General features: G+C 38.5%; 9 protein-coding genes across 12 annotated transcripts in view; 1 reads left to right on the plus strand and 8 right to left on the minus strand.

Moving 5' to 3' along the window:
- The window catches only part of tbpl1 (TBP-like 1), a 6928-nt gene extending 966 nt beyond the window's left edge, over positions 1–5962 (minus strand). The window contains exons 1-7 of one of the 4 annotated variants that reach the window (XM_067571855.1): positions 5939–5962; positions 4550–4789; positions 4316–4398; positions 4154–4217; positions 2269–2372; positions 1027–1121; positions 1–647 (exon numbers count right to left, since the gene is read on the minus strand). The exon at positions 1–647 is cut by the window's left edge and continues 966 nt beyond it. In XM_067571855.1, the coding sequence (XP_067427956.1) occupies positions 565–647; positions 1027–1121; positions 2269–2372; positions 4154–4217; positions 4316–4398; positions 4550–4684 (564 nt within the window). In that variant the 5' untranslated portion in view covers positions 4685–4789; positions 5939–5962 and the 3' untranslated portion in view covers positions 1–564. The other 3 variants (XM_067571852.1, XM_067571854.1, XM_067571853.1) reach the window with 3 other exon arrangements.
- A 22839-nt stretch (positions 5963–28801) lies between these two features.
- Positions 28802–30757, plus strand: tcf21 (transcription factor 21). Its single transcript, XM_067572630.1, has 2 exons — positions 28802–29376; positions 30281–30757. Exons 1-2 carry the CDS (start codon positions 28942–28944, stop codon positions 30368–30370), a joined length of 525 nt encoding a protein of 174 aa, XP_067428731.1. The 5' UTR covers positions 28802–28941; the 3' UTR covers positions 30371–30757.
- Positions 30758–49138: 18381 nt separating this feature from the next.
- On the minus strand, positions 49139–54179 carry LOC137169809 (zinc-binding protein A33-like). The gene is made up of 6 exons (XM_067573184.1): positions 53508–54179; positions 53309–53404; positions 52995–53225; positions 52866–52888; positions 52165–52283; positions 49139–52024 (listed from the first exon to the last, which is right to left on the minus strand). Exons 1-6 carry the CDS (start codon positions 53910–53912, stop codon positions 51513–51515), a joined length of 1386 nt encoding a protein of 461 aa, XP_067429285.1. The 5' UTR covers positions 53913–54179; the 3' UTR covers positions 49139–51512.
- A 3168-nt stretch (positions 54180–57347) lies between these two features.
- LOC137169811 (E3 ubiquitin-protein ligase TRIM35-like) lies at positions 57348–62479 on the minus strand. Its single transcript, XM_067573187.1, has 6 exons — positions 61502–62479; positions 61302–61397; positions 60988–61218; positions 60844–60866; positions 60136–60254; positions 57348–59978 (listed from the first exon to the last, which is right to left on the minus strand). The coding sequence occupies exons 1-6, from the start codon at positions 61904–61906 to the stop codon at positions 59470–59472; spliced, it is 1383 nt and encodes a 460-aa protein (XP_067429288.1). The 5' UTR covers positions 61907–62479; the 3' UTR covers positions 57348–59469.
- A 3095-nt stretch (positions 62480–65574) lies between these two features.
- Positions 65575–70331, minus strand: LOC137169810 (E3 ubiquitin-protein ligase TRIM35-like). Its single transcript, XM_067573186.1, has 6 exons — positions 69669–70331; positions 69470–69565; positions 69156–69386; positions 69051–69073; positions 68354–68472; positions 65575–68200 (listed from the first exon to the last, which is right to left on the minus strand). The coding sequence occupies exons 1-6, from the start codon at positions 70071–70073 to the stop codon at positions 67692–67694; spliced, it is 1383 nt and encodes a 460-aa protein (XP_067429287.1). The 5' UTR covers positions 70074–70331; the 3' UTR covers positions 65575–67691.
- Positions 70332–71436: 1105 nt separating this feature from the next.
- Positions 71437–89971, minus strand: LOC137169807 (eukaryotic translation initiation factor 4 gamma 3-like). Its single transcript, XM_067573182.1, has 15 exons — positions 89577–89971; positions 89010–89207; positions 88108–88236; positions 87701–87937; positions 82708–82812; positions 80888–81026; positions 80443–80555; positions 79671–79843; positions 77444–77569; positions 76190–76271; positions 75501–75602; positions 75158–75304; positions 73811–73892; positions 73523–73669; positions 71437–73082 (listed from the first exon to the last, which is right to left on the minus strand). The coding sequence occupies exons 1-15, from the start codon at positions 89736–89738 to the stop codon at positions 72901–72903; spliced, it is 2124 nt and encodes a 707-aa protein (XP_067429283.1). The 5' UTR covers positions 89739–89971; the 3' UTR covers positions 71437–72900.
- Positions 89972–90118: 147 nt separating this feature from the next.
- Positions 90119–93332, minus strand: LOC137169812 (E3 ubiquitin-protein ligase TRIM35-like). The gene is made up of 6 exons (XM_067573188.1): positions 92650–93332; positions 92451–92546; positions 92137–92367; positions 92009–92031; positions 91313–91431; positions 90119–91199 (listed from the first exon to the last, which is right to left on the minus strand). Exons 1-6 carry the CDS (start codon positions 93052–93054, stop codon positions 91168–91170), a joined length of 906 nt encoding a protein of 301 aa, XP_067429289.1. The 5' UTR covers positions 93055–93332; the 3' UTR covers positions 90119–91167.
- A 5130-nt stretch (positions 93333–98462) lies between these two features.
- Positions 98463–114905, minus strand: LOC137169808 (eukaryotic translation initiation factor 4 gamma 3-like). The gene is made up of 15 exons (XM_067573183.1): positions 114744–114905; positions 114177–114374; positions 113646–113774; positions 113239–113475; positions 108858–108962; positions 107021–107159; positions 106576–106688; positions 105530–105702; positions 103781–103906; positions 102369–102450; positions 101680–101781; positions 101337–101483; positions 99929–100010; positions 99648–99794; positions 98463–98678 (listed from the first exon to the last, which is right to left on the minus strand). Exons 1-15 carry the CDS (start codon positions 114903–114905, stop codon positions 98500–98502), a joined length of 2121 nt encoding a protein of 706 aa, XP_067429284.1. The 3' UTR covers positions 98463–98499.
- A 1032-nt stretch (positions 114906–115937) lies between these two features.
- LOC137169813 (E3 ubiquitin-protein ligase TRIM35-like) lies at positions 115938–121224 on the minus strand. The gene is made up of 7 exons (XM_067573190.1): positions 121057–121224; positions 117980–120366; positions 117761–117856; positions 117447–117677; positions 117319–117341; positions 116186–116304; positions 115938–116073 (listed from the first exon to the last, which is right to left on the minus strand). Exons 2-7 carry the CDS (start codon positions 118382–118384, stop codon positions 116042–116044), a joined length of 906 nt encoding a protein of 301 aa, XP_067429291.1. The 5' UTR covers positions 118385–120366; positions 121057–121224; the 3' UTR covers positions 115938–116041.
- Between the last annotated feature and the right edge of the window lie 672 nt (positions 121225–121896).

The following is a 121896-nucleotide window of genomic DNA, read 5'->3' on the forward strand; positions in this document are numbered from 1 at the left end:
GATGGCTGTTTTCCTCTAACACCTCTACTAACAAGCCACGGACGGAGATTTTTCCACAGACAGTGGCAAATGGGACGAGTGCTTGTGTATAGGGTTAAACATGAGGTTTCTCAGTGTTAGCATACGGACCGTTTTGCAATGGTCACCACTGTTCGGTATTAAAACGGTTATTGAAAACAGGTCTGTCTGCGTCCATGCAAAAAACATCCATAACAAAAAAAGAGCAAAAGCAAATGACTTCCACCCCCCCCCCCTTTCTGTGTCAGTCAAGTTTTTCGGGAGCAGTTTCCGCTGAAGGACGTGAAGTTCGGAAGACATATTTGCAAGTTTAGGCTGTTAAAATCACGATAGCCACACAATCCACAACACTGACATTTTGTGAGAAGGTAATGCTAAGTGTCCAACTTTTAAAAATCCTGGTGATATCCAGTCTGTCAAGTATGTCAAACATTTGTGTCTGTTGCCATGTAGTGATGAAAACAAGCAGATCAATCCGAGGGTAAGGTGCTTCCTCATCGGTGTCACCCTCTGTTTGATTCACTTCTTTTGCCTCCTTGTCGTCCTTCATTTGCAGTTGGGGTTCTGACACTCGAACAGTAGTGGGTAGACCTGCTCCACAGCTGTGGCCACATTCTGCACATTTGGTCCTGACCCACGTGATAGTGGGGAGTGGGGATGGGGGTGAGAGCATAAGGATTGTTTTTATTACAATTACAAAAAACCCATCATGATAGAGAAAGAGTGGTCAAAAAACAAATGACAAAACTTCTTTGTTTGGGTCAAATTTCAACCTAATGTCACACAAGAAAGAGGTAAACCTGATATTTTACTCTCAGTAAAATTCCTCAAGGAATTGGGTTATTTCCAAACCGATTTTCTGGTTGTAAAAGCCTTTGAAAGTGCATTATGACAACATGGCCTCAATCCCTTAAGATGTTGTGCCTTCTAGTTGTACAGTATACAGGTTGTGTACAGAAGGGTTATGTGAGGTCAGTGTGTGTCTGTAGGAATGCAGGGGAGAGATACCTGTGACTGTGAGGCTGCCAGTAGAGAACACCTGTATAGTAGCCTTGAGATTTTTGATCCTGTACGTGGCAGCAGGATGGAGCTCTGGTTCATAACTGACAAACAAACACAAACATACACATAATGTTTAATGACATTAGATAGTGCTGCGCGATATGACGATGTATACCGTGTCTGTTGTTTTGTATTATGCTCTATCGTCTATTTTGTTGTGTCGCAAATCACACTCTTCATGGCGAAATTTTTCGTCATTTGGAGTCTGTCCATCTTTTGCACAGATTACATTAATAAATTACTCTTCTTGGCTTTTTACTCGCGAAGCCTTTATTACAGTTACACTACTATTAGAGTTACATAACATGTTTAGTTAGTTAGGGATATGAAATGACGTATAGATTATTTTTTTGGCACTTTTTGCCTTTATTGGACAGTTACTGGCGAAGACAACGACGGACTCAAACCAGAGATGTTGCGGATACGTGGCGTGTGCAGTAACCACACGGCTACCAGGGCGCTCTGTTAATTGATATTAGAAACAAAACCATGCAGTTGAATAAATGCCTCACAAAAACTGAAAACCTTCATGGAGGTAGGATTCTATTGTCTACACTTGTTTTTGCTAGGTGTACCTAATAAACTGACAACCAAGAATATAAATGAAGCACATATACAGCTTAGTGATTGCTTTACATAATGCCACTCCAGCAAATTGTGTTGTATAAACACTTGTTGCACTTCTGATGCGAACGTTGACTGCATGAAGTCGTTTAGTACACATCTTCAGTCTGCTTGCTCTACAGTTATCTGATACACATGCTCAAGCTCACACCACTAGAGGTCATCCTATCCCTACAAAAACTGAATCTCTAAAAGTAAAAAAGAGGAAACCTTCTTGAACAGGGACACAGACTCAAAAAATACATGTCTCTGTAGATAGAGGCACTCTGAAAATAACCTCCTTCTCTGATTTTGTTTTAGTATTTTGTCAGTATAGCCTCAGATAGCTCTTCGTATTTCTTCCTCATGGCATCACAATTTATAACTAATCAAGAAAATTTAACACCATGAAGCACTTAAGATTCTGGACTGACATCAGAGGGTGAAGATCTGCTTCATGAGGACGTGCTATCAAAACAACTGATGATGTCTAAACACTGCTGATGATTAGGAAGATGAGGATGATGATGATGATGTGATTTTAATGAGTGTGATGACGGCAGTGGTTGTGATGTACTCCATTACCTGGCAATGGGTCGGTTGTTCTTAGTAAAGTCTATGAGGCGGATCGCAAAGGGCATGGAGCACACTGCCAGCACATTCACGACCTTAAAGGCTGAAAACCTAACCTGAACAGACAACACACACACACACACACACACACACACAAGCATGAACAAAAACATATAATAATATAGTTATACATAAATATCTTTTAGCCCCAGCATTAAAAGAAAAACTTCTTCAATCTGGGTCTTATGGCCTCAGAGTCAGCATTTACATACACAGGTTCATTTGTACTACAGGACAGATCCACCTATATGACATATTTGTTTGTTGACACAAAAACTGAAAATATTAATCTTACAAATACAAAAAATGTTAAGAGGACTGGAGGTTAAAAGGCTATATTTTTACATTTAAAATAAAAAAAGTTTTATTTCTAATACAACACCAATGTCTAGAGCCTTCATTATCCCTAGAATAAAGAATACATGGATTTACTGTAAACTTGTTTGTAATAACCTTATTTATTTTTTATATGTAAGCTAATTAAACGTGTGCAACAACCATGTGACATCATTCATTTTCTCTCATGTTATTTTCCCTCTGCTGCTGATGTGAAGACACTCACTGCAGGCAGGTGCTGCTGGCACAGAGGGTGAGCTGGTTAGTCTCAGCCTCAAAGTCTACAAGAATTCAACTAAGTTTAAGCGGTTAATTAGGCTTAACCTTTGCATAAAATTAGTGTTTGTTTTTAGCTTGTTCATAACAATGTGCTATTACCATCGCAAGCTCTGTATGGCTGTGTACAACATATGTCTCATTTATACAAGTTCATGATCTGTTTGTGTAACAGGTGTTTTGCTTCTATCGTCTCCTTTACTGGTAGATTTTGTTGCATTTATGGTGACAAGTGTTGCCGTTGTCCATAACTACACTAAAAACATGTTTTCTGCTCTTCTACTCTCAGTCACCATCAGTCAGAAGACCTGATCTTAAAAATATTCTCAGTCAGAAACAGGTTTCAAGTGGCATCCTTACTCTGCAGTAAAGGCGCCACATTATCGTCTGACATTCCTTTACATTAACAATCATTTAACATCATTTTCTCATTTATCGACACAATTATATATCTGCCACCGATATGTTGTGCATCCCTAATCATCGTTACTCTAGAAATTGCTGTGTTTTGCTGGACACAAGCAAAGTTAAGCCTCAGAAAGCTTTTAGTCACAGTCAAACCAGTTACTTTAATGCATAGACTGTATAAAGAGTTTGAATGTTTAAACTAAAGGGAACATTTCAACTGTATTTCGCATTGCAGAGCTACTTCTGGGTTCAACCTGCAAGCTGACCTGGGCTATGTCTCAAATCACTTCCATGATCTCTATGTGCTGTTTTGTTTTGTCATGAGACATGACCTCGCTAAAGCAAATGAGAAGTCAAAAGAAATGTAATCATGTATGTGGTCTAATGAAGCACAACGTTTTCTGTTTATGAAAGAACTGCTTTAAGGGCTGTGCTTCCTTGACACAATCCGACTCAGTTGTAAAGCTGTTACAGGTCAAGTTTTAAACATTTTTGTGTTTAAAATCTACTAACACAATACATGCTTGTTTTTAGGGCATATCAATTGAGTCAATATGTAAAGATGAATACTACAATGCAATTACTGTTTCAGATTTCATTCATTGCTAATGACATACTTGAGAATAACAGCTCCAGTTTAACTTTGTATTTCCATGCAAGACTTTCAATACCTCAACAGACATATTGAAAACCTTTACATCTACACTGAGAGGTTATCAAGTTATCATGGTATTTATGTTTCTGCATTTTGCCATCTCTGAAAAACTGGTATCTGTACGAAAATGCATTTAACAACAAGTTATGTGATTGTTCTCACCTTGAAGCCTAGTTTCTGCAGACAGCGTGCTAACCTGCGAGCACCCAGCTTTGCTTCATCCTCGCTGAATCAGAGAGGAAAGCAGAGAGGAAACCTTAAGAGTAGGTTCAGAGTGCCAGCAACCAACATCACCACTGTGTGTTTTGTGTGGAGTGTGGTTACCTTGTTGCTCCTGTGCAAATAACTTTCCCTGAGGACCAGATTGAGGCTGTTATCTTGGGCTTTCGAAGCTTCATAAGGACCTTCTGAAAACAAGAAAAGTTAAACATGTTGAATGCTGTCAATATGGCCCATATCTTAAACATATGACGATGCAGTAAAGCTATACAAATTTAAAATATAGGTGAGCTACACAGAGAATCCGGTTCCCTCTTTAACAGACTTTGGCTTCCTTACCCCTACTTCTGGCTTATAAATGACATTGACTCCCTCTAAGGCAATGGTGCGCAGGTTGAGGTGGCACCTGGTCCTGAAGGTTGCCACCACATTGGTGACAATGATATCAAGTGCCTCATCATTGCTGGAATCCATGAGGAAGTGTGCGTTGCAGCGAGAGAACCACAGGAGCTTTCTCCTCACACATTCATCATCAGCGCCACCGCCACCATCATTTCATGGACGGACAGGGATTCAAGACTAGATGGAAGGAGAGAAGAAAAATCAGGCTTTATTAGTTATTTGAATGTTATGAATTATACGTCATGTTTTTATTAAATATTTTTCACACACATGCACAAAAACTATGTAAAACATAATTGACATGTCATCTCAATCAACTAACAGTCAAGAAACAGTTCCTATGTGTGGATGATAGGTGCTATTTCAAGCCTGAATGCTGCAGAACTTGCACCTAAATAACAACTAATTGAAATGTTAGGAGGGGGGCTTGTCACCTCACTTGCCGCACCAATTCATCTGATTCTCCACCTATGTGGTTCCCTTTCAAAACACGAAGCACACAGGCCTTAAAGGAGACATTCAAAACATTTAAGAAAATAATCTTTATCGTTATTTTTATCTGTAGCCTACTTCTTGGTTTAGCAATCTGTTAACGTTAGCTTAGCCGCTATTGATACAGCCCGATTCGCTAGCTACCCTCTGTTGCTACTACCGATCAAAGATAAAGGAAAATAATATCTTGGAAGCAAAACGCGATTCATAATGGTTTTTATCACCTAAATATGTGAAAGCATCCGGTATACCTCGTCGTAGTTTTATGTAACATGTAAGTGGTAACAGTTGATGCATCGCTGTGTTTTGCATTGCATAGTAACGCAGCTGATAAGCTTGTTTGGGGAAATGACGCTAGCTAATCTTGCCAGCCTAACAACCCGGTGCCTGTTGTCAACTAACTAACCTATTCACCGCAAACTAATGCAGAATAACTGCACGAACTACCTTGATGTTGTGACTACAGCTCTACAGAAATTAACGACTAAAGATACAGAATAACAACACCTCACTACTGCCCAGCTAATGTTGTGAAGAAAGCCCCCCGTTAGCTAGCAACAAAGAGAAGTGCAGAGGCAGATAATGAATGAAAAGTTGTTAGCTACGCTAGCTAACGGGCTAGCCGTTTGACGTTACACTGAGGAAGGTGGTTCCACTGTTTCCAGTTGGGTTTGCGTGTTAATGGCGAATGTGTGAATCTCAAATGTTGGCTTTAATTCTTTAGCTACCTCCTCTGCTTGCTCAGTCAGCCCCGAGACGTGAACAAGCCAGTCAACAGTAAAAATTTCCTCCGGGGACCCAGAGACTGTATATAAAGATGCGTATATCACTGACCAGCAAGCAAGTTCCTTTCCGGTTTCAATTTTCAAAATAAAACTTGTGACGCAGTTAACGACAACTTCCGGTTACAACTTTCAAAATACAACGATAATGTGTTTTATTTATTTGCCTAATAAGCAAACATATTTAAGGAAGATATTTATAATTTCTTAAAATACAATATTTTTTTATTCTACAGGATGTGTATTTAGCTTCCGACACATTTGTTTTGTTTGCAGAGAACAGATAATTTCATCTGTAGAACTTCAGGTAAAGAGTTTAATGAGGAAATAATACTAGCAATCAAATAAACATAAATGGGATGGGTGCACTTAAAAACTTATTTCTGACTAAAAAAAAAACAAAAACAATAAACTCAGTAGGATATCGATGAGAAAAGAAAAGACAGATGATGTAGCAAAAGGTCAAGGCAAATAACAAATTATATGATTTAGACATATTTTTGGCATAAGCAGGTATTAAGACCTCAAGTCCCCTTACACCAGTGGTTCTCAACCTTTTTGTTGTCAAGGACCCCCAAAATGATTCACATCAGGCTGTGGACCAGTACTTGATAAACTGTAATCTCAGGGAGTCCATTTGATAAGATTTACTTATTCCACAAATGTCTGTACTGTAGATTGGCAGATTAAAGGTGCAGTGTGTAGAATTTAGTGGCATCTAGCGGAACGGACTTGGCAAAAATGGAATCTAATATTCATAAGTATGTTTTAATTAGTGTACAATCACCTGAAAATAAGAATCATTGTGTTTTCATTACCTTAGATTGAGCCCTTTATATCTGCATAGGGGGTGGGTCCTCTTCCACGGAGGCCACCATGTTGCACCGCCATGTTTCTACAGTAGGTCAGAATGGACAAACCAAAAACTGGCTCTAGAGAGGGCCTTTCGCGTTTTTCACGAGTTCCGCAGCCACCGTAGGTTCTCCTACATGCTTGGAAGGGGAGGTGTATTCATTTGATTGCAATCTGCGACCTCACCGCTAGATGCCACTAAATCCTATACACTAGTCCTTTAACAGTGAGAAAAGAGTGTGAAACCTATGAACAGAATAGTCATTCTTATACATTCTCTTGTTGGGCTAACTCCTAGTCAATGAAATAATAGTGAAATAATATTTCCCATTTTTCTGGGGACCACCTCAAACCCTCTCAAGGACCCCTGAGGGTCCCCGGACCTCATGTTGAGAACTGCTGTCCTACACCATGCACTGCAGATTGTGCTAAATAACTTAATGTTTTTATTAACTTCGTTATGAATGAATATTGAGTCAGTGGCTTTCATATAATTTGCAAGCTCCAGGCAAGAGTTAATCTGACCGCTGGCCAAATTCTGTCTTCACAACTTTGTCTTTGTCATCATCCACGTCTGCCAATATTACACTTAACAGGCTTTTGTTAACACCATTTCAAGACAACAATGTGTTACTTTTTTCAGTGTTTATAGTGTATTCATATTTAAGCTATGTGGATTAGTAACATCTCCAAGGAATAGGAGCACATCTGGTCAGTAAATGCTCCACAGGGAATTCTGGAAAGGCTACAAAAGAGGAGAAGGAGTAAAGTTTGTAGGCGGCCGGGAATGTTTGTGTTATCAATGAGAGAATTCACAGCCGCTCCTGTACACTGGCTCATGAATGAATTCAGTGAATGGATATTGTCCAGGGATGTGTGTGTGAACTGTCACACACTGTCACACACATCCCTGTCAGTGATTGTGACATTTAGGCAGACTGATCATGACTTTATGGGCATTTGTGTCGGATCGACCTGTTTTTGAGCTCATTCGACACTATATGAAAGTTATACTGATAAGAATGACTCATTTATGAGATAAAGTTGCTTAAAGTAAACAGAGATCTGAATGTGTGCCAGTCTTTATGTGAATTTGTTTGTGTGTGTTAATGTCCATAATTTATTGCTTGCTTATGCTCATTTGTGCATTGTGTGCTGTAACCCAGCTCTTCTGCTCAGACCACTGCAAACACTTCTCATGCCTGGCCCGCGCCCAAACAAAACAGAAAAATAACTTCTTTATGATTCAGCCTTGTTGTTATTGTTCATCCTCCCTGGTTACCAAATTGTCTCTCTTTCCTGCTCTCATTTAATCCTCCTGGGCTTCTCCTGGTGAAATATAGCCTTGTAATTCACATCCATTCTGCACAAGAGCCTTGTTCAAATGTCCCAAGATGTTTACTATAAAGGTTTAGATTTAGAGCAGGTTAGGAAAGTCGGACCACTAGCATTGATGGTGTGCGTGTGTTTGTGTGTGTTGTCAGCCGGCTGACGCAAGGCGCAGGAGTATGTTTACAGTTTGTTGGGCTGCACATCACTGGGGCAGCCTCTTCCCAGGGGAACAATGCTCGTATTCTCATTAGGTCATAAGAAGCAGCATGTAAACACACAGATGTGAGCACTTACTGCCTAATAGATGCAGATATGTCTAAGAATAAATAGACAGTCCATCACTGTAACTACTCTGCGTGTGTGCCTGTGTGCGTCAAAAAGAGAGCGACTGAGGGAAAGTGAAAGATTCTTTTTTTTTTTAATACTTCTGGGAATATTTGTGTTTCTGCGCTTGCATGTGTGTACAAATGCGTCTTTGTAAGTGTACAGATAGTTTTGATCTGAATTGGGCTATCGACTAACTTTAGTTAAACATGACACAGAGATAATTAATTTGGTCAAATGTTTGCTGTTAGGTGGAATAGTATTATCAAGATAACAAGTACAAATACAGGCCTCATATCCGTACAGTCTCAGGCGCCAAGATGTGTGTTTTCCTCTGAATGTCTGGATGATCTGGACAGTTTGGTATTCTTTTGACAAAAAGCTGACAAGGTCATATAAATTTCTCCGAACTCCCAACTCGCTTAAGAATTTTTAGCAACATCCTCCAACAAAGTCTGTTTCTGTCTTCAGCTTTCCTGGTTGTTTTCTAAAAACACTGAATGTTGAAATGCCATTACCTTTAAAAGCATGAGTCGTCTATGTCAGCAGATGCGGGTTGACCTCACTGTTGCCTGTAAACTGGGCGTGTTTATCAGGACCTCAGTGTTCTGTTTATGTTGGGCGTACATCACAGGCCCATTTCAAAAGGCCTGAGAGAGCAGCATTAAAGCTTTTGAGTGTCTTTGCGGTAGTGTTGTAAAATTGAGTTCACTGTTGGTTTGATAGCTTAGTTGGAACTCTTTGTCATATTGTGTGGGTTGTTTTTTTCCCTGCAGGAACTCAGAAGGATGAGAAAATGATCAAGTTAGGTGTGATGCAACAATCCTTAAAATGACAAAAATAAATGCAGGAGAGAGAAGATCATAGTGAAAAGGAAAAGAAATTAAGATGTTGAGTTGTACACATTTTAATTAATGTATATGTGCAGGTGGATCTCTGCATACATGTACATGTACTGTATGTGCGTGCCCATGCACTTCAGTAAGTATTTCTGCGTGAGACAGAGATGGATAGTGTGTGAGTTCGCCGTGCGGAGGGAATCCATTGCTCTGGTAGTGCTGCTCTGGGGTCTCCCAGTGTAAACAGAGACGTGGGAACAACCAAGCCTGTTTATATCAGCTCCATTCTTACTGGGACCAGTCAGCCAGGCATCAGGGGCACAGCCAACACACATGTGCATACAGAGGGGAAAACCAGGACAAAAGTAACAATGTTCACATAAATGTCATTTTAAAAGATAATGTTACAGACAGAAACTAATTTCCGTTGTGATCAACAACTAACATGTGAGTTCTATCAATACCAGGTGCTATTTTGTACAAATGTGGAATGACTTCAGTGTAATTTGGCTTTAAGTGGAAGTCCTTGTTAATATGTAATTGCAAACATATTACATCCTTTATCTTAATAAAAAAAAATATTAATTTCATTTTTAGAACATAGGGCCAAACAATCAATGATGCGCATTTGGATTTTTTTTTTCAGGCCTATGTAGATCAGCCTATTAACACAGTCCATTTCCTTAAATTCCTGCTTCAAATCATATTGAGTGATTTACAGTTAAATATATTATATTATATATTATAATTATAGCAAAAGAAAAGCTTGTTATTACTGTAGAGAGATGAAAGAAACACCTGTTACAATCGTCCTGACAGTGACTCCTGACAGTCAAACCTGACTTGCGTCTACACTGAAAAACTCTGATGTGGCAAACTTCAGGATGTGTTAAAGTACTGAATAATCTGTCAGATGTTCATGACTATGACAAATGAAACAATAAACACAACTTGTCAGCTTTTTGGGTAAAACTGCAAACGTATGATGTATCCATGCATTTTTTTCATGGTTCTGCTCATTTTTGCATGCTGTATGTGCTGATGCAGTTAGGTATATCAGACGTCTATGGGCTCAGGGAACTTGTTACTTTTGTCCCTTGTCACTTTTGACCAAGTTCTCCCCTTCTCACCCACATATATAGAACCCCATTTGCAGAAATACATGTATGTAGGTTTGTATACACATGCATAATTCCAAAAATCATGTTAATAATAAGCAATGTTGGTTGTATTTGACTTCAATTCAAAATGAGAATTGTGCTTGCTGCAAGAGAAAATTGCCTATTCCTCAAAACAGGGAAAATCAGTTTGCCCATCTTTGTAGGGTAAAACTCTAAATTCTACAATGACTCAAAATTCATAGTATTTCACATAGAAAATAGTGGCCTCAAATAGTTACAAGGAAACAGTATTCTGTAGAAAACAAGTATAAATCATGTACTTCTGGAAATGAATTAATAATTTTTTATTTTTGTTTTCAATAGTTGTGGTTACTTTGGGTCAGATCAGGATTTACTCAGCTTTTATTTGCAGCTGCATAATTTATCTCAACCTGTCCAAGGGAACAAAATATCACTATTCATCTCTTTTTTAAACAGTTGAAGTGAGATCATATAAAAGATGTCCCGATTCTTAACAAAAACAGTCACATGGGTAATGCTCTCTCTGTCTATTCATTTCACAAAATGTTGGGGAGCCTAACATATACAACAGAGCCAATCAAGGCCAAAAACACTTTGACATTAAACCAAACAAAAAGAAGTGTCATCTTCTCACCCTCCCATCACAAGTCCAGAGGGGAAGCCGAGCTCAGACAGAGAAACAACCAATCCAATGCTCATGGTGCCAGATTTACTGGCCTAACATTAACACACCTGCACAAATGTTATGGAGTTCCCTGCTAAGCTGTGTTTAGACTAGTTTTGGAAATGATGACGCTGCCATGAACATTATCTGGTGTTACTCCAGTCCACAGAGAAAGCACCTGCTATTTTCAGAATAATGTGGAGGAAGCTGGGTCAGTCTCTTCTGGAAAGATGTATTTCTGAAATAGAGCAAAGAGTAGGCCAATCATTTGCAAACTATGTAGCAATGATGTTTTTAAATGAACTTTTAATATTTTTAATTGATTAGGTGTGATGTTTTTATTGCATTTCTGCCTACCTGCTTCTTTAACATTTGTCTTTTATGCTGCCACAGAGATGATGCATGTTTTCACGTGAAATGAAGCATCAGGACTTTTCAAATTATACAGAAAATCCCGATTGCAAAACCTCTTTCTGTGGCTCCTTCTTGACAGAGACGGACAAACAATACATTTCTGCTGAAGAACTGCGACCTGATGGTCATTTTGTCAGCACCTCAGACAGTCAGACATCTAGTCAGTGTTTGGATAGAGAAGGAGTTGCTGTAAGCGTTGTGGAGTGGGTTCTTCCTCCCTCACTAGAAAACAGAACACTCTGAAAACAAACTGCTGTAAAGAGCGCGGAGGAGTCTGTCTGAACGGCATCTTACAATCGGAGAGGAAAACCACACATGCACTGGTGTGCAGGAGTAGGGAGAGAGGTCATCAAAGCTCACTTCAATTACACACCTGGTTGCCCTTTGAGATAGTGCATGTGTGTGTGTGTGTGTGTGTGCATGCCTGTGCTTGTAATCAGGAGTGAAATGCATCATTGTCGCTTAAGTGTATGTGCTGTAATGTATACAGTGTATGTTAATGTACTATAGCTTATGTAGGAGGAGAGGTGCCAACACTACAGTCAAGATTTTGCCGCTAATTTCTGTCTCCGTGTGTGTTTTCTTGCATGTGTGTATATATATGTATGTGTGTGTAAAGAGTCTTATAAACCTCATGCTGGTAAAGGTCTGCATTTGGGTGGAATGGGGGTGGGAGGTGTTGACATAGAAGGATGTTTTGGGGTGGCGTTTGGGGAGCAAGTTGGGGTGAAGGTGTAGAATGATGATAGGAAGGAGGGATGTGTGATAAGGGGTGTTGTGTTTTAGCGGCTAAGAGTTTCGAAGTATTGTTTGTACGGTGCGCAGTATTGTTGCATGCTTGCAGACACACTTTCTAAAATTGATCTTCTTTTGCTCATACTTGTATCTGAGTGCGATAAAAAAAAAAAAATAAAAAAAATCTCCCACTCATACGCAAGCAACACACACACACACACATATACACACAGACACATACACACACATACTGATATCTAAATTAATGGTCTCCTTGGGGAGTCATCCAAAGGCCACGGGCGTTTGGGAGAAAAGATTCTTGGAAAAAGGCTTCATCATCAGAACATTTGCTCATTAGTAACCCCATCTTAGCCATCCAGAAAGAGAGAGAGAGAGAGAGAGAGAGAGAGAGAGACGTACACTAAGGAATACATGAACAAGGTCATATACTTATCATGTTGAAGAGGCATTTACTTTACAGTCTCTCGAAATGACGATAACAAATATGAGGGACCAGTCTTCAGTGTGAGGAGCAGAGACACAGGTAATGAGGTATAGAGCATAAATAGTTTAAAGGGAGTCCAAAAACAGAAAGAAAGAGTAAAAAAAAAAAAAAAAAAAGTTAAACTCCCTCTGTCTCTTTCAGCCTCACTCTGTGCAGGAAGTCATTAAAGAGTAAGCCAATAAAGCTGTGTCAGATATATCGTATCCCCGTCCTCCACAGAGATATAAGACTGATATTGGCCTCCCATTCACATCAGACATGGAGATCAGCATTTTTACAGGCCCACGATGTCCTCCTTTGGAGTTCAGAGAGTTTACCGAAGTTATCAACTGTCCTGTTGTTGGGTTTCAACATAATTGTTTCCGGTTTTATTGAATGTGACTCATAAAAAAGAGGCATCTTGGTAACACAAAGGCTTTAAACATGAAACTGTTTTGTAGTCTAATGGTGTCAGCTTTGGGTCATAAACGTTGTTTTTAGCCCATTAAAAGAACTATAAATTTGATGTACAATTATGTAAGAATTTGGGATGTTTCCAGCTAAAAATTTTTTTTAGCCATGACTATGAAACCAAAGGGAAAATAGTAGATAGAATACTATACTATACTATATAATAATCTATTTAGTATGGAAGAGTAAATAGATTTTCAAGTCAAGAAATCAATTTAACTTAAAACTGCAGTAATCAATTTTTGGCCAGAAGAACATCAAAACACTCTGACAGCTACATAGCCCCTCCCACCATATCCCAGCTTCTTGTGTATGTTGCTTTAACATTCAATTGCTAATTGCTATTAAATATTCAGCAGGGATAGAGCACATATACATTAAGCTCCCTCCATTTTAGCATCTTTCAGCTCATTGTTTTGTTTTATAACCCACAATTTTACTGTTTTGGCTCACTCTTACTGCTCTCATCAGTGTTGTTTTCAGTTGCAGTAGGCAGCTATTATTGGAAAAAAAAACCTCTAAATACCCACTCTATTAGGGCTGTAACTAAAGTATTTAATTATTGACTAATCTGTAGATTATTTTCTCAATTAATCAATAAGTTAGTTTGGTCTATAAAATCAGTGAGAAGTCAGAAAATGGTGAAAAATGTTGATCACTGTTCCCCAAAACCCGACATGTAGCCTAAAATGTCTTGTTTTGTCCCAAAGAACAGTCTGCAACCCACAGATATTCAGTTTACTATCATAGAAGCCTAAAGAAATCTTAAAATATTCACATTTAAGAACATTGAACAAGAGAATTTGGGCATTTTTTTCTTTAAAAAAAGTATAGGTCGAAAATTCAGCTGGCAAAAACACCTTTAGTTACGTTTGAGTGACAAACGCCATCTAGAGGTTGTAGTAATTAAGACCTGGAGAAGTGATGCAGTTCAGATGACGTCAATATAAAGTGACAAATTTTCATAACCGGAGGTGGCTAGATGGATAGATGGCGAAAAGTAGACTAAGCTGCAGGAGACCACTGTTTGCTTCACATCTCCAAACGCAAGTGTCATGTTTCCAACTGCAAGTCAGAACAGTTTTTAAAAAACCGTATCTACAATAGTCTTGGTGTATACTGTTGCCATGCCAACACCACTTTTCAAGTGATCATTTTAACCCAAACCATGATCTTTTCCTAACCCTAACCAAGTGGTTTTTATGCCTAAACTAGACCAGACCTTAACCACAGCCTTGTCAAACCATGAAACATATTTTTTTAACAGTGCTTTGTAACAGTTTTTGAAAGCTGCCAATAGAGGCGGCATTTTAGAAAACACTCCTGTGGGTCGTTCAGACATGCATGATACAATCAACCTATGTGGTTGTTTCATTATGAGGATGTGTTGGTAATTTTCCTTTTTGTAACTTTTTTATGATAATGTTGAGAATGAATACAAATTGAAAAAGGACAATCATAATACTACTCAATAATAGATTCAAAGACTTGTTAACATTTTACGCTCAGTGTTTGTGTGTGGGTGTATGTCTGGGAGTTCAAACCCCCCACAAAGGAAGTGCTTGTGATGATATATGCTGTTTCTTTGTTCTCTTGTTTGACTTGTTTTTTCCCTCAGATTCAGTTTTTAACATATTTGGACAAGTATTTTATATCTTACGCAAACAAAGATTCTAGTTTGGAGGGAAAACAAGCAGCCCCTGTTGCTTTTCAGTTGATAAGGCAGTTCATGCACTTCCAAAATAAATATGCAACACAAGAAAAGAATGTGTTATTTATGAAAATAATGGTGTAGTTAAAGTGTGGTTTTCCATTTAATATTGTGCTTTCAGATACATAGATAGATAGATTGATAGATAGATAGGAGAGGAAAAGAAGAAAGCAATAAAACATGATGGAGGGATAGAGAAGGAGGGAGGGGAGAGGAGAGAAGGAGGTTAATCCAAACAGACCTGTGCCAGGTTATTTTTACGACAGTCCCATCAGCCATTATCTGCCTGGTCTGTTATGGTTAGGGATAAATACAGACCTGGGCAATACCAAGGAGGGCTAACTTCGTGTGAGTGTGTGTGCACTAGCGTTTGTGTGAATGGTTTTGCGTCGGTGTAGTAATGTGTGTTTTCATGAGCATATGCAATCTCTTCTCCACTGCAGCAGCGAGGGAAGATAACCACAACAGTTTATTCCATTTCATCAGGCCATTTTAGCCCTAATGGACACAGAGCAGAACAAACCTTTTTATCTTCTTGCTCAATAAAAAAATCTTAAGGCCAGTCTGTTCATGAGACTCTCTGTCTGTGAGCTAAATAATATCTATTGACTGAGCTGGCGAGTGGGGGAAAAAAAAGACGATTGAGTGTGTTTATGAGAAGTGAAGTGGGGGGGGGGATTTTCTGAGGGGAAATGTGTGTGTGTGTGAGAGAGATAGAAAAAGAAAAAGAGAAGTTGAACATAGTTACATGATATCATGATATCTGGCATCAGACTCTCATCTGTAAGCTCTCCAAACACCTGTGTTTAAGGCGTGGAGTGAAGATAAACGAGGGGTTTAAACTTAGACATACAGAGAAATTAATCTATGTGTGTGTGTGTGTGTGTGTATTTGCTTTTATGCACATGTTTGAAAGATGTAGTGTTATGTGTATTTAAAAGCTCTTGACACTATTTTTATCATCCTATGCTTATTTAAACATGCATTTCAGTATTGCCTATTTGAACTTTCTATGTACAGAGACACAAGCACAGTTCACACACACCTGCACGTTAGGGAAAGCCAACAACCATGTGTTGCTGTGAATATGTGTGTGTGTGTGTGTGTGTGTGAGCTTTCACCCCAGCTGGCCATGTGTGTATGAGTGCAAGAGCAGCAGAGGTGACGGTGAGTTTGGACCAGCAGAGAAATGATCTGCAAGGTTTATTATCTTTAATTAGCATCCAAGAGGAAAGAGATAGATAAGGACCACCATTTAGCTGACGGATCTGCTCTGTGTTTTTTTTCCCCCCAAACTGAGAAGACACAGTGTTGTAAAAAAAAAAAACAACAAAAAAAAACAGGAAAAAGACATCATCAGTCCTGGAAAAGCCCAGTTGTGTCCAGTTCTGCCTTTATTTTTACCGTAACATGAATGGCAATATCTCCTGACTCTGAAACTGTGCTTAACCACTGAATATACATACAGTATGTTATACTTAGTCAAATGCACCATGTATGTAGTCACAAAGCATGTCTCAAATCTTTTGAGGAGCAGTTTATACTCGAGCAGTCAGAATTATATAAAATTGGCTGGTGTGACACAGCAGATGCGTTAGTTTCTTGCATTTTCGATTCAGCGCTGTCCAGACGGTTCGCAGGTTGGTCTGTGGTGCAAATTTTCATGTCAGTGTTCACCAAAGTTGAACTTGTATGTGTGAAAGCTCTGCGCAGATCTACTTTACCTACGCAACCACTGATTGTGACGATTCCATTGAAATAGATTGATTTCGGTACAGAATTTCTTTCTTGGTGTTACTGGATTCTTACAGTAGGATTCACAATGGAAAAGTCCTTTTAAAAAGTATTCTAGTAATGCAGGAACTTTTTTTTCTGAAGGAAAAGTGTTAAGCATTTACATTTGGTCAGTCTTGGAAAAAGGAATATAATTATATACAAACTATAAGAATCACATGTCACATCATGATGGCAGTAGTGATGTCAATACAGAATTTTAGTTATGGGACACTAAAAGGTAAAGAAGGAAAAAAGTAGAGATGCAGTTGAGTTTTTAAAATAATAAGTAATAGGGATGTGCTGGAGAAGGCATATTGTTGCATGTCATCATCCGTCTGTCTCCCCTCATTTTCTGTCACCTCTCTACTGTCCACCATAGAATAAAAACAGGCGTAGAATAGAATAAGATACAAACTAAGTAACAAATTCAAACAAACCAAAGGAAGTTAACGGTGATGGTGAAGCCAAAAATGATGATAAGAGTAACCTCCTGGTCAGCACACTGATCTGAAGCTCTCCCAAATTCAGATCAGCATAGACCCACGCAGACTCACACACACACACACACACACACTTCTCACCTCTTAAAATGCAGATTGCTCCTGTCAAATAAATAATCCAAGAAGTAAATACACATCAAACAGCTGGACAACAGCTGATACACCACAGTGGCAGACACATATTGCGTAACTGTATGTGTGAGTCTGAGAGAAAGTGAGAGGATGAGCAAGAAAAAGAGAGATTCACATACACATGCACGTGTATATTGCACATGTGCGATGAGGAGGATGTGGATTTTAAACGGCTCTTGAATTAAACTGAAGTTTGATACAAGGCTGTGTGTGATCATCAAGGCTACAAAAGCTCCAACAATTACTTTTAGAGTAGCTGATATCTTAGCTTCTATGACATTTCATTAAACTCATGACCAACCTTCTCAGAGAAACATGATGAAGAGCAACAGGAGAGAAAGAAAGATACACACACACATGCACACTGCACACAATGAATACAGGCATGTGAAAAAGGGGAAAGGTTTGGCAAAAACCATGAATTCTGCTGTTTGATGTCTTGATCAACATCTTGTAAACATTTTAGTGACCTGCACAGAAGTGACAATGTGCTGATGTCAAGTTCAATATTACAGTAACATTGAATGAGTCAAATATTATAAGACGTAAATGTTTTCAGATGAGTGATATGTCCTTATATGTGTGTCTTCTAAAGAGGGTCAATTATTTTTTATTTAAATCTTCATTTCTGAAGGGAACTCTGGTTTTTAAAGACGCCTCACATAGTATTTTCATGATAATACTTATAATAATGTCGCTATTAAATAAACTGTGGAGTGATCAATTCATTTTGTCCAAAGTGGAAGCTCTCAATCAATAAATGCAAGAAGACATTCAAGGCAGACAGCATTCATCAAAAGTGACACAGAAGAAAAAGAATGATTTTTGAATGAAGTCCTCATTTAAATACTGTTAACGTATGTATCATAAATGTCTATCAGTCCTATTCAGGTGTCATTTTCTGATTTAGGTCCGCAATTTATATGCATTTTCATCAACTTCTACTTCAATTAGTGATTTCCCAGAATTCTTATCACTAATCACCAATGTATAATTGTTTGTTTGATTCTGGATATTCTGTGAATGACTTGAAAATTACAACAAATGCCTACAAATCTTACTTTTCCAGTAATCACCATTACATTCAGGAATGTGGTTTTATTTTACTTGACTTGTTAATATCTATACCCAACTTAACGGTCATCATTTCAGCTGAGAAAAACTAAAAACACACCATTTCTTTACATGTATTTATGGAAAATGCAACATGTCTGCAACATGGCTTCGTTGCATTCTGCTGGTAGTCTTTAGGCTACTGTTGGTAAAGTATCTCTGCCTTGTTGATGAGCTCTCTTTGTATGACTGTGTTGAACGCTGTTGTGCAATGGAAACTCATGATGAACGTCTTTGCACTTTGAGTGACATGGAATGAAACCAAATGGTTATTTTCCGATCAATTAATTTTCTCCTATGCAAGTTCCACTGCTAACAAAGGAAATATGATTTCATCTAAGTTTAGCCACATCCACAAAAATATTACCAAAAATAGGAGTAAAACAAGGAATTATGACATTCCTTTTTGCACATAATTTTTTCTGAATGGGTTTAAAATATTTTGAAAGAAACTAGCAAATTCTGATGGGAGTTTAAAAATGTCAATTTGTTTGACAACTATATTGCTCAGATATTTTTGTGATGAGTTTTCTCATAACTGCCTGCGATGGTGTCATCAGAGAAATATGCAAAAACATGCACAGTATTTAGCACGATAATCCAATAATAAAAATGCTACAGCTAGAATGTAGCCAAGAGGTCAGCAGACATCTGTTTGTGATTACACCATAAAGGTGAGGTGCTGTTGTGTCTGTCCTCTGCTACTAAGTGGACCTGTCTGTTAGCTGCACGAGAGCTTGGGTCACACACACACACACACACACACACACACATACACACACACACACACACGCACACGCACACAAACACATGCACACACTAATGAGCTAATATACACACAGATACTTGTCTGCTTCCTGCCTTGGGGTTTAGAGGATCTTAGGGGTCTCTTGAGATTTGTGGTTAGGTGTGTGTGTGTGTGTGTGTGTGCGTGTGTGTATGTGTGTGTAAGGGGCACTTTTATCACAAGTCACATCTCACCCCTTAGTCATCTCCTGTTAGCCTCCGGTAGCATTATGTTTGTATCTCATGGGAGAACTAAGACACATTCTCGTGCAAACACAGATTAGGCTGAAATGAGATGTGAGAAGGTGCCGCTAAGGTCAACTACCTTAACCTTCCACACACACATACACACATGGATAATTAATGTATTATTATATATATTATATATGTATATTATATTAGTTAAATAGTATACCAAAAGTCTTCAACAGCTAAGCAACTGTGGCTTTATGTCCCCATCTTTTCATAATTTCACATTCCTTTCTTTGTCTGTCTTTCAATTTTCCTTCTCCCCAATCCCACTTTTCTGTCATAAATACAACCAAGGACTTCATGTGTTTATATTATATGAGTGTAGGAGATTTGTTGTTGTATACTCTATGCTTGCATTTTTGCGGGTGTACATTATGTTAGTGTGTGAGGATATGTGTAAAAGATTGCACACATAAGTCAAAATGTGCAATGTTTGTACAAGTTTCCTCCCTGTGCATCAGCCTCACTCCTAGAGGGAGGGGGGTAGGGGGGGTATCAGCAGAGTAGCCCAGGAGGAGCCTCGATCCTGGGCTTGGTGGAGGCGAGGGTTCCCTGTGGGACCTGGAGGGAGATTGTAGTCTGGAGGGAAGCAGCCAGGGAGGGAGGATATGCGTAATGTCTTCACCCAGGAAGGCAGAGGCTTTCCTGCATTCGGGGCAGTCAACACGTCCCTGGCTATCAGCAGTTCTGGACGGTTTATCCAGAGATATCGTCAGGTTGTGTGGGTGTATCTTTCTCAAGCCTGGAGTTTGTTCAGGCGGACAAGAGCAGGGTAACACCCCCCCCCCCCCCTCCACAGAGACACATACAAAGAAATGCATAAATACTAAAACACACACATACACACACCTCATAGTGGAGTTCGGGAGTGTTTTGTTCAGTCTGATTGTGGGTAGCCTGGTGCCTTTAGGGACTGCTCCTATCTCTCTTCCTGGGTTCTGATAATTCTCTGTCTGTCTCCTTCTGCACCATAAGCTACAGTAATTACCAGTGAATAGATAATCAATGTGTGTGTGTGTGTGTGTATCAGTAGTCTGTTTGTGAGTGTGTACTATGAGCTAACCGGACAGAGGCAGTGGAGATATGATGTGGTGAGATCATTTCATCTGCAAGAAGAAAAAAAAAGTGAAGTTGAGTTAATTTTTAAAAAATAAAATAAAGGTGCAGCCCTTCAAGGATTTGAACATTTTATTATAAACATGATACAGAATACCTGATTTTTTTTCATGCTAACTACTCAGGCATTTCTATACCTTACTTTATAAAAATGTCCACACACATACACAAACTCACACACACCTGTCACCCCCCCCCCCCTGAGTGATGAGGAGGAAGAAGATCAAAGCACAGAACCTGATCCAGCCAATAAGAGCGCAGGACTGTTCATCATCCCTCTCCATCGTCACCCTCCATGTTAACAACAGCCTGACTAATCAGGTGTGAATTATATCTGCGACGGTCCAGCGTTACACCACTAATTAGGTGTGTGTAATGATGATCCTGACGTTATATCTGCCTTCATTTACAGAGATCAGTGAGAGATCACACTGCTGCAGCGATAAAAATGATTTTGTCTCAGATGCACTGTACTTTGGATACACTTTACTCAAACACTTGAACCTCAGCGAGCTCAACATTCCTCCTTTCAGTCTTAGATCATAAATGTCATATCTAAACATAGTGTTGAATCTCTGCAAGGTGCGCTCAGAAACTGTAAACCTACATTTCGTAACATCGCAAACATTACACCACAAACTTATGAGACAGCTATTACAGACATTAAGATCTTAGTTTTAAACTTTCAGATGAAATTTTTCACTTTTGAAACCTCAGTTAAAACATTTAAACATAAATTTCAACATTTCAAATCTTAGTTTTAATCCTGAAATGTGAGTAGTATTTCACCTCAGATAAAGCTAGGATAATTGTCTCTAAGTAACTGCCAAAACCCTCATTTTAAATGAGTCAATGTCAAAGGCAGAACCTTGTATTTTCACAGAAATGAAACAGCTGCAAATGCCTTTTTAAATGTCTGTTTTCATTTCTCTTTTTTTTAATTGTCTGCCTTTATTGCTCTGTGTACACATGGTGCCTATAAAACAACTATGGTTTGCATCAACAACTGCCATTGGTTCTTTAATTTAGCATTATTAATTGGAGGTTTTTTACCAATGTTTGTGCCACACTTAAAACCCAAACTATATACGCTCCAGTTTAAAGGATAGATTCACAATTTTCTCAAGCCCGTCCTAAAACAACAGTCAGGTGCCAAAATGAACACTGACACAGTTTTTTCTTGCTTTAATCATTCCTCCTGTTCATACTTGCTATTAAGAGATCCCTTCATAATGCACTTACGGTGTAAGTGATGGGGAACAAAATCCACAGCTGTCCCTCTGTGCAACAGTGTCCAAATTAGTCAAATAAAGTCAATATCTTTCGACATTACAGTCTTTTGAGTGCCAAATTCCCTCTTTTTACTGCTATCCTTCGACTGCAGCTGAACAGGAAAACACTGTCGAGACACAAAGATGGATTTTTTTTTACTAAAAACACTGTAGCTATGGAAGATATCTTTTTTTTTTTTACTTTTACTTTTCTTTTTACTACTTTAGACGACTTCAGCCTCATATTATCTTAACTTTCTCATTCAAACGAGTGGGAAGGGTGTGTCCAAACTTGTGACTTGTACTGTGCATTTTTGCTCAAAACGAGGACTGTGGATTTTGTCCACCATCACTTACATTGTAAGTACATTTGGAGGACAGCTTTTAATGGTCTATATGAACAAGAAGAATGATTACAGCAAGGAAAACCTGTTTCAGTGTTCATATGGGTACCTGGCTGTTGTGATCCTATCCTTTAACCTGGGTCATAAACATCCAGTGCTTTAAAATACAGGTATTAGAGGGTTTTGTGTGTGTCTGAATCTTAGTTGAAAAGCTTGTTTATGCTCAACTGTTTTGACTCTATTTGTTGTGGCTAGACGTTACTGAACTGACCAGACATCCAGCAACAGAGTCAGTGGTGGGGACGTAGGAGGGGAGCAAAACAAAGGGGGGAGAGACCAAACGACTGCTGAGAAGGATTTAGTAGGGTGCTGGGAGCTCTGGCCTGTTGTAAAGTCAAACCACATACACAAACACACAAATGGTACTACGTGAGATAGAAAACTAAACCTTTTCTGTTTATAAACTGTAGCTTCAACCACGATGACGGAGACCAGACCTCTGACTCTGAAACCCAGCGCTGTCCTACACTGCCCTACTGCCCAGAGCTGCACACACACACACACACACACACACACACACCCTGCTTTTATCTGTGCATCCGATCACCAGGCCACAAGTTAGACCAGCAGTTGCAGCTGAGGTTAAAACAGCACCATATTCCGTTGAAGACATGCATGCTCAAACACATACACACAAACACACTCAAACTGCAGCTGCATCACATCTCATTTACTTCCGACAGGCCACTTTGGGCACTCAGCCAGCTCAACCTCAAGCCAACACAACTTCAGTAACGGTGTGTGTATGTGTATCCTGGGCAGAGAAGTACAGCAATGACATTTCAGTGACAAACTCAGTCCGAAAGGCTGTGAATCTCTCTTTGTAATGTTCCTGTTTTCTCTGTAGTCTGGACCTCGTTGCTTGTGTCTGTTTCTCGCTCTTCTCCCTCCCCAAGGTTGATTTGTCATTGACCTCCTTCTGTCTGTCTCTGATATGACTTTTTAAAAAATGTTTTCTCTGTAACAACAGGCTGTAAAGTAACTGTCCTTTAAGAAGAGGAACAGCACAATATGTTCACACTTAGCTGGCTGAATATAAAAATGTTTTTTTCTTTGTTTTGGCCCTCCGTCCACACATGTTTTTCTTTTCACAAAACTGAGCTTTTTAAAAACTGGTGAAAATGGACCTTTTGGAATGATATGTATAAACATATAAAGATTTTTGACATAAAGTCATTCACTGGTTTTATAACTCATATAACTCGTGATGTTACTAATGTTTTGGGTCAATATTATTCCAGAGGGGTCTAACTCCTTGTTAGAACTCTTTTCAACAAACAGATCATAAATCACAGACAGCATTTGAAAATCTAGTCTATTTTATGTTATTTTCTGTAGTGGACTTCTGAAACATGTCATCAGTCCAAATTATGTTTATAAGTAGTTCTCCTAAAAGTAGGGAAAGTATCAATATGATAAAAACAAAGTTAAATAAGTGTTTTTGAGCTGTTAAAGAGGGGCCTATATCCTCTAAGACCCCAAACCGAACAATGACAACAGATGTTGTCATTAATATGTATTTGAGATATCTGAAAAAGCAGTCTCACTACGAGGTACAATTTAGAAGCTGTTCTGGAGCTTTTGATCATATCACATGATCATCAGCAGCAGATTTGATATTTTCTCTGAGCATTTGAAGGACTTATCCATGCTGTGGTAAAAGCTGATGTATTAGAGGAAAAAGATGGAATGTAATTTTTCCATAAAAAAACTGGGCCAACTGATCAAGATCATGTGATGTGATCAAAAGCTCTAGAAAATCAGCTCAACTGCTGTTTCCAAAGTCAAGGAGGAAGTTTGACTTCTATATTTATTTTGTCAGACAACTCTATGCAATCACTCATAATCACTAATTAAATCAGCATTGCAGCATTGTGGTAGTGTTGCAGTACTGTTAACTCAAATACCAGCTGTGACGTATGATTTTTTTTTTATTGTTTTACTGACTGACAGCAGAACAAGAACGATTTAGCTGTTTTCCTATTAGTTAGGCAGTTTAGTGTGCACGGAGGCCTTTATGAGTAAAAGAAAGAACACTTGTGCGTATGCATGTTGTACACATAATCAGCATTTTCCTATATGTAGCTAGTTTAGAGTGGACAGAGCTTAAGGGTGTGTACAGTTATAAGTGTGAAAATGCCATCAAAAATACTATTCAGAGCAACTTCAAGCACAATGACAGCATCATTAGTCAAATCTGCTGGGGCATTTCTTAATTTTTTTTTTTTACAGATTCCAACGTTCTACAGATATCGCAATTTCTTTACATACGTTCTACAACATCCATATCTGTCAGTCATATACATTGTGAAATCCACTACATTTAACACAGATGCACACACTTATATAGATAAGTGTGCATGTGTGCGCACATTCCAGAAAAATACACTCCAACTCCCTCAAACTGTGAGGACAAGACTTCCAGGTCGTTAACCTACAATGTGACAGAATATCAGTCTTATTCTGGAGAATGACTGTTTGCCTCCCCCCGGATGTTCCTGTCACTGAATATCAAAGGATTGTAGTCTTTTTGAAATATAATATGATATTTCCACTCCCATAAAGTTGTTCATAACTCTCTCTTATTGCGTAGTTTGTCTGTCACATCCTTTTGCCCTGGCTTTCTCCACTCCCTGCTGTATCTTTGCACTTTCTGCAACCTCTCTTTTAGTTATTTTACTTGGATTTTTCTTCTTTTTAGAGGTACTTGAACTGAAGCGAAAAGCAATTTGTGCAAACGTGTGTGTGTGTGTGTGTGTTGGGGGAGTATGGCTGTGATAAGGGACAGGGAACTAGAGTGCTTAGACATAGATGGATGATGTTTTTCTCACCCTAAGCTTCACTTCAAGATTACAGTTTCTCATTCTGTTTTTTTTTTTGTTTTTTTACAGCCGCTGAGCAACTAGTTTTTTTTTCTTTTTCCATTTCTAATTCTTTGTGTCACAAATAACATATGGAATGTTTTGCCAGTAAATAAAACAATATTTTGTTTCATATTAGGCTCATCTTCTCTCACATTAATCAGTTGTTCCACACTGTAATGTGCTGTATTTTCCCTTCGTTTCTTTGCCCTTTTCAGATTCACACAGTTTAAAACATTAGGTGAAGAAAGATGAAAATGTAGTCTGACTGTGAGCATAGAGAGCATATGTACTCAGTTCACTTAAAAAAAATTAAATTAGACAGAGGTCAAAGTAAATTTTAATCTCTACAACCAAGTTAAATATTTAGATACAGTAGCATTTATGACAGCTATTCTTTGTTTTCAATTTTCATATTGTGCACCATGTTAAATCAAATGAATTAACATGGTAAATTCTCCTCTCTTTTTGTGTAAGGAAATATAAATTATATTGATACTGCATCTATTGTGCATATTTTTCCATTTTTAAAACATTTTTGGACATATTTTTGGAAACAGCGTGCAAGTTTCAAGCCTCTGGGCATCAGTTTCCCATCAGGCAGCAGTTGACTGACAACCTTAGAGCCAGTGTTGGAGATGCGCTGTCATCTTCCAACTGATTGGAGCGCGTCACAGCCCTTTATACCTTTCATACAAGACATTTTATCTCATCTTTTTCATCAAGCACACATAGCATTATGTACCATATGCCGTCTGTCCCTTTAGCATTTAACATTTGGAAGGAGCCTCTGTGTTAAGTTTGTATTCTATTAGCTTCATTTGCCAGTGGAAGCTAGCAAGCTAACAGTTAGCAAGGCTAACTATGTCCAAAATCACTCCTCATTCACTACCCCCAGTATGATAGACACTAAGTAGTTTTAATCAGTGGTAAGCAGCAAATTGAGGTTTTGTACAATAGCTTATCCTCATCATTTTGTGTCATCAGTGTCAGGTTTTGAAATTTTGAGGTAAACATACGATGAATAAATTTGGACACTAAAACGAAATGGCAGTGGGTATAAATATAGTGGACTATATTGTAAATAGAGAGTGATTTCGGACACAGCCTTACACTTATTAGCCTAAATGGCTGACATTTTAACTGATTCCCACCAAACATTACTTTTCGAGTTTAATGGTGTGTTTAAACTACTTTTCAGAGCACATAGACCAAAACCATTTACTAATGTCTTAGCCATTAATGATAGAGTATTGTTTTGTTTTTTTTCCTATTCCCACTTTCAAATGTCAGATCCACTGTTTGCAGTTTCTCAACAAATGCAGTTGCTTTAAACATTCAACAAATGTGTTTGTGTGCATGTGTGTGAGAGAGAGAGAAATGATAATGACCCGAGGCATCAGGTGTCCCCCTCGGTGGCCCTGCGAGCAACATCTGGAACCCGTCCCTTCATGGTGACATCACACAACCAGCCTAACCTTTGACCCCGAACTGGCTAATTAGTATGTCCCTCCATAACTGCCGGAGTCCTCTCTTTTTTTTTCTTTCTCCATCTTTTTCACCAACCCCCCGCCCTCTCCACCTGTTGCCTCATGTCACTGTGTGTGTGACCGAGGCTCTGAGACGGAAAAATGGTCACTGAAAAATTTTCCTGAACACTCACAGTAGTTTTATCATTTTACGAAAATGTCTGATGACTCAACAGGCTTTATGCGGCTAGGAACATTAAAAGATGCTATTTTGTTTAATGACATACCGTATATTAGCTTTCTCTGGTACAGACCACCAGCCTTTGCAATGACAAATGATAGTTATAAACATATTACAGCAGGATCTGTGTTTTATCGACACACAGGGGAGACAAAAGGAACTGTGCGAGTCTTTTTCATGAGCTATTTTAGTTCATCCGCCTCTCCCTCACTCTCTCCGGTGGATCTATGTATCTCAGAGGTGACAAACTTTTCCACTAAGTGCTTTGATTTCCAGCCCACCCAGAAGAATAAGCCCCTTCCTCTCCCTCTGTCCCTTCACCTATCTTTTGCTTTCCTTCTTACTGCCTGCTCTGTGCAGTGCTGTCTTTCTCTTCTGCTTGCAGTATCAATCCTGTGAACTTAATATAAATAAACGTCTCTTCTTTCGGATTTGTATTATCCATTTTGTGCAAGATATTGCTTCTCTCCGATTGGATCTACAAACGCAGCTTCCCATTAAGTATGTTTCTGTATTGTGTCAATTCTGGTGGATACAATTTAGTGATGGTGTCTGTTTAGATGCACTGTGACACCGGAAGCAGAGAGGTTAAAGGTCAGTTCTCAAGAGACACACCTCTCATCCTTGCACATGGTTCAGCTGTGCAGGCGCTCACACACACACACACACACACACACACACACACACACTTGCACCCCAGCAAGCAAGTGTGCTGCCTTAGACACACATGCACAAAACATTTCACTCGTTCAAACACATGGCACATATTTCAATCTCACTCACATTGTACAATTTATACAAATAGGAAGTCAGCAAGATGCACACGACTATCAACAGTGTTCTCCTGTTGCATCCCAAACTGCTCCACTTAATGCTGCTCCAGAGAGCTTGTTGTTTGGACTTGGCCCTGAGTGGACCAATGCATGGAGCATCGGTGTGGAATGATGTGGAAGGCCAAACAGGGGATTGTGGGTGCCCGGTATCCATTACATCAGAGGGGACCAAGGCGCCAGTTTGCCATTTGAGACGTGACACCCCCCTGTCCTTGCACTTTATCCTGTTAACTGGCATGATCTGCTGAAAGTTACATGGGACCTGTGAGTGGAGAAGGCTAAATACAGAGTACTCTTATATTTTGATGATAAGGTAGGCTATGATATAAAAACCAAATATTTTATTCATTGATTATTTATCTAATAACAACAATTTCTACAATATTTTTGATGATTTTACAACTCTGAAAAACAAGAAGCAACACAACCTCTTAAAAATAACATGTTATATTGGAATTATGCAAATCTTTGACCTAATTTCTGGGTTATTTGAATAAACTATGCCAATTACACCTAAAAAAAAAGTACATTGATTTTTATTTTGAACTCTATTGTGATTTTGTTGACTTAACTGTTTCAAAAAATGTTCAGCTTAATCTCTTTTTTCATGTGTGTGTGCTCCAGTTTACATGTAATTTGCCTTTATTCATTAAAGGCACAATCTATTAACCAAATGTAAACAAAAGTGAGGTTTTTGACTAGTTCAAAACACAGCATTGGAACTCACTATCACTCCCAAAAGTACTGATTTTTTCATATCAGAAATATTTGTAACCAAATGAGTTTTTCATCATGATAAAGAAATAAAGGATGACCAGATTTTCATCCAGAAGTTAGACTCTTGAAATATACTGTAGGCTATATATTACAGATTGAGACTTTGTCTGTTTCTGATAGTCAGAGTAAAGGTCGGGGCCCCTTGAAATTCTTGAAAAAGATTCAGGGGGTCCTTATGTAAAGAAATTTCAGAAGCCAACTCATGTTATCTCCTCAGAGTTATTGTGTCTCCATAAGTAACCAATATTGGTTGCTTAAATTGTGACAGTTAAGCCATATATTCAACATTTTGCTGGGGACCCATCTAAGGTCCCTTGCGGTCCTAGAACTCTTTGAGAACCAACAAGTTAGATCAGCGGTGTCTCCTCCCAGCATGTGGTAACGCCCTCTCTGGTCATGGAGATAAAAAGTCTGTTCCTCTCCGCTCTGTCCACGCACCGTTAGCAGCCCATGAACACATCACCGAGGCGTGTGTTTGCCCACCCTATCCATTCCTGTCCAGCCTGAGCTCCCTGCTCCCATGTTTTGAACCCGCTCCGGGCGGAGACAGTTCACCATGTCCACCGGGTCTCTCAGCGATGTCGACGACGAGCTCCTGGACGGCATCCTTAAGTTTGGCTCTTCCGGTAAGGACTCCAACGAGAGCACGGAGGAGAGCTCCAACTGCGAGGGCACTTGCGCAAACGACGACCGGAGAGGCGCGCCGGGCAAGAAGAGGAAGACAGCGTCTAGGAAAACGGGACCCAAAGGTGTGGCACAGCAGGAGGGCAAGCAGGTGCAGAGGAACGCTGCCAACGCCCGGGAGAGAGCCAGGATGCGGGTCCTGTCCAAAGCCTTCTCCCGGCTGAAGACCTCTTTGCCCTGGGTACCCCCGGACACCAAGCTCTCCAAACTGGACACACTGCGCCTGGCGTCCAGCTACATTGCGCACCTCCGGCAGATACTGTCCAACGACAAATATGAAAACGGATATATTCACCCCGTTAACCTGGTGAGATACAGTGGAGGAGAATCCCAGCAGAAAGTTTACATATGTTACAGATTTAAAACGTGAGCAGAGTGAGTGGAAGTCACAATCTGTAAGTGTAGTTTAAAATGCACAGGCCTGGATTTAGTAAATATGACTTAATTTTTTCTTAAAACCATAACGCCTTTTTGAATTATAACATGAACTCAGTTTAATTGTAATTTAACTCCCAGGAACTTTAGATGTAGACTAGGATTTTATCCTGGGATGCAGACTCCTGCTAGGCCTCACATGCATGGTAAGAGCACCGAAGTGACAAATGAGGGTGAGAGTCTTGTGAGGCAGGTGCATGAAGGGGGGAGAAGCAAAAAAAAAAAAATAAATCCTGTTCATACAGACAGTTTTAGGCAACTGACACAGACCCACATAGACGCATGTCACACACCAGAAATGATGTAGGCCTATCATTCTAATTTCCAAATAATACAGCTAATACATTAGACAACATGCTAAATAACTTCGAAATTAAATTAGAAATAACTGAAGTAATCCTGCAATACATTAAATAGCCTATCATAGAAGAATGTCAATATATTGTATTTTCGAATATTTTATTTATCCAAATAGGAGACACTAAAAAAGGAAGACTAATAACTCACTGTTAAGCAAATCAGAAACATTTTATATTGAAGATTATATGAATATTAAAGGTCAGAATATTGAAGCTGCATAGACAAAACTGTTTTAAATACACCACTTTCAATAAAAAAGGCTGTAAATAATTCATTTGGTTGACTTGAACTATGCTGGTAGTTTAGTGACAGAGTTTGTTTGACTTTTTTTTTTTGTTTCACTTCTATTTACTCTTAGTTGTATGTATGTTGTAGCATCTTCCTCTTGTCCTAACTGGCTCTATTTCCCTCCTCAGACGTGGCCTTTCATGGTTGCAGGTAAGCCGGAGAACGAATTGAAGGAAATGCTGAGCACAACAAGGTTATGTGGAACAACGGCGTCTTGATGCAAAACCAATCGGACACCTCTACACCTCTTTTTAAAGGAGCTATGATTTTTTTTCCCCCAAGAAGAAAAACAAAAAGATTGTGACAGAAATTGACGTGTCATCTCTGCAGACTTTGAGTGGGAATAACGGAGGGAGGGTTGTCTTCTCTTCTTCGTTCCCGTAAAAACATTTTTTATTTAAATGCATTCTGTCACTTATTTGTCTTTGCTGGTTCAAAGATAAACTGCGTGCTTTTAAATTGCTTTTTTTTAAATACTCTGCAGATGCATTTTTTTACTTACTGCAGGCCTGTTTTGGCTGCTGCTTTGTGATGGATGGATGTGTCCACTGTCTCAAATGGTTGTACAGATTACATGTTATAAATATATATTTGTATCACTTTTACACCTTGTGTGCTGAATGTATTTTTTTTTCTCTCTTTTCCTTATCATTTTTTATTCTCTCGTGTGAGCCAATACTTTGACCTATATAACCTCTCTTATCACTCCACTCCTTCAGAAAAGCAGAACCTGAGCACCAACAAAGCGTCAGAGAAGATAAGTCTCTCTGTTGTTTCTAAAAGATAACACTGGACGTGGTTGTCATTACATAAACAAACTCTACCTCCAAAGATGATTTGAAACTCTAAAAAGCAGCTAATGCGCTTGTGGCTTAAACCAAACAAATGAAGTTTATCTCCTTGACAATTTCATTGATTAACGGAATTGCGCAACAGGCCTTTAGATTTATATTATAAATGTACTTTTAACAGCTAATTGTTTGTCCATATATTCTGTAAATTTTAGACTTTATTACCCTGCCGTTTCAATAACATTACGTCATATATCAATAACTAGAGGTAAGTGTCAGTTTTGTTTTTTTGTTTTTTTTCTTTTTTGATAGCACACATTTAATCTAATCACGCTCTCACAGGCGTTTACTGATTGGTTAGGCTATTTAAGATTCAGCCAATCAAAAGGAAAAAGGGACTGAACGAGGTCAGATGACATTGTAGAGTTTTTCAAAGTTATTTAAAAAAAAAAAAAAAGCTCTAATCCCGCCCAGGCCAGTTGTTTTAAGTCGCTCGGGTTGTGACCGCTATGTTTACATCATGCCGACAGTTATTTATGCAGTCTGACACACGGTCTCTCTCTCTCTCTCTCTCTCTCTCTCTCTCTCTCTCTCTCTCTCTCATCTCTCATTGTGGTTTATTGGGATGAAAGTAAAGAAGGATTCTGCTAAAGTGTAGATACATGGTGGAATCCCTCTTCTTTCCCCTCCACCCCCCCTTTTTTGTATACAAGGAAAGCTTGACCTGCCTAAACTCCACAGACATTTACAGGCCTTGATCTAATAAAACACACATCAGCACTTGGAAAAAAATACATATGAATGCATTTGTTTGCATATTTGTACTGTAGGATGTGTGTAATTCACTAACAGCTACAAAGGCTGAAAAAACAACCAACTTACTCAAGACATACTTGTACAATTTTTAGGTGCTTGTATTGTATTTGATAGTTTCATTTTGTGCTACTTCTGCTCCATGTCAGAAGCAAATAAGCATCCTTATCTGAGAGCTACATGCACTTACTGGTTACATCGCAGGTACAGCTCGCCTACTTCTTACATTTTACACACAAAACCTTTGATGAGGGAGACATTTTTGTAGATAAAAGAGGAAATTCACCTCAGTGTGACCAGCTACCAGTATTTAATAACTATCACATGATTTGATTTCTAGTTTGATAAACAAAAAAGAAATGCTTCACAGAGTCTGATCAAATGTATGAAATGCCCTTTACTATACCAATTCATGCATAAAGTAGCTGTGAATTAATATTCCTTAACCAGCTATCTATTAAGTGTAAAGTAATCACATAAAGTCATAGTGACATGATCATTTGTTAATGTTAAGCAACAGGAACTCATAAATCCTGCATTAGTTCATGCATAAATCATCATGACTCATGGATTAGTCAAGCATTACTAAAACCCTGATTATAAAGTGTTACCAAAATGTTCAAAATTCTCAGGTCACTGCAGTAAAATCCTCAAATTCCCTGAAAAAATAAATAAAAATACAGATGACGTGACCTGAATCTCCTCAATGGTAGCTACATGCAGCCCTGGTGACAGGAGTGCAAACAACAACATTTAAGCATCAGTTATGATAATCAAATAATATAATAATGTAACAATGTCAGTAGCTATTCTGCTTCTATGTTTGCTTTTTATACTTTAAATAAATTTTGCTGGTTTTATTTCTGCACTGTCGATTTTCAGATTTCACAAGTGTTTTCACTTATTCTTACATTGAGCTATTGCTACTTTCACCAAGTAAACAACCTGAATACATCAGTCAAACCTGAACAGCCATCACAATAAAATGTTTAACTGGATGATTTTTTTCCCCTTATTCAGTTATTATTGTTTAATATTTTGTTTATATTCAAACTAAGTGTGAAATATTGCTCTGGATCTTGGAAAATAGTATCATATTAATTCAAGGTTTTCAACAACATGCAGATTGAGCTTTCTCAGTCGTCATGTAGATGTTTACAGTATTATTGATGCTTGAGTGCTTATTCCAATCAAGTTGCAAGGCTTTTCAGTGACTAGCAGACTTTCATCACACTCACTTGTTCACTTCACATTGTCCATGCAAATAGGACAGCACCAAGTATCCTTTAACAAGAACAATAAGATGGAGTGCTGTAGTAATAGAGTCCCACCGACATCTCTTCAAAGACCCTCACCTAATACATCAGCAACGGCGTGGCAGGGGCCCCCGCCGCCACCCCAAAGGGACCACCAGGGAGAAAATAAACTTGGCCGCCTATCCTCGGGGGCCAGCTGCAGTTAGCCAGAGAGGAAGAGAGATAGAAAAAGGGAGGGAGGGGTCTGTATGAGAGCGGGGCCGGGATTCCCATACTTGCTAATTGTTTTGTTGGACGGCTGCCCAAAACTGTGATGTGAAAAAGGTCCGCAGACTGAAGGGAGGAAAGAAATCACATTTTGTTCCAGCTGATCCCATCATGTTTCCCATCTGCCTGACCCTCTTTGTTCCTTCAGATCACTTTCTTTACGTTAGCATGACTGTCAGAGGTGATATATCCAATGCAGTATGGTAATAATCAATGGTTTATACTGTATACTTCTTAAACACCTCTCTGTCTCTAGCTGGAGAGACATGTACAGCTTTAAAAAGTTATTTCTTCTTATGATATGATTCTAAAGATCTCATCAAGCCCTCTGTATAGTATGACACATCACAGCTTCTTTTATGCTACATCACTTCATACATCAGATATAATTACTTTTAAAACTTCCCTCAGATCCCTCCTTAATGTATCTCTGTGTGCATGCAGTATCATAAGACTGCCATCTTCTGGACAAAATATAAGGTGTTTTTGGGGACAGCTTAGGACCTGACAATCATTTCTAGGCATCCCTAAAATGCCAATGGGAGCATTATGCTAACATATAATTTTATTTTGCAAATCTTAATATATAATAGTTCACATTAGTGGAAAATACACTGAAAGACTTGTTGGTTAAAGCTAACAAACAACAAATGGCAATGTACATGGGGTGAATATGTATTTATTTGGATGATTATAAAGACAAGCTGACAATTGCAGCACATGGTGAATGTATTACATTGACTCTGATAATTAACCTAGAAGACCTACAGTAATTATTCATTTTTGTTCTCATTTTATGTTATTCTACAGGATTGTTCCAAATTTTATTGGATTGACGTCACATATTAAAAAGCAGGAATCCACTGAATGTACTGTGATTGTTTACATCATCAAAAATTGCATTGTCTTCTGGGAGGATCAAATGTAACTCATCATCGACATTCAGCTCTAGAATAACAGCATTCGATATATACTCAAAATGGGCATTAGACTTTCCTTCCATATTAAGTAATATGGATTTCCCATTATGAAATAGTTGCACACCCATGAGGCCAGTTTTCAGATGACCGCATACTGTAAATCTAAAATAGTACACCCCTTTCACAGGTGCAGTGAAGAAGCCAGTGGTTGGACTGTAGGCGTTACCAACATTGGTGAAGACTTTGCTGAACTTTAGGACTGTTGGAGTATTGTATGGTCCTACATCTTCTGAGTCTGTCAAACCAGCATAAAATGCCACCTTTGCACTCTCTTTGACCAGACTATCCACTTGGCTCTCAGTAGTGTTCATCCAAATTCTCAAAGATAAAAGCTGAACTTCTTGGGCTTTGTTCTGAGCCTGCACATCATCCATCTTTGGTTTTAGGAGTTGCAGCTCTTTTTCACTGACTGCCACTCTGGCTTGTGTGGACAGCAGTTCATCTGCCTTGTTTTCAAGATCAATCTTCAGCTTTTCCACTTGCTTCTCACTGGCATCAAGCCTCTCTTGGAGATCTGACAGCTTAGTGGACTGCTGCATGTTTTCTCTCCTCAGTTCTTCTACTTGTTTTTCACTGTTTGTCAGTTTCTCCTTCATGGCAGTGTAATCTCTCTTCAGCTCCTCCAAGCTGGTTGTAGCGAGGAGAAGATCCAACTTCTGCTCATCTGCCTGCATCTCTGTTTCCCTCAGCCTGGTTTCCACGTTCCTCAGCTCCACCTTCTGCTCCACCACCATGTCCCTCAGCAGCTTCATCTCCGTCCAGATGTCAGGGTTAGTGCTGGTCTGGTTAATGGACTGGTCAGCTGTGGTATCAGGGTTCAAAGATTGCTTTAAATCAAGCAGAACATCATGGAGTTTGGTCTCCCCATCTTCACTTGCTTGCATCTCAAGAACCCATGAAACTAACAGGCAAAGCAGCAAAATCAAACCTGCCCTCATTGTGCTGTCTATTGATGCCTTCAGGGAAAAGTGGACATGTATGGGTTACCTTCTTTTTATAAGCCAAATGTTTAGCTGATATCGTGAGAGCTGCAGCATATGTTTGTCATAGATAGCTTGTAGAGTAGAATGTGACACAAAGATAGAGACACGTGAAAGCACTAGCAGGCTGTCATGAAATTCTCTCTGCAAGGTAATGTGAGAAATCCCTTATTGTGCTTCAGTTAATGAATTATTTTTAATGTTCATGAGAAATAGTATTGGATTTTAAATGAATAAATAAAATGCAATAAAATTCTGTTTTTGAATTTGGATGATTTTTCTAATAACAGTTCTGCTTAGCTGTAGGTGCAAGGCATGGACGGAAAACAAAATCTCTGTACTGTATCTATATTTTATAGCTATTGGTTAAGGAGATGCTCTTACTTGTATACCTCTATATATATTTAGGACTGGCCTCTGCAGTGAGGTGGGGTTTGTGGCGTTTATGCTAAATGTGTGAAAAACACAGGTTTGAAATATTCCACTTCTTCTGTTTGTGGCTGAAACACTATTTACACCATTTGGGATTTCTCCCATGGCCTTGCCAGATAAATCCCTATAAAACATGCTACTACTGTGCCGGCTTGTACTATTTAATTAGAGACGCTGCCAAACTGTGTGTCAAAAACACATGCTGCACCTCTCATGATAAAAGTCACCAAGCCCCACACATCTCTATGAAAAGCATATTTTCACCAGAAGATGGTGTCTTGCAATACTTTATCAGAGATTTGATGGATGAATGGATGCCATCTGACACAAACTGATATCACCAGGAGCTGTTTCTCAACCTCAAGTATTTTCAGCAATAGTCAAATGCACAATGAATGTGTAGCTTTACATAATTTTTAAGATGGCACATGAAACACAACATACAGCAAATATGTTCTATTGGTCCAAAAGGATGATTATGAAAAGTGTAGTAGGGTTTTTCAGGAACCTGTTAACAGTTTCAAACAGAAGATGGCAGCAGAGGATTCCCTATACTGAAAAGTTGTAGATGTCAGGAGGGCAAAAAGCAAAGGGGGAGGGAGAGGTGAGAAATGAAGAGGCATTGCATGAATCTCGGAATATTTTAAGAGCCTGTAAGATGATGATGGATTACAAAAACTACTCGGAGCAGAGCAAGTGGACAGACTAAAGCTGAGGTAGGGTTTGGGGCTGGGGAGGATCACAGTGGAGGAGTGAGAAAGCGTCTGATTAGGAACATCTAAACTGTCTAAAAAAATGGGCTGAATTACTGTTTAACCCTGTTATTTAACCACTACATATAGTTAATGTCAGACGTCAGATGTTTTAAATTATGCAAAGCTCGACTCTCATCATGCATTTAAAAAAACGGCCAGATATACTAACATGACTGAGGTTAGGGAACAGCTGGTGGTGGTGTCAATTCATATCAGATGGCATCGCTGCCTGGGCAGCCTGGCACAGCAGCCACTGGAGCAGAAGAGATATCAAAGATAGCTCGGGCCTGTCCAGATCACCTACCCATGTTTATTGGCATGCTTACACATGTGCGCGTGTGTGTGTGCATGTCATTGTTGGCATTGTGATTATTAAAAGAAGCCCAGCATGTGTCTTGCCTTGAGATTTCTGGCCTTTATGTCAATGCTGGAGCCATCTATAGAGGCAACTTGTTGTCTTTATCTCAATCTCTATGTTTTTGCTGTTTGACTACGTTTTTGAGATATCTATCCTGAGATTCAAACCACTACTTCAGACGGAGCAGATAAATGACAGCAGCTAAAAATGACATTGAATAATTCAGTAGCTACATCTTTTAACAGCAACAATATCCCAGTTACTCAGGATAATCAACAAACCTCCGTATGAACCTGTTTCGCTGGAATTACTCTCTACTGGAGAAATAGTCCCTATGACAACAGCTTTTAATTTTGGTGACCCCATGACCTCCCCACTAGTGCCACACCTAGGATGTCATTACATCTTGCTCACAAGATCAGGTGTGGGACAATAAAACCCATACAGCAATAAGGCGTGGGATGGTATACTTATAACAATACAGTATCTTGAAACTTTAACGATGTGATTTAATATGAAGGTGTGTTTTCTGTGCTTTCCACAGGTATTTTAACTGTTCTGCTGTCTGTCAGTTTTGCCTTTTGCCAGTTTGTGATCAATCTCCAAGGTGGCTAACAAAAAGCGCCTGATGGTGTGTATAAACAGAGGACAGAAATGAATGAATTCAAATAATATTAAGGCTATCTTAGAGAGGAAGCAGCACTACAATGCTATAAGGTATCAAATTGTTGTTGCTTGTTTAAAGGAATAGTTTTAATTTTTTTAAATACTGACTTCTTGAAGTGTCCACTGGTTGCCTGGCAACGTCACAGTAATGACAAACCTCCAAGAAGTCACTGCACCTGGCCAAGAAATAGTCTAGCATCCCAATAAATCCACAACTTTCGTTTTTTACCGTAGACAGGATATAAAGATGGACGTAGCAAGGCCTGAAGTCACCCGTTGGTTTGCATTGGAGCTGGTTTGAAGCCCAGAGTTGCTGCTTACGGTCAGCGCCATCTTTTCTGTTTGGAGCTAGGACCTTCCCAATAAGGGATCTGGAAATACGCCCTGCTACCTTGGACTGAAGCTAACACTAACTTAGTGGGAACATCGAGCGTTGCAGACTTGTGCTAACATTAACTAACTAGCATGACAGGTATCGTTATCAGACTGAAATACTGTGACAATAGTCTGACTCAGTGCGAGTCATGGAGCTGGGGAGAGCAGCAGGTGAGCCAACTGTCAATCACAGCTGTCAATCAACACCCACACATTAGACATTGAAACTACTATTCATCTTTATATCTTATTAATGGAGTAATTATGTCCAAAATGACCACCAGCACACTTATTACAGGGCACAAATTTAGTGATTGAGACCATAATGACTTGTTGAAAAAATGTTATTGACTTAGTATTTAATGAGAGAAGTTGACTCTTTTTGAATAGGAGTCTATTGGAGACAGGGAGTTTTAGGAGCCAGGACCTAGTGGCTGTCAGTGGTATTGCATTTTAAGGGACCTCCGTATTGACCTCAATTTCAGGCTGTGGTTGTTGCCACTTGTTTTTTACATTTCAGTTTTAGAATGAAATTAACAAATGAGATGTATCATGGTAATTTGTGAGCTTTCATCTAACTCCTGGCAAGAAAGTAAATAAATGTGTTTTCCAATATGTCAAACCATTCCTTTAATTATGTAACCTTGACACATACTGTATATTCACATAACACTAGTCACTAGTACAGATTTGCATTTACTAGCTGACTTTTTGTGGAAATTCACTTAAAGCCTTTACAAGATTTAGATGGAAACGGTAACTTGTAATGTTTTACATGTAACCCACACATCCATGTGTGCACCCTTACACTCACAAACACATAGCTGTTAGGTAGACAAGTAGAACAGATGACTATCTATCTCTGCTTGGGTGCTTTCAAAATCCTCCTCCTCCTGAACCATTATATAGAACACAAGTGAACAATAAATATCACCATGAAACCTAAACATAAGCTAAAAGAGGTGTTTGTATCTCAAGCCTTGAAGTACGTGTTTGCACACACTGATTTATGTGACCCTACAGTACTTCACATTCAGCAGACTGTAAAGGAATTTGACCTAAACATCGTGGTTGTCAGCCTATGCTTTGGTGACTACACTGTAATAATTAAGATCCCTGATATACTGTGTATGGACTAGCATGCACCGTGAGTCCTGTGGGCCACTAATTTTACAGGGTGGGAGATGATGTCTGAAATGATATAAGAAAACAAACAACTACTTTTTTGGAGGGACACTAGCATCTGAGCCACAGGCTATTTTATTAGCATCTGTGCTTCACAGCTTGCTTTGTAAGACTGAATTAAAGTCCCCCTCCAGTCAAAAATATGTTTTGCTCGTTGTTACCTTACATGGATATTTAAGCCTCACTGTGCTGAATGATGTATGTGCAACATTTGAAACTAGAAGGCTGTTTTCACATCTATCTACTGGAAGGGGAAATTTTCTCTTTGCTCACTTTAATCTTATGTGAGCATGATTTTGCTAGTTTGGAAGCCAATCATAGTCCAACATGAATTTACACGAGTGTAATGCGTAAACTTGAAGCCTCCAATGCACATACCCTGAAAATGGAGTAGGAGACATCTTGAATCTACCAGTTAAACCTTTGAAATTAACAATATTGACAAATTCATAGGATTTTTATAGGACAGAGAAAGAGTAGATGTAAATTTAAGAATATCAGACAAATTATAATTCAAAGCAGAATATTTTTACATCTGAAGGGGATCTGAAAGTATTTATTTAATATCTGGGAGACTGGAGGAGAAATAGTCGACTTTACTACGAGATGTAAAGATGTTTTGGTTGTTAGGTCCGCACAGAGAAGCACAGTCATTTCCCTCAAAACCTTGAACTGTTAAGCTTACACAGTATTGTAATTAGATGGTTTAGGGCTTAGGGAGTGTTGATCGTCAAATGCAATTTGGGATCAAAGATCAAGCAAAGGGTAAAGGAGGTCACTCTTCCACACACTCACGCACACATATGTATCCATGTTGTAAGAGCAGTGTTAGTAGAAGGAAGGGGCGCCTGACTAAATGCTGTTTTACCAGGTGGGCACAATTACCTGTGTGTGTTTCTGTGCACGCATGCACACAAGCCTCTGTATGTGTGTGTCCGTGTGTGTGTGTTTGTGTGTGTGTCTGTGTGTGCATAAGAATTATCCACGTGTTGTTTTTAGAGGATTCGAGTCTATTACAATTAGGAAGACATGAATCAAAATCTCACGTTCCCGCAGCTCTCCACAGCCCACTCACAACCATCAGCTGAACCACTGAGAGTCAGACAGCATCCTGATGCTTTTCTTATTATTACCACTTAAAATAATATCGTGCAGACAACTATGATTGCTAAGCAGTGTCCTGGGTTTATTTAACAAGTTGCTATTCATTTCCGTTTAGAGCAGAGCACTCACAAAGCCAGAGGGAGCGGGATGATGATGGGTCACTGCATAGGGGAGCAGAACACAAGCTCCCACTGTGGAGTCATGGAGTTTATGAGAAGCCGTGGCTAATCCTTTGTGAGTGTGCGCGTTTAGACAAGAAGCCAGTGCCAGTTACGTGTGTGTGTGTGGAGGCATATGGCCTGTGCAGGATTTCATTCTGCATGGGAGTGATACAAACACCTGCTTAAGTGCTTATCAAATTGAGGTGGTGAGAGTGTGTGGGTGCGGCCTTGCGCACACGTTCCAACAAGCGAACATGTGTCTCATTATAAGCTGAAATCACTCACAGGTGACTTTGTTTATTTGATCTCAATTAAGCCTCCGCCTCTTCCCACATGGGAATCTGACCAAAAAAAAGAAAAAATCCCCTTATTTTATTAATTCCAAACAACGTTCCAAGGATTGTGGTCAAAACCCAGAAGAAGAAGTGGAAGGAAAAAAAAAAAAGATTTGTCAAAACTGTGCCCGCCCTGATGGCTGTAACAGCGTGCCATTTTTATCCACACTACACCGAAACGGGAACACCTCGGAATACTGAGCACACATGGGTTCAATTATTATCCTATGGAATTCTGCAAAAGTAAAGTCGGCAATAAGGAAAATATTCCTCTAATCTGGGGTCTTCCTCAAGCTGGGTGTGAAGGAAATTTAGGGGGTCCCCGTTTAATTGGGTCCAGATTCGACCACCCTATTGAAAAAGACAGTTTTTTTAGTGGGGTTATTTTGTTTGAAAAGGGGACTATTTTGGTTGTACGTGAATAAATGTCTGATTTTTTCAGAGGGGGTTTCTGCAAACCAGATCAGACTGCCCCAGTGTTATAGGAAGCAGATGGACAGGACCAAGGAAAGAAAACAGTGAGTCCCATAAGAGAGGAAGAGAGAGGTTCGCAGTGCAATGTTTTAAGAGAGCATCATGAGAGAAAGACTTGTGAATGTGAGAAAAGTGCTCCAGTTCAACCTCACTGATTAAAATGTCTAATGGCAGGAGTATAACTTTATTTGTTGATCAGCACACAGTATAAGTCTAATTCACTTTCTTAATGAGTTTAGCACATAAGGCCACAAGTTTGACACCATGAAAAACCACTCATCTCCATACGCTAAGAAACACACAGCAGTCACACACACACACACCTGAATTTTGGCAGATTTATTTGGCGAGCAGAGTGACACAACTCACAACAGCACTGACAGCCCTGAGAGGCCACTGTGAAAGGAAAAGCGAAATACTACTGTGCATTGAGTGCAGGAAGGAAGAAAAAAGAAAGACTGACAGATCTGGAGAGTAAGAGAGATGTTAAATTCACTAACACCCTTGTTGTTCCTATTTCAAACTAAGGGACAATACAGAGCACGACATAGCCTAACAGCCTATGAGATGGAGAAATAAAGACAAAAAAATTGATTTGAGTTTTGTTTAATTCACCTTAAACCTTACTTTCCCATTAAAAAAAATTTAATGGTAAAAAACAAACAGAAACGAAACCACAATAAAAGAACTAACAAACTAAAACAGCACAACAAATTGCAACATCAACTATAAGTCCAGACATAGTACCTAAAATGCAACAGAAATCCACAGATGCTGCCTCACTTCTTGTGCAAATGAAGTGATACAACACTCGTGTGGATAATTGGTCCTCTGGTTCTGTTCGAAAGCCCAGCTGGTCCACTGGTGAGGTGAGTCAAGAATGGCCTTGGTTTTCCTCACCATTCGTCTATCAGGGTATTAGTTGTGCCTGGCCTGAAGTCAAACACTAAAAAGACATAAAAAACATGCACTGCTGTGACACAAAGTTATCAAAAGCATTTTTGTTTTCCTGCCTCTGCAAAAGACCAAAGCTCCAGACCAGCATTTAATCATTTTACATCAAAATCAATTAATTTGTGAGTGATTCACTCCCAGAGGCAAAGTAAATCCTCATGATTTTTTTCATGTCAAGTTCAACTTTTGCGAACTTTTGCAAATGACATACAAATTTGTGCTGTTGAAGCCAACTTGATTAGAGTCCAAATGGAGGACGCTATTGCAGTGTTGCACTATCCCATAGACAAGGGTTCATTTTTATTGAACCCTTGTCAGTTGGAGTATAAACTGCTCCACAAAACAGGAGTGGTTTACAGAGACTTATGAGACAGGAGTGGAAGAATACATTGTTTGAATAACTGTGTGAACTTATTGTCCTGCTAGCAACCGAGCTAACGACTTGACTTTGCTTACTGACAGTTAGCAAGTTCACCAGCTTGGAGAGGTTTTCCTTCACCTTAAATAAACTTTTTATAGAATGAAATTATGTAGAGTTGAAACTAATGTCTGAGGGGAGAAAACAGCGCAGAGAAGTCAGAAGTGCTATTGTGACTGACTAGCACTAGCATGTTGCCGGTGTGTCTGCCTTTAGCTCGCCAGCTACTAGTTCATATTCTAGCATTGCCTATTTCGCAAAAAGGTGCAGGTAATTTGCTGTGCCACTTTCTGGTATGACCAAGCCTTAAGACTGACTACACAGGCACACATTAGAAAAACAACTCTAAGGTCATACAACAGAAGAAAAATTGATTTATTAGTTGTATTTTCAAAGGCAGTGTATTGATTATATTTTCCTTAAATTCACATTTATATGGATCTATATGGATCTTTGGCTTTAGAGGGAGAGAGGCACTTTCACTACCCCCCAAAAGTTGAAAGTTTAATCAGCAAGTTAAGAATGAGCTGTCTGGAGAAAAAACAACATCCACCCGTTCACTTCGCTCTCACTCTCCAACCCGTTCTTTCTCTCTAGATGCCATTTGTCCACCTTGGTACTCTGATGCCCTTCCGGAGAGCCAAGTATCAGCTTTCTTCCCCAGCGGCCCTCCGCTCCCTACACCATGCATTTTTAATGGACACAATCGTGCAGCGGACAAATGATTTTTATTTTTGACAGGGGAGGGAGGGCTAGCTCCAGTTACATAGGGATGGGGAGCGAGCAAGTGAGCGAGCACCCGCGTGAGCACGGTAAAGAATGCACACACACACCGACGTAACCGAGAGTAAGTCAAGAATGACCCGAGCTATAAATGTTTACAACCTCAAGATCATATCCTTCCAAAAATTCATATAGACAAACTTATTTGTCCATGCATTTGTTGCTTATATGCTTATAACACACACATACACTATGCACATATACACATCCTCCACTTTCCATAAAGTGGTTGATTAATTCGCCACTTGGATTATGATGGGACGAAGTCCAGGATGTTGAAAGAGGCAAGCAGCCCACCAAGGCCTTCATTAAACCAGGATTAGAGCCAGTCTAAACCCATTAACTCTGGCTTAAAACCACTTTAATTCCAATCAAATCAGAATTAAAATTCACACTGTGAGACTAGGTGCATCCTACACATTGTGACAGCAGCCGTGTCTAACCGTGTGTGTGTGTGTGTGTGGTAACTTTACATTTTAAGCTCTCCTGTGCTGGCATTGCCCCTGGATGGTGTAATCCATTCATCGAGGAGGAGAGATATTACTGAGTACTCTTAATAGGAACTATTGTATTACCAATAAAAGGACTTTCCCTTCAATTTCAGCAGCAGCAAGAAGGAGAGAGATGAATTAATTTGGGACTTAAGATCATAAAGACATTATGCAAGGGAAACAGTTTGACATTTTGGAAAATAAATACTAAATTATTAAATTAAATACTAATTTGCTGGAAACAGGTGTAAACAGATAGTTTGGCTCTGTCAGAAGGTAACAAAACAGTCATTTTTATTGTTTGGTTTTTGAACAGATAAAACAAAAAAGATTAGTTAATATTTAATGAGCGTTGGAGGCGTTTGATACCTCACTCATTCTGACATGTTTTTTTTTATAAAGACTGAGATATCAACCCTTTTCAATTTGATCAAAAAGCTAAAATATTTTTGCACCCATTTCTTTTTATGATTTATCATATAAATGAAAATCCAAACCTACATGTGTACTGCCTGTAACTAAAGCCTGTTTAAAAGTGCTACTTTGCACCTCTAGAAAGAGGAAATGATGGAGAGAAAACGTTAGGCAGGTCAGCTGAAAGAGCATTCCCAGGTGTGACCACAGCATTCCCTCCATACACTTTAACAAACCACTGTGTGTGTGCGTGTGTGTGTGTGTGTGTGTGTGAGTGAGTGTGTGTCTGCGTGTATGCTTGTGTGTATAGGTTATAACTTGTAGCCAAACTGGAGCTGAATGTCAATCCTGCAGCCAATACCAACAACTTCTAACTTAAGCACATACACACACACACACACACACACACACACACACACACACACACACACACACACACACACAGTCACACACACTTGGTTAAACACATTTGCACTGTGAGAGTTGACAAGTGAGGATAAAATGATTTTCATTTAAATGCTCATATTTTTGAGAATATTTGAAGGAAAAGTTACTTGATCCAGAGTGACAAAATAACTGTGTCCTCAAAATAACTATGTTGGGAGCTGAATGTGTGTGTGTGTGTGTGTGTTTTCGTTGTGTAAGTGAGTGTGTAGCACTGAGTGTGTGTGAGGCCTTAAAGCTTTCCTGTTGGTATGTAAGGATATTAGCTCAGTTTCACTTTTTTTCCCCTTCTCTCAATCCTCCCTCTCCCTCGTTATAAGCTTTAATTTGGAGCCGGCAATGAAAGAGACTTGGCCTGATACCGACTGAATGTGTGTGTGTGTGTGTGTGTTTGTGTGTGTGTGTGTCATATGAAGTGTATTTGCATGCCTTAATATTGAGTATGTGTATCTGTATGAGCCTGTGTGTTTAATTATGTGAACGAGCATATTTGTGTGTGTGTATGTGTTTGTGTGTGTGTGCGTGTGTGTGTGTGTCTGTAACGCGAACCTCTTTGTGACACAGCAGTTGGCAGACAGAGGGGACTGAGTTACCCAAGCTCCCTTGGGGCATCCACATTGTGGAGGGCTGTCTGGGGCACCGCAGTGGTATGTATAGGTGAATGTGTGTGTGTGTGTGTGTGTGGGTGTGTGTACATCCCTTGGTAAGGAAACATGATGGCTCAGGGATGACAGGAAAGCAGGATAATGGCCTGAGGCAGAGGCAAAGAGGTGAAATGAAATTGAGGGCATGAAAGAGTGAGGAGATGATGAGCAGCCAGAGAGAAAGAATTGAAAAAACGGTGTCAACTAAAACAGGAACAGAATAGAAAAATGTGAATTTGCAATATTCTATCTTTTACCTTGTCAACAAATCCCATAAAAAGACCAAAACAACAATGAATGAAAGCTCATAAACATGTAGTTACTGTTTTTTGACATTATTTAGCTCTTTCTTTTTGTAGAAAATCTCCTTATGTCCATCCTCTTTTATAAGACACATTTCAGTGCTGCAAATTTGTTTTGACAAAAACAATAATTTAGCTACTAATGATAGCAAAGGACAACAAACTAACACAGATGTTATTTACTTTTGGGTTATAGTTAAAACCACTGATGCTAAAGTCACTTTAAATAAGGGAATTCTGAAGCTTTAAGTAATTTACTGTTTTATGGTTTGAGCTGAGATTGGTTATTCATACCTCACACTGCAGTTAACACAACTGCAATGCAGCTGAGTGGCTCTACTATCCACTGCTTCTACGTATTTGACGGAGCAAGATGAATAGGCACGAGGCTTCTACTCAGAATGTGTATTAATCCACAGCTGAAAATAGTTCCTACCTAACGTAGCCTACTGCATATAATCTCAAAAGAAGACTGCCTGTATGGAGAAAAAATACATCTTTGATAATGTGTATTAAAATAAGAGTAAAGCAGATTTTTTTTATGGAAAGTTTGCTTTGAGACAACATTAAGTTAACTTTGTGGGCTGAACACAGTAGCAGCTGCTAGATGAGACCAAAACAGATGGCACAGGTACAGTATTAACACACACACACTCACACACACAGGAACAGCTTGCTTTATGTGATGCATTATGCAGACCCTACCCGTCGGCGTAAGATATGAAGGGATAAGGATGCGATTTAATGGTTGATTTACATACGCCTTGTCTTACTTTTCTCCTTCCTCTCCCTCAGTCTCATTCTCTCTCTGTCTCCCCCTCTCATCGCCAGCTCCATTCAGCCCGAGCTTGTTGTTTGAATGAGAGGAGCGGACCACCCTGGGGAGAAATGGGGGAGATCACGTTACCCCCAAAAATGTAGAGGGCCTACAAAAGGGCCATGAGACATCAGGGTGAGGGAGAGAGGGCGGCAGAGAGAGAGGAAGAAATAGGAGAGCACATGAAAGAGTGCATTAGTCAGGAAGGAGGGAGAGATTGATTGGGATGGAGAGATGAGGGAATGGATAGAGAGAGGTGGAGGTGCAAGAAGGGAGGGGTGGGACACATTTTCTTTTTTTATTATGATGATCTAAGCTTGTATCCAGCAGTATACTGTATGTTCTTACACCTGCTTCTTGGCAAGTTCTTTCTATTCTTTCTTTCTGTTATTCTCTATATTCTTTCTATTGTTTTCTGTCTGTGTTTTTGTCTTACACTGCATCTCTTTTTTCTACATTATTCAGCTTTTTGTTAGAATTATTTACAATTAAAGGGAAAGACTGGTTTTATACAGCTTAGATCTTATGTTTGTGAGTCTGTAGTTCCTCTGGTTATGATAATGCATTGCTGAACTACAATATTTCTTTTTCTATTACTTGTTCAGTCTTTCTGTGTTATACAACTGCACAGGACATCACAGGAGTCAAAGATAAGCCTTTATGGAAAGTTCTTCTCAACTTACACACAACATGTCAGTTTAAAACTATTTCTCTACTTCAATCTTTTCCTTTTTCTTCAATTCCTCAGCAAATACAAATACCCCCCCCCCCCCCCCAATCTTACAAAACACTGTAATCATTTGTTACTTAGTGAGATCTGGGAATGAAACCTATTAGGAAAAGAAAACAAGAGTGAATATGAAAATTATTACCCAAACTGTCCGCTGTAAACATCCATCACAGTTTACAGGCTGACTTTCTGGTTCAGCATTGACCCACTGTATTCATCATGGTTATGTGCACGCAGTATTCCTGTAAAATGATGGATTATCAAGGTTCTTGCCTCGCTGGACTTTGTTGTAACTATCTCACTGTCTTCCCAGATCTCTGCTATTACTTTGCTCATCATAATTGATGGAAATGTTGGACAAAACCGCAAAAGGTCGCAGCTTTTTCACATCACTGAATTCATTACAGCTAATGCATCCTTTCCTGAGGCTACAGTTTCCATTAAGTTCCCTTAGGAGGCGCTGTGAGTCAGGGCTTTGGGATTTATCTCTCGAGCTCTTCCTATTGCCTTCATTGACATTTAATGACAATTATAACTTGGGTCACACCAGGGGCAGATACACACACATACACACACACTGGCTCACTAACAACACACACAAGTCACACGCACTGCCTGGTTAAAAACATGAAGACATTAGCGGTAACCTGATGCTGAGCGAGTATTGATCTACTCTCAAGGGGCTTAGAGAGTGAGAGAACAGCAGACAGCACTTTATCATAGCATTTGACCATCTAGGCTGCCCAGCGCAAGTGTGTGTGTGTGTGTGTGTGTTTGTGTGTTAGAAAGAGGAGCAGGGGAGTTTAACAAAACACTTTATCATGTGTAGATATACTATTGAAAACAAGAACATGCCTTAATTGTCAAATGTGTCTTTAAAATCCTGCCTCATTTTACTTATATATGCATTGTCTTATTTAACCTTGTACTTAATTCATTACAAAAAGCAAACAGCACTTTCCCTTACATACCTTTTTCTTCGTTGCCTCATTCTTCCTTCCATCGCCATCTCTACCAATGTCCTCCTCCTGTGAGGTCCTGACTGACATGTTCAATCTGCATCTATAACATTATACAGACCAGACTGAGTAGCAATCAGACCTATATGTGTGTGTGTGTGTGTGTGTGTGTGTGTGTGTGTCAGACCAGTAGGGATTTCATGATTATGATTGCTGAGGACACGTGCTGCTCAAATTCTTCAATGATTGCCTGCCTCTAAAAACGAAACATAAATGCCAAACAAAACAATAAACCCTTCGAGATGGAGAGTGAGAGATGTTTGGAGTCCTGTTTCTTGAAGATATCCAGACCACAATAACATGAGCAAAAAAGGGACCAAAAGGGACCTGAAAACAAGGAGCAGATGGAAAAATAACTACAAAAAGTGTGTTTCCATGCGTGTTGGTGTATCTGTATATTACTGCACCAATAATTTTGAGGTGGTCGTATGTTGTGTTCATTTTGTGTTGATTATATTTTATGCTTATTTTCTTCAGCATACAGCAATCCTCCATTCCTCCATCCACATCTGCAACTTTTTGCTTAACACCCCCTCCCCCTATGACACGAACACACACCAACACACACTGTCTTCTCCTCAGAAGCCGAGCCAAGTCAAACTACATAGGTGCTATGGTCCAGACAGACAGAGTTACTGTATTTTGTCTTCTGTCTCAAACCTTGGGGCCATTGGCACATCTTTCCCTTCCCTCTTTTTGTCTCTCTTGTATTCTCTCTGTTTGTCTCTTAACTTGATATCTGCTTACTGTTTTGGCTCCAGATCAGAGCCATGTTGTCAGGTGGATCTCTCCATCCTGATTCATTCATTTTCCACTTCTTTGTCTCTCTAACATGTGATTTATGAGCAGCACGCTCACATAAAGAACCTACATGTTTAACACACATGTTAACATGTATCTATGTATAGTTTATTCACACATATTATGCCTTTTAGTTCATGAAATCAAAATCATTGATGTTAAATGTGATTTATTCTCTTTGTAATGTTAGAGGACAAAACTCATTTCCACATGGTTCCAAAAACAATGCACAGCACTTTGAAATTCCTCAGATTAATGTGTTTATTTCATCTGATTAGTAGAAAAATGGGACATTCGGTGAAATAACATCTGACGTATTCTACTCAGTGGCTCCTCGGTGCTCTCTGGTCAACATCGAATGATTGATCATTCAAAGGGGATTTTGAGGGGGAAAAAAAAGTTGGATACACTGGTTTGCCGTCATTCCTTTGAGCTAAAGCAATGGTTTATACAGGAGCAATGATGATTTATGGAGAGAAAAGTAAAAAATAAAGAAGAAAGGAGTTTTTTATTGCTCTCTTGAATGATCAGTTGCATTAAAGACATTTAGGGATCATTTTTAACTTGAATAGATGCTTATAAAATGACTTTGTTTATGGGGAAGTTATATCTGTTTTTGAAATACTGACCAGTGAGTTGTAGGTAGCAAAATTCCTCCTACATTCTTGAATTGAATTTTGGATAAAGATACAGAAAATGTCTGATTCTAAATATCAAACCTTAAAATTACACTCTGCCTAATTAAATTAATGGAGGAGTAATCACTCAGGCTGACATTCTTTCTCTTCTAGCTTTGCCTAATGTCAGATTTATATAGTTTGAAATTTATCTTGGGTAATCAGGGGGGAAAAATCCGCTCAAGACCACATTTGAGCAGATGTTGTGTCAGTCAGTCCCTGATCTACAACCTTCATTAGGCCCTGAGAAAACTGGATTAATCGTGTAAAACATGTAGAGGAATACAAATTGAATGAAAGATGCCTGTATGCCCCCCTCTCCCTCTATTTCCTTCTCTCCCTCAGTGTGTTTTCTTCTCTCAATACTTTTTTTTCTCTTTTAATTTGGCCCCTCTGTTTGTTTTTCTTCATTCTTTCATTAGTTGAAAAAACATAGCAGGCATTCCAGCTGTAATACCACTGAGATTCAGTATCAGTGTTGGGATTCGCACTCATGTGTGTGAGTGTGTCAGCGGAGAACAGAGAGTTGAGAGAGAGAGAGAGAGAGAGAGAGGAGAGAGAGATGGCAGTACACTAGAGACATTAGGCATTGCCTCATACTGTAACGATTCATCCCTGTACTATGCATGCGTGTAGACAGACATATCAGCCACACTGAGCCATTATGAGAATAGTGGAGATTCCTAATGAATATGTTCAGACTGGCTGAGAGCTGCATTTTTGTTTATTTGTTTAGCTCGCTCATATTTTTTTCTCTCAACCACAATCACAAAGACAGTCATCAGCAAAACCATGTTACTGCAGGTACCCTGGACCCCATTGGTAGTTGCACCATAGCACACACAAGGTGCACCTTCATTGCATAACAGTTAAGCCGAATTGTAACTGAAGAGCAAGTTCTTGAGGAAATCACTCAAATCACTCACTTTTATTATTTATTAAACTCTGAACATCAGTTTCATTCACATTGAAATGTCAACTGACATCAGATCATCACAGTGTGTACATTTGAATTAAACAAAACTCAAACTTTTAGCAGATTCATCTGTTTAGTTTTACCTCTACCAAACTGTAAATCATGTAATCTGCCAATAACAAAAAATGACTGAAAAACGGTACTTCCGTAATTTAGTACCTCCATAACACTGTGGTACTCACAAGAGTTTTAAAAAATAGATTTTTAAAAAAGAATAGTTGTAATTTAAGCAGCAGATGCCGGAATATTCAGACTTTTATTTTCTAGTATGGGTCAAGCTCCAAAAACACTGGATCCCATGCTTCCCATAATAACTAAATAGGATATTTCATTAGACCTTTTCTGTCATCTAAATGCCCACTTCTTGCATCCCCACACCTCCAGTTTGTAACACAAATGCTTTTGGTAAAAAAAATTTACATTTCAAGCTCAAGCTGGGGTAACCCCTCATGACATCATCAGGGTTATTTTTTAAAACTGTGGAAAGCCCTTTCCAAAGCCAGAACAAAGTATAATATACCGTTTTTTTGTAAGCTGAATAGTACTTTTCATGACAACTAAACTGAATATTTTGTGTAAAATCAATGGAGTGCCCCTTTTAGGCAGACTAAACCAAAAACAAAACAGGGAAAACCTGCGTAATGACTCACAATGCTCACTGCAAGGTTAACATGTCACTGGCTACAGACATAAAAAAAGTTACAGGGATAGAAGATTTACCTAACCTTATCTAACAACTAACCCTAACCTTAACCCTAACCCTACTATACTGAAATATGAAAACCATAAACTAAATATGGAAAAGTCGAGAAAAAATAAAAATAAATATTACAATAAAAAGATACAAACTGGTAACAAGCTCAGGATTTGCTATGGTGATATACAACACTTTAGGTCCCAAAATAAGGCAGTTCAAGGCCTCGTCTTGTTGTTTGACCTCTGCAGTAATGCAGAATGTTTATTTGGGTTGTCTTATCCTTACTGACAATTCAGCCGGAAGGATTTTTGCACATTCATGAAGATATGGAAAAACAGGTTCTGTGAAAGTGTATTCAATGGTATGTAGAAGTTTTTTCCTATCAAGGCAAAAAAATGACAGTTTTCCTTGATCATAATCTAACTGCACTCTGACCTTTTTGATCATCTCAGAAATGTAACCTAAGTTTTTTTCTGTAGGAAGTTCAAACAAAGGTCCTGGAAACATTCCATACAGGTAAATGCCCCAGACCTTTTCAGATGTTTGATGCTTGGTTCTAGCAGCCACACCAACAGTCCAATAATCCCTCACCACCTCCACATCCCAGCTGTGTTTCCCAGAGCTAAAGCCTTCATATCCAAGAACAGTAAAGTTGGATTGTCTCTCTGGGTTGTAAGGGAGCTGCTGAGACTTCATTCTGGATGTCAAACGAGTCAAATTCTCTGATAGAGTCAGAAGTTCGCCGCTTGTATTTGGATCCAGAATTACAGGAGCTGAATGGAAAAAATGAGAGTGAGTTTACTGGACTATTTTTTCAAGTAATGCTTTTATTGAATAAGTAATTTACCAGTAATTAAACTGCAGCTTTGAGTGTCAAAATATGGCAAGGCAGAAATAGCAATACATTACTCACTGTACTGTATTATGTTCTTCATCTTCCTCCAGACTGTGAACTGCAGGTTCCCCAGGTGTTTGGCCTCATCGATCAGGGCTCCTGATGGAGTCTCTGGTTTTGGCAGGTTGCATTGGGATCTGAAAAAATATAAGGTAGCCAAGGATTACCAGTAAAATATTTTGAAACACTAGGTAACATTTATGTTTGGAACAATGCACTCACGATATAGCAAATATTTAAATCTAATCAAGAAATAGATGAATTAAGAGGAATTAATTTATGACTTTTTACTTTGTTGCTAATGCTATGCTTCATCTTCAATTTTCATTTATTTTTTTTATCAGTATAGGCTACTGTAGATTTGCCAGGCCAGCGAATAAACATGACATATTTTAGCATATATTAGTTTTGTTTTACATTTTATCTATAAGACAATAATTTATAGAGCAGTAAGAGATTTGATTTTTTCTGTTCTTAACTGATATTTGCCTCCCATCACAACCACTGAAAGACTCAGACCTATATTTTAATTCAAAGACTTGACATCACAAAGGGACTCTTAACTTGTGCCTTATTAAAAGTAGGTGTACTAAAATTGTCAAGTACTTAAGACAAAATGCATGTTGGCAGTGCTAGCATAAACTGCAAGACAAATATACAAAATGTTGCTTGTCTCAGCTGTCCAATATGTCTTCAGAAGTGTACATGAAGCCGCTTACCGCTTCATAGAGGATTTGACATTCTATAAAATAAAGAGAAAACACAATAAACAAATCAATACATCGAATTATGCTAGATGTTTAATATTTACGTCTGGATATTGATTGACACAAGTGATCACTAATTACCAGCATTAATGAGATGTCTTCAGTTTTCATTTCCCCCTGTATGGTTTTGATTTTGTCTGAGAGTGAGGAGGACTCTGCAGTCAGATTTACAATCCTGATCCTCATTGCCTCACTCTTGAGTGTCGCCTCTTTCCTCACAGCATCAATCCTTGCAGCCTCTTCTGCCCGTAGGAACTGGTACAGCTTTTGAAACTCCCCTTTTATCGCCTTCTCAGTCTGCTGGGCCTGGAGCTGAGGAGAAATACTTTTTTTAATAAAGTAAACTACATGATATAATACTGGCTATCGCTGTAAACATCATGTTTGTGACTTACTGTGATGTGGCTGGCCATTTTATCACACTCGAGTTTTTCTGCTTTGAATGACCCCTGTTTGCTTTTTAAATGCATCAGCTGAACCTTCAGTTTGGTCTGTAAGTATAACAAGAACAAGAATGATCATTTCTAAAATTAGTATAAACAACTACCAAACCCAGGACCTCTCTCAGTTGCTATATTAAACTGTATTGCTTACCCTATGGTCTTGTGCTGCTTCATTGATGGGGACACAGTTATGTTTCTTATGTTTTTTTGCATCCCTACAAATCACACAGATGAGCTCTTGATCATCTTGACAGAAGAGCTGGAGTTTCTCATTGTGCAGACTGCAGAACTCTTTAGATACTGTCGTAGCTCTCTGACTCCTCTCTTGTCTCAAGGTGTCAGAAAGATTTCTCAGTGCCAGATTACGTGGAGGCTGAGCCATTGGAAATATTTCCTTACAGACCGGGCACGTCTTCAGTCTACTCTGTCTCCACCACTCCTGAAGACAGTGCTTGCAGAAGCTGTGACCACACAACAAGACTACAGGATCCTTAAATATGTCACAGCACACAGGACAGGAGCAAACCACTTCAGATGGTGATTCATTGGCAGCCATTCTGTCGTTGTCTTCTGTAGTTGTCTTTTAATGCTTGACTCTCAGACAGACAACTTACTTTCACTTTCACAGATTTACTAGTATTTGCTCAGACAGCGCTCACTTTCAGTAATTTAGTTGCAGTTTTATCAATAAACACCCTTGAAATGTCAGTATAAACACATACATACGCACCGCTGGACTGTCTTCCCTTTTTACTTCCATTTTTAGGTGATTAATACGAGCAGTTTTTGTGACTGACTTTGCAGTCACTTCTTCCTGTTTTCTGTGTAAGAAGGAGGAGCTTTTGCTTCTTTTTTTTTAATCTCTGAAGCTCCGCCCTTCCCTGAGAAATGAATAGTTGCACATTCATCTGACCAAAGAATAAGGAAAGAAATATTCCTGTTTATTAGATTTTTCCTGTTTTTTCTTAGTACTTTTACTCAGATGGTTCATGAGTAGAAAAGACTAGACTAATGGAACAGTAATATTAATCCATACTCAATTGTGCCTTAATGGCAAACGGTGAGCTTTCACCTGTAGACTTTGTAGACGTCACTATTTTAAGGGAAGAGTAACTTGAAGCTCGAGAGGGCAGACACAAATCAGGGTACAGGGTCACTTTCAGTGTGGGTTCAATACTTGAATGGAAAATTTTAATCCAGTAATGAATACACACAGATTTTAAAGAAATTGTACTTACTAAAGTAAGTGCTGTAAATTCAGAAAGTGGCAACATCCCTAAAAATATGTCCAACAGGGTAACAAACATGAGTGGTGAGACAATCAGACAGGTTGGAAACAAGTGGGCAGTTTAGCCACACAGACTGTGACTGTTATTGACTTTGAACCAGTCAGTTAATCTACTAGCATGTTTACTGCCGGCTGCACACTCATCACTGGACTGCTGTTGTGCAGTTAGGATGATAGTTTTGAGGATCACTCTCATTCTGTGCATTTACAGATTTTGTCGGCTGCTCATCTTTGTTCACATAAACTAGAAAATATTTGCCACACAGGTGTAAAGTGGTGTTGAAACAGTTGCTGCTGAAATGTTGATCTAGTTAAATGCAATAACAGCAATTACAATTGTACTATATCTACAACAGCTGCATGTTAGTGTTAATGATGTTTGGAGAAGGAGTCTTATAGGTAATATACAACAGTCTTCAGTATATGAACATTCTGGAGAGCAGGACCAGATCATTTCAAATCCTGCTATTCAACCCTTGTAAGACCTCTTTTTAATATCTGGTGTTGGGTACTGATGCCAGAGCAGGAAACATAAAACAACAATAAATTGTACTATATCTACAAAAGTTGTGTGTTAGTATTAATACGGTTTAGAGGGGGAGTCTTATAGGTAACATACATTTAGAAATTAATAATATGCACTCATAAGATTATAAGGGGCACCATCTCTATGGACTAATTAACCAATTCATTATCTAATTAAATAATTAATTAAGAGGGAAAACAATTAAATCTAATTAATCAGTCTTATATCTGAGATTCATACATTCTGAATACACAGACCTCCACCTTCTGATATAAAAGAATGTACATATACAACAACTTGGCTATGAGTCAAGATATTGATTTAACTACCAAAGAACAGGGATGAATGGGAAACACTAAGCACACATACATATATACAACTAGAATGAATGAATGAATGCATGAATGACTGGGTAAATTAAATCGACAAGTTATTGTAGACAAAATGAATAAATGAGTGACAGCCAGATGAGAACCCCTACAGTTTCAGTGAAGCGCTCAAGTTCAGCACTTCTTCAGGAGAGTGAATCCAATGCTGGGGACGGCTCAGACTCAATGAGGCCACATAGTAGGCTAAGCACACCGTAGGGTTGTGTGTTTTAGTCTTGATGCATGGCTGCAGAGTTGGATGCTCAACCTTATCAAAAGAGTTCTTGGAAACGCCTTTAATAGTTTAAATGATGAAATAGGAGATTACAAAAATAATAGATACTCAAATGGCAAACGGCATAACTTTGCTTAGGTATCTTGCAGTCTTTTCTTCTTTATGGAGCTTTCAGCTCTCAGTCAGAATAAAAAAGACAATAGCCAGAAAGCATGGACGGCCATCACGGCTGATAAGGCCGAGAGAAAACAGAATAAGCAACAGCTGCCTGACAAAGAGTTGTAAAAGTTTTATAGTCTAGGAGGCATGTTTTAAAAGTAAAAAGGATCCTTGGTGCTCTTTTGATTGATTACTAATTGATTAATTTGTGTGGAAAAAAGAGAAAAACTGACCTTCACATAAAAGGGAGATTCCTGTTGAATATCTGAAAATTACACGTTTACAAATTGATGATTCACTCATTTCTGTTGTCATTGGCAAGTCATCAACACATCATGAACCAGTGAGAAAACACTCAGAAATTCTAATATTGATTATCCAAATAAAATACAGAATAAAATCAATAAAACTTCATTTCCTAATCTGTAATTACATCTATTAAGAAAGCATTATCCTAGCAATCAAACCATAGATAAATAATACACTTCCGCTGGTTAATATCAAATAAATCAAATGTAATAATATATTTGAATTATAAGTCAAACATATTAATACATTTGATTTATTTGGCTCTTATATTAACTCTCAAAGAAATGCATGGCAGACAGATGATCAAAATCTGTTAATTATAACAGATTTTGAAGCAGAGTTTGGATTTCCATAATATCAAACTAATTTAATTGTTCTGAAACACAACAAAAGTTGATATTGGTTAGACAAGTCAAGATACATATTTAGTAGCATTTTTAACTATTTTAGACATTCTTTGTGAATAAAAAGGAGAAAGGAAGACACAGGGACACGCTTAGAAGGAATGTGGCTTGTCCATAAATCTTATGAACCTAGAGAAGGGAGGATGGTTCACTCAGGTTGGTGCAGTCTGTATCTGAATAGCAAAAAAGTTGTTAATTTCCAAAATTGCCCATTTTGAGGTAAAAGCCATATCTTTGATGTCTTCACACAAATTTTTTGAGAAAATATTCAGAAACAGTAGACATGATCCAAATCACCCCTATATCTTTAAGTTGGCTTTGACATCAAAGGCCAGATCATTCACTCAGCTTCCAATTGCATTTCAACAATGACCTAATATCAATGGGTGACAGAATTAAGGATAAAAGAAGGAAACGACTACAAAACTTAGGGCTAATCATTATCCACAAAATCAACCTTGTAAAACCAGACATGCTCTACCAGCTCTATTTTAGACTTTCCAAAGACATCTTTCAAAACAATTTACCATTTGGAGGTGTTGCATGTATTGTATTTGGAGATATCCTTCACATAAAACATTCTCTTGGTGCTCTTATATTCAATCCACCCACAAATTTGTAATCCAAAAATAGTAGATGCAATTGATCCCCTCTGGAAAAGAATTTGAAGTTATATCTTTCAAAAACAAACCACAGACAGGGTGAGGATTTACAATATGCTGATTTACTATATAGAATCAGGATAGGCAAATACACAGACATTAATATAGCACTTTTGAAAAGCCAAACACATACAAGAAAAAGTCCTGGTTTGCCATAAAATGCTCTCTTGATTACAGGAAACAACTAAATAGTCAGTACAGTCAATACTGCTAAATTGAACCAACTTACAGGTGAACTGATAGAATTACATGCTATAGTAACTAGCAGAACAAGAACAACGTGTATTCCCAAACAAGAAGCTACAGGAATGGTAAAGAACACACCATTACAATTTTGCTTAAAACTCAAAATTAGTGCTTAAGTCATGCTAACATACAATGTAGATGTGACAGACAACATAACTAATGGGGCCTTAGGAGAAGTCATTGGATTCCAAAAAGACTCACTCAACAGAGTAAAATATGTTATGGTAAAATTTAATGATGAAGACTCTGGCTTCTAGTAACTTCTCACAAAAGCTAAACACAAAAGCTAACTTCTCACTCTATAAGATAAACAACAAACAACAACACTTCAATGGTGCAGGCTGTGGAAAAGCCATTGCAATCTACTTTCTTTCAGAGTTTGTCTTGTTAAACCAAACTACAGAAGACAAATTCCAAATAACCTCCGCTACCTCAAATGTCCGGAGTGTAATCACCGTGTATAGATCCACTGATGCTAATATACATTTCACCTTGACCACCTTTATCCAACTTTATCAAAAGTCAACATTGTAATGGGAAATATGAACTTCTGCCAAAGAAATAACCCAATGCCATAATCAAATTTACATAAGATTCACTCCACAAGTTGACTGCAAAAACATATCCATGAAAACTTGCGACTACTCAGGTCATGCATTTCCATTACAATTGAGATAAAAGAATAAATACATTGTACAAATGTGATCAAGATCTTGTCTTTGTCTACCTAAATTGTTTTACATGTGTCTTGCTGATACTTGTTTGCTTTTTATTTTCATCATATCATGTATTCTTTTAATATACATGCTCCAATATGAGTGGAAAGTATTGTTCTTGCAACTGAATTAATTTATATATTTATTATTTAACTTCTTTTTTTATTATTATTATTCAAATGTAGCTTAACCATGTCATGTAACTAATGTGCTATTTCAGTACACTTTGACAACAAATATTACTGGGACCACTACAGAAAATTGCAGATGAACATTTAAAATCTCAGAATTCACATTATAGACACTATCAGTAGTGTCATTTTTAGTGTCACTTCATTATTAAATTTGACCATAACATATTTTACTTTGTTGAGTGAATCTTTTTGGAATCTAATGACTTCTCCTGAGGCGCCATTAGTTATGCTGTCTGTCACATCTATATTATATGTTAGCATGACTTTATTTTGAGTTGTAAGAAAATTGTGACAGTGTATTTTTTACCTATAGCATCTTGTTTGAGAATAAATTTTGCTCTTGTTCTGCTAGTTACTAAATAATGCAATCTGCTAACATTATACAATGAATGAAAAAAGGTAAAAGGGTACTCCACTGATTTAGTAGTAAGCAGCAAATGCCACATCTGAATCCTGCACTTCCCATAATGCAACTCAATAAGATCTTTCATTAGACTCTTTCTGACAACTAAATGCCCACTTCTTTCAAACCCCACACCTCCAGTTTGTAACACAGGCTTTCTGGAAATACTTTAAGTCTCAAACCTTGTGACATCATCAGGGTTATTTTCTCAAACTTTTCTCACTGTGTTTTCAAAGGTTGAGTAGTAATACTCATGAAGAGTAAACTGAACTTCATCTGTAAAATCAGTGGAGTAACCCTTTAAGACAGACAAAACCAAATAGAAAACTCTTACTCCAACGTTAACATGTCATTGGATACTGACATTAAACAAACAGAAAGAGAACAAGATTTATAACTATATACTAATATCTGAGAAACATAAACTACATATGGAGAATTCAAGAGAATGCTAAAATAAAATATGATGATAAAAACCATTGTACTTAATGTGGCACAAGCCTGGGATTGGCTAAGTTAGGCAATATCATGAACACAAACCCAAAACACGGTTGTGTGAAGGCCTCATCTTGTTGTTTGAACTAATGCAGTAATGCAGCATGTTTATCTGAGTTGTCTCATCGTCACTGACAATTCAGCTGGAAGGATTTTTATATTCTGACGGAAATATGGAAAAACAGGTTTTGGGAAAGTGTATTTGATAGTGTGTACAGGTGTTTTTCTATCCAGGTCAAAAAACGATAGTATTCCTTGGTCATAATCAAGCTGCACTCTCACCCTCTGGGGAAATGAATCTGTAGATACGGGTTCTGAATCCCTCTCTGGAGTAACTTCACGTAAAATGTCAGTACACGTACACATATAGATGCCCCAGATCTTTTCATAGGTTTGATGCTTACATCTAGTAGCCACACCAACAGACCAATAACCACCCACCTCCACATCCCAACTGTGTTTCCCCGAGCTAAAGCCTTCAGAGCCAAGAACATCCCGATTGCCTAGCCTTTCAGGGTTGTAAGGGAGCATTTGTCTTTGGTCTCCTTTTGAACAGGTCATGTCTCCTGATATAATTAATGATGTGCAGCCAGAGTTGGGGTCCAGAATTACAGGAGCTTAAGGGGGAAAAAAGATAGAAAACAAAAGGGAAAGTTTATTGAAATGTTTATTAAAATAAAGTTTTGGTAAGAGAGTTCATTAGTTACCTGTACATGCTCCTGCAGATTAAAATATCAAAATATGGCAAGGCAGAAATAGCAATACATTACTCACTGTACTGTATTATGTTCTTCATCTTCCTCCAGACTTTGAACTGCAGGTTCCCCAGGTGTTTGGCCTCATCGATCAGGGCTCCTGATGGAGTCTCTGGTTTTGGCAGGTTGCATTGGGATCTGAAAGAATATTAAGTAGCCAAGGATTACGAGAGAAATATTTTGAAACACTATATTGATAACATTTACATTTGAAGCAATGCACTCATGATATAGCAAATAATTAAATCCAAGCAGGATATAAATTAATTAAGAGGAATTAATTCATGACTACTTTGTTGCTAATGAAATGCTCACCAGACACCTTCATGAAATTTTCATGTATTTTTTTTTTATCAGTATAGACTACTGTAGATTTGCCAGGCCAGTGAATAAACATATTTTAGCATATATTAGTTTAGTTTTACATTTTATCTATAAGACAATAATTTACAGAGCAGTAAGAGATTTGATTTTTTCTGTTCTTAACTGATATTTGCCTCCCATCACAACCACTGAAAGTCTCAGACCTACATTTTAATTCAAAGACTTGACATCACAAAGGCACTCTTAACTTGTGCCTTATTAAAAGTAGGTGTACTAAAAATGTCAAGTACTTAAGACAAAATGCATGTTGGCAGTGCTAGCATAAACTGCAAGACAAATATACAATATGTTGCTTGTTTCAGCTGTCCAATATGTCTTCAGAAGTGTACATGAAGCCGCTTACCGCTCAATAGAGGATTTGACATTCTATAAAATAAAGAGAAAACACAATAAACAAATTAATACATGTAATTTTGCTAGATGTTTAATATTTACGTCTGGATATTGATTGACACAAGTGATAATTTGATGATAAAGTGATAATTACCAGCATAAATGAGATGTCTTCTTCTTTCATTTCTTGCTCCATGGTTTTGATTTTGTCTGAGAGTGAGGAGGACTCTGCAGTCAGATTTACAATCCTGATCCTCATTGCCTCACTCTTGAGTGTCGCCTCTTTCCTCACAGCATCAATCCTTGCAGCCTCTTCTGCCCGCAGGAACTGGTACAGCTTTTGAAACTCCTTTTTTATCATCTTCTCAGTCTGCTGGGCCTGGAGCTGAGGGGAGACACTTTTTTTAATAAAGTAAACTACATGATATAATACTGGCTATCGCTGTAAACATCATGTTTGTGACTTACTGTGATGTGGCTGGCCATTTTATCACACTTGAGTTTTTCTGCTTTGAATGACCCCTGTTTGCTTTTTAAATGCATCAGCTGAACCTTCAGTTTGGTCTATAAGTATAACAAGAACAAGAATAATCATTTCTAAAAATTAGTATAAACAACTACCAAACCCAGAACCTCTCTCAGTTGCTATATTAAACTATATTGCTTACCCTATGGTCCTCTGTTGCTTCATTGATGGGGACACAGTTATGTTTCTTATGTTTTTTTGCATCCCTACAAATCAAACAGATGAGCTCTTGATCATCTTGACAGAAGAGCTTGAGTTTCTCACTGTGCAGACTGCAGAACTCTTTAGATCCTGTCGTAGCTCTCTGACTCCTCTCTTGTCTCAAGGTGTCAGAAAGATTTCTCAGTGCCAGATTACGTGGAGGCTGAGCCATTGGAAATATTTCCTTACAGACCGGGCACGTCTTCAATCTACTCTGTCTCCACCACTCCTGAAGACAGTGCTTACAGAAGCTGTGACCACACAACAAGACCACAGGATCCTTAAATATGTCACAGCACACAGGACAGGAGCAGTCCACTTCAGACGGTGATTCATTGGCAGCCATTCTGTCGTTGTCTTCTGTAGTTGTCTTTTAATGCTTGACTCTCAGACAGACAACTTACTTTCACTTTCACAGATTTACTAGTATTTGCTCAGACAGCGCTCACTTTCAGTAATTTAGTTGCGGTTTTATCAATAAACACCCTTGAAATGTCAGTATAAACACATACATACGCACCGCTGGACTGTCTTCCCTTTTTACTTCTATTTTTAGGTGATTAATACGAGCAGTTTTTGTGACTGACTTTGCAGTCACTTCTTCCTGTTTTCTGTGTAAGAAGGAGGAGCTTTTGCTTTTTTTTTTTTTATCTCTGAAGGTCCGCCCTGCCCTGGGAAATGAATAGTTGCACATTCATCTGACCAAAGAATAAGGAAAGAAATATTCCTGTTTATCAGATTTTTCCAGTTTTTTCTTAGTACTTTTACTCAGATGGTTCATGAGTAGAAAAGACTAGACTAATGGAACAGTAGTATTAACCCATACTCAATTGTGCCTTAATGGCAAACGGTGAGCTTTCACCTGTAGACTTTGTAGACGTCACTATTTTAAGGGAAGAGTTACCTGAACCTCGAAAGGGCAGACACAAATCAGGGTACAGGGTCACTTTTAGTGTAGGTTCAGTACTTAAATGAAAATTTTAATCAAGTGATAAATACACACAGATTTTAAAGAAATTGTACTTACTAAAGTAAGTGCTGTAAATTCAGAAAGTGGCAACATCCCTAAAAATATGTCCAACAGGGTAACAAACATGAATGGTGAGACAATCAGACAGGTTGGAAACAAGTGGGCAGTTTAGCCACACAGACTGTGACTGTTATTGACTTTGAACCAGGAAGTCAGTTAATCTTCTACTATGTTTACTGCTGGTTGCACACTCATCACTGAGCTAATGTTGTGCAGTTAGAATAGAAAATATTTGCCATGCAGCTGATAAGTGGTGTTGAAACAGTTGCTGCTGAAATGTTGATCTAGTTAAATGCAATAACAGCAATTACAATTGTACTATATCTTGAACCAGTCAGTTAATCTACTAGCATGTTTACTGCCGGCTGCACACTCATCACTGGACTGCTGTTGTGCAGTTAGGATGATAGTTTTGAGGATCACTCTCATTCTGTGCATTTACAGATTTTGTAGGCTGCTCATTTTTGTTCACATAATCTAGAAAATATTTGCCACACAGGTGTAAAGTGGTGTTGAAACAGTTGCTGCTGAAATGTTGATCTAGTTAAATGCAATAACAGCAATTACAATTGTACAATATCTACAACAGCTGCATGTTAGTGTTAATGATGTTTGGAGAAGGAGTCTTATAGGTAATATACAACAGTTTTCAGTATATGAACATTCAAGCATGCACATGCTATAAATCCCAGAATCCAGCTAGTAAGGTTCCTGGAGAGCAGGACCAGATCATTTCAAATCCTGCTATTCAACCCTTGTAAGACCTCTTTTTAATATCTGGTGTTGGGTACTGATGCCAGAGCAGGAAACATAAAACAACAATAAATTGTACTATATCTACAAGAGTTGTGTGTTAGTATTAATGAGGTTTAGAGGGGGAGTCTTATAGGTAACATACATTTAGAAATTAATAATATGCACTCATAAGATTATAAGGGGCACCATCTCTATGGACTAATTAACCAATTAATGATCTAATTAAATAATTAATTAAGAGGGAAAACAATTAAATCTAATTAATCAGTCTTATATCTGAGATTCATTCATTCTGAATACACAGACCTCCATCTTCTGATATATAAAAGAATGTACATATACAACAACTTGGCTATGAGTCAAGACATTTATTTAACTACAAAGGGATAGGGATGAATGGGAAACACTAAGCACACATACATATATACAACTAGAATGAATGAATGAATGCATGAATGACTGGGTAAATTAAATCGACAAGTTATTGTAGACAAAATGAATAACTGAGTGACAGCCAAATGAGAACCCCTACAGTTTCAGTGAAGCGCTCAAGTTCAGCACTTCTTCAGGAGAGTGAATCCAATGCTGGGGACGGGTCAGACTCAATGAGGCCACATAGTAGGCTAAACACACCGTAGGGTTGTGTGTTTTAGTCTTGATGCATGGTTGCAGAGTTGGATGCTCAACCTTATCAAAAGAGTTCTTGGAAACGCCTTTAATAGTTTAAATGATGAAATAGGAGATTACAAAAATAATAAATACTCAAATGGCAAACGGCATAACTTTGCTTAGGTATCTTGCAGTCTTTTCTTCTTTATGGAGCTTTCAGCTCTCAGTCAGAATAAAAAAGACAATAGCCAGAAAGCATGGACGGCCATCACGGCTGATAAGGCCGAGAGAAAACAGAATAAGCAACAGCTGCCTGACAAAGAGTTGTAAAAGTTTTATAGTCTAGGAGGTCTTTTTTGAAAATAAAAAGGATCCTTGGTGCTCTTTTGATTGATTACTAATTGATTAATTTGTGTGGAAAAAAGAGAAAAACTGACCTTCACATAAAAGGGAGATTCCTGTTGAATATCTGAAAATTACACGTTTACAAATTGATGACTCACTCATTTCTGTTGTCCTTGGCAAGTCATCAACACATCATGAACCAGTGAGAAAACACTCAGAAATTCTAATATTGATTATCCAAATAAAATACAGAATAAAATCAATAAACCTTAATTTCCTAATCTGTAATTACATCTATTAAGAAAGCATTATCCTAGCAATCAAACCATAGATAAATAATACACTTCCGCTGGTTAATATCAAATAAATCAAATGTAATAATATATTTGAATTATAAGGAAAACATATTATTACATTTGATTTATTTGGCTCTTATATTAACTCTCAAAGAAATGAATGGTAGACAGATGATCAAAATCTGTTCATTATAACAGATTTTGATGCAGAGTTTGGATTTCCATAATATCAAACTAATTAAATTGTTCTGAAACACAACAAAAGTTGATATTGGTTAGACAAGTCAAGATACATATTTAGTAGCATTTTTAACTATTTTAGACATTCTTTGTGAATAAAAGGGAGAAAGGAAGACACAGGGACACACTTAGAAGGAATGTGGCTTGTCCATAAATCTTATGAACCTACAGAAGGGAGGATGGTTCACTCAGGTTGGTGCAGTCTGTATCTGAATAGCAAAAAAGTTGTTCATTTCCAAAATTGCCCATTTTGAGGTAAAAGCCATATCTTTGATGTCCTCACACAAATGTTTTGAGAAAATATTCAGAAACAGTGGACATGATCCAAATCACCCCTATATCTTTAAGTTGGCTTTGACATCAAAGGCCAGATCATTCACTCAGCTTCCAATTGCATTTCAACAATGACCTAATATCAATGGGTGACAGAATTAAGGATAAAAGAAGGAAACGACTACAAAACTTAGGGCTAATCATTATCCACAAAATCAACCTTGTAAAACCAGACATGCTCTACCAGCTCTATTTTAGACTTTCCAAAGACATCTTTCAAAACAATTTACCATTTGGAGGTGTTGCATGTATTGTATTTGGAGATATCCTTCACATAAAACATTCTCTTGGTGCTCTTATATTCAATCCACCCACAAATTTGTAATCCAAAAATAGTAGATGCAATTGATCCCCTCTGGAAAAGAATTTGAAGTTATATCTTTCAAAAACAAACCACAGACAGGGTGAGGATTTACAATATGCTGATTTACTATATAGAATCAGGATAGGCAAATACACAGACATTAATATAGCACTTTTGAAAAGCCAAACACATACAAGAAAAAGTCCTGGTTTGCCATAAAATGCTCTCTTGATTACAGGAAACAACTAAATAGTCAGTACAGTCAATACTGCTAAATTGAACCAACTTACAGGTGAACTGATAGAATTACATGCTATAGTAACTAGCAGAACAAGACCAACGTGTATTCCCAAACAAGAAGCTACAGGAATGGTAAAGAACACACCATTACAATTTTGCTTAAAACTCAAAATTAGTGCTTAAGTCATGCTAACATACAATGTAGATGTGACAGACAACATAACTAATGGGGCCTTAGGAGAAGTCATTGGATTCCAAAAAGACTCACTCAACAGAGTAAAATATGTTATGGTAAAATTTAATGATGAAGACTCTGGCTTCTAGTAACTTCTCACAAAAGCTAAACACAAAAGCTAATTTCTCATTCTATAAGATAAACAACAAACAACAACACTTCAATGGTGCAGGCTGTGGAAAAGCCATTGCAATCTTCCTTCTTTCAGAGTTTGTCTTGTTAAACCAAACTACAGAAGACAAATTCCAAATAACCTCCGCTACCTCAAATGTCCAGACTGTAATCACCGTGTATAGATCCACTGATGCTAATATACATTTCACCTTGACCACCTTTATCCAACTTTATCAAAAGTCAACATTGTAATGGGAAATATGAATTTCTGCCGAAGAAATAACCCAATGCCATGATCAAATTTACATAAGATTCACTCCACAAGTTGACTGCAAAAACATATCCATGAAAACTTGTGACTACTCAGGTCATGCATTTCCATTACAATTGAGATAAAAGAATAAATATGTTGTACAAATGTGATCAAGATCTTGTCTTTGTCTACCTAAATTGTTTTACATGTGTCTTGCTGATACTTGTTTGCTTTTTTTTTCATCATATCATGTATTCTTTTAATATACATGCTCCAATATGAGTGGAAAGTATTGTTCTTGCAACTGAATTAATTTATATATTTATTATTTAACTTCTTTTTTTATTATTATTATTCAAATGTAGCTTAACCATGTCATGTAACTAAGGTGGTACTTCAGTACACTTTAACAACAAATATTACTGGGACCACTACAGAAAATTACAGATGAACATTTAAAATCTCAGAATTCATATTATAGACACTATCAGTAGTGTCATTTTTAGTGTCACTTCATTATTAAATTTGACCATAACATATTTTACTTTGTTGAGGGAATCTTTTTGGAATCTAATGACTTCTCCTGAGGCGCCATTAGTTATGCTGTCTGTCACATCTATATTATATGTTAGCATGACTTTATTTTGAGTTGTAAGAAAATTGTAACAGTGTATTTTTTACCATTCCTGTAGCATCTTGTTTGAGAATAAACTTTGCTCTTGTTCTGCTAGTTACTAAATAATGCAATCTGCTAACATCATACAATGAATGAAAAAGGTAAAAGGGTACTCCACTGATTTAGTAGTAAGCAGCAAATGCCACATCTGGATCCTGCACTTCCCAAAATGCAACTCAGTAAGATCTTTCATTAGACTCTCTCTGACAACTAAATGCCCACTTCTTTCAAACCCCACACCTCCAGTTTGTAACACAGGCTTTCTGGAAATATTTTAAGTCTCAAATCTTGTGACATCATCAGGGTTATTTTCTCAAACTTTTCTCAGTGTGTTTTTAAAGGTTGAGTAGTAATACTCATGACAAGTAAACTGAACTTCATCTGTAAAATCAGTGGAGTAACCCTTTAAGACAGACAAAACCAAGAAGAAAACTCTTACTCCAACGTTAACATGTCATTGGATACTGACATCAAACAAACAGAAAGAGAAAAAGATTTATAACTATATACTAATATCTGAGAAACATAAACTACATATGGAGAATTCAAGAGAATGCTAAAATAAAATATGATGATAAAACCATAATGTGGCACAAGCCTGGGATTGGCTAAGTTAGGCAATATCATGAACACAAACCCAAAACACGGTTGTGTGAAGGCCTCATCTTGTTGTTTGAACTAATGCAGTAATGCAGCATGTTTATCTGGGTTGTCTCACTGTCACTGACAATTCAGCTGGAAGGATTTTTGCATTGTCACGGAAAAATGGAAAAACAGGTTTTGTGAAAGTGTCTTTGATAGTGCGGACAAGTGTTTTCCTATCCAGGTCAAAAAATGATAGTATTCCTTGGTCATAATCTAGCTGCACTCTCACCCTCTGGGGAAATGAATCTTTACATATGGTTTTCGTACTCCCTGAAGTATGTTCAAATAAAGTGTTAGCACACACACACAGTTCGATGGCCCAGATGTTTTCAGAGGTAAAAGGCTTGGTTCTAGTAGCCACACCAACAGACCAATAATCACGCACCTCCACATCCCAGCTGTGTTTCCCAGAGCTAAAGCCTTCAGAGCCAAAAACACTCCGATACTCTGATCTTTCGGGGTTGTCAAGGTGTGGCTGCCACAGTGGTGCTACTGTTGAACGCGTCATCTGTTCTGATATAGTCAATGATGAGCCACCAGAGTTGGGGTCTAGAGTTACAGGAGCTTCAGAGGGAAAAATAGAAACAATATGGAAAGTTTATTGAGATGTTTATTAAAGTAAAGTTTTGGTAAGAGAGTTCATTAGTTACCTGTAAATGCTCCTGCAGAATAAAATATCAAAATATGGCAAGGTGGAAACAACAATACACTGCTTACTATACTGTATTATACTCTTCATCTTCCTCCAGACTTTGAACTGCAGGTTCCCCAGGTGTTTGGCCTCATCGATCAGGGCTCCTGATGGAGTCTCTGGTTTTGGCAGGTTGCATTGGGATCTGAAAGAATATTAGGTAGCCAAGGATTACGAGAGGAATATTTTGAAACACTATATTGACAACATTTATGTTTGGAGCAATGCACTCATGATATAGCAAATAATTAAATCTAAGCAGGATATAAATGAATTAAGAGGTATTAATTTATACTTTGTTCCTAATGAAATCCTTCATGAAATTTTCATCTATTGTTTTTAATCAGTATAGGCTACTGTAGATTTGCCAGGCCAGTGAATAAACATGCCATATTTTAGCATATATTAGTTTTGTTTTACATTTTATCTATAAGACAATAATTCACAGAGCAGTAAAAGATTGGATTTTTTTCTGTTGTGAGCTGATATTTGCCTCCCATCACAACCACTGAAAGTCTCAGTCCTACATTTTAATTCAAAGACTTGACATCACAAAGGGACTCTTAACTTGTGCCTTATGAAAGGTAGGTGTACTAAAAATGTCAAGTACTTAAGACAAAATGCATGTTGACAGTGCTAGCATAAACTGCAAGACAAATATACAATATATTGCTTGTATCAGCTGTCTAATATGTCTTCAGAGGTGTACATGAAGCCACTTACCGCTTCATCGAGGATTTGACATTCTATAAAATAAAGAGAAAACACAATAAACAAATTAATACATCTAATTTTGCTAGATGTTTAATATTTGTGATCACTAATTACCAGCATTAATGAGATGTCTTCAGTTTTCATTTCTTGCTCTATGGTTTTGATTTTGTCTGAGAGTGAGGAGGACTCTGCAGTCAGATTTACAATCCTGATCCTCATTGCCTCACTCTTGAGTGTCGCCTCTTTCCTCACAGCATCAATCCTTGCAGCCTCTTCTGCCCGCAGGAACTGGTACAGCTTTTGAAACTCCTTTTTTATCGTCTTCTCAGTCTGCTGGGCCTGGAGCTGAAGGGAGACACTTTTTTTAATAAAGTAAACTACATGATATAATACTGGCTATCGCTGTAACCATCATGTTTGTGACTTACTGTGATGTGGCTGGCCATTTTATCACACTCAAGTTTTTCTGCTTTGAATGACCCCTGTTTGCTTTTTAAATGCATCAGCTGAACCTTCAGTTTGGTCTATAAGTATAACAAGAACAAGAATAATCAATTCTAAAATTAGTATAAACAACTACCAAACCCAGGACCTCTCTCAGTTGCTATATTAAACTGTATTGCTTACCCTATGGTCTTGTGCTGCTTCATTGATGGGGACACAATTATGTTTCTTATGTTTTTTTGCATCCCTACAAATCAAACAGATGAGCTCTTGATCATCCTGACAGAAGAGCTTGAGTTTCTCACTGTGCAGACTGCAGAACTCTTTGGATCCTGTCGTAGCTCTCTGACTCCTCTCTTGTCTCAAGGTGTCAGAAAGATTTCTCAGTGCCAGATTACGTGGAGGCTGAGCCATTGGAAATATTTCCTTACAGACCGGGCACGTCTGGAGTCTACTCTGTCTCCACCACTCCTGAAGACAGTACTTGCAGAAGCTGTGACCACACAACAAGACTACAGGATCCTTAAATATGTCACAGCACACAGGACAGGAGCAGTCCACTTCAGATGGCGATTCATTGGCAGCCATTCTGTCGTTGTTTTCCGTAGTTGTCTGTTAATGCTTGTATGAACTCTGAGACAGCCAACTTACTTTCACAGATTGACTCGTTTTTGCTCAGACAGCGCTCACTTTCAGTAATTTAGTCGCGGTTTTTTATCACTAAACACCTTTAAAATCTCAGTATAAACACATACATACGCACCGCTGGATTGTCTTTCCTGTTTACTTCTATTTTTACTAGATTAACACGTGTAGCTTTTGGTGCTGACTTGTGGTCACTTCTTCCTGTTTTCTGTGTAAAAAGGAGGAGCTTTTGCTTTTTTTTTTAATCTGTGAAGGTCCGCCCTGCCCTGGGAAATGAATAGTTACACATTCATCTGACCAAAGAATAAGGAAAGAAATATTCCTGTTTATCAGATTTTTCCTGTTTTTTCTAAGTACTTTTACTCAGATGGTTCGTGAGTAGAAAAGACTAGACTAATGGAACAGTAGTATTAATCCATACTCAATTGTGCCTTAATGCCAAACATAGTGAGCTTTCACCTGTAGACTTTGTAGACGTCACTATTTTAAGGGAAGAGTAACCTGAAGCTCGAAAGGGCAGACACAAATCAGGGTACAGGGTCACTTTTAGTGTAGGTTCAATACTTCAATGGAAAATTTTAATCCAGTGATGAATACACACAGATTTTAAAGAAATTGTACTTACTAAAGTAAATGCCGTAAATTTAGAAAGTGGCAACATCCCTAAAAATATGTCCAACAGGGTAACAAACATGAATGGTGAGACAATCAGACAGGTTGTAAACAAGTCGGCAGTTTAGCCACACAGACTGTGACTGTTATTGACTTTGAACCAGTCAGTTAATCTACTAGCATGATTACTGCTGGCTGCACACTCATCACTGAACTGCTGTTGTGCAGTTAGGATGATAGTTTTGAGGATCACTCTCATTCTGTACATTTACAGATTTTGTGGGCTGCTCATCTTTGTTCACATAAACTAGAGAATATTTGCCACACAGGTGTAAAGTGGTGTTTTAGCATAAAAAAGTAATTGGAAGAAACTGTTGCTGCTGAAATGTTGATCCAGTTAAATGCAATAACCGCAATTACAATTTCACTATATCTACAATAGCTGCATGTTATTGTTAATGATGTTTGGAGGAGTCTTACAGGTAACATACATTTAGAAATGAATAATATGCACTCATAAGATTATAAGGGGCACCACCTTTATGGGTTAATTAGACAATTAAATATTTAATTAAATAATTAATTAGGGGAAAAACATTAAAATCAAATTAATCAGTCTTATACCTGAGATTTGTAAATTCTGAATACACAGACCTCCATCTTCTGATATAAAGGAATATACATATACAACGACTCGGCTATGAATGAAGACATTTATTTAACTACAAAGGGATAGGGATGAATGGGAAACACTCAGCACACATACATATATACAACTAGAATGAATGAATGAATGAATGCATTAATGACTGGGTAAATTAAATTAACAAGTTGCAGACAGAACAAATTAATCAATGAATGTTATCAAAAATGAGTCAAAAACGCAATGAGGGGGCCAAGACTGTCTACAGCCAATAAAAATGTAGTTTTTGAGTGGCTTTTATATTAACCAAGATAAATGCATGGCAGACAGTTTCTTACTGTTTCGCCAAGTTTATAGTCCCCAGATTGACAGCCAGATGAGAACCGCTGCAGTTTCAGTGAAGCGCTCAAGTTCAGCACTTCTTCAGGAGAGTGAATCCAATGCTGGGGACGGCTCAGACTCAATGAGGCCACATAGTCGGCTAAAAACACCACAGGGTTGTGTTTTAGTCTTGATGCATGGCTGCAGAATGGGATGCATGGAGCTCTACCTTATCAAAAGAATCCTTGGAAAAGTCTTTAAAAGTTTAACTAAATGAAAAAACAGGAATTTACAAAAATAATAGATACTCAAATGGCAAACGGCATAACTTTGCTTAGGCATCTTGCAGTCTTTTCTTCTTTATGGAGCTTTCAGCTCTCAGTCAGAATAAAAAAGACAATACCCAGAAAGCATGGACGGCCATCACGGCTGATAAGGCCGAGAGAAAACAGAATAAGCAACAGCTGCCTGGCAAAGAGTTGTAAAAGTTTTTATAGTCTAGGAGGAGTTTTGAAAGAAAAAGGATCTTTGGCACTCTTTTGAGGAATCACATTGACTACTAATTAATTCCTTTGTGTGGAGAGAAAAACTGACCTTCAAATAAAAGGGAGATTCCTATCAAATATCTGAAAATTACACGTTTACAAATTCAATACTCACTCATTTCTGTCATCAATGCCAAGTTATCAACACATCATGAACCAGTAAGAAAAGAAATTGTTGAAGCAGTTTGAATGAACTATCCCTGTAACAAATTGGCCACAATTTCGCACATTGACCATACACAGTCCAGCCATATACTAGATTTTGACCTGGTCTTGTTTCATCTCTTGCTATTTTGTAATTATAATTAATTATATTGCTATTTCTTTTCTTTCATTTTCTAATTGTGAGCATCTGCAAATGTTAAATAACTTTCATATTTGCATTCCTTAAAAAAAAATCAGAGTCCAGAAACCATGTATCTTTTCAATGTCTTCTTAAAAAGTAACAAAAAAGTTCAAGTTTAAAACAAAAACACTATCTATGTATTATATTTAGTATTTCTGCCATTGGAATCCAAACTCAAGATGACGGCATGTTCAGAACAGTACCACAGAAAAAATGTTGATCTGCCCACACACCCGTTTTGAATGTTTGTTCTACTGTAAGGATGCAGATCTACTCTGTTGTGTCCTAGGGATCTTTCCCTCATCAATCATCTTCAGACTCTTCCTCTGCCTCTCGCAGCCAGGTGAAGAAGGCTCTGACAGACTTGAGGGCCAAATCCTTACCCTGCTGCTCGGCAGGGTTTTTGCTCATCTCCCACTTGAAGAAAGCGTCCTCCAAGATGACGTCCTCGTCATACAGACAGTCAAAGAACATCCGGAGAAGGTCTGACAGGCAGACAGAGAGAGAGAGAGAGAGAGAGAGAGCAAATACACGTCACATCAAGACTCATCTTTGTCAGCTCTGAAAGGTTCAGGGGATCACCAAAGTTTGTTGCTTCTGTTCTCATTGCTGTGATCTACTTTCTCTGCTCTCAGAAAAGATGAAAATTTGAACATCTACAAATCCTTAACAACTGGACAAAATCCATCTGCGGATGAAGATAATGCGATATGATCAAAGACTCTAGTACAGCTACTAAATGGACCTTGTGGTGAGATTATATTACCAACATTAGTTTAAACTGCTTAAAACATTAGTGTTAAACAACTAAGGTATTGCTTGTAACCACAACTTAATGTTCTCTGATAAGAAATGTAGGAAAAGAGAAAAATACATTTTTCACTGTGAGGAGGTAGGAGGAGCGAACTCTTAACGCATCACTTACTTGGAGGCTGATTGAGGGAGACTATCAGCGCCTGAAGTGCATAAAGTGCTTGCAGCTGTCTCTCAGTGTCTGATTTAAGGTATTTCATTAGTACAGGCGATCTCCTCTGGAAGACGGCCGTGTCCACTCGACAGTTGGTGTTATCATCTGTGTAGTAACGCAGGAGGCAGAGTGAGTGCACGCTGAGCTGCTTCGTTCAGTTCAGCAGTGTAAATATTGCGATCAGTGGTGAGATTTTAGCAGAATAGAGAATAGAGAAGTCTCTCCTCCAGGTGGTGGAGTGCTTACCTTTCACTGCTCCCTTACAGACAGCTGTCATCAAAGCCCTCAGGAAGGGAGATGAGCTCATCTGAGATTCATCTAGATTTGCCTGGAAAATGCAGCACAGAGAAGGAGAACAAAACACACACAATCTGTCAATTTCACGTGGCTCAACGCATCTTAGCAGTGATGCTACTGAAGAACAACATCATGGCATGATTTTACCTAAACTGTGGTGCAAAGACAGACCTTTGTACCATTTAGTATTTCTTGGATGATGTCCTCAAGACACTTAAAAGGGACATATCATGCATATTCCACGTCTATATTTATTGCATGATTTACATTTATAAAACTTATTTATTTTATACTGGCCCTTAATGCAGCCCCTCAGTTCAGTTTCTATCTGAAAAAGGCCGTTTAAGCTCCTGTCTCTCTATTAGATGAGCCCACACTGTTTTGATTGGTTAGCTCCCAGAAGCTGCCCCTCAGCAGATTTCTGCCAGCTTCGGAGGCTACGTAAACAACCACAAAAAAGTGGTAGGATTTCACTTCTTTTTCCCATTCTTTACTTGAAATGGAAACTTCTCAAATACACCTGTACATGTTGGAGCTGAAATCCGATTCAAAATAAGCGAGTGGACAACATGAACAATCCGTTGAACAACCTTAGCAACAATCATAGTAACAAATACTATGGAGTGAGCAGCAGTTTGTGGGCATGCATGAACAATCACGAGGAGGAAGTAGAGGTAACTTTGCAAACAAAGCACTTAGAGAAGGCTGAAGCCCTGGCTTTTGACATGCAGGAAGCTTTGTTACATACATACACCTCACCTGAAAAGATGTCAGATAGCAAGTGATTGCAGTCACTATCTCCATTATTTCCCATGTAAACACAACAGTGGTAAAACTTTTCTCAACTTGGTACTGTGGCTCACCATGTAACCATGGCAACCACAGAAATGACTCCAAGGAAAACTATGCAGAAGCTTATTTTAGTGGTATAAGAGTTCCCTGAATTATACACCTCCTCAGTGAAAAAATATATCAACCAACAAAAATGGTCTGAGAGCGACCTCAACTTCAGAGTTTGATTATCTAAGCCACTAAACAGTGTTTGTGGCCAATATTAGTTAGTTTAAATTCCCATATTAACTCTGTCATATTGAGTTATTAATAACTTATTCATTCTTATATCAAATTGTTAATTCAACATTTTCTGCTCATTAGTGAATAAATATGTAAATATACTGTGTCAGAGTTCTGTAAATCATAAAAATAGGATGCCCTGAGTTTTAGCCACTATCTTGCAGAGTTTGGATAATGGTTTGTCTTTGAGAAATGTCTGCATACATTTGTCACTTCTCATACCTCCACCCAGTCAAAGATCTGCTGGTTGCTGGCCATGTCCTCCAGGAGGAGTCTCTCCAGCTGGCGGCTCAGCTCCTCAGGAGACAAGATCCTTTTAGAGAGAGTCGTCTCAGGGCCGGAGCTGTCTGACAGAATGAACTGGAGTTTCTGTTTGTATCACAGATGTGATGAGGGAGTGACAAACGAGGGAAAGATGATTAAATGGACAACAGGAATGAGGAGAGGTTAGAATGTGCTCTTTATCAGCTTGTTGGGTTAAAGAAGTATTAAGAAAGCAGATGAATAGTGACTGAGTTTTCCTATAATACTGATATTTCTTGACTTGAAACCCTTCATCACCAACCTGTTGTGAGATGAAAGCCTGGACATCTTCTCCCTCTGGGAGGAAGTCAATCCAGTTGAGGCCAGATTCCTTCCACAGAGAACCCACCATAGTCCTATCGTTCTGTGGGGACAAGATGAGACAACGTCACACCTCACTTCTCTGAAATATCTTCATCCAGTTTCCAGCAGCGGGAAGGAAAATTTCAGCAGTGTAGACTGAATAGACTGTTTCCCAATTTACAGTGAAAACACATTACTTGATGAATAAATAAAAACTGTCCCTAGAAAGCATATTAATTTGTTACAAGTCACAAGGGCAAAATAACTTTTTACTGGGATGCACATTTAACACAACTGATTAATGTTAATAATAGTAGTGAATGAATAATCAAATCCTTTGTAGCGCTTAATAAAGTGTATTATTTTGTCCTTTCACTGAGCTTTAACATTCAAATAATACATGACCAAATATCTATCACAAAGTGAAAGAACAGAACAGTATTTCTTTAGAGGGCTGCACATTATATAACCCACAAAACAGTCAATTGTTAGTCTTTTTAGACATTTAAGTGAATGATCTATCTATTAATTGTGCACGTCCCTAACTTTATAGATGATTATACACCACTGGCTTTGTAATGACAGCAGGTAATATATATGTGTGCAGAATGAATAAAAAAAACAATAAAAGGTCAAAGTGTTGCTTACCATTTGTTTGCATAGTATGTGCAATACTTCAGAAATTAAAATCCCAGCTTTTCCTACAGGAATCAAAGGTTTGCTTAATTCACTGTGAACAAACAGAAACGACAGAAATTAAATGCAAGTCTGCCAAATATTTTTCATCATACAGAGGGACAGAAAAGACTAATTGCTCAAACAACTTTTATGCTACTCATTCTCAGTGGGTGTTGTGCTCCCCCAGGGTTGTCCCTTGTCATCAATTCTGTTTGTGATTTTAATGAATAGAATGGGAGAGGAGAGTGTCCGGTTTGGGGACCTCAGGATTGCTTCTTGTTTTTTTGCAGATCACGTGATTCTTTTAGCTTCAACACACCGTGACCTCCAGCAGGCACACGGACGGTTTGCAACCGAATGTGAAGCAGTTGGGATGAGAGTCAGCACTTCCAAATCTAAGGCCATGATCCTCTGCTGGAAAAAGGTGGACTGTTCCCTCTGGGTTGGGAATGAGTTGCTGCCCCAAGTGAAGGAGTTCAAGTATCTCAGGGTCTTGTTCACAAGTGAGGGTAAGATGGAGCGTGAGGTTGACAGGCAGATCAGTGCAGCATCAGCATTAATGTGGGTGTTGTACCAGACTGTTGTGGGGAAGAAAGACCTGAGCAAGAAGACAAAGCTCTCATTTTACTAGGAGCGCCTGCTCCTTCGCATTGAAAGGAGCCAGTTGAGGTGGTTTGGGCACCTGATTAGGATGCCTCCTCGAAGCCTCCTTCTGGAAGTGTTCCAGAGATGTCCAACTGGCAGGAGACCCCAGAGCAGACCCAGAACATCCTGGAACTCCATATCTCTTCTGGCCTGAAAACACATTGGGATCCCCGAAGAGAAGCTGGAGGGCATTGCCAAAGTGAGGGATGTCTGGGTTTTCTTACTCAGTCTGATGCTACCGCAACCTGGTCCCGGATAAGCAACAGAAAATGGATGGATGTATGGATGGATAGTTTGAAATTAATTCATCTTGGAAATGAGCAGAAGAGAGAGGAAAATCATATTAACTAGAAAAACTGGGTCCAAAGGATGACAATTATGTGGCTTTTTTGATCAAATAAAAGTGGTTTGCTGGGGTGGTACACAAAGCAGTACTTTGTGTACCACCCCAAAATTTCAGCTAGTTCAGCACTGAGGCTGTGCATACTGAGGTGATCAAAATATGACTGGTAACAAGGTGGCCGTTTTAGTGGCTAATTGAGCATCAAGTGAATGACTCAAGAGTAGACATCTCAGTACCTAAAGAGTTCTCTCATAGAGAAGCCCCCTTCTCTCAGGACAGGGCTGAGCAGCTCGGCCAGGTACAGCCAGATATGGGGAATGTCGATGGCCATATCGTTCACTTGCTCCAGCGTGTCTGCAAACCTGAAAAAACAAACAATTATTTGTTAGGACATGTGAAAGTAAACTAACATGAAACATTAAGATTTATAATTTATTCACTTTCTATTTCTTTCTGTTGTTACTATATGAATTTGTTACTGTGTTGATCCAAAATACCTTAGAAGAAAATGTGTTGCTATATGTTGCCAGGAGATTTATAGCACATTCCTGGGAGAGTCTTCGAGGGGATGGAGAAGACATCCTTTCCCCGAGTGTCCTGTTACCATTTGTGTTACCATTTCTGTTTCCATGGAAGGTAATACTGGTGTTAAACTCTGACCCTTGCTAGAACTCAAACTTTTCTGGCACATCCAGAGTTTGCTGTAGGTTGACTGCTTTTTGGATACACATTGGGAACCAACCCTCAAGGTTTCTTTGTTTCTGTGAATGCTATTAAAGAACTGCTGCACCCTTCCCTCCTTTGAGACAATTCCTTCTGACATCTGTGTTGGAAGGTAATGCCTCCATATATTGTCACAATATATTAATCGAATACATCAGTTTTTTGTGTATTATTTCATAATGTTGAGTGTTTGCAGGCAGTTTCCATGACAGACACCACTAAAAAATGAAGATATTATGGTTCCTGTGATAAAGAAAGTCACAACTATACTCACACATATGAGTATCAGCATGTATAAGGCCTGGAGCTGCTCAAACCACCTATAAGCAACTAATTTATAGGAAAAAAACCTGTGATTTCACACTGAAATTCATTATTTAACCCTTCTATTGTGTTTTCAAGTTTAGATGTGTGAAACATACTTAAAATTTTTTCTGATCAAAACAAGGCTTCATTATATCTGCCTACGGAATATGATAAAACACATTTTGATCTTTTTTCTTTTTTATAAATGCCTATAAAAAAAAAAAAAGTTACATCTGTTGTGTTACATGTCAAATTTGACCCGGCTGAGAAATACATATTAAATGATGCCAAACCATCATGAATAACAAATAATACAAAAAAACAAAAATAATAGTAATAATATCCTATAAAAAATAGTATAATAATATTATGTAATAATATTGAAATTATGTTTCATGCCAAGAAAGCGTATTAACTTGAATTCAATTGTAGAGTGGCACACAGCAAATATGATCCCAAGCACAATGAATTGCTTGTTAATGAATTCAAACACGGGTCAAATTTGACCCACTAACACTAAAGGTGTAAACCCTTTTCTAACACATTAGAAGGGTTATGGGGGTTCTGTTGCTTTTGTGCAAGAAATTTTAAGTCCCTGAAAAAAAGAAATCACCTCTTCATTTGTTTTATCTGTGCGCATTTATTTTTACTTTATACCTAACATGACTTCAAGTTTGAGTTGTGAAAGTTGTTTTAGATTTGGATGAATGAACTGTACTGTTCAAGACTGTGGAAATGAGGTTGGGAAGGTCATGACTGAATAATGGGTTGTTTTTTTAAGATTACAGAGTATAGTGTAGGGACTGAAGAGGATTCAATTTTATAGTCCTTTTCATATACAAAAGCAACTGAATTTTAAATATATTTTAAAAATATCACTGTTTCAAAAGGCTTACATTTTCAAAATGTTCTGAATTTCCCAGACTTCTTTACATTTCTTGACTATATTTTACAGAATATGAACTTTCAAAATATTTTGTATTCTGATATTGGTTGGATAATCTATATAGCACTTGATTGATTGATTTATTGACTGATTGATTGATTGATTGATGAATGAATGAAACTGCATGCACTTTGATTGATTCCCAAATTTCAAACAGCTGGAAAATGATTTCTATAGACCTTTAAACAGGTTGGGCGTATGCCTTCAGCAAGAACATTTTAAAAGTCTTTGTTTTGACATGTTTTTTTGTGGTAAATCACAATTCTTTCACTCAAGTTACTCAGGTCATAATGAGGTTAAAAAGAATCACAAGCATCTCTTTTATGAATACAGTGTTTCAATCAGTATTCCAACTATAAAAACACAGAAGTTACATTTACAAAAAGCAGGCATGACTGTGATGTGCCAAAATGGTGACAATCAGCTCCATGTTTATAGAAACTGATTATTTTCATGTAAGGTAGAGAACAGCATGCAGGTGAACTGACCCTTCGTAGAACTGGGGTTTGGGCAGGATTCTCTGCTGCACCAGCTGGAAGAGGAGCTGGCCCATGTGGTCCCGTGTGATCTGACTACGCTCCAGGGTCGATTCCACCCCAATGCGCACAAAGATGTGCAACTGAGATCCCAAGTTGAGCTCATCCACAGACTGGATAGCCTCCTACAGAAAACAAAGAAATATGATCAAGACTGGAAACTAGAGAAACAAAAAGGGGAATACATACACAGTCCTTTATTGAATGCATTTTAAAAAAGACAAATGCTAATGTTTGATAGAAGTAATTTCTCTTGGCCAAGTTAATAATCAATTATCCATTCATCATTAAATGCTACAAATGCAAAATGCATGCTTTATCTTAGTGAATGCTATAAATGCTAATAAAAAGTTAGTTATTTGAATAATAGATGAATCTGCAGGAGAAATCCCTGATTAATCCTTAAAATCCCTGTGAGCAGCAGTTTGTGGATGTTGTAGGAGGACAGCCTTGTTTGTTTGTTGATTTTTTCAAAACACAATCTTTCTTTAATTCCTAAGCAACAAGTTGAGTGCTTTTCCAGACTTTTGAACAGATCCCTTTTCACCCATAGATACATGGGTTAGCCAGACCTCCTGACAGACCATGGTAGACAAGAAACAAATTGTAAAATAAATGTAGTGTAAACCCCTACAATATGGATTCAAACGTTTGCACCTAAAATCATGGATCTTAAGACGCCATGAGTCTCATTTACTGTTGATTTTCACGTGAATCTCAGTACCTTGTAATCATTTATGAGGAGGAACTCGTCGATGATGGACTTGGACTTCCTCTCTATCTCCTCCTCAGACAGGGCAGGTCTGCGCCATGTCTGTACCATTGGCCCAGGTTTCACTGTCAATGTAAAACAACAGTCACAACAGTGTCTGTCTCAGGTCTGTGTGAGTCTGTCTTCTCTGATTTACTGATATTTACATTCACTGGAGTAAAACTACTGTGAAAGAGGCTGTCAGAATGACATTTCTGACTAAGACTGCCATACTTGATGAAATACTATAGGTCAGCTAACAGAGAGGGGGCAAAGGGCTTCCTGTCTGCTGTTGGGCACAATAGCGTGTCTGCAGGCTACAGGCACAGGTAGTCTGCTCATATGCCTGCAGGCTTCCTGAGTCACTGTAGCTGTGCTGATGTGACACTAAGAGGAGGATTTAGACTATAGGCCTGACCTGGACATCTTTTGCTGTTCTTGGATAACAGCTGCTGGCACACTTTTCTCTGCTGCCTTTGCTCTTCAATCTTCACCTCCTTGTGAGTCTTCTTGATAGTTTTTGGGCCCTGATTGGCTCCTTTGGACACCCAGTTGTGCTGTGGAAAGAGAACCACAATGACCTGAATCAAATAGCAATGTCAGATTCAGAGGTTTCAAACTGATTCTTTTTCTTGATTTAATGGTAACTTTAATATCTTGAGAGTATAAGCGGATTTTATTATACCAGATGCATCTGTTCAGAAATAAAATAAGCTGTCGATCACAGAAGAATATTCTAAATTCAAGGAATGCACTGATACTGACAGACAAACATGTTAACATCATGTCTTGATCCTTCATTTTTGCTACACTTCCACACGGCTGAATATGCTGGTTTTGTTTTTAAACAGAGAGAACCCTGCACTGCCTAAGTAGCCTTGCTGATCTTAATTTCAAATTTGATCAGAGCAGCACTACAGGGCTTGAATCTGTGTTTTTACGTTTTGTAGTGGGAGACAGTGACATTGGTTCAAACAGCTTGTGTTAGGTAAGAGTTAGGAGGGAAATCACATTTAATCAGTGCAGATGTTTCTCTATTAGAAAAGCCTGATATTACAGTTGTCATGTTAAGTCATTTGCTGCTTGTTTATTTCTCTTTCTTGTGAGTCCATGTATTTGTTTCTGAGCCCAGTAAAGATTCATGTGCTCCCACAGTCTACTACTGAAGACATTGTAAATGTAAACACGTAAATTCAGAATATCATCTGATCTTAATTTATTTTTGTTTTTTTAAATAAATCAGAAGCATTTGACATTAATCTTACCTACAATATAATTGTGTGATCTATGTACTAAGATTCAAGTTCCAAAGTCAGTAGCTAAATAAATAAATATGTAAAAATACACTGTTCTGTAACGGTACAGGATTGAACAGAATCATCTAGAATTAATGGCTGAGATATTAAATCAGTTCAGAGGACATGCATTGTTTATGTTTTCTTGAAAATCGTGGTTCAGTAGTGTCTTTTTACAGTGTTAATTCACTATTTTAAACTATTATAAACATACAATGTCACAGCATTTTAGTGCATTGGCATGCAAATCCTTTAGCATGCAGACCTTTTGTAATGAGTTAGCATTAACAGCATTAATGGACCTCACAACCTACTTTCCCAACTAAAAAAGGTGACATCATGTACTTCTGTGCAACAATCAGGATTTAACCATATTTGAATCAGAACCTGATGACAGGGATTGCTTGCTTATATTGCCAGGCCATCGTCAATCAAATCACACCCACACAGTCCTGAGGAAGAAGATAAGCTTTGTTTTTGGGAGTTTAACTCTTAATAAATAATACAACATGATGTTTTTTTGTTGATTATTTAGTCAGGTAAATTTAATCTTATAGAAGAATATTGAAGTTTTCATGGGATTTAAAAGGCAATTAGCTCCTCTGTCATCAAGCACATACAAGTAGTGTACAGTATGTGCCTCAGGTCCAGGTTTGCCTCTGTCCTAACTTATATTTTCCCACTGAGTTTTTCTCCCACCAGTCTCTCTAAAAAGGTGTTCAAATCCAAAAACAAGAGCGGTAGTAGATATCCATTTAGCAGATAATGACCAGAATACCCAATATCTTGTTCCAGAGGGTCAGAAAGATCAAGGAAACAAACCTCTGTGGGGAAAATATATTGTGGACCAGAGATAGCCTGAACACAGGGCTGGACTTTGGACTCAGCTGTGTGACTGTGCAGATAAAACTAATATCATGTGCATCAATAACCACACACTCACCCATCTCAGGTCTATAACATCCTGTACCATTGACTGTATCTGAGGCGACGTATTCCTCTCCTTGACAATTTTCTTCATCAGATTGAAATACTGATCCATTCGAGGCTGACGAGAGAATGAAAGAGAGGGTTAATTTGAGACATTTATACAATAGCAAAAATAATTCAGTGCCACTGGCCTGAAAAGTATGGTGAAGACAACTTTGTTATCATGTTTGAAGGCCTACAGTTTGATGACTGCACTGAAGTCAATTGTCTTTTCCAGGACAGTGGCTGGACTGCGGCCCTTGTGGAAGCAGGGATAGCATCTCCCGGAACAGCAGAATCATTTCTAGTGGCTTCAGCATCACCAGGACACATCAGTTGCATACGATAACAGCAAGCAGTCTATATAAGCTTCTTCAGACAGCTTACACTGATTACTGCAATGAAACGGCTGGTAACTCCCAGGAAATGTCCAGCTTTGAAACTTGGTGTGATAAGCCTCTTTCACACATACTTCCTGGTAAATTACTGGGATAACCTTTCAGGCACCACTAGTGATTTTCACTATTCACACTTGCAGCTACATTCAGGAGCATTTCAGTCTTGCACCTTCTCACACATGTCATGGCAAAGGCAGAATAGATGGGGAAAAGAAGGAGGGGGGCAGGGATCAGGGGGTGTAGGTTAGGTTGTGTGCATAGCAAGTGTGGTTGAGAGAGAGAGCAGGTGCGTGACGGGGGCTGCTAGACCAGAGCATACAGAGTATGAAGTTGCAGTATAATGTTAGCTGTGAACCTCAATGCAATGTGTGTATAGTTTTGGCTATTTGTTAATGAATAAATGCTCCTACTGTAGCTACATTTAGAGATGTTTCTGGTGGAGCAGCATGTCCACCAGTTAATCGGCAGGAGTGAATTTTAAATCCTTAAGTACAAACCACTTTGTCTCTGCTGTCTCTGTCTCGTTTCTATGGATCTGACACCACGCATCTCCATTCTCTGTATGCCTGCTCACCAAAACTTTGCTCTGCTCCATAAGAGTAGTTAATGTTATGGATATGATTTAGATTGTGATATTAAAGATGAAATAATAATGTTAAATGGAACATGATGCTGTGATATTGTCACACCGAGCACAGACTTTTAAAAGGGAGCTGTTACTTGAATAGAGGAGACATTGCTATTTTTGTGTTGTGTTTAATTATTCAAATAAAATGTTCACAGTCTTTTGTAAAAGTTTGCTCATGTAACTAACTGTATTGCTTCCATAAAGCCATATCAATTATTCAAAGCTATTATTCAAATTTTAAATAATCAGCTTGAGTATGGCTCAGGGTCTGACGGAGCTTTGAAGAAACGATATGGCTTCATGAAAGCAATAGTTATGTGAGTAAACATTTACAAAAGACTGTGAACATTTTATTTAGAATATTTAAACACAACACAAAAATAGCAATGTCTCTTCTATTCAGCAGAGTCTACCATACTGGCATTTTCCCTGAAATGTTACTAGGTGCGAAATTGGCGGTACAGATTTCCCTGAGTATCGATCCCTGCTCCCATTCACACATGACCCCATGCAGGAAATGTTTCTGAACATTTCAGGGATAGACTCCATGTGTCAAAGAGGCTATAGTTGCAAACAGCAGCAGTTTCAGTTCTGGCATCCAGTATTGTCAGTGGAGCTAGCAATTCTGCTACTAATCTGATCCTTCAGGGAAGCCAACTTCATCTTGTACTGTCATTCATTGGCTGAGCTGATATCATACTTCTTTGCAAGCAACAAGGTGAACTATGCACGATGGCTTCCAATCCACCTGAGAGATATGCTGACCCTGGAAGAGAAACATTCATGGATGGCCCAGGAGTTCCGTAGTGGAAAATTTGTTGTTCACAAGTCGTACGGTGAGTTCTCAGCAATGCCGTTGACGCGGCTAATGAGCAGGCCAATGCAGTCATCAAGGCTGATGGGGGAGCAATTGGCATCACTGAGGATCCATCAGCAGAACAGAGAATGTGATCTCAAGGAATTTTTTCGCCCTGAGAACCATCCGTTCCTTGCTGCCCTGAGTGATGGTGGAAAGCTCTGTACCTGTCAGAAATCTCAGCTCGCTGCTATTCTTGAACCCCTTTTTAAGATCCCAAATATGGAACCAGATACTGATTGCATCATCATTGATGTTTCATCATTGGTCAATAGTCTGTCACAGCAAACTTCAAGACATTTGAAGACTATGCAGAATTGGATGTCTTGCCCACCGTACAGGCATACTCAGCCAAGTGCAAATGGACAGATATTTGATGTATAACAGCCATCAAGTCTAAAGAGCGAGACAAGGTCAAAGTAAGGACATGGAGTCGCAGGGTGACAAGCACTGGTAAAGTCCCATAAAACTGGAAGAACTTCCTCAGAGACAGCAACAACAAAACTGAGAACTTCAACTTCTTGCCAACAAGATAGCCCACATCTGCCACAAACATGATCATTGTAACCAAAGAAGAAGGCGATGCCAGCAATCACTTGATAAGCCTGGCTAAAATGGCTCCTTGTAGTCATGAGGAAGCTGACACTTGGATATTTGTGCATGCCAGCTAGGCAGTAGAGCGGGGCTGCAAAAGAATCCTCATCAAAGCCAGTGACACTGATTTTCTCATCATAGCGGTCAGTATTCTGCCAACCCTTCAATAGATTGGTCTTTAGCAGTTATGGATTACCTTTGGCCAAGGCCAGAACCTGAGCTGGATTCCTATCCCATTATCTATTTGTGTCTAATAGATTTCAGAGGAGCAAAAGAATTCTCTTCTTCCATGCCTTCACTGGCTGTGATGTTGTGTCAGCCCTCTGTGGTAAAGGCAAGAAGACTGCATGAGGCTTCTGATGTTTTCGGCAAACTCAGCCCGTATCATCGTATAACAATAGATGATGCTGACATGAAGATCTTGGAAAACTTTGTGGTCATGATGTATGACAGGTCCAGTACAGCTGATGGTGTTGATGACACAAGGCTCGACATGTTTGCTTGGAAGCAGAGGCCATACAAAGCCATCCCTCCTACTTGAGCTGCTCTTCTCCAGTATGTAAAGCATGCTGCCTACTAGGCACGATTCATATGGGGTCAATCAATACTTTGTTAACCAGAAGCACAAAGTCCTGCCGACTGGGGATGGATCAAAAAAGGTGATTTGTGGCAGATCTTGTGGACTGATCTCCCCCTTATTGCAGAATGTTGCCAACAACTGTCCAAGAGTGGATGCAGATTTGAATGCCATGGAAGATGCAAATGCTACAGCTTTGGTCTTGCTTGCACGGCACTGTGTAGCTGCAGATGTGAAGATTAGGCTCTGTTTCAACCCAGAGCACAAGTTAGTTGATTATACATGTAATGTACATTTACTCTAACAGAACTGTTGATCCTGGAATGTTCAGGTTATTCAGGTTACAGATGTCTTGAAAATTATACATTGATCCTAAAGTGTTCAGGTTACACATCACTGCATTTGACATTTTTACACTTTGTATGTTTTATGCTACGTAGTACAAATGCTATGTTCGGTAGTAACCAAATGATCATATTGAGCTCCTCATGTGCAAATAAAATGACAATTTTTGTACATCATTTCTAATAAAAGTTTTTCTGAAATAATGTTGTGTTTATACATATTTATCACATAACTTTAAAAAATATTCTGAGTAAATGGCAGAAGGAGATATAAAAAGGAATTCTGATGTATACATTTGACACCAGAATCATAAAAATTGTCCCAGACAATGGTCCTTATTCACTAAAATGTGCATAGACATGTTCTTGCTTTGCTCATAAAATAAGTGCACACACAAAATTACCACCAGATTCATGACGTGCGCACCAGCCAATTTTGCTCTTACTACCATGCATATGTTAGTGAATCAGAATCATTCTAAATTGACAGGCCCGTACCTGGTATTTAGCATACATAAATAGCGCGTATTTTGCATACTACCATGCCCCCATTTCTCTATATAAGAAAAGCTCTGTTGAAGCGGTGCAGCAGTGGAGAGAACTGCCACTCATTGCAAAGAGGGCAGTGATGGTAAAAATGTAGAAGAACTTTACTGCTAGTGAAATACAAACAATAAGTTCAGAGGTAGAAGCCAAAAAAGGAAGGCAGATTTGGCTGGTAAACATGTCATGGGCACAACAATTTGGAGTCCAACTGTATGAACAATCCTGTATACAACCTGCATACCTGTTGCACCACTACCACACAGTACATCCGTGACAAAACAGAAAGTAGGTAAATGTGTTGATCTGTGAGACTGATCTAAATAAATCTCTACTGCTGCGCCAGGTGCACATTGTGTTTCATCTCTGTCTGCAAAAGGCTGTAATGTACTGAAAGCAAAGAGTCTCTCCCTGTGCCACTACTACTGAACTATGAGGCTGTGAGGAACACTGAACACTGTCCAGCTGGGAGTCACTGATATCTACAGGAGACCCGGTTATAGAAGGAATCAGCTGATGTGGGTGGCTTTGAGATCAGTTGCCATCAGGTGATGTAGTTGGGTTTGTGAGGTGAGCTTGACTGGCCTGCCTGAAGTAATGCTATGCTCAATTAGTCGTTTGGTCTATAAAATGTTAGAAAATGGTGAAAAATGTTGATCACTGTTTCCCAAAGCCCAAGGTGCAACCTCAAATGTTGTCCTGACCAACAGTGTACAACCCAAAGATATTCAGTTAACTACTCTAGAGGACTCAAAAAACCTGATTCACATTTAAAAAACACTCATTAAAAAAAAAGATTTTCACTTCATTTATATACCAGAGACTTCAGACACCTTGTTTTGGAGGCTGTCTGAGCTACTACAATCTCCTCAAAATTGCAATTCCAGCGGTGCCCATTCTGATTCAAGTGTGCAGACCTTGATACAGCAATTTTCTCACAAATTACGCTCAAACACAAACCTAGAATATTAGTAAGCATTAACTGCTCCTCTTCACTTCATAAAAGAACTTTTTTTTCCTGACTCACCTTGGCCTTCGTGTGGTCGAGGTCCTTGCCAACGGTGGTGAGCAGCGTACACAGGCACTCCAAAGACTCCTCGTGTTGGTCCTTCAGCAGCTTCACCACAGAATCGTGCATGATGTGCTCCGTCAACATCTTGAGCTTGAAAAGTTCGCCAATGAATTTAATGTTGCCGATGGAACGCCTTTGGGCCTCGTCCTTGGCCTCCTCCAGCTCCTCCTGAAGCTGCTTGTGTTCCGTTGACTGAGGGAGACAGAAGAAATGCCGCTATGTTACTTCTTATTTACAAAAATGCTCTACAAGAGGTGATCCAGAGTTAAGAGCTTCATTCTCTATAGGATCACCCGTACTGAAAATATTTTGGAACAGTATAGAATCAGGTGTCACATTTGAGTAATTTGTAGGCCACATACCAATGCAGCAGAGTCCAGCTCTTTCTGCTTCCTCTCAAACATCACTTCAAACTCCTTCTGGCAGCGGTTTAGCAGCAGACTGCGAAAGTTCACACAAGTGCCAGGTTGGTCTGTCTTTGGCACTTTGAGCTGTACATGAACAGTAGACATAATGGACATTATAAAGAAACAGAACTATAAAGATGAGTTAAGTGATGAACTAAAACCTTTATGTTAAATGCTGAACAGTGAATCAGGTCTCTTGCAGTCGAGGCCACAAGACTCATGTAGTTTTCTGCAAGTTATACTGAAAGAAATTACTTCACAAAAGCACACAAAACGAATTTAATCATTTCCAAGTTTGGATTTTTTTCATACTTAAAACCCTAGTGTATATGCTATTTGTAAGGTTATGAACTGATGGCAGTCAGTTTCTCTTAAGAAAAATAAAATGTTTGTCCCACATTCTTTTTAAAAGTATCTTAGTAAGTATATGGATTTTTAATAAATACTGACCCATTTGTAAAGATTATTTAGAGTTTAGTGATTTTTATGTATCACTAAACCAACAAATGTACCAACAAATGTAACTCCAAGTAGGGCAACAGCAGCCTTCTCTTCCTCTCCTACTGCTGAAGATAGTAGGTGTATACATCTTAAGATTTTTTTCTTGCAACCCATTGGTTTGAAATTCTGAAATTTTGAACCTTTCTAATTATTATTGTATTACAATTCCTGTCTTTTCCATATGTTAAATGGACCATAGTTGAAGTAAGCATTAGTCATACTTTTCCCCAACATCTTCTGGAAAAGTCAAATTATTACACCAGCAACCTTACAAACATGAGCCTGTTTATTTACCCTCAATTTTACAAACTCTTCCATTCTGATCAGTACAATGACTGTTTAGTGTCAGTGCTTACCCCCATGAGGCAGCGGCACATGTTTGCATAAACCACAGAGAAGCTGGGCTCACTAATGGCCTTCTCAAAGACAAGGTCAATGACTCCTTTGAGCCTCTCTTCTGTGTTGATGGTTAGGTCCCCCATCTGCGTCATAAGCTGGCGGAAATTCTGAGGCATTAGCTTGTTCAGCATGCTGCGTACCTTCCTGAAGAGCTCCTGAGGGGAATTGATCAGAAAAATTAGAGGTCATCAATCACATCAATCAGTCAGTCTATTTGGAGACTGAAAATCTAACTCTGTTGAAGGACTGGCTATTGTTTTTGATTGTTTGTTTTGTTTTTTGTTTTTCATAAAGAATACCACTTCTTATTCAACTTTTATGGAAGGAGTACTTTTCCTCACAACTGTCTGTTAATCATGTAAAGTAGGTTGATTGACATGGTTAGATTTTCCAACAATTTAAAGCTCTTCAATCAAGAGGATTTTGAAATTAGTCTGGTTCTGATAGCTGATGCTTTTTAATATTCCTTGATGTATCTTTTGTGCCTTTTGCCTGTGTGCATGTGTGTATCTTTTTGGTCATACCTGTGTTTTCTGCACCTCTCGGTCCTCTGGGCTGGGCTCTCTCATTATGACAGGTTTCCAGGCATTTTCAGACTTGTTCAGCTGAACATTATTGTTCACACAACATGCAATGAAAGAAGAAGTCACCATGATTACACAGTTTTTCTTTAAATCTGCCAACATTACATATTGTCCTGTTCAGAAGGGGAACAGAAGGGGGAGCAGTGATCTAGTAATACTGGCGACAAAGCAAAAGGAGTCTGACTGGTGAGAGTGTGTGTGCATTTCTAACCCAATGGTGCCTTAAATGTGATCCTGAATTCAGTAAATACTGGACTCCATTGGTAGTTTCACCATAGCACACACTAGCTGCACCTTCATTGTATAGTTAAGCTGAAATGTAACTGAAGAACAAGTTGAGCTCTCAAGGAAATTGCTCACTTTTATTATTTATTAAACTCTGAACATCAGTTTCATTTGCAGTGAAATGACAACTGAAATCAGATCATCACAGTTTATTCATTGTACATTTAATTAAACAAAACTCAAAGGTTCATTTCTTTAGTTTTACTTCTACCAAGCTGTAAATCATGCAGTGATGGGGCCTATTTTGTAGGCTGAATAGTTTTCATGACAGGTAAACTGAATATCTTGTGTAAAATCAATGGAGTGCCCCTTTTAGGCAGACTAAACCAAATAGAAAACAGGGAAAACTTGCATTACTGACAATGCTCAGTGCAAGGTTAACATGTCACTGGCTACAGACATAAAAAAGGTACAGAAATATACAAAGATTTACCTAGTTGTACAAAAACAAACTAAGTCTGAAAAAGTCAAGGAAAAATAAAAGACATCATGATAAAAAGATACAAACTGGTAAAATAAGGTAGTTCAAGGCCTCGTCTTGTTGTTTGACCTCTGCAGTAATGCAGAATGTTTATTTGGGTTGTCTTATTCTCACTGACAATCCAGCTCGAATGATTTTTGCACATATATTAAGATGTGAAAAAACAGGTTCTGTGAAAGTTTATTCAATGATACGTAGAGGTGTTTTCTTGTCAAAGTAAAAAAAAAAAAGATAGTATTCCTTGATCATGATTGAACTGCACTCTGACCTTTTTTGAAAATGGATTTTCAGATATGAAATGTATGTGTTTCTCTGTAGGAAGATCATACAAAGGTCTTGAAAATGTACCATACAGGTAAATGCCCCAGACCTTTTCAGATATTTGATGCTTGATTCTAGCAGTCACACCAACAGCCCAATAATCCCTCAGCTCCACATCCCAGCTGTGTTTCCCAGAGCTAAAGCCTTCATATCCAAGAACAATCAAGTCGGATTGTCCCTCTGGGTTGTAAGGGAGCTGCTGAGCCTTCATTCTGGATGTCAAATGAGTCAAATTCTTTGATAGAGTAAAAGGTTTGCCACTTTTATTTGGGTCCAGAGTTAAAGGACCCTGCCACCATTGGCTTTTTGAACAGTATTTTGTAATTCTTTGTCTTTTTTGTGTTATTTGAGGCTTTTGCAGGTTGGTGTGTGTTGTTGATTGCATTTATTTACTGCTGGCTGTAAAACAAATTGCTCCTTGGGGAAATAAAGATTAACTTGACCTTACCTTGACCTTGATCTTACCTTGACAGGAGCTGAATGGAAAAAAAATGAGAATGCTTTTACTGAATAAGTAATTTACCAGTAATTAAACAACAGATTTTAGTGTCAAAATATGGCAAGGTGGAAACAGCAATACATTACTCACTGTACTGTATTATATTCCTCATCTTCCTCCAGACTGTGAACTGCAGGTTCTCCAGGTGTTTGGCCTCATCGATCAGGGCTCCTGATGGAGTCTCTGGTTCTGGCAGGTTGCACTGGGATCTGAAAAAATATTAGGTAGCCAAGGATCACCAGTGAAATATTCTGAAACACTATACTGATAGCATTTATGTTTGGAGCAATGCAGTGCAATGATTTTCTATAATGAGATAGAAAATCATTCAATCTAAGGAAGAAATAAATGAATGATAAAGTGCCCTCTAAGGTGCCCACACCAAGGAGAAAACATACAAAAGTTCTGTGATGACTGTCTAGTTATATGTAAATCAGGATGAAAATGCCCTATAGAGGGCCTCTATATGTGACAATTTGGATTGAAGTGCCCTCATGGTGCCCTTTCAGTGGAAGAAAATGTGATTGTGCCCTGTAAAAAAACCCCAAAATGAGAAAATATGATGTGCTCTTTAAAAGAAGAGGATGTAATGCAGTGCCCTATGATGCTGTTGTAGGATGGAAGGATGCACTATATGGGAGAAAAACATTGTGAAGTGGGGGCCATCGATAATGACTAACACCAATGTATCAGGTGCCCTTTATATTTTTTCGCCCCTGCCTCTGAGACAGCCTGAGTCTGCCACTGGTCTAATATGTCTTCAGAAGTGTACATGAAGCCACTTACCGCTCCATAGAGGATTTGGCATTCTATTAAATGAAGAGAAAACACAATAACAAATCAATACATCAAATTATGCCATATGTTTAATATTTACATCTGGATATCGATTGACACAAGTGATCACTAATTACCAGCATTAATGAGATGTCTTCTTCTTTCATTTCTTGTTCCATGGTTTTGATTTTGTCTGAGAGTGAGGAGGACTCTGCAGTCAGATTTACAATCCTGATCCTCATTGCCTCACTCTTGAGTGTCGCCTCTTTCCTCACAGCATCAATCCTTGCAGCCTCTTCTGCCCGCAGGAACTGGTACAGCTTTTGAAACTCCCCTTTTATCGCCTCCTCAGTCTGCTGGGCTTGGAGCTGAGGAGAGACACTTTTCTGACTAAAGCAGACTACATGATATGTTGCTGGCTATCGCTGTAAACATCATGTTTGTGACTTACTGTGATGTGGCTGGCCATTTTATCACACTCAAGTTTTTCTGCTTTGAATGACCTCTGTTTGCTTTTTAAATTCATCAGCTGAACCTTCAGTTTGGTCTATAAGAATAACAAGAACAAGAATGATCATTTCTAAAATTAGTATAAAAAACTACCAAACCCAGGACCTCTCTCTGTTGCTATAGTAAACTACATTGCTTACCCTATGGTCTTGTGCTGCTTCATTGATGGGGATGCAGTTATGTGTCTTATGTTTTTTTGCATCCCTACAAATCACACAGATGAGCTCTTGATCATCTTGACAGAAGAGCTTGAGTTTCTCATTGTGCAGACTGCAGAACTCTTTGGATCCTGTCGTAGCTCTCTGACTCCTCTCTTGTCTCAGGGTGTCAGAAAGATTTCTCAGTGCCAGATTAGGTGGAGGCTGAGCCATTGAAAATATTTCCTTACAGACCGGGCACGTCTGGACTTTACTTTGTCTCCACCACTCCTGAAGACAGTGCTTACAGAAGCTGTGACCACACAACAAGACTACAGGATCCTTAAATATGTCACAGCACACAGGACAGGAGCAGTCCACTTCAGACGGTGATTCATTGGCAGCCATTCTGTCGTTGTTTTCCGTAGTTGTCTTTTAATGCTTGACTCTGACAGACAACTTACTTTCACTTTCAATTTCACAGATTGACTCGTTTTTGCTCAGACAGCGCTCACTTTCAGTAATTTAGTCGCGGTTTTATCAATAAACACCCTTGAAATGTCAGTATAAACACATACATACGCACCGCTGGACTGTCTTCCCTTTTTACTTCTATTTTTAGGAGATTAACACGAGCAGTTTTTGGGAGTGACTTTGCTGTCACTTCTTCCTGCTTTCTGTGTGAAAAAGGAGGAGCTTTTCCTTTTTTCTTTACCTCTGAAGGTTCGCCCTACCCTGTGTTGCACATTCATCTGACCAAAGGATAAGGAAAGAAATATTCCTGTTCATCAGATTTTTTCCTGTTTAGTCCTCAGTACTTTTGCTCAGATGTTTTGGCATGGTGAGTAAAAAATTTAAAAAAAGACTAGACTAATAGAACAGTAGTATTAACCCATACTCAAGAACAAATTGTGCTTTCACCAGTAGACTTTGCAGACATCACAGTTTTAAGGGAAGAGTAACCTGAAGCTGAAAAGAGCAGACACACATCACTTTTAGTGGGTAATGCTTTAGATTACAGCCTGCAGCGTTTTAGGCACTAAAAGTAAAGTGAGAATGCTTCCAAAAATATTGCTATAAATTGTTTTAATTTATCAATTAACTTCTTACAAAGTTGAGTAAACAGCAGAAACCTAAATGAAATCAATATTTGCTGTGAGCAGCTTTACCTTTAAAACAGCACCAGTTCTCCTCGAACAGTTTTTCATGGTAACTTGCAGGTAGGTTGTTGTAACCATCCTGGAGAAAGAATGTTCTTCTGTGGATTTATTATTTAGGCTATCTCAAGTGCTTCTTCATGAAATCTCAGAGTGACTCCATGATGTTGAGATCAGGGCTCTGTGGGGACCATACCATCTGTTCTTTATGACACTAGCTGTATGGTTGGGGTCATTGTCATGTCGTGAATATTTTTGGGACCGATCAGACACCTCCGTGATGGTATTGCATAATGGATAAGAATCTAAACATCTAGGGTGCCTAAAACTTTTACACAGTACTGTATGTCAGTACAAGGGAACAAGATATGAAGTTATGGAATAAGGGGCTAACAAGTCAAGAACTTACAAAGAATTTATACTCTAGTTATTTTTAACTACTGGGTACCTATTCTATTATTACATGGTACAGTTTGACCATAAAACTGAACAAAAATCTGGATGTTTCAGGGAAGATGGAGTGATGACTTCTGCAGCACTTAATAAATCTGATGTAATTTTATTTCAAAATGACCTTATTACAAACCAACAGACATTGTTCTTTTATCAATTTGGGGTACTTAAAATAACTATAGGTTTCATCAGTGTGTTTACCTTGGAACAAAGGTCAAGGAGACAGTGTATTATCATGGATACTGTCAGTCTCTGAAGATTGTCTCAGCTGTTATTCACCTCACCAACAATCTTCATTACTGGATGCTGGCTCCTGGCCTCGTTGGACAGATCGGTGGACAGAATTCACCCATCTTAGATGTCACTCATTTGTGTTTCGGTGTAAACACTTTGACAAGTTGTTAAAACGTTGAAAGTCTTCTCTCTGGCAATTGTGTTTGACCTGCATTACAGCTCCTCAATGTGCAAGCTTACCTTTTTTCAGCTCTGTGTACGGCCTCCTTTCATCCCAGGAAATAAAAATAGATATAGCAAGATAAAGCATATGAATCACAACGCACATGTATGGTTCATATGCTCTTCTGACAGCAAACTGTGTAGTTAATTTAGTTTGTTCTTCCATGTTTTGAGGCAAGTAACATTGAAACAACCTGTTCTCACATTGTTCTCTGTAGTTACAGACTAAGTTGTATATATGCAGTGGTAGTTCCCCACTTGTTACATGTAGTTACAGGGCAAGTACAGGGTATGCAGGCTGTAATCTTAAGTGTACATTGTATGCCTTCTATCATATTAAAAACATCCTTAACTTAAAACCTTTATGTAACATACATAAATAAATTAGAAACCTCGAGGAACAAATAGCATTGAATTCTTTATTTCTTGCATTGCTTCCTCATTTTGTTCTGTTTCATCTTCTACTCCTGATGAAGATGACAGTGTTGAGGTTGAGATGAGGGGAAAGAAGCTGGTGCACCATGGCGATATGTTGACCCTATAGAGAAAAACTGTTAGTGTCACTTTCTTAACTGTAATTTATAGTCTAAGATATCTGGATTTCTGACGGTTATGATGTCTCCCACTTGGTGAGAAGCCATAATAATCAAACTGTTGGCCACACTGGCACAAAGCTATCATCTCTGGCATTCTAGATGTGAATAAATACAATATTAATGGGCTACATAAGGCTATACAGGCAATATAGCTAACTAAAATTAGCGTCTTGTTTCTAGTTTGTCAACAAAGCATTACAAATGTGTGTCACAATAATAATGTAAAGCTTGAGGTTAATTTCCAATTATATGCTGGGACAAGCTTGCAACAACAGCAGTCATCTAGTAATAAGGCATGAAGTCAGAAGCATGAATGATTTTTCTTTTTATTTTATTTTACTGACAAAGCCTAAATGCAGCATAGGGCATGTTAAATATGTTGCTAATTTCCAGCAAAGTCACCACAAGTTAATATAAGTTCCAATGAGGATGTGTTGAGAGTTTTAACCAGTGCAGTAGAGGATTAGCTTGGTGTAGGTTGCAATGTGAATAAAATCACTTGAGCATGTTTCAGTTTCTGTAAGACACAAACACACAATTCTCATACTGTATTACATGTAATGCTAATGACATAGTAAATTCTGTTAGAGCAATCATTAGTGTTAGCCTTTGACTGATGGTGTTAGCTTGAAAAACTGCAAGCTTTGCTCTTTCAGCTGGGCGCACAGTGTTAGCTTGGATGTGAATGTTCAGTAGCTAACAAATGCTTGTCAAGCTAACACTCCTACATCACCTTTCATTTGTTCAGTTAAATCTACATTTGACATGAGCCACAAACAGACGGCTCTGTGCCAGTAAATATATTCAGATTATTACCCACCATATGTTTGCTGTTAAGTAGGTTAGCATGTTTGTTTGTAATATGTTGGTCATTTTGAAATAAAATCACATAAGATTTATTAAGTGCTGCAGAAGACATCACTCCAATTCTCTGAAACGTCCAGATTTTTGCTCTTGTAATAATAGAATAGGTTCCCGTTAGTTAAAAATAGCTACAGTATAAATTCTTTGTAAGTTCCTGAATTGTTAGCCCCTTATTCCATAACCTCACATCTTGTTCCCTACCTACATATAGGTTTTGGTACATACTGTACTGGTACACTTTAAATACAAAAGATTACACCATAACTACCAAGCAATTACGCTGTAAATTGTGTAATCTAAAGGGTTACTGAATATTTTAATCCAATGATACAACCACACAGATTTTAAAGAAATTGTACTTGTACTGTAAATTCAGAATGTGGCAACATCCCAAAGATGTCCAACAGGGCAACAAACATGAGTGGTGAGGCAATCAGACAGGCTCTAAACAAGTTGGCAGTTTAGCCACACAACTCCAGTCAGTTAATCTACTAACATGTTTACTGCTGGTTGCACACTCATCACTGGACTGATGTTGTGCAGTTAGGATGATAGTTTTGAGGATCACTCTCATACTGTGCAATTACAGATTTTGTAGGCTGCTCACCTTTCTTTACATAATCTAGAAAATATTTGCCACACAGCTGTAAAGTGCTGTTTTAGAATAAAAAAGTAATTGGAAGAAACCGTTGCTGCTGAGATGTTTATCCAGTTAAATGCAATAAGTAAGGAATAATCAATGAGTAGGTGTGCGTTAAGCTTCTTCTGCTCCGCATCGGGTGGTTCTTCGCCTCCATGTCGTGCCTTAAAACCTCTTAATGCACACCTACAAGTTGATTATCCCGCTTATACCATGGTCATTTGCCAACGATATAAAATAAAAGCATTCTCAAATTTTTGGTGAAAGTTGCATTCAAAATCAAAAGGTTACAAAGCTTACTGTTGTCATGACAACTTGCCACACTGTACTCACCGCCAGCCTGAACCGAGGCTTAAAATTTACGTAAGGTGTCATTAAGCAAAAATGCAGAGTATGTCTCCAAATCAGTGATCTTTTATTTTTTGTACAGAAACAGTGTATAAACTTTCCGACAGAATGAATGAATTAATCAATGAATGTTATCAAAAATGAGTCAAAAATGTCTAGGAGGCATGTTTTGAAAGTAAAAAGGATCCTTGGTGCTCTTTTGAGGGACCACATTGATTACTAATTAATTAATTTGTGCGGAGAGAAAAACTGACTTTCAAATAAAAGGGAGATTCCTATCATGTATCTGAAAATTACACACTTACAAATTGAAAACTCGCTCATTTCTGTCATCAATGCCAAATCATCAGCACATCATGAACCAGTAAGAAAAGAAGATTTTGAAGCAGAGTTTTAATTTCCATAATATCAAACTAATTAAATTGTTCTGAAACACAATAAAAGTTAACATGGGTTAGACAAGTCAAGATACTTATATTTTACACATTTAATAGCATTTTTAACTATTTTAGACATACTTTGTGAGTAAAAAGGGGAAAGGAAGAGAGACAATGTTGAGTGAATGTTGAGTGAATCTTTTTGGAATCCAATGACCTCTTGTTAGGCGCCATTATTTATGTTGTCTATCACATCTATATTGTATGTTAGTATGACTTTAGCACCAATTTTGAGCCGTAAGAAAATTGTAATGGTGTGTTCTTTACCATTCTTGCAGCATCTTGTTTGGGAATAACTTTGCTCTTGTTCTGTTGGTTACTATAGCATGTAATTCTATCAATTCACCTGGAAGTTGGTTTAATTTAGCGGTATTGACTTTACTGACAATTTTGTTGTTTCCTATAATCAAGAGAGCATTTTCTGGCAAACCAGGACTGTTTCTGGTGTTTATTCAGCTTTTCAAAAGTGTTATATGAATGTCTGTATATTTGCCTGTCCTTTTTATATTTAGTAAATCAGCATATTGTCAATCCTGACTATCACTGTAACAAATTGGCCACAATTTCACACATTGACCATACACAGTCCAGCCATATACTAGATTTTGACCTAGTCTTGCTTCCCCCTTTAGCCCAAAGTAGCTTTGTATTACCCAAAAGTGTAAAGTCCAGGGAAGCTATTTATTTCACAATTATTATTTTGTTATTATAATTAATTATATTGTTATTTCTGTTTTCTTTTTCTCATTGTGAGCATCTGCAAATGTTAAATAACTTTCATATTTGCAGTCCTTAAAAAAAATAATAAATCAAAGAGTCCAGAGTCCATGTATCTTCTTAGTGTCTTCTTAAAAAGTAAGGATGCAGATCTGCTCTGTTGTGTCCTAGGGATCTTTCCCTCATCAATCATCTCCAGACTCGTCCGCCTCCCGCAGCCAGACGAAGAAGGCTCTGACAGATTTGAGGGCCACATCCTTACCCTGCTGCTCAACAGGGTCTTTGCTCGTCTCCCACTTGTAGAAAGCATCCTCCAAGATGACGTCTTCATCAAACAGACAGTCAAAGAACATCCGGAGAAGGTCTGACAGACAGACAGGGAGAGAGAGAGAGAGAGAGAGAAAATATACATTACATCAACACTCATCTTGTGTGTCGTGACTGCCTCTCTCTCTCAGTGTTTCCTTTCTGCAGCTCTACAGTCCCTTTCAAATAAAGAAAAAATATGCCAAAATAACTCTTAGAGAATAAACATTCTAGTGACTTTCCAGAATGGCTTCGAAATTGTAATTTTGTTTTTCATAGTGTTGGATTTTGAACCGAAGCACACATCTCTGAGCCATCTAATAACAACTTTAATTGAGAGCTACCTAAGAAATTATACTAAAGATGAAATATGAATTCCATTATAGACAATGACATACTTTTGTGTTTGGCTCTTTTATGCTCACACTGCATAATAGCAAGTGAATCTGAGCTTGTAAACAAGTCACATGGACTCCAAAGTAGTTTGACAGAATTTTGATAACTTGTTATCCTGTAAGATTAAAGCCCTTGAAAACTTTCAAATCTTAAATCTTAATTTTCTCTGTAAGGTACTGTTCATTTAAGGTTTAACATCATCAGAACTGAGTATGTGGGGTTTTGATCAGTACAGTAGCCAACTCCCTGTCCATGTAACTACTTTACATGACCAAACGTAAATCAAGTAAATGTTAGCAAGAACCATAATATTGAGATTCAAAGTTCTGTTAACTGCTGTTTCAAAGGTCAAGAATGAATGAGCTTTAAATTTAAACTTTTAAGCCAGCATAATGCAAAAAGTTACTGACATGCTCAGAAAAGATGGAAATTTGAACATCTACAATTCCTGAGATTATATTACCAACATTAGTTTAAACTGATTAAAACATTAGTGATAAACAACTAAGGTATTGCTTGTAACCACAACTTAATGTTCTCTGAAAAGAAATGTGGAAAAAGAAGATGTAAAGAAAAATGAATCTTTCACTGTGAGGAGGTAGGAGGAGCGAACTCTTAACGCATCACTTACTTGGAGGCTGATTGAGGGAGACTATCAGCGCCTGAAGTGCATAAAGTGCTTGCAGCTGTTGCACAGTGTCTGATTTAAGGTATTTCTTTAATACAGGCGATCTCCTCTGGATGACGGCCGCGTCCACTCGACAGTTGGTCTTATCATCTGTGTAGTAAAGCAGGAGGCAGAGTGAGTGCACGCTGAGCTGCTTCGTTCAGTTCAGCAGTGTAAATATTGCGATCAATGGTGAGATTTTAGCAGCATAGAGAAGTCTCTCCTCCAGGTGATGGAGCGCTTACCTTTCACTGCTCCCTTACAGACAGCTGTCATCAAAGCCCTCAGGAAGGGAGATGAGCTCATCTGAGATTCATCTAGATTTGCCTGGAAAATGCAGCACAGAGGATAAAACACAGACAATCTGTCAATTTCACATGGCTCAACACATCTTAGCAGTGATGCTACTGAAGAACAACATCATGGCATGGCATGCCTAAACTGTGGTGCAAAGACAGACCTTTGTATCATTTAGTATTTCTTGGATGATGTCCTCAAGACAAACACTTAAACGGGACATATCATGCATATTCCACGTCTATATTTATAATCTGGGGCTCAACTGGAATATCTCTGCATGATTTACATTTAAAAAACTCTTAGTTATTTTATACTGGCCCTTTATGCAGCCCCTCAGTTCAGCTTCTATCTGAAAAAGGCCGTTTAAGTTCCTGTCTCTCTATAAGATGAGCCCACACTGTTTTGATTGGTTAGCTCCCAGAAGCTGCCCCTCAGCAGATTTCTGCCAGCTTCGGAGGCTACGTAAACAACCACAAAAAAGTGGTAGGATTTCACTTCTTTTTCCCATTCTTTACTTGAAATGGAAACTTCTCAAATACATCTGTACATGTTTGAGCTGAAATCTGATCCAAAATAAGCGAGTGGACAACATGAACAATCCGTTGAACAACCTTAGCAACAATCTTAGCTACAAATACTATGGAGTGAGCAGCAGTTTGTGGGCATGCATTAACAATCTGACATCATCATGAGGAGGAAGTAGAGGTAACTTTGCAAACAAAGCGCTTAGAGAAGGCTGAAGCCCTGGCTTTTGACATGCAGGGACCTTTTTTACGTACGTACACTTCACCTGAAAAAATTTCAGAGATTGCAGTTCAAGAGATTGCAGTTAATATCTCCATTATTTCCCATGTAAACACAAGAGTGGTTTAACTTTTCTCAACTTGGTACTGTGGCTCACCATGTAACCATGGCAACCACAGAAATGACTCCAAGGAAAACTATGCAGAAGCTTATTTTAGTGGTATAAGAGTTCCCTGAATTATACACCTCCTCACCAGCAGTGAAAAAATATATCAACCAACAAAAATGGTCTGAGAGCGACCTCAACTTCAGAGTTTTATTATCTCTGATCTGAGCCACTACAGTGTTTGTGGCCAATATTAGTTAGTTTAACTCCCTGTATTAATATTCATATTCATAATTCATATTGAGTTATTCATAAATTATTCTTTTATCACATTGTTAATTCAACATTTTCTGCTGATTAGTGAATGCTACATGTAAATAAGCTGTATCAGAATTCTCTAAGTCATAAAAATAGGCTGCCTTGAGTTTTAGCCACTATCTTGCAGAGTTTGGATAATGGTTTGTCTTTGATAAATGTCTGCATACATTTGTCACTTCTCATACCTCCACCCAGTCAAAGATCTGCTTGTCGCTGGCCATGTCCTCCAGGAGGAGTCTCTCCAGCTGGCGGCTCAGCTCCTCAGGAGACAAGATCCTTTTAGAGAGAGTCGTCTCAGGGCCGGAGCTGTCCGACAAAATGAACTGGAGTTTCTGTTTGTATCACAGATGTGATGAGGGAGTGACAAACGAGGGAAAGATGATTAAATGGACAACAGGAATGAGGAGAGGTTAGAATGTGCTCTTTATCAGCTTGTTGGGTTAAAGAAGTATTAAGAAAGCAGATGAATAGTGACTGAGTTTTCCTATAATACTGATATTTCTTGATTTGAAACCCTTCATCACCAACCTGTTGTGAGATGAAAGCCTGGACGTCTTCTCCCTCTGGGAGGAAGTCAGTCCAGTTGAGGCCAGATTCCCTCCACAGAGAACCAACCATAGTCCTATCGTTCTGTGGAGACAAGATGAGACAACATCACACCTCACTTCTCTGAAATATCTTCATCCAGTTTCCAGCAGCGGGAAGGAAAATTTCAGCAGTGTAGACTGAATAGACTGTTTCCCAATTTACAATGAAAACACATTACTTGATGAATAAATAAGAACCCTAAAAAGCAGACATATTAATTTGCTACAAGTCAAAAGGGCAAAATAACTTTTTACTGGGATGCACATTTAACACAACTGATTAATGTTAATAATAGTAGTGAATGAATAATCAAATCCTTTGTAGTGCTTAAGAAAGTGTATTATTTTGTCATTTCACTGGGCTTTAACATTCAAATATTACATGACCAAATATCTATCACAAAGTGAAAGAACAGAACAGTATTTCTTTAGAGGGCTGCACATTATATAACCCACAAAACAGTCAATTGCTAATCTTTTTAGACATTTAAGTGAATGATCTATCTATTAATTGTGCATGTCCCTAACTTTATAAATGATTATACACCACTGGCTTTGTAATGAGAGCAGGTAATATAAATGTGTACAGAATGAGTAAAAAAAACAACAGAAGATCAAAGTGTTGCTTACCATTTGTTTGCATAGTATGTGCAATACTTCAGAAATTAAAATCCCAGCTTTTCCTACAGGAATCAAAGGTTTGCTTAATTCACTGTGAACAAACAGAAACAACAGAAATTAAATGCAAGTCTGCCCCAATGTTTTTCATCATACAGAGGGATAGAAAAGACTAATTGCTCAAACAACTTTTATGCTACTTTTATGCTACTCATTCTCAGTGGGTGTTGTGCTCCCCCAGGGTTGTCCCTTGTCATTGATTCTGTTTGTGATTTTAATGTATAGAATGGGAGAGGAGAGTGTCCAGTTTGGGGACCTCAGGATTGCTTCTTTTCTTTTGCAGATCATGTGATTCTTTTGGCTTCAACACACCGTGACCTTCAGCTGGCAGAGGGACGGTTTGCAACCGAATGTGAAGCGGTCGGGATGAGAGTCAGCACTTCCGAATCTAAGGCCATGATCCTCTGCCGGAAAAAGGTGGACTGTTCACTCTGGGTTGGTAATGAATTGTTGCCCAAAGTGAAGGAGTTCAAGTATCTCAGGGTCTTGTTCACAAGTGAGGGTAAGATGGAGCGTGAGGTTGACAGGCAGATCAGTGCAGCATCAGCATTAATGTGGGTGTTGTACCAGACTGTTGTGGGGAAGAAAGACCTGAGCAAGAAGACAAAGCTCACAATTTACCAGTCGGTCCCAACCCTCACCAATAGTCAAAAGTTTTGGGTAGTGACTGAAAGAATGAGATTGCAGATACAAGTGGCCAAAATGAGTTTCCTCTGGAGAATGTTTGGCCTCAGTCTTAGAGATAAGGTGAGGAGCTTGGACATCGAGGGTAGCTTGGAGTAGAGTCGCTGCTTCTTCTCATCAAAAGGAGCCAGCTGATGTGGTTTGGGCACCTGATTAGGATGCCTCCTTGATGCCTCCCTCTGGAGGTGTTCCAGAGATGTCCAACTGGCAGGACATCCCGGAGCAGACCCAGAACATGCTGGAGGGACTACATATCTCTTCTGGCCTGGGAACGCCTTGGGATCCCCCAGGAGGAGCTGGAGGGTGTTGCTGAGGTGAGGGATGTCTGGGTTTCCTTACTCAGTCTGATGCCACCGCGACCCGGTCCCGGATAAGTGAGAGAAAGTGGATGGATATATGGATGGATAGTTTGAAATTAATTCATCTTGGAAATGATCAGAAGAGAGAGGAAAATCATATAAACTAAAACAACTGGGTCCAAAGGATGACAATTATGTGGCTTTTTTGATCAAATAAAAGTGGTTTGCTGGGGTGGTACACAAAGCAGTTTGAAAATTTCAGCTAGTTCAGCACTGAGGCTGTGCACACTGAGGTGATCAAAATACGACTGGTAACAAGGTGGCTGTTTTAGTGGCAAATTGAGCATCAAGTGAATGACTCCAGAGTAGACATCTCAGTACCTAAAGAGTTCTCTCATAGAGAAGCCCCCTTCTCTCAGGACAGGGCTGAGCAGCTCGGCCAGGTACAGCCAGATATGGGGAATGTCGATGGCCATATCACTCACTTGCTCCAACGTGTCTGCAAACCTGAAAAAACAAACAATTATTTGTTAGGACATGTGAAAGTAAACTACCATGAAACATTAAGATTTATAATTTATTCACTTTGTAATTGTTTCTATTGTTACTATATGAATTTGTTACTGTGTTGATCCAAAATACCTTAGAAGAAAATGTGTTGCTATATGTTGCCAGGAGATTTATAGCACATTCCTGGGAGAGTCTTCGAGGGGATGGAGAAGACATCCTTTCCCCGAGTGTCCTGTTACCATTTGTGTTACCATTTCTGTTTCCATGGAAGGTAATACTGGTGTTAAACTCTGACCCTTGCTAGAACTCAAACTTTTCTGGCACATCCAGAGTTTGCTGTAGGTTGACTGCTTTTTGGATACACATTGGGAACCAACCCTCAAGGTTTCTTTGTTTCTGTGAATGCTATTAAAGAACTGCTGCACCCTTCCCTCCTTTGAGACAATTCCTTCTGACATCTGTGTTGGAAGGTAATGCCTCCATATATTGTCACAATATATTAATCGAATACATCAGTTTTTTGTGTATTATTTCATAATGTTGAGTGTTGAGTGTTTGCAGGCAGTTTCCATGACAGACACCACTAAAAAAATGAAGATATTATGGTTCCTGTGATACAGAAAGTCACAACTATACTCACACATATGAGTATCAGCATGTATAAGGCCTGGAGCTGCTCAAACCACCTATAAGCAACTAATTTATAGGAAACAAAAAACCTGTGATTTCTGAAAGTCATTATTTAAATTCTTTGGGTTCTGAGCAAGAAATTTTAAGTCCCTGAAAAAAAGAAATCACCTCTTCATTTGTTTTATCTTTGCGCATTTATTTTTACTTTATACCTAACATGACTTCAAGTTTGAGTTGTGAAAGTTGTTATAGATTTGGATGAATGAACTGTACTGTTCAAGACCGTTGAGATGAGGTTGGGAAGGTCATGACTGAATAGTGGGTTGTTTTTTTAAGATTACAGAGTACAGTGTAGGGACCAAATAAGATTCAATTTTATAGTCCTTTTTATATACAAAAGTAACTGAATTTTAACAGAAAAACATCCCTGTTTCAAAAGGCTTATGTTTTCAAAATTCCCAGAATTTGGTATTTCCCCAGATTTCTTTACATTTCTTGACTATATTTTACAGAATACACATGAACTTTCAGAATATTATGTATTCTGATATTGGTTGGACAATATCAGCTTGGCCAAAATAATCTAAACAGCACTTGATTGATTGATTGATTGATTGATGAATGAAACTGCATGCACCTTAATTGATTCCTAAATTTGAACAGCTGAAAAGGTCTATAGACCTTTAAACATGTTGGGCGTATGCCTTCAGCAAGAACATTTTAAAAGTCTTTGTTTTGCCATGTTTTTTTGGTAAATCATAATTCTTTCACTCAAGTTACTCAGGTCATAATGAGGTTAAAAAGAATTACGAGCATCTCTTTCATGAATACAGTGTTTCAATCAGTATTCCGACTTTATAAAAACACAGAAGTTACATTTACAAAAAGCAGGCATGACTGTGATGTGCCAAAATGGTGACAATCAGCTCCATGTTTATAGAAACTGATTATTTTCATGTAAGGTAGAGAGCAGCATGCAGGTGAACTGACCCTTCGTAGAACTGGGGTTTGGGCAGGATTCTCTGCTGCACCAGCTGGAGGAGGAGCTGACCCATGTGGTCTCGTGTGATCTGACTACGCTCCAGGGTCGATTCCACCCCAAGGTGCACAAAGATGTGCAACTGAGAGCCCAAGTTGAGCTCATCCACAGACTGGACAGCCTCCTACAGAAAACAAAGAAATATGATCAAGACTGGAAACTAGAGAAACAAAAAGGGGAATACATACACAGTCCTTTATTGAATGCATTTTAAAAAAGACAAATGCTAATGTTTGATAGAAGTAATTTCTGTTGGCCAAGTTAATAATCAATTATCCATTCATCATTAAACGCTACAAATGCCTGCTGCTTGGCGATCGTCCCACATCCACAAAACTCATTCACAGCATAGACTGCAGGCAGACTGATCTGCTCCGCGCTGGGATGCAAGCCTGCACACCACTGGACTCAACATGGCTGCAACTCTGGATTCAGCAGAACGGCCTTATCTTTGCCACAACGCTTCAAACAAAGTAGGCATGAACCTCAACTGTTTTTGATCAAGAGTTGATGTCGAATCAGAAATAAGACATTATTATTTCTTAGAGAGGTTAATGTCCCAAAGCCCCTCCATTTTGTTATGACTTCAGATCATGTACTTCACCATCGTCCACTGAGTTTAGGTTCATATTATCATTTAAAGATCTTTTATTCACTCGTTTTGATTATTTTCTGTATCATGTATTCTTCAGACATTTTGCTATTAATAAATGTCTCTTTTATTACTAAGAAGTTGTCTGTTTGTGTCCTTTGAGAAGCAGAAGACAAGTAGTCAATGTTATTGAAAAGAGTTCAATTTCAGATGTAAGACTGACTAATCAAACATGATTTTCCCTTCAGTCAAGAAGGGTGGTGCCCTGAATTTAACAAGTGACAAATTGTAAAATAAATGTAGTGTAAACCCCTACAATATGCATTCAAATGTTTGCACCTAAAATCATGGATCTTAGACGCCATGAGTCTCGTTTACTGTTGATTTTCATGTGAATCTCAGTACCTTGTAATCATTTATGTGGAGGAACTCGTCGATGATGGAAGTGGACTTCCTCTCTATCTCCTCCTCAGACAGGGCAGGTCTGCGCCATGTCTGTACCACTGGCCCAGGTTTCACTGTCAATGTAAAACAACAGTCACAACAGTGTCTGTCTCAGGTCCGTGTGAGTCTGTCTTCTCTGATTTACTGATATTTACATTCACTGGAGTCAAACTACTGTGAAAGAGGCTGTCAGAATGATATTTCTGACTAAGACTGCCATACTTGATGAAATACTATAGGTCAGCTAACAGAGAGGGGGCAAAGGGCTTCCTGTCTGCTGTTGGGCACAATAGCGTGTCTGCAGGCTACAGGCACAGGTAGTCTGCTCATATGCCTGCAGGCTTCCTGAGTCACTGTAGCTGTGCTGATATGACACTAAGAGGAGGATTTAGACTATAGGCCTGACCTGGACATCTTTTGCTGTTCTTGGATAACAGCTGCTGGCACACTTTTCTCTGCTGCCTTTGCTCTTCAATCTTCACCTCCTTGTGAGTCTTCTTGATAGTTTTTGGGCCCTGATTGGCTCCTTTGGACACCCAGTTGTGCTGTGGAAAGAGAACCACAATGACCTGAATCAAATAGCAATGTCAGATTCAGAGGTTTCAAACTGATTCTTTTTCTTGATTTAATGGTAACTTTAATATCTTGAGAGTATAAGCAGATTTTATTATACCAGATACATCTGTTCAGAAATAAAATAAGCTGTCGATCACAGAAGAATATTCTAAATTCAAGGAATGCACTGATACTGACAGACAAACATGTTAACATCATGTCTTGATCCTTCATTTTTGCTACACTTCCACACGGCTGAATATGCTGGTTTTGTTTTTAAACAGAGAGAACCCTGCACTGCCTAAGTAGCCTTGCTGATCTTAATTTCAAATTTGATCAGAGCAGCACTACAGGGCTTGAATCTGTGTTTTTACGTTTTGTAGTGGGAGACAGTGACATTGGTTCAAACAGCTTGTGTTAGGTAAGAGTTAGGAGGGAAATCACATTTAATCAGTGCAGATGTTTCTCTATTAGAAAAGCCTGATATTACAGTTGTCATGTTAAGTCATTTGCTGCTTGTTTATTTCTCTTTCTTGTGAGTCCATGTATTTGTTTCTGAGCCCAGTAAAGATTCATGTGCTCCCACAGTCTACTACTGAAGACATTGTACATGTAAACACATAAATTCAAAGTATCATCTGATCTTAATTTATTTTTGTTTTTTAAATAAATCAGAAGCATTTGACATTAATCTTGCCTACAATATAATTGTGTGATCTATGTACTAAGATTCAAGTTCCAAAGTCAGTAGCCAAATAAATAAATATGTAACAATACACTGTGTCGTATTGTTATAGGATTGAACAGAATCATCCAGATTTAATGGCTGAGATATTAAGTTCAGAGGACATGCATTTGTTTGTTTTCTTGAAAATCATATTTCAGTAGTGTCTTTTTATTGTGTTAATTCACTATTTTAAACTATTATAAACATACAATGTCACAGCATTTTAATGCATTGGCATGCAAATCCTTTAGCATGCAGACCTTTTATAATGAGTTAGCATTAACAGCATTAAAGGGCCTCACAACCTACTTTCCCAACTAAAAAAGGTGACATCATGTACTTCTATGCAACAATCAGGATTTAACAATATTTGAATAAGAATCTGATGGCAGTTGTGTGGTTGCTTACTAATATTGCCAGGAAATCGTCAATCAAACTACACCCACACAGTCCAGAGGAAGAAGATTAGCTTTGTTTTTGAGAGTTTAACTCTTAATAAATAATACAACATGATGTTTTTACCCCCAAACTGTAACTTTGTTAATTATTTAGTCAGGTAAATTTAATCTTATAGAAGAATACTGAAGTTTTCATGGGATTTAAAAGGCAATTAGCTCCTCTGTCATCAAGCACACACAAGTAGTGTACAGTATGTGCCTCAGGTCCAGGTTTGCCTCTGTCCTAACTTATATTTTCCCACTGAGTTTGTTCTCCCACCAGTCTCTCTAAAAAGGTGTTCAAATTCAATAACAAGAGCAGTAGTAGATATCCATTTAGCAGATAATGACCAGAATACCCAATATCATGTTCCAGAGGGTCAGAAAGATCAAGGAAACAAACCTCTGTGGGGAAAATATATTGTGGACCAGAGATAGCCTGAACACAGGGCTGGACTTTGGACTCAGCTGTGTGACTTTGCAGATAAAACAAATATCATATGCATGAACAACCACACACTCACCAATCTCAGGTCTATAACATCCTGTACCATTGACTGTATCTGAGGTGACATATTCTTCTCCTTGACAATTTTCTTCATCTGATTGAAATACTGATCCATTAGAGGCTGATGAGAGAATGAAAGAGAGGGTTAATTTGAGACATTTATACAATAGCAAAAATAATTCAGTGCCACTGGCCTGAAAAGTATGGTGAAGACAACTTTGATATCATGTTTGAAGGCCTACAGTTTGATGACTGCACTGAAGTCAATTGTCTTTTCCAGGACAGTGGCTGGACTGCGGCCCTTGTGGAAGCAGGGATAGCATCTCCCGGAACAGCAGAATCATTTCTAGTGGCCTAAGCATCACCAGGACACATCAGTTGCATACAATAACAGCAAGCAGTCTATATAAGCTTCCTCAGACAGCCTACATTGATTACTGCAATGAAACAGCTGGTAGCTCCCAGGAAATGTCCAGCTTTGAAACTTGGTGTGATAAGCCTCTTTCACACATACTTCCTGGTAAATTACTGGGATAACCTTTCAGGCACCACTAGTGATTTTCACTATTCACACCTGCAGCTACATTCAGGAGCATTTCAGTCTTGCACCTTCTCACACATGTCATGGCAATGGCAGAATAGATGGGGAAAAGAAGGAGGGGGGCAGGGATCAGGGGGTGTAGGTTAGGTTGTGTGCATAGCAAGTGTGGTTGAGAGAGAGAGCAGGTGTGTGACGGGGGCTGCTAGACCAGAGCATACAGAGTATGAAGTTGCAGTATAATGTTAGCTGTGAACCTCAATGCAATGTGTGTATAGTTTTGGCTATTTGTTAATGAATAAATGCTCCTACTGTAGCTACATTTAGAGATGCTTCTGGTGGAGCAGCATGTCCACCAGTTAATCGGCAGGAGTGACGAGTGAATTTTAAATCCTTAAGTACAAACCACTTTGCTGTCTCTTTTCCACGGATCTGACACCATGCATCTCCATTCTCTGTATGCCTGCTCACCAAAACTTTGCTCTGCTCCATAAGAGTAGTTAATGTTATGGATATGATTTAGATTGTGATATTAAAGATGAAATAATAATGTTAAACGGAACATGATGCTGTGATATTGTCACACCGAGCACAGACACACAGACCTTTTAAAGGGAACTGTTGCTTAAATAGAGGAGACATTTAATTATTTAAATAAAAGTTCACAGTCTTTTGTAAATGTTTGCTCATGTAAATAACTGTATTGCTTCCATAAAGCCATATCAATTATTCAAAGCTATTATTCAAATTTTAAATAATCAGCTTGAGCATGGCTCAGGGTCTGACGGAGCGTTGAGGAAACAATATGGCTTCATGAAAGCAACAGTTATGTGAGTAAACACTTACAAAAGACTGTGAACATTTTATTTAGAATATTTAAACACAACACAAAAAAGCAATGTCTCCTCTATTCAGCGGAGTCTGCCATACTGGCATTTTCCCTGAAATGTTACTAGGTGCGAAATTGGTGGTACAGATTTCTTTGAATATCGATCCCTGCTCCCATTCACACATGACCCCATGCAGGAAATGTTCCTGAACATTTCAGGGATAGACTGCGTGTGTCAAAGTGGCTATAGTTGCAAACAGCAGGTGCCCAGTTTCAGTTCTGGCAGCTAGTATTGTCAATGGCTGAGCTGATATCATACTTCTTTGCAAGCAACAAGGTGAACTATGCACGATGGCTTCCAATCCACCTGAGAGATACGCTGACCCTGAAAGAGAAACTCGGGCGGCCCAGGAGTTCTGTAGTGGAAAATTTGTTGTTCACAAATCATATGGTGAGTTCTCAGCAATGGCCGTTGATGAGGCTAATAAGCAGGCCAATGCAGTCATCAAGGCTGACGTGGGAGCAATTGGCATCACTGAGGATCTATCAGCACTGAGAAGATGGATTGTAGCTGGCCCTGAAGTAAGCCACTTTGTTGCATAGTATGAGGCAGCATCCGAAGCCAAAAGACAAGTGAACAGCCAGCCGCTGAGAACAGACCCAGTGAGCTCAAAAAGTTTTCCTTGAGAGAGTCGAGAAATTCTCCCATGTCATGAAAGATTTAGGCAAACTCAGGAAGACAGTTGGAACTTGTTGTCACTGGACACGAAAGACATTGCTCACACCAGTGCAGCTGAGAAAGGCAGAGCCAGATTTCAAGAGTTCTTGAAGGGAATGGAAATAGAAGACGTATCCACCATCCATACATTGATCATAAAGTGTTCAGGTTACACATCACTGCATTTTACATTTTTACACTTTGTATGTTTTATGCTATGTAGTACAAATGCTATGTACAGTAGTAACCAAATGATCATACTGAGCTCCTCATGTGTACATAAAATGACAATTTTTGTACAAAATTTCTAATGAAAGTTGTTTGTTACTTTTAAAAATATTCTGAGTAAATGGCAGAAGGAGATATAAAAAGGATTTCTGAAGTATAAATTTGAATTTTCCATAGTTAAAAACTTGTCACCAGCCTTTGACACCAGAATCATCCAAATCCGCCTGGACAATGGGCCCTATGCACTAAAATGTGTGTAGAAATGTTCTTACTTTGTGCACACAAAATTACCACCGGATCCATGACATGTGCACACCAGCCAATTTTGTTCTTACCACTGTGTTTATGTTAGTGAATCAGAATAATTCTAAATTGACACGTAACCGCTATCAACCCCATTTCTCTATATAAAGAAAGCTCTGTTGAAACAGTGCAGTAGTGGAGAGAACTGCCACTCATTGCAAAGGGGGCAGTGATGGTAAAAATGTAGAGGAACTTTACTGCTAGTGAAATGCAAACAATAGTTTCAGAAGTAGAAGCCAGAAAAGGCAGATTTGTCAGGTAAACATATCATTAGCGGAAACGGTTTGGAGCCAATTGTAAATCCTGTATACAGCATGCAAAAAGTAGGTAAATGTGTAGATCTGTGAAACTGATCTAAATAAATCTCTGCTGCTATGCCAGGTTTGCATTGTGTTTTATCTCTGTCCACAACAGGCCATGATGTACTGAAAGCAGAATGCCCCTCCCTGTGCCACTACTGAACTGTCAGGCTGTGAGGAAACTGAACAGGCTGCTAGTTGACCAGCTGCATATATCACAGCCAGATCTGATGGGGAAATTAATTGGTGTCACATTCCAATATGGAAATTCCGATATATAAGCTATAGTCATCTAAAAGTGGGAGCAGAACAATTGTAATCTATTATTTTCATTACATTTATGATGATTATTAAGGGATTATAGTGTCTTAGCTATTAAATTTATGATTAATAAAATAAATTGTGTATTATCGGCAATTTCACACTTTTAAGTGTTTAGACCCACTCATTTAAAAAAAAAATCTGATATACTGTTTACATTGAATAAACATTGACTATGTCATTTTTTAAGACTGGGATATTTATGATTTGTGCGTGTACATGGTCTAAGGCAGTTCCAAATTTTGAGTAAGAAGCAGCCATCTTTAAAAATGGCAGCCATTTTGAAATTTACATGGCCAATGGGATTTTTCAAAAGAATGACCCAAGAGGTACACTCTTTGGTGCTTCCTTACAGATTTGAAAGTTTTTTGTTTATCTGCCATACTAATGAGTTAATCTACTACAATAACTTTTTATGTTTGTAAACAGTGTAAATATCCTTTAGCAGCAAACAGAAAAGAAACAAAACTAAATGGATTTGATAGGTCTTTTTTTCCTGCTCAGAGGCCTTTTATTTTGCAGAGTAACTGGTAGTAGATAAGGATCAAACCACACAACACAGTACAGCAAAGAGAGCGCAGAGAGGCTCTCCGGTCAACTGTCTCTCCTCTCCTTGAGGACTCTCACTGTGTTCAGCTGGGAGTCACTGATGTCTACAGGAGACCCGGTTATAGACGGAATCAGCTGAGTCATCAGCTGATGTAGTTGATGGAGCTGAGCTTGACTGGCCTGCCTGAAGTAATGCAATTAGTTGTTTGATCTATAAAATGTCAGAAAATGGTGAGAAATGTTGATCACTGTTTCCCAAAGCCCAAGGTGCAACCTCAAATGTTGTCCCAACCAACAGTCTACAACCCAAAGATATTCAGTTAATTACTCTAGAGGACTCAAGAAACCTGATTAAAATTTTAAAAATATGCATTAAAAAAAGATTTTCACTTCATTTATATACCAGAGACTTCAGGCACCTTGTTTTGGAGGCTGTCTGAGCCACTACAACCTCAAAATTGCAATTCCAGCGGTGCCCATTCTGATTCAATAAGTGTGCAGACCTTGATACAGCAATTTTCTCACAAGTTACGCTCACACACAAACCTAGAATATTAGAAAACATTAACTGCTCCTGTCACTTCATAAAGGACCTTTTTTTTTCTGACTCACCTTGGCCTTCTCGTGGTCGAGGTCCTTGCCAATGGTGGTGAGCAGCGTACACAGGCACTCCAAAGACTCCTCGTGTTGGTCCTTCAGCAGCTTCACCACAGAATCGTGCATGATGGCCTCCGTCAACATCTTGAGCTTGAAAAGTTCGCCAATGAACTTAATGTTGCCAATGGAACGCCTTTGGGCCTCATCTTTGGCCTCCTCCAGCTCCTCCTGAAGCTGCTTGTGTTCCGTTGACTGAGGGAGACAGAAGAAATGCCGCTATGTTACTTCTTATTTACAAAAATTCTCTACAAGAGGTGATCCAGAGTTAAGAGTTTCAGTCTCTATAGGATCACCCGTACTGAAAATATTTTGGAACAGTATAGAATCAGGTGTCACATTTGAGTAATTTGTAGGCCACATACCAATGCAGCAGAGTCCAGCTCTTTCTGCTTCCTCTCAAACATCTCTTCAAACTCCTTGTGGCAGCAGTTTAGCAGCAGCTTGCGAAAGTTCACACAAGTGCCAGGTTGGTCTGTGTTTGGCACTTTGAGCTGTACATGAACAGTAGACATAATGGACATTATAAAGAAACAGAAGTATAAAGATGAGTTAAGTGATTAACTAAAACCTTTATGTTAAATGCTGAACAGTGAATCAGGTCTCTTGCAGTCAAGGCCACAAGACTCATGTAGTTTTCTGCAAGTTATACTGAAAGAAATTACTTCACAAAAGCACACAAATGGTCCATATACCATATGTCTTTTCCATATGGTAAATGGACCATAGTTGAAGTAAGCATTAGTCATATTTTTCCCCCACCTTCTTCCGGAAAAGTCAAATTATTTATACCAGCCTTACAACAACCTTATAAACACAAGCCTTATTATTTACCTTAAATTTGACACACTCTTCCATTCTTATCAGTACAATGACTGTTTAGTGTCAGTGCTTACCCCCATGAGGCAGCGGCACATGTTTGCATAAGCCACAGAGAAGCTGGGCTCACTGATGGCCTTCTCAAAGATAAGGTCAACGACTCCTTTAAGCCTCTCTTCTGTGTTGATGGTCAGGTTGGTCATCTGCGTCATAAGCTGGCGGAAATTCTGAGGCATTAGCTTGTTCAGGATGCTGCGTACCTTCCTGAAGAGCTCCTGAGGGGAATTGATCAGAAAAATTAGAGGTCATCAATCACATCAATCAGTCAGCCTATTTGGAGACTGAAAATCTAAGTCTGTTGAAGGACTGGCTATTGTTTTTGATTGTTTGTTTTGTTTTTTGTTTTTGATAAAGAATACCACTTCTTATTCAACTTTTATGGAAGGAGTACTTTTCCTCACAACTGTCTGTTAATTATGTAAAGTAGGTTGATTGACTTGGTTAGATTTTCCAACAATTTAAAGCTCTTCAATCAAGAGGATTTTGAAATTAGTCTGGTTCTGATAGCTGATGCTTTTTAATATTCCTTGATGTATCTTTTGTGCCTTTTGCCTGTGTGCATGTGTGTATCTTTTTGGTCCTACCTGTGTTTTCTGCACCTCTCGGTCCTCTGGGCTGGGCTCTCTCTTTATGCCAGATTTCTGGGCATTTTCAGACTTGTTCAGCTGAACATTATTGTTCACATGACATGCAATGAAAGAAGAAGTCACCATGATTACACAGTTTTTCTTTAAATCTGTCGACATTACATATTGTCCTGATCAGAAGGGGGGAGGGGCACCGTATGCAGGTCCAACAGCATCAACAGTGTTTTTGTAATTACTCACAATTCCAGAAGAGGGAGACAAAAGTCCCACACTGAAGCTTTAAGCTCAAACTGGGGAACCCTCATGACATCATCAGGGTTATTTTTTTAAACTGTGGAAATCCCCTTCCAAAGCCAGAACAAAGATAATGTACAGTTTTTTAAAGGCTGAATAGTACTTTACATGACAAATAAACTGAACATCTTGTGTAAAATCAATGGAGTGGCCCTTTTAGGCAGACTAAACCAAATAGAAAACAGGGAAAACCTGCATGATGACTGACAATGCTCAGTGCAAGGTTAACATGTTACTGGCTACAGACATGAAAACATAAAAGTTACAGATATAGACTAAAATTTACCTATACTGAAATACGAAAAACAAACTAAATATGAAAGAGTCAAGGAAAAATAAAAAACATCATGATAAAAAAAATTCAAACTGGTAAAATAAGGCAGTTCAAGGCCTTGTCTTGTTGTTTGACCTCTGCAGTAATGCAGAATGTTTATTTGGATTATTTTATCCTCACTGATCCAGCTGGATTATAGTAGTCCTTAATCATGATCTAACTGCACTCTGACCTTTTTTGAAAATGGATTTTCAGATATGAAATTTATGTGTTTCTTTGTAGGAAGATCATACAAAGGTCTTGAAAATGTACCATACAGGTAAATGCCCCGGACCTTTTCAGATGTTTGATGTTTGATTCTAGCAGTCACACCAACAGCCCAATAATCCCTCAGCTCCACATCCCAGCTGTGTTTCCCAGAGCTAAAGCCTTCATATCCAAGAACAATCAAGTCGGATTGTCCCTCTGGGTTGTAAGGGAGCTGCTGAGCCTTCATTCTGGATGTCAAATGAGTCAAATTCTTTGATAGAGTAAAAGGTTTGCCACTTTTATTTGGATCCACGGTTGCAGGACCCTGCCACCATTGGCTTCTCGAACAGTATTTTGAAATTCTTTGTGTTCTTTTTTGTGTTATTTGAGTATAGGTTGGTGTGTGTTGTTGATTGCATGTATTTACTGCTTGCTGTAAAACAAATTGCCCCTTGGGGAAATAAAGATTAACTTGACCTTACCTTGACCTTGATCTTACCTTGACAGGAGCTGAATGGAAAAAAATGAGAATGCTTTTACTGAATAAGTAATTTACCAGTAATTACACTGCAGATTTGAATGTCAAAATATGGCAAGGTGGAAACAGCAAGACATTACTAACTGTACTGTATTATATTCCTCATCTTCCCCCAGACTGTGAACTGCAGGTTCTCCAGGTGTTTGGCCTCATCGATCAGGGCTCCTGATGGAGTCTCTGGTTCTGGCAGGTTGCACTGGGATCTGAAAAAATATTAGGTAGCCAAGGATCACCAGTGAAATATTCTGAAACACTATATTGATAGCATTTATGTTTGAGCAATGCACTCATGATATAGAAAATCATTAAATCTAAGGAGGTAAATTAATTAAGATAAATCAATTTATTACTTTTACTTTGTTGCTAATGATATGCTATGCTCACCAGACACCATGATTTTTTTTTTTTTATCAGTATAGGCTATTATAGGCCAGTGAATAAACATGCCACATTTGAGAATATTTTTGTTTTGTTTTGCAATTCATATATAAGACAATAGTTTACAGAGCAGCAAGAGATTGGATTTTTTCCTGTTGTGAGCTGACATTTGCCTCCCATCACAACCACTGACAGTCTCAGACCGACATTTCAATTCAAAGACTTGAAATCAAAAACGGACTCTTAATTCAGTATGAAAAATGCCCTCTAGGGTACCAGCACAAAGGAGAAAACACACCAAAGTTCTGTAATGACTGTCTAGTTATATGTAAATCAGGATGAAAATGCCCTATAGAGGGCCTCTATATGTGACAATCTGGAATGAAGTGCCCTCATGGTGCCCTTTCAGTGGAAGAAAATATGATTGTGCCCTGTAAAGAACCCCCAAAAATGAGAAAATATGATGCACCCTTTAAATGAAGAAGATGTAATGCAGTGCCCTATGATGCTGTTGTAATGGAGTGAGATGGAGGTTCTGTATTGGTACCCTTCTAAGGAAAAGAAAAAGAAAAAGAAGAAAGAAAGAAAAAGGAAAAAGTGCAATGTAGATTCCCCTAAGTCCAACATACTGAAGTGCAGAATTGGGTACCCTTTCAATGAAAAAAGGTGCCCTATAGGATGCACTGTATGGGAGAAAAACATTCTGAAGTGGGGGCCAGTGATAATGACTAACACCAATGTATCAGGTGCCCTTTATGTTTTTTCACCCCTGCCCCTGAGACAGCCTGAGTCTGCCACTGGTCTAATATGTCTTCAGAAGTGTACATGAAGCCACTTACCGCTCCATAGAGGATTTGGCATTCTATTAAATGAAGAGAAAACACAATAACAAATCAATACATCTAATTTTGCTAGATGTTTAACATTTAGATCTGGATATCGATTGACACAAGTGATCACTAATTACCAGCAATAATGAGATGTCTTCTTCTTTCATTTCTTGCTCCATGGTTTTGATTTTGTCTGAGAGTGAGGAGGACTCTGCAGTCAGATTTACAATCCTGATCGTCATTGCCTCACTCTTGAGTGTCGCCTCTTTCCTCACAGCATCAATCCTTGCAGCCTCTTCTGCCCGCAGGAACTGGTACAGCTTTTGAAACTCCTTTTTTATCACCTTCTCAGTCTGCTGGGCCTGGAGCTGACGAGAGACACTTTTCTGACTAAAGCAGACTACATGATATGTTACTAGCTATCGCTGTAAACATCATGTTTGTGACTTACTGTGATGTGGCTGGCCATTTTATCACACTTGAGTTTTTCTGCTTCGAATGACCTCTGTTTGCTTTTTAAATGCATCAGCTGAACCTTCAGTTTGGTCTATAAGAAAAACAAGAATAAAAATAATCATTCCTAAAATTATAAAAGCTACCAAACCCAGAACCTCAGTTGCTATATTAAACTAATATAGTTAACACAAATTAACTATATTTACTTGCTTACCCTATGGTCCTCTGTTGCTTCATTGATGGGAACACAGTTATGTTTCTTATGTTTTTTTGCATCCCTACAAATCAAACAGATGAGCTCTTGATCATCTTGACAGAAGAGCTGGAGTTTCTCTCTGTGCAGACTGCAGAACTCTTTAGATCCTGTCGTAGCTCTCTGACTCCTCTCTTGTCTCAAGGTGTCAGAGAGATTTCTCAGTGCCAGATTACGTGGAGGCTGAGCCATTGGAAATATTTCCATACAGACCGGGCACTTCTGAAGTCTATTCTGTCCCCACCACTCCTGAAGACAGTACTTGCAGAAGGTGTGACCACACAACAAGACTACAGGATCCTTAAATATGTCACAGCACACAGGACAGGAGCAGTCCACTTCAGATGGTGATTCATTGGCAGCCATTTTGTCCTTATCTTCTGTGGTTCTGTTCCTGCTTGTATGAACTCTGAGACAGACAATTTACTTAAACTTTCGCAGATTCAGGCGCAGACAGCGTCCCCCTTCAGTAATTTAGTCGCAGTTGTATCAATAAACACCCTTGAAATGTCAGTATATACACATACATACGCTCCATTGTTTCCCTATTTACTTGTTATTGGTACATTAACACGAGCAGCTTTTGGTGCTGACTTGTAGTCACTTCTTCCTGCTTTCTGTGTAAAAAGGGAGGAGCTTTTTACTTTTCTTATCTCTGAAGGTTTGCCCTGCCCTGTGACACATTCATCTGGCCAAAGAATAAGGAAAGAAATATTCCTGCTTCTCAGATATTTTTTCTCAGTACTTTTACTCAGATGTTTCGTGAATAAAAAAGACTAGACTAATGGAACAGTAGTATTAATCCATACTCAAGAAACTAATTGCACTTGTATTTCACCTGTAGACACTGCAGAGCTCAAAGGGGTGGACACAAATCAGGGTACAGGGTCACTTTTAGTGTAGGTTCAGTACTTAAATGAAAATTTTAATCCAGTAATAAATACACACAGATTTTAAAGAAATTGTACTTACTAAAGTAAATGCTGTAAATTCAGAAAGTGGCAACATCCCTAAAAATATGTCCAACAGGGTAACAAACATGAATGGTGAGACAATCAGACAGGTTTTAAACAAGTAGGCAGTTTAGCCACACAGACTGTGACTGTTATTGACTTTGAACCAGTCAGTTAATCTACTAGCATGTTTACTGCCGGCTGCACACTCATCACTGGACTGCTGTTGTGCAGTTTGGATGATAGTTTTGAGGATCACTTTCATACTGTGCATTCACAGATTTTGTTGGCTGCTCATCTTTGTTCACATAATCTAGAAAATTAAAAGAATATTTGCCACACAGGTGTAAAGTGGTGTTTTAGCATAAAAAAAAGTCATTGGAAGAAACTGTTGCTGCTGAAATGTTTATCCAGTTAAATGCAATAACAGCAATTACAATTGTACTATATCTACAACAGCTGCATGTTATTATTAATGAGGTTTGGAGAAGGAGTCTTACAGGTAACATACAACAGTCTTCAGTACACAAACATACAAGCATGCACATGCTATAAATCCCAGAATCCACCAGATAATTTCAGATCCTGCTATTCAACCCTTGTAAGACATCTCTTTAATACCTGGTGTTGGGAACGGATGCCAGAGCAGGTGGAAACATAAAACAACAATAAAAATGCTGCAGGAGTAAATGGGTTCAGGAACACAAACAAAATTAATCTTACAGTCTTGTTGACACAGCATTGAGTGCAAGGCTACTCTTGATAGAAGGACATAATATCAGATGTTTCTGAGGAAATAACCTTTGAAGGGCAAAGTAATTTGTTCAGTCAACAAATCCGTGAGATGAGTGTAACCATTGTTACGATGTAATAACAGAGCACAGGTAAGTAATAGTCAATAGTAATAACTGGACCAGTAACAGAAGACACTACGCTTTTAAGAGCCAGTATTTTTAACATCAATAATGACACAGACAACAATGGTTTGAATGTTTGTGGCCACTTGTTATTTCAAGCTGAAAGGTCAACATGTAATACAACAGCTTTTTGGAAAGAACAATGTATGGAAAATAACAAACTAAAATAATAAAGCCGGCAAAATAAAAAATAAAAGTTACCCTTTGTTCCCAAAGTTAGTCCATATTGCGTTGGGGCCCTTTTCCAACCAAATGTCAGTGTATCACTGTTTATTTTAGTCCTACCGCACAGCACCTGAGAAAGGAGAAACCAATGAACCCTGCACGCATCTCAGGTTCAATACCAGTGGTTCGGTTCGGCTCTCCACCCAGTTCACACTGGGAATCTCTGGGTCTAGGGATCTGAAGCCTTGCAGGAGTCCGGCAGGAAGTACTGGCTGTGTCCCCTTTTTCTTTATGGTATCACCAAAAACCTGACCTAGAGACAGGCCAGATGAGATCCAAATATCTCATTACATTCATACCGTCTGCATAAATCATGTTCATTTTCTAATCTCACATGAATTATTACCAATTAATAATAATATTTTGTATTAATTAGTTCAAATCATGTTCTCAAAAAGGTTTAGTTGTACAACAAAAATAGATCTTTAGTTTCAAGTGTTCATTTGTAGTTGTGTAACAATAAATACATTCAAAGTGCTTCTTATAATCATATTCAAATACACATTAATAACCCTTTACAAATACTCAAAATTATGTGGTTACATAAGTAACTGACAAAAGTACATTTTACAAAAATAAAATAAAATACCATGGAGTACCCCTTTAATTTGGTCAAAATTACATCAAATGCAGTAAACATTAATAGTAACTTGAGGCATTAAGGCTTAACGTGCTTAAGTGACTCTCCTTGCACCGGTAACAGTGAGAGATTGCACTAAATATTAACCTCTTTAATTACCATAAACATAAAATAAATATAAATTGCACACCAAATAATCATGCCAGCTAAGTGGCTAGGCTCAAGTTAACACACTATTAGCATCACAAAACACAGTCTCAGATAGAGCACTATTAGCACCTTTTAATGGCTATCAGCGCCAATTAACATAAATATTAGCTACCTTACAGTCATCTTAACAGGTTTTATAGTGTTTTCACTCACCACTGAGTCAAAGTATGAATGAGCTTTACAGCATTTCACCTCGGCAGACCCGCGAAAATCATCCGGCCTCTCACACTGCTTTACAACCTTAAATGTCACAGTGTGGCGGTCAGCAACTGTTTAACATCATCAAGAATTAATATTACTTCGTTCAGAAGATCATTTTTAGTTCTTACCTACGGATGGCAAAATATTTTATTTTCTCTATGTCCCAACAGCACTCGAGGTAGCCAGCGTGGGTTGTTCATGGATGTATTGTAAGAGCTGGATACCGGACTAAAAACGGGGCCCATTCAGTCCTATAGGAATTGCTCGCCTGGCGCATACACCAAAAAAGTTTCTAGCTTCCGGGTTTGCTTCCGCGTTGTGCGGCCCACTGAATATGCGCAGTAGTGTTTCCCCCGCTGGCCCCGTCCGCGAGCTCCCGCTCGGCCCATAGATTTTATATTGTGATGACGTTACGTATTTTTAAATCGCTTTTCTCGGCTCGAGGAAAGTTTTACAAACATAAAACCTCCATGGATCAAAAGTTCATAATAGAAAGAGTCATAATTGACGTTGTTTGCAGTTCGAGGCGTCCTGTCAACAGTTTTACAGACGTCTCTTTTACAATGGTGGTCTATGGGGAAAATCCTTTTTGGGCCGCAGGGGGATTTTTCGCTGCAAGGCTGCGCGTTGGTGCCCTATCCAGCTCTTGTTATACATCCGTGGGGTTGTTTCATAAAACAGGAAGTTATAACAGGAACTAAGGCCGATCACCTGGGGTTAGTAGGGTTCATTGATTTGTTATTTGGGGATCTTGTCATACTGAGCCCTTCACTGCTGCTTGGAAAACACATT

The sequence above is a fragment of the Thunnus thynnus genome, chromosome 18 (genome assembly GCF_963924715.1).
Source record: "Thunnus thynnus chromosome 18, fThuThy2.1, whole genome shotgun sequence".
Classification (NCBI taxonomy): domain Eukaryota; kingdom Metazoa; phylum Chordata; class Actinopteri; order Scombriformes; family Scombridae; genus Thunnus; species Thunnus thynnus.

Excerpts from the sequence above, each read along its gene's own strand:
- tcf21 (XM_067572630.1), top strand. The coding sequence starts at position 28,942 with ATGTCCACCGGGTCTCTCAGCGATGTCGACGACGAGCTCCTGGACGGC. Across the intron at positions 29,377-30,280 it reads ATATTCACCCCGTTAACCTG|ACGTGGCCTTTCATGGTTGC; the intron begins GTGAGATACAGT and ends TTCCCTCCTCAG.
- LOC137169809 (XM_067573184.1), bottom strand. The coding sequence starts at position 53,912 with ATGGCTGCCAATGAATCACCATCTGAAGTGGTTTGCTCCTGTCCTGTG. Across the intron at positions 53,405-53,507 it reads AAGCAGCACAAGACCATAGG|ACCAAACTGAAGGTTCAGCT; the intron begins GTAAGCAATACA and ends TTATACTTACAG. Across the intron at positions 52,889-52,994 it reads AAGACATCTCATTAATGCTG|AATGTCAAATCCTCTATGAA; the intron begins GTAATTAGTGAT and ends TTTATTTTATAG.
- LOC137169811 (XM_067573187.1), bottom strand. The coding sequence starts at position 61,906 with ATGGCTGCCAATGAATCACCGTCTGAAGTGGACTGCTCCTGTCCTGTG. Across the intron at positions 61,398-61,501 it reads AAGCAACAGAGGACCATAGG|ACCAAACTGAAGGTTCAGCT; the intron begins GTAAGCAATATA and ends TTATACTTATAG. Across the intron at positions 59,979-60,135 it reads GAAGAACATAATACAGTACA|CTCCTGTAATTCTGGACCCC; the intron begins GTGAGTAATGTA and ends TTCCCCCTTAAG.
- LOC137169810 (XM_067573186.1), bottom strand. The coding sequence starts at position 70,073 with ATGGCTGCCAATGAATCGCCATCTGAAGTGGACTGCTCCTGTCCTGTG. Across the intron at positions 69,387-69,469 it reads AAATGGCCAGCCACATCACA|CTCCAGGCCCAGCAGACTGA; the intron begins GTAAGTCACAAA and ends GTCTCCCTTCAG. Across the intron at positions 69,074-69,155 it reads AAGACATCTCATTAATGCTG|AATGTCAAATCCTCGATGAA; the intron begins GTAATTAGTGAT and ends TTTATTTTATAG.
- LOC137169807 (XM_067573182.1), bottom strand. The coding sequence starts at position 89,738 with ATGTTGGCAGATTTAAAGAAAAACTGTGTAATCATGGTGACTTCTTCT. Across the intron at positions 79,844-80,442 it reads TCCTCATAAATGATTACAAG|GAGGCTATCCAGTCTGTGGA; the intron begins GTACTGAGATTC and ends TGTTTTCTGTAG. Across the intron at positions 73,893-75,157 it reads AGATCTTTGACTGGGTGGAG|GCAAATCTAGATGAATCTCA; the intron begins GTATGAGAAGTG and ends TGCATTTTCCAG.
- LOC137169812 (XM_067573188.1), bottom strand. The coding sequence starts at position 93,054 with ATGGCTGCCAATGAATCACCGTCTGAAGTGGACTGCTCCTGTCCTGTG. Across the intron at positions 92,032-92,136 it reads AAGACATCTCATTAATGCTG|AATGCCAAATCCTCTATGGA; the intron begins GTAATTAGTGAT and ends TTCATTTAATAG. Across the intron at positions 91,200-91,312 it reads GAGGAATATAATACAGTACA|CTCCTGTCAAGGTAAGATCA; the intron begins GTGAGTAATGTA and ends TTTTCCATTCAG.
- LOC137169808 (XM_067573183.1), bottom strand. The coding sequence starts at position 114,905 with ATGTCGACAGATTTAAAGAAAAACTGTGTAATCATGGTGACTTCTTCT. Across the intron at positions 102,451-103,780 it reads TCTATGAGAGAACTCTTTAG|TGAATTAAGCAAACCTTTGA; the intron begins GTACTGAGATGT and ends GTTTGTTCACAG. Across the intron at positions 101,484-101,679 it reads AGGCTTTCATCTCACAACAG|AAACTCCAGTTCATTTTGTC; the intron begins GTTGGTGATGAA and ends TGATACAAACAG.
- LOC137169813 (XM_067573190.1), bottom strand. The coding sequence starts at position 118,384 with ATGGCTGCCAATGAATCACCATCTGAAGTGGACTGCTCCTGTCCTGTG. Across the intron at positions 117,678-117,760 it reads AAATGGCCAGCCACATCACA|CTCCAGGCCCAGCAGACTGA; the intron begins GTAAGTCACAAA and ends GTCTCTCGTCAG. Across the intron at positions 116,305-117,318 it reads GCCAAATCCTCTATGGAGCG|ATCCCAGTGCAACCTGCCAG; the intron begins GTAAGTGGCTTC and ends ATATTTTTTCAG.